The 143143-nt window shown below is 39.6% G+C and overlaps 12 protein-coding genes, 2 long non-coding RNA genes, 1 other non-coding gene and 1 pseudogene across 17 annotated transcripts; 8 read left to right on the top strand and 8 right to left on the bottom strand.

Moving 5' to 3' along the window:
- Positions 1 to 19980: 19980 nt before the first annotated feature.
- On the bottom strand, positions 19981 to 22573 carry LOC116288754 (uncharacterized). The gene is made up of 2 exons (XM_031695580.1): positions 22485 to 22573; positions 19981 to 21300 (listed from the first exon to the last, which is right to left on the bottom strand). Exon 2 carries the CDS (start codon positions 21288 to 21290, stop codon positions 20304 to 20306), a length of 987 nt encoding a protein of 328 aa, XP_031551440.1. The 5' UTR covers positions 21291 to 21300; positions 22485 to 22573; the 3' UTR covers positions 19981 to 20303.
- A 4587-nt stretch (positions 22574 to 27160) lies between these two features.
- Trnal-uaa (transfer RNA leucine (anticodon UAA)) lies at positions 27161 to 27243 on the bottom strand. Its single transcript has one exon. It is a non-coding gene; the product is annotated as a tRNA-Leu (tRNA).
- Positions 27244 to 40231: 12988 nt separating this feature from the next.
- On the top strand, positions 40232 to 43622 carry LOC148906385 (uncharacterized). Its single transcript, XM_089038258.1, has 3 exons — positions 40232 to 40886; positions 41398 to 41661; positions 42169 to 43622. Exons 1-3 carry the CDS (start codon positions 40407 to 40409, stop codon positions 43366 to 43368), a joined length of 1944 nt encoding a protein of 647 aa, XP_088894384.1. The 5' UTR covers positions 40232 to 40406; the 3' UTR covers positions 43369 to 43622.
- Positions 43623 to 43630: 8 nt separating this feature from the next.
- Positions 43631 to 47628, bottom strand: LOC148906386 (uncharacterized). The gene is made up of 2 exons (XM_089038259.1): positions 47131 to 47628; positions 43631 to 46063 (listed from the first exon to the last, which is right to left on the bottom strand). Exons 1-2 carry the CDS (start codon positions 47616 to 47618, stop codon positions 44656 to 44658), a joined length of 1896 nt encoding a protein of 631 aa, XP_088894385.1. The 5' UTR covers positions 47619 to 47628; the 3' UTR covers positions 43631 to 44655.
- A 446-nt stretch (positions 47629 to 48074) lies between these two features.
- Positions 48075 to 53455, top strand: LOC116306656 (uncharacterized). Its single transcript, XM_031716737.2, has 7 exons — positions 48075 to 48272; positions 48607 to 48705; positions 49108 to 49175; positions 49884 to 49976; positions 50374 to 50468; positions 50644 to 50749; positions 51054 to 53455. Exons 1-7 carry the CDS (start codon positions 48122 to 48124, stop codon positions 51216 to 51218), a joined length of 777 nt encoding a protein of 258 aa, XP_031572597.1. The 5' UTR covers positions 48075 to 48121; the 3' UTR covers positions 51219 to 53455.
- A 1770-nt stretch (positions 53456 to 55225) lies between these two features.
- Positions 55226 to 63872, bottom strand: LOC116306645 (large ribosomal subunit protein uL13). The gene is made up of 9 exons (XM_031716727.2): positions 63775 to 63872; positions 63036 to 63108; positions 62240 to 62305; positions 61058 to 61159; positions 60420 to 60505; positions 60011 to 60070; positions 58730 to 58777; positions 58294 to 58368; positions 55226 to 55356 (listed from the first exon to the last, which is right to left on the bottom strand). The coding sequence occupies exons 1-9, from the start codon at positions 63787 to 63789 to the stop codon at positions 55276 to 55278; spliced, it is 606 nt and encodes a 201-aa protein (XP_031572587.1). The 5' UTR covers positions 63790 to 63872; the 3' UTR covers positions 55226 to 55275.
- Positions 63873 to 63921: 49 nt separating this feature from the next.
- Positions 63922 to 71750, top strand: LOC116306624 (uncharacterized). The gene is made up of 5 exons (XM_031716707.2): positions 63922 to 64104; positions 68125 to 68238; positions 69522 to 69632; positions 69712 to 69790; positions 70700 to 71750. The coding sequence occupies exons 1-5, from the start codon at positions 63991 to 63993 to the stop codon at positions 70765 to 70767; spliced, it is 486 nt and encodes a 161-aa protein (XP_031572567.1). The 5' UTR covers positions 63922 to 63990; the 3' UTR covers positions 70768 to 71750.
- Positions 70016 to 75760, bottom strand: LOC116306635 (uncharacterized). 2 transcript variants are annotated; one of them, XR_004198308.2, is made up of 3 exons: positions 75661 to 75760; positions 73129 to 73373; positions 70016 to 73026 (listed from the first exon to the last, which is right to left on the bottom strand). It is a non-coding gene; the product is annotated as an uncharacterized LOC116306635 (long non-coding RNA). The 2 variants fall into 2 exon arrangements; XR_004198309.2 differs by having other exon boundaries at positions 73125 to 73373.
- Positions 74234 to 86754, top strand: LOC116306607 (uncharacterized). 2 transcript variants are annotated; one of them, XM_031716699.2, is made up of 4 exons: positions 74234 to 74445; positions 82940 to 83417; positions 83850 to 84050; positions 84785 to 86754. In XM_031716699.2, exons 1-4 carry the CDS (start codon positions 74315 to 74317, stop codon positions 85193 to 85195), a joined length of 1221 nt encoding a protein of 406 aa, XP_031572559.1. In that variant the 5' UTR covers positions 74234 to 74314; the 3' UTR covers positions 85196 to 86754. The 2 variants fall into 2 exon arrangements, with proteins under 2 accessions (XP_031572559.1, XP_031572553.1); XM_031716693.2 differs by having other exon boundaries at positions 74235 to 74445; positions 84782 to 86754.
- On the bottom strand, positions 78272 to 79885 carry LOC148906387 (uncharacterized; annotated as a pseudogene).
- A 7442-nt stretch (positions 86755 to 94196) lies between the features above and the next one.
- LOC148906388 (uncharacterized) lies at positions 94197 to 94710 on the top strand. Its single transcript, XR_016121255.1, has 2 exons — positions 94197 to 94245; positions 94517 to 94710. It is a non-coding gene; the product is annotated as an uncharacterized LOC148906388 (long non-coding RNA).
- Positions 94711 to 95020: 310 nt separating this feature from the next.
- Positions 95021 to 96995, top strand: LOC148906389 (uncharacterized). Its single transcript, XM_089038397.1, has one exon. The coding sequence runs from the start codon at positions 95052 to 95054 to the stop codon at positions 96129 to 96131; it is 1080 nt and encodes a 359-aa protein (XP_088894523.1). The 5' UTR covers positions 95021 to 95051; the 3' UTR covers positions 96132 to 96995.
- Positions 96996 to 97767: 772 nt separating this feature from the next.
- On the top strand, positions 97768 to 99075 carry LOC148906390 (uncharacterized). The gene is made up of 3 exons (XM_089038017.1): positions 97768 to 98107; positions 98492 to 98579; positions 98826 to 99075. The coding sequence occupies exons 1-3, from the start codon at positions 97930 to 97932 to the stop codon at positions 99073 to 99075; spliced, it is 516 nt and encodes a 171-aa protein (XP_088894143.1). The 5' UTR covers positions 97768 to 97929.
- A 1419-nt stretch (positions 99076 to 100494) lies between these two features.
- LOC148906391 (uncharacterized) lies at positions 100495 to 102256 on the bottom strand. Its single transcript, XM_089038502.1, has 2 exons — positions 101749 to 102256; positions 100495 to 101450 (listed from the first exon to the last, which is right to left on the bottom strand). The coding sequence occupies exons 1-2, from the start codon at positions 101769 to 101771 to the stop codon at positions 100757 to 100759; spliced, it is 717 nt and encodes a 238-aa protein (XP_088894628.1). The 5' UTR covers positions 101772 to 102256; the 3' UTR covers positions 100495 to 100756.
- Positions 102257 to 110529: 8273 nt separating this feature from the next.
- Positions 110530 to 111480, top strand: LOC148906392 (uncharacterized). The gene has a single exon (XM_089038018.1). It carries the CDS (start codon positions 110530 to 110532, stop codon positions 111478 to 111480), a length of 951 nt encoding a protein of 316 aa, XP_088894144.1.
- A 26229-nt stretch (positions 111481 to 137709) lies between these two features.
- Positions 137710 to 139197, bottom strand: LOC116306058 (uncharacterized protein F54H12.2). The gene has a single exon (XM_031716090.2). The coding sequence runs from the start codon at positions 139195 to 139197 to the stop codon at positions 137710 to 137712; it is 1488 nt and encodes a 495-aa protein (XP_031571950.2).
- Between the last annotated feature and the right edge of the window lie 3946 nt (positions 139198 to 143143).

Below are 143143 nucleotides of genomic sequence, written 5' to 3' on the forward strand. Positions count from 1 at the left end.
CACGTAATAAGGACCCCAATGGGTCAAACTTTCCAAAAGTTACTGAATAGTTTGGCATATTATGTTTGAGGGTCATTTCGTGTGGTAATCCTGTGGTAAGAGTATAACCGCGCTTGGCAAGCTCCTTAGCAAGGGTGATTGGTGTGTAATGTCCATCGGGTAGCGTTACCAGTTGATAACTGCCGGGCCCATTAAGGACGTTGACCATGCCCCCAATTAGGTTATACCAAGAATTGTACAAAGAGCAACTAACCAGCCGGACCTTATGGGCTTTGATGGGAGGATTCAAGTAAGTGGTAAAGTCATTCTTGTCGCTTTCCAAAAAGACGATCATTATATTAGATACGCCAAAGCCGCGCCTCCTGCCAGCCCTGCAACTCCTACGAATACCAGCTCATTGTCTTTTTGTTTCTTAGAAGGCTGGTAGTAATTCTTGAACTGAGGCTTTCTCATTCTAAAGTCGGGGTGCGCCTGTGCATAAAGTCTAAAGGCGTAGTCTGTATTTTCGAAGTTCTTATCCGCCTGCATCTTGTCTTGGTAGTTCTTATCCAACCAATCCCTGTAAGCTTGTCTTTTTTCATTCCAAGCTGCCACGTCCCGCTGATATTTCTCCAGCGCCAAGTCGTGTCTCTTCCTTTCGGCTTCGAGACTACTTCCGCCAGTTGCTGCCTTTTCTACGTACTTAGCCCCGTAATTGGCGCCAGTAAATGCTAAAGCAGCAATTAGTGAACCTCCTATCATAGCAGCCATTATACATTAGGGAGGTACTTTTCCTTACGTAGGTAATCCTTTACCATGATAGCCCCGCCTACGGCAGCGGTCATTTTAGCAAAGTTGGCAAAGCTCTTGCTTGGGTCTTCAGTAAAGTCTTCTTTGAGCACTTTCTTACCTACCCAACCAATACCCGCAACGATGGAAGTAATAATGGCTGCCTCTTCAACAGTTTTCAATAACGCGGTTGACATTATATTACAAAGCGAGAAGGTTATTACTCCATCACGGGTATTTTGCTTCTAGGCTCCTGCGTCACATGTACGGGTTCTACCTTTGGCTTCATAGCCCGCCATTGTAAGTAGAGGCTGCCTGCTGCTATGATGACTCCTAATGCGTCAATGACGTACCCTGGATTGATGGAGGATTCCTCTTCTTTTTCCTCCACCTTTTCTTCCTTCTTTGCTTTGTTCTTCCTGTTCATCTCTGCGAGCTTCTTCCCCGCGGCAACTCTGCCTGGAGATTTAGCCTTGGTAATCTTCTGCTCCTCTACTTGAGGGGTTTCCTCCGCCTTCGATTCACTCATTTATATCTAAGGACTTGAAGGACTTGATAAGTAACTTAAGGTAACCTGGGTAAGTACTTGAGAAGGACTTGATAAGTATTTGAGAATGACTTAAGTAAGTACTTAAGAAGGACTTGAGGCGACTTGATCAGGTACCTCAGCAAGTGCCGCCTGGAAGACCTTTTCGACTTCTCTGTCCTTCTTAAAGTCCTTCCAAGACACCAGTACCTCCTTCAAGTCGACATGCTGAGCTACGTGAAGTGCAGCAGAGGCGACTGCCATTAACTTACCACACTTTAAAGACAACCACCCGCAGGTTATCTTAAGTTCTTGAGCAATAACGTAGTCCTCGCTTATGTCCTTCCGCAGTTGCTCCACGTCGTCTATGGGCAGCGCAAGTCCGAGAAGCTTGGTGGCAAGTCGGATAGCGGAGTCTGCTACGGCATCCGTGGTCTTACTCGCAAGGGCGGCCTCATACCTCTTATGGAACTTCTTAACCTCCTCTTCTGACAACTTATTGACCTGCTCATGGGTAAGTTCCTTGCCTTCATTTCTTTACACTTCCCAGATGACACAAGGATGTTAAGTTGTTCTTTGAGGTTACTTTCATCTAACTGTGTGGGGACTTCATCTATCAGCTGCTCAATCTCCATATACATTAGGAGTTAAAGATCGCAGATCTTTATGGAATACGGAAACCTCAAAGAGAAGATCATCTTGGAATGTTGGTGCGTCTTTAGATGCCGCATGTATTCGTGTAACTGTTCCTTGGATATCTCACCGCCGTAGTCGCTTAAGATGGTTTCCAGGTCTGACTTACTTGGAGTATAAAATACGACAAGCGAACCTATGTTTTCCCTAAAAGGCTTAGAGACGCTGGTAAGCTGCTGCGAGAGCAACCAAACGCTAATGTTGTCATGTCTGCCGCTAAAGGCGAGCTTCACTAATTCGGAGGTGCGCCTTTTTACGTCGTCCCCGCAGGCGATGTCATCCAATATGAGGAGTGTCTGAGTATTCTTGGGGAATTGTTTGTGCCAGAACTTAAGATGGCTGGATAACTCGTTGGGGTCTAAGATATCTACAAAGAAGTCGTCATCTTTCGCGCCCACGCCCGTCCAGGTGCGGTTATTCACGTAGGTGGGGCATAATAGCACGATATAGTCGAAGCGGTATCTAAAGGGTCCTAATAGCTGCTCTACCACGAACTGGGTCTTTCCGCAGCCGGTGGGTCCTACTATCAGAGCGTTACAAGGCATGTGATCTGGGTTCATATATTCCAGCAAACAAATTTATTCCCTGGTATATATGGAGCCTACGGAAGCAGTGCAGAGAATCGTTAACGACATTAAAGATAAGAGAGACACCATTGAAATGCAAAGGGAGGAAATTGATCGCCTTAAAGAGCGCGTGCAGGAATTGTACGATGAAATGTGTGGTCTGAAGCACGCGGAAAGGTTTGGTGCCCTGTTAACGATGGCCTCATGGGCTAAGGAGTCCGTTAAGGATTTCATGGCGTATCCCATATAAGGATTATTAAATTCTTATTATATAGATGGGGTGCAAGCATTGTGGTAAGGAGTTCAGCAGCAAGCAGATGTTAAGATATCACGTGTCAAAGAATGTTTGTAGGAAGACACAAAGTAGGCGTTGTGAACACTGTAGCAGGTTGTTCAGCAGTAAGCAGATGTTAGCGTACCACGTAGAGAACAAAGTGTGTCTAAAGAATGTATGTAAGCGCTGCGAAGAAGACAAAGATGATGACTGGCACATGCTGCGCTGCCTGACTAACTACGATCTAAATGGCGTAGCGTGTGAGACGCACGGCGACGTTGCCTCGCGCTGTTGCCCTAAAGAAACAACGACGGCGTTGATACGTCGAAAGAAGAAGATAGACATGCGCTTTGCTATGTTCGACCGCGTTGAAGGTGTGCGCTGGGAAGACAGAGAATATTGGGAGGCGGACTGTCCGCGCTGCGGATGTCGAAGGGATGAACAGCATGTGTGGCAGTGTTTATATGTGCACGCGGACGCACCAAGGACATTTAAAGAATTCGCTGATGACCTTGAAAGAAGGCGCACCAGAAATGATGAGGAGCGCCTAATAAGGTCTAAATAAGGATTGAAAAAGTATCAGGGGGGTCTGGAGGACCTCTCATCGAGTTTCGGAAAGTGTTTCACGAAATCCTTTATTATTTATTAGATATTTATTACCCCTTTAATAGATAATAAAGACGCAATAAATAATAAAGGATTTCCTTAAATAGTTTCCGGGGACATATAATAAGGATCTAATAAATAATAAAGGATTTCCTTAAGGGGTTTCCAAAATCGCCTTGTACCTATGTATCAGACCCCCTTAAGATATATGCTAGCCTACGCAGCTGCATTGGAGGATTCCTAACCACCCTTTCAATATATGGACTGTATTACATGCGAACTCCCTGCTGACTGCATCGTTAAAAAAGAGTCGCCGACCCTCATTGTCGACGAACCCCACTTAAACGACGCACTTACCCGCATAGGACCGAAGGAAGGACGCACTTTGCGACGTCAAACGCCCAGCGACCATCCTTCTCACCATACGACCTCAGATGCGTAAACTCCTGTCCTTCGATGACGTAACGAACGCGATCTGGCGCCCACAGGCTTTACGTGACATCCTCATGCGCCAATAACAACCGTAGCCTGTCAATATCGTCAAAGGCTACGTAATTTTTTATTTCGTAGGTAACGCCCTCCTTTAAGTCTCGCCAGTGTATCTGCCTCACAGCCTCAAACGCCATATATTCTATGAAATATCTTTAAGTGCGTCTTTAAAGTGTCTGTGTTCCTAAAGTGCTTGCAGCACCACCTACAAGGTAGACGAATTCCTCGCGCATACTCCGTGATGGCTCTGCAGATGCTGTCGTAGTCGTTGCTTATCAGCACCTTAAATCCATTTTCCTCGTAGCCGTCTAAGAGGCGGCGTTGATCCTCAGACAATACCCCGTTGCCTTTCGGGGTCTTCAGCTCGATGCAGAATCCACGGTACCGCCTGTGAGCATTAAGGATGAGCAGATCAGGCTGACCGCGTTGGTAGCCCTTCTGCCAGCACTTTATGCGCTTGCCGTCCGAATCCTGCAGTTCGCCTAGGCCGGGCGTTACGAGCATTTGAGGGTAAAAGCGGCGGATGTAATTTACCACCTTCTTATGTAAGTCAAACTCATTCTCGATTTTGAATATCAATTTGTTGGGGCCGTCAAAGCGCTTTTCTATTTCGTATTTACCGGTCTTCCTTAATGCGGGTAGCACTTCCTCGAATACCCAATCACGAAACTCCACAGCTTTGGGTAGCTTAGAGCTAAATATCAGTTCATACAAACCAGGCTCCGAAATAAACACGGAATGTGGATGAATAGTAGAAGAGCGGTGATTTGGAGCCCCTTTTATGTCAACCCACCTTTCCTTGTATTTATCGGAGACGTGATCCCTAATTGCATCTCTTGTGCGTTCATATCCTAACGCGGTTGCCGCCTCCTTTGCTTTAAAGTACAAAGTTTCGCCTTGCACTATGCATTGCAGTTTGGTGTTGTTGTTTTCAAAGACGCGTAACATGGTATATTAGACACATATTTTATCTTTTTTCCTTTTTTAGGATGAATCAATATGCGACGCTCTTTAATTGGTTCATTTCTATGCTTAGCTGTGCGTCCGACACGACAAAGACATAGCAGTTTATTTTGTCGCCGTCGCCCGCGGAGGCATTCTTTGTGCGCTTGATCTCCAATGTTATACCATCCTGCGTATTTACTAGACGTAAACCCTGACCGTGCATAGATTCGTCGTTGATGGTGCGCATGTCAATCCATAACGCGTACTTATCATTAAAGAATTCCTCGGGGCTAATTTGGTCGCCAAACTTACGCATTGCCTCTCTGTACACGTCTGCGGGCTTTATTCCCTTGGAGTAAACCTTGTTTGGAACGCCGTTGACATTCACGCCGACGTTAGTAATGTTGGGGTTGTGAAAGGCTTCGGAGTCGCGCTTACCGGCCTCGTAGGGCTTAGCAAACACCAGCATCAACCCCGTGAGACTTCTTCGGGGGAGGTTAATGCTTTGGTTGATAACCTCGTCCGTCTTATCCAGGAAGCTGAACGTCTTGTACATCACTACGTGGTCGTATAGGAATGCCTTTCCGGCACTATATTCCATGCCGGCGCTACGGGCCAGTTCTTCGCTGTACACGGTCTCATACTGCAGCTCTAAGTTGGTAATGGAGTATGGAGTTGTTGTGGTAAGTGCAGTGGTCAGCCCACCAATGATGTTATTAGCATCTGCTAAAGTTACTTCAAACTGTAGCTCGGATAACTGTCTTGGGTAATACACACCGTGATTTGTGATTACTTCGAAGTCTAATGGTATGACATACTTACTACCATAGGCGGTCTTTATTCGCTTTGCGTCTGCCACTGCGGTTTCTCCGCTGGAGTCCGTAGGTTGCGTTTTCGTAGGTGTGCGAACCTTACGCAGGATAACACTACCAATTCCCTGTTCTATCCTTTGCGCGCGGTCAAAGGCCGTTAACCATAGGTCCTTATAGGTGGTGTATAAATCATATCTATTCAAATCCAGCAAGGATTCCCCAGCAAACTTGATCCTCATCTTAGAGACCAAGTTGCGGCCCACGTTGTTAACGATAATCCTTTCATCCGCAGTACTGGGCTGCACCGCTAGGTCAAACCTTAAAGCCAGGGTGCCGGGTACTAAGACTAGGTTATCCGTTAGGCGGGGCACGCCTACGTACAGCGTCTTCCCTGGTTTTGCGCTGCTGGGGGTGAATGTGACCCGGTGAAAGGTGCGTTCTGCCTTTAGTCCGCCAACCTGCTTAGGTAATACGTTGGGGTTTAACTTTGAGCTTATCATATATAATGGAAGTAGAAGGAACGGATTTCGACCCCCTTACCGAAGAAGGTCAAGTCGACATTAACGATGAAGAATACGAGTCTTTGCTTCCCGATGACAACGTAGACTCCCGAGGTCTCTTCGATAAGCTAAGACGCAAATATGGCAGGAGGGCTAGCGATGCTTTGCGCTCCCTTGGACGAAAGTGGAGTAGTAGGAATCCCGGCAAATCCCTTCCCGAGTACATGCGAATGGAAGACTTAGGACCGGTTCCTGAAGCTCCCAGCGCCGAATGGCTCCAAAAAGTCCAACGAGAAATGGACGAATCCATGGAAGAAACCCCGGACGACTTCGATAGGCTAAGGGAACTATTACCCGATTGGGATCCTAAGAAAGCGCAGCTGTTATTCGAAGAAGACGAATGGGGTAGAGAAATGATCATGGGCAGGCTTGCGAGAAGCGGCGCTAAAGTTTACGTCATCAGGGACGAAAAAGGAAGGTTCTTTGCCGACCCTAAAATACCTCCAACTTTGAAGGAGGCCATCGGTAGAACAACGGAGGATCAAGTCCTTGACGACGTGCGGAAACGATATCCTAAAGCAAGCTCGACTCTTTTAGAGTTCCAAAGGGGAAACAAGGGTCAAATCCAAGTCCGATACGTAGGCAGGGAAAAATGGTATGACTTTTATCAAAGCAAAAAGTCTAACGCACTTAACAATGCTCTTACGAAAGAAATAACGACGGCCTTGGGAAACCCCGACTTATCCGTGTTGTCTACTTTGTCCAGCAAGGAAACTGCGAGGCTCCAAGAAAAATTCATCAAAAGCATCAAGACGCCTAAATTCACAGGTCAAATACGAGCCCTCAGTGAGACCCTTAACAAAGATCAAAAACGACTTCAGCAAATACAAGTTACCAAGGAAAAGGAATCCGAAAAACTAGCGAGCCTGCCGTCAGGTAGTAGCGAGGCTATTCAGTCGCGACAGTCTTTGGAATCCCTTAAAATGGAAGAAGAAGCGCAACAAAAGACCATAGAAGTCAAACGGGAACATCTCGACGAACTTACGCAGCAACCTGAGGAAAAAGAAAGCGAATTAGAGGCAGCGGCGGAACATATCGAATACTTAAAGCAGGCAATGGACGAAAAAGAAGAGGAATACATGAAGCAGCTGCGAATGATGTCGGATTCTCACGAACGGGAAAGCGAGGACAATAAGCAGCGCATCAGCATGTTGATACATGAAAGGGATAAGGCTAGGAGAGACTACGACCGCGCAGTTAGAGAAGCTGGAGACAAAGACGCCGAGATTAGACGCCGGGCTGCACTGCTGGAAGCAGCGGTAGAAAGGGAGCGGCAGTTAAACGCGGAAATCATCAACAAGGAAGGGCAACTTCAGACAATGGCTCGCACCATAGAAGACCTGGAAAAGAACATAAACGAAAAACAGGAAATAATCAATGACCTGACTCGCCCCGAAGAGGAAAGGGAAGCTGCCCAAGCGGAACTAGAAGCCCTTCAGGAACGCTTAACGGAACTGCGGGCGCAAAGGGATGGTTTGGAAACGGAGTTGGGGCTTACCACCAAGGAAAAGGTAAAAAGAGCTCTGGTGAAGTATGGTATTCCGCTGGCGTTTGCGGTCGCCATTTCAAGCGTAGTAGGAGTTATCCTATCCGCGCTTAAGGCTACAGGCGCGGGAGTAAGCAAGTTGGGGTCTGGTTTGACGGACTTAGGGAAGAAAATGGCAGCCGGCTTGCCTGGGCTGCTTGGTAGCGTTCTTAGCCTGGCACTTAGGACCGGCGGAGAACTGTTAAAGTTTGTAGGGAATAACATTTGGATCTTGGTCGTAGCTATTGGGGTGGTCCTCCTGAAGAAGATGAAGGCTTAATCTTATCCTTCTCATCGGGCGGTGCCCTGCTTTGAGGATAATGAAAGACGGTATTAGCACCGCCTTGGTAATTTGGAACCAACGGCAACACACTCATGGTAGAAATGGGCTTATGACTCCAGGCTGCATTAGCGGGCCTGCGACCTATGCGATTTACCCCAAACTTGCCGTCATCAGAAGTGACTTGCAACTTAGCATATTTACAATTGGCTAGCATATGAAAAGTCACTGGCGTTAGGTCTTCAGTGGACCTAGTGTAGGGCTCCATCGAAAAATGGGTAACTTTCCTGGTGTTCGTTGAAGTTCGATAAGGAAGCAGGGGCTTGTTATTCTCATCGATAAGCCTAAACCCCACATTCGCATGCGTGTTCGCATTAATGCTAATAGTGCAAATGACCAATGCAGTGCCCCCAACTTCAACCCACAGTCCAACGTCATGCCAAGCGCCGTTGTCATATCCCTCTTCATCTAAGCGGTGGGCATAGCGCGTTTCCCTCACGTATGGATTCATATATTTCAAGGATCAAAGATCCTTCTAAAGGCTAACCACCGTCAAAGTGCTGATGGTCATGTGGTTATAGACAGTATCCCTTTGATTTTCTATGCTATTTATGCAAACGCTTCCCGTGTCGTCTACGCGCATTTGTAGCTTCACTTTCCCATGGCAGTCGGCAACTAGATGAAAAGTCCAAACGGAAAGATTCTCAGAGCTATTCGTTGGCGGCTCTACTGAGAAATGCGTAGGCTCTCTGTTGTTCGTCTTCGCGCGCATGGGCTGTAATGCCCCGCTGCCGTCGCAGAAACGAAATCCTACATTCGCACTGCTAACGGCCCCCAAAGAAATGCTGCATAATATTAACTTCTTCCCCGAGTAGTTTAGATCTACGGACATCCCCGTGACATCAACCCAAGATGCCTGGGTGTATTTTTTCTCGCCTGTGTAAGTCGTATAGACACAATCTACTCCAGCTACGTAGGGGTTGTTCATCGCCATATATAATAGCTCAGACCAATGCTTGCGGTAGCCAAACCGGCTTTTAGTAAGTTATGGTCATATTCCTCAGGTATCGTAACCTGGGCCCCTAGAATGCAGTAGACAAAGGCTTCGATGCTTCGATTAATCCTTGCTAAATTCTTTAGTCCAATGCCCTTCGCGGCAAAGAAAGGCGCCCAAGGATACTTCTCTTTGCTCTGAATGAAGTAAATTAGATTACCCTTTGTTCCGCTGCCTCCTAAGTCCGAGAATTCGTAAGAGCTAGGATACCCCATACCCGGCGTTTCTATGCTGGCGCCAACATACGAAGCATAGGTGTAAGTTTCTCCTAAACCATGGGCGGCACCCTCTTTGTTGCGAAAATCAGGGTTGGTAACCTTAAACTCATTCCTTAATCGCTCCCATGCGACTTTGTCATATTTGTTATCCTTTGGGTTAAAGACAGTGTCACCAGGAAGCGCGCTCCTAACTCAAACAATATCCTACGAATAGTAAAGGCAACGTAAAATCGTAGGAAAGGAATATGGAACATATCCGCGGCTATACCACATCCTTTAGTAGCAGCCCAGACAGCAAAGTTTAACTGCTGCGGCCAATACCGCATGTTGGGACCTGATAACCATTCTCTGGATTCCTTGCCGGTCGTATGCTTCATCCTCGTCTCTTCGAAGATGTTTCTGACCTTTGTTTTGAACGTGGTAGGGCCCACGGGGATTTCTAAGGAGGTAACCATCTTAGCAAAGTCATTTGCGCCGCCTTTGTTATCGTAAAATGGGTAATCCTCTGTTGCCGGTAATAAATTCTCTGGAAAATTAGGTTGCCTTTCTACCGCGTGCTTGGCAGTCGCCTTGGCAGTCGCCTTTGGCTCCAAGTCCGCATTGCTGTACATCCTGGAGCCGTTAAAGTAAATCCCATCGGGTCTTCTTTCGAACTTACTAGAGTCTGCGTGTGGAAACATCTTCCTAAAGGCCCTCCAGTTCCAGTAATCCCGGTTGTCGTGATGTGGCTGCTCCTCAATATCATTCTCAAAAGCGTCGTACATTAGTATATATAATGGATGTTATACCATCAGCACCTCAGTTGTACCCAGATGTTCCAAACTATCACACCACGGCACCCATCGAGAACGCTGAGAACTTTCGCTTAAACAAAGCAAACCTAATCCTGGCTTACTTGGACGCACAAGTTAAACACTACGAGAACGTAAGGAAGAAGTATGCCCGCGCCCGCAGCACTCTGCATAAGGCGGCGGTAACGACGGGATCTTTGTCTGTTGCTTTGACGGGCAGTGGTGTTGCTACTTCTTTGACGGGGCCCGGCGTCGTTGTGGGTGTCCCTTTGGCCGACGTTGGGGCGGCTTGTGGTATTGTCTCCGCTGTCTCCACGGGCATCATGAAACAATTATCGAATAAGATATCCAAGCATGACACGACCATAGCCCTAGCAAGGGCAAAGTCTAACACGATTACCGACCTAGTCTCCAAAGCTCTTGTCGACCGTAAGATAGACGACGTGGAGTTCTCCTTGATTCTGGCAGAGGAGAAGAAGTACGAGGAATTAAAATCGGGCACCAAAAAAACAATCATAAGGGATCTTTCCGACGAAACCCGAAAGAAGATCTACGAACAAGCAAAGGAAGACCTACAAAGAAAACTCGCTCAATAAACATTCACTTTGAATTCACGTCAACGTCTGGGTATCCATACTAACAGCGGATGCTTGGGGTCGATTTCCTTGAAGATCTCGTAAATCGCGTCTGGATAGTGGGGAATATTCTTATCCAAACGGCAAAACAACCACTCAGCTCTACTCATCACATCCCTAGACACCTCCGGGATGGGTTCATTGGTAATTTCAGACAAAAGATAGGGAATAGCTTTGTAATATTTCCCTAGCTTTAATTTTTCCAATGTCTTCCGTAGACTTTGCGGGGTTGGCTCTTCTAAGTGATCTATGATTTTCTTCTTTACTTCGGTGTCTAAATATACCGGTCGTAAACCCCGGATATGACTCATCCAGTCCCTAAAGTATTTTATTCTTTTATAAGGTGTTTTCTTACGACCTCCATTAGCGTAATATTGCTCTCTGGTAGCATTTGGTACGGCATTACGAATATTTTTACCACACTCGTAACACTGTGCCGACGTGTCATCTTCTATTTGCATTTTCTTACCACAACAAACAAGCTTTCTTGGTGGTTGGGGCACAAACTTGGGTTTCAAGCACTTTACACAAAAGTCATAAGCAAACTCTTTACATTCATGCATATATATATATTAGATTTCGCAAACACAGCAGCAGTAAGGCGCTCCTCGTTGCGGTCGCCGGATCGCGCAAGGGGGTCCCAAGCCCCAGTAATACCCGCATAATTCCAGGTGCATTGCCGACGCTCCGCGAGTCCGCCTTACTGCTGCTTATTTAACTGTTTATTAAGCTGTTCGAGCTAGATTGCCATACAAATGAGCTTTAAATTTGTGTTGTTGAGAGATGTTATTGTATAAAGACCTTTTCTTTCACTTTAAAAAGCTAAAAAATATTCAAAAACATCTACAAATGCCAAATTACTGAAAAAGAAATTCATCATTTGTACACTGCATTTTGCATTATTTTCTATTTTGTTTCAGTTGTTCTTGAAAAGTTTAACTGAATGTAAACTTGGTTTTACGTATCTTTCTCGCGCATGAAAACAGATGAAACAAGTTTTGACACGGGAAAACGTGTCAAATGTGCTGGGCACATTGGATACTTTGAATAGAGTAGAAGACTATTTGGGATTTAGTCATTGTAAGACTGAAGAAAGTCCGTGGATTCGGTTTGAATATTTTTTTACGGTCAAATTGAACCAGTATAAACGAGTCTTGGTCGCAAACCCCAAAGCAAGCCTCCGTCTCTCTGAGAACCAGTGTTATGGTGGCTCCATCGGCTCAAAAACACCACACAAAACATTATTGAACAGAAGATTCTCCATCTACAGAAAAAGTTTGGTCTCGAAAATGTACCTCAGAATACCCTGCGAGCAGAGTCTCCTTTACCTTCCCCCGAGTGAGAGAAAGGAAAGAAGACTCTTTCCTTTCTCTCACTCGGGGGAAGATAAAGGAGACTTTGCTCGCAGGGTAACCTCAGAATGGAAATATTACGAAAAACGTATCTCTTTCCCTACGCTTCTTAGTAAATTTGCCCCCCAATAAACAATATGGCGTCGGAAACCGTGAAAGGAACTATAAATAAACTAATATAAAACTCGTGTGAGTACTCATGTAAATTATGACGCAGTAAATTCCTCGTCCACCCACTCGTTGAAGGTTTCGGCATGAAAATCCCTTTTTCATACTGAAAATATTCGACTAGAAATAGATACGTTTAGCTAACCAAAACAAAAATCACTACTTTAGTTAATACAATAACATATAACTCTTGCGGGTACTGTTACTAAAACAAGGAACGGCCTGAAACCACCTGAAACCACCTAAAACGACCTGAAACCACCTGAAACCATCTTGAGACCACCTGAAACCAGCCAAAACATTGAATCTCCATCGAGTTTGTCGTCCAGTTTGTGTATTTTATTGACTTTTATCGATCGATCAAGTGTTTGTTTTCCTTGGAAGGGATGTACTTCATGGTAGAATGTCATATATTCGCTCATACGTATAGTCTCCCATAGAAGTATTCCACACTTATACCTCACCTCTCCCTTGCTATGATTACATGTTCCTAGCTATGATCAACCATCCCTACCTATGATCAACTGTTCCTAGCTATGATCAACTGTCACTAGCTATGATCAACTATCCCTAGCTATTTTCAACTGCCCTTAGCTGTCATCAGCTGTCCCTAGCTATTTTCAACTATCCCTAGCTGTCATCAACTGTCCCTCGTGTTACCACGAAAACCACAGATATGTTCAACCTCTTTCACCTCCTCCGTGTCCCGATCTTACAGATCTCAACGCGCATTTTCATCTCGTGTTTCACCAATGTCAATCATGACGAGGTCCACCAATGGCATTCGTAACACTAAATTCTGATCATACCTAACTCACCAAAAACAAATGTACTGTGCCCATAAAATCTAGTATTTACAGCTTGAAGTGCACATGAACCCTTCGACAATACTTTCAGTACTGATTCTACATAAAGTAAATAGTTGAATGGTAAAATATTTCTTGATTTGAGTGATGCGTTTCTAAGTTATGAAGGTTTATACTTCCAATATGCTAATGAGTGTGACGTCTATTAAGGCTTAATCAAATATACAAAATCGAACTGGTTCATAGATACAGTATTTAAGAAGCATCATTATTTTACTCATAGTTTACATGAAAGCTATTTACAATTTTTATTTTCAAAATGGCCAGCATTTAGTATTATTAGTTACAACAAAAACACTCAAATACCTTACCTGACGTCATCATCATTAACATATTGGAAGTATAAACCTTAATAACATAAAGACGCATCACTCAAATCAAGAAATATTTTACCAATCAACTATTTACTTTATGCAGAACCAGTACGGAATGTATTGTCAAAGGGTTCATTTGCACTTTAAGTTTTCAAGCTTATCGAAAAGTAGTTAAGGAATAAAAATATTGTAATGAAGAATTGGAGTCAGAAAACTATTTTCTTAACTGATGACACATTTGGTTTTGAACATTCAGGGCCTCTGATCACAGGGAACCCGGCTATATTTTTTTGCTTCACTTAGAAAAGTAACTTTGCTCTGTGGGTTTCCTGTGTTGTGATCGGTTTCCTATTACATAAGCTGTAATCAGATCTGTGCTGTGATCATATCGGCGCTGTAAACTGATAGCCGATTAAATTCAAATCAATAACCGTTGATGATTATTGGACATTTAAAGAGTATTCTTAGGAAGTTTCGTGAGTGATTTTTGTCAGAGTAGCACTTTAAAGAATGACATAGCTAATGGATAGTAATAAGCCACGCTCGAAATCAAGTCCAAATGAAAATGGAGTTTTTGCTTTAGCAGCACTGGCACAAACTATTCCAACCTTTAAGTAAGATATTTTCTTTTAACATTAACATTATATATATTTTTAAATTACAGTCTTAAAACATTAGATTGATATTAGATTGATTTGTTCTGCTTGGTTGGTTTATAATCAACATAGGAGAGAGATTGGTTTAACGTGTCAGCGAAAACAAAAGTTGTATAATTGGTTACACGCAAATTGAACTTTTAGGTAAAAAAGGCAATGTAAAGTATTGATGTCACTTAAGTTTTTATTATAAACAGCCGAAGCAAAGCCAAAAAATTAAACGAAACAATATTTTTTTTTTTTTTTTATTGGTAGTTACGGGGAATTAAATATATGAATACAAAATAATATGTTAAGTGCCCGTGCGTATACAACTATTTCAAAAAAACTGACAACTGGGACAAGATTTTTAGCGGAGCTCCATACTTAAGAAAAAATGGTAAACCATCGAGTTGATTTCTCATGGTTTGGCTGACGTCACTTCCGTCCGTACGTCCGTCCGTCCGTCCGTCCGTTCGTCCGGGCGTGTACACAACACAGGAATCCCGCTTGATATCAAGTCTGTTTTCAAGTCTGTTTTTTGGTCTTGATTTGTCCTAAATCTCCAGATTTCCGATTTCAATGAAAGACATCCGAGATAAATTTCACTAAACTTGATATTGTATTGGATTATCTGTAGTTAGCTTTCGTTTTTCTTTCAGTAAAAGAGATTCAAAGCCTAAAACTGTAGGCCTTGGAAAACTTTTTGTCGAAGAATCTTCCAAGAACAAAACTAGCCCCTAGGGGTGGTGGTGAGTTGTGCACAAAATTCCTATGTGGGAGAGTATGCTCGCGCAAAAAAAAAGAAAAAACAAAAAACGAAAAACGATGTAGTGCATTTCTATTCGATTTCACTGCATGGTTTTTATTATGGGAGAAATTTTCATCATTTCAAATAAAAAATAATTGAAGTTTTTTTCCCCCGATCTTATTTTTACCTTTAAGTTTCATTCAAATTGTTCTCCCTGCGACTTCCGTATCGGGAGCTCCGCTTTTAGGCAGTGCCTAAATATATATATTATATTAAGGCACTGCCTAAAAGCGAAGCTCCTGATACGGAAGTCACAGGGAGAACAATTTGAATGAAACTGTAAAATGGCCCAACTGATGTTTTCTTTCCTTCTTAATTCTCAAATAACAAGCAGCGAGTCCTCCTTTTGCCATTCTCAACCTTTTTTGTTGGTTTTCAACTGATGAAGCTTGACTGTTTTAGCATTTTTGAATCCATTTTTAAGATGAAAATCCGCCATCTTCAATTTTATGAGAACTTCCAAAGAGGGAAAGCTGTTCTGTTGCTATGACAACTGCTGTGATCTGATTGGCTAGTTTGAATTTCTTTTATCTTTTCAACCAATCACTGAAAATTGTTTCACATTTTTGCAGTGGTGTTTCACATTTTTGCACTGGTGTTTCAGGAAAACAGCACTGCTCTCAACCAATCAGAATTTAGAAATTTTCGCATCTATATTCAGTTATTATGAATGTTTTAAGGTTTTTAAAGTGAAAGTCTAGGTCTTTATACAATAACATCTTTCTACGACACATTTTTATAATCAAACTTCCTCGAACAGCTTAATAAACAGTTGAATATTTGATGTAACTCTATATTTCATTCAATAATTAAATAAATTATCTGTAGAAAGATATAAAATTATTGAATGAAAGTCTTCTTCGTTTTGCCGATGGGACCCCGCGATAGGAGGCGAACAAAAAACATACAATAGTTGGTTAACTCAACCGAATTGTCAAAGATTTACAAAGCTAAATAAAGGACGAATATTTGTTGTCGTAATATGCTCTCCGTGTTATGTTTCCTACAGCATTAAAATAAATTAAGCTTATCTATAGAAATATAAAAAGGTTTTGAGAGAAAGTCTTTGATTTGTCGATTCGTCGAGAAAAATGAAAAAAAAAAAAATGATATACGATTGTTTACTAAAAAACACACACCTGAATTCTTGAAGAACACTTCTTGATCCATCTTTGACTACATGAAAGTTTTTTTAATTGTTTTTGGTCTATAATTTGTCCTAAAGCGATTTCGCTTGAAAACATAAGCTTACTAGATTTTGAAATTCAATTTAAAACAAACTTTACATTCATTTAAACTTGACAAGAACAACTGAGACAAAATAGAAAATAATGCAAAATGCAGTGTAAAATACAAAATAACAATCTTCTTTGTCAGTAAATTAGCATTTGTAAATGTTTTTGATTTTTTTTTTTTTTTTTTTTTTTTGCTTTTGAAAGTGAAAGACAAGGTACCGCTCTTTACAAATTTAAGCTCATTTTTATAATCATATGTAGGTCGAAAAGCTCAATAAACAGTTGAATATTTGATGTATTATTATATGTCATTCAATATTTAAATAAATTATTTGTAGAAATATATAAAATTATTGAATGAAAGTCAATATGAAAGTACTCTTTCCATAATAACATGTACACTTTTTCCGCTCGTTCGTTGAACGTTTGCCGGTAATTTTAGGAATGTTATTTATAGCTTTAAACTTTATCAAAAATCTCTTGGATTTGTTTAATTTGTGGAATTCAAAAAGTGCTTTTTCAAATGACTACTTTATACCATGTAAGAACTACGAGTACTCTTACCATAATAACAAAACAAGTACACTTTTTTTGCTCGTTCTTCGTGCTAGTTTGTTGCCGTCATTTTCCGGTAATATTGTAGTTATGCTATCTACATTAAATAAAACAAAATAGAAAATGTCCTAACCTCTATCTTCACACTGTGGCGAATTCTTTTCTTTCATGATTTCTTCCATAATTTCTTGTTTCGTTTTTAGCTCGTGAAGAGCTATTGGAGTGGCTAGATTTCGCATTTTTCGTTTAATGCTTCTCAGCCAATCGTTTTGGGTAATTCCCGTAAGAAGAAGAAGAATCCGAAAACAGCCTGGTTTGTCATATATTGAATCGATTAGACTCAATTCAGATAATCTCAATTGTAGAAAAATTTCGCAACCAGAAATCCAAAAATAAAAAAGGATTCTAGCCAATTTTTAATAGATTTTATCATTTCTTTCTTTCTTTTTATATATTTTCTTATTTAAATTTGTAATTTTTATATATATTCATATGTAAACTTAAGTTTTTCAATTTTATATTGCGACTTTACTGAGTATAAAATAAATATTATCTTATCTAATCAGAAGCCAATAATTTAAGAGAGAATTCTCTTCGTATTCAAGCAGTGAGCGCAAAAAAACTATTTTCTTGAAGAAAGGCTGTTGTACAAGGCTAAAATCTCGTTATTCAGAAAGTTTAACTTGTGTGGTAGTGGAGATGACCTTGAAAGTGGAATCAAAGTGTTAACGCAAAGCAAAAATTTTATTCGAAAATGAGGTTTAGGCCTTCATTTGCTTATTTCCCATATATTTTCTATAAAAAAGGCTGACAAACCAAGATTCTAATACAAGTACAACAAAACATCTTTGTACGATTGAAAATATCGCTTCAAACAGGCATTTTATCATAGTACATCAGTTTCTAACTGTTTAAAAAAAGTTTTGAGTGTTAACCCAAAACGAAAATTGGGAGGCAAAGCTCATACGAAAGTCTAGTTTTTTGGCGCTTTTTGCCATTATTGCTCATTATTGAAAAACAGTTCCTCCTAATTGATAAAGACAACAATTTGTTTGCACAAAACATAACTTCGACTATCACCTTACTCGGATCACAATACCCTCAATGAAATGAGTCACCAAGTATGTCATTTGTTATCATCTTAGTTTATTGGTACTCAAAAAGCAATCAGAAACGCGATGTACACCTGGCGGGCGACACTTTTAGCGTTACGCACAGGATTCCCGTGCGATGAACACGAAAACTGAGTTGGATAGTTTAACATATTCTATACCTATATCGTGCTCCGCTAAAAATATTGTAATGAAGAATTTGGATAAGACAACTGTTTTTAACTGATGACACGTTCAGAGCCATCATTTCACAAGTTTAGTTAGTTAATGATCTCCAGTCAATTTCCTATCTGATGATGCTAATGATGATGATGATGATTCGGGAATCTCCAAAATTTCGATATTCCAAGGTAAATTTCACTAAACCTGATTGTTGCATTGGATTACCTGTAGCTATCTTTCGTTTTTTAAGGTGATTGGGAACAGTTTATAGCCGACCGCATCAAGCTTGTTTATTCGCTTCGTTTATAATGTTGCTTTTATGTAATTGCCATGAAACTTTCATCAAATATTAGACAATAATTGAAGTTTATAATAGTTAATTTTTTTAAACTTCGATATTTCATAAGTCATATATCATAGTTTGTGTAAATGAAGCAATTTGAAAATAAAACGAGGGAAACACATTTGTTTTTTTCTTAATTTTAATATTTCCTTATAACTTTGATTTATTTAACGCTATTTAAAAAAAGATTTAACTATTATAAACGTCAATTATTGTCTAATATTTGATGAAAGTTTAGCGAATAAACAAGCATGATGTGGTCGGCTATAAACTATACCCAACCACCTTAAGTTAACCAAAAATTCAGCTGAAAAATATTGGCTATGGAAAACTTTGTCGAAGAATCTTCCAAGAACAAAACTAGCCCCTGAAGGGGCTGGTGGTGTGTTGTGTACAAAATTCCTAAGTATAAGAGCATACTCGCGCAAAGAAGTAGTACACTTCGATTCGATTTCAGTGCATGGTTTTTCATTGGAAAAAATTGCCCATACCGTTGGAATATTTGCTCTTTTCGGTCTTTTTTCTCTCTTTCCAAACCAAAAGGTTGTTCTTAAAAGTAAAGTTATATTGCACAAGTAAACTGCTTGACAAAACATCCTAAATGACCCGTAAATTTTCTGGCTTTTTTTTTTTTTTTTTTTTTTTTGCTAACTATTAGTTAGCGTGTTTAAGAGGCTACGAAACCTAAGAAAGCATAAGTGGCGAATGTATAGGCCAACAGATAGTATGAGCTTATAAAATCAGCAAAAATACGGTTCTAAATTTTAACAAATTCCTATGAATTATATACCAAAATGTTCAGGAAAGCCCGGTATAGTGTTAGTAAGTTGGGCTTCCTGTGGAGCCGGAATGCTCATGTAAGTTGGGCTCCCTTTGGAGCGAGGGGAATTGAGTAAAGATGGCGGCTGTTATCACATGTTGTTGACTCTGTGTCGTTTCTCGCTGAATCTGCTGCGCCTAGCTGCCATCGGACGCTACACCCGGGGTTTTCAAATCCACTTCTGTTTTTTTGACAGGTTCTGTTTTATTTCAAGGAGAGACGATTTTCTAGCTAGATAGTCATTATTTTGAGAAAAGATCCAAAAACCGTATTTTTGAGACATAATTTGTATGGGCTCACATGAGAGGGCGTGATCTTGAAAGCGTAGCTGACCAAATGTTAACAGATTTTTTTTCTGATGTGATGGGAGACATTATCTTCATCTCGAATAAAAAAAATGGAAGATTCTTCCTTCGATTTTATTTTTACCTTTCAGATTCACTCAAATAGCGCAGCGCAGTCGTGACGTCATAAAAACGAAGACAAAGGCGAAATTCGGACAAACAAACTTACAAGTTTACTTTAAGCAGATAATTTTCATAGCCGATCGCAGTTGATCTTAGTTTACAAGGGTTATTATTGTAAGTTTAAGTAAAACTAATAAAATCGGTTCGTATAATCCTCGTAGCGGTTAAACAGAATGCAATGTTTGTCCGAATCAGTCCCTAAATACATATATTAGTTATATGAACTATACCTACTTTGAGCGATAACCTGTGTTAAAAGTTGTCTGAATGACAGTATTTGGAATTTTTTAAACACTTAGCCCCCATAATTCCGCTCGGTCTCAGATTTCAGAACTCCGAACTCCGGCCTCTTTATAATAAAAATTATAAAAACAATAAAAATAAAAATAATAATGAAAAACAATTAAAAATTATCTTTATTCTTTATAAAACAAAGCATACATATCTAATGTAACAAATTCAATGTATAAACCCATTACATTGAAGAACTACCACCGTGTAGCCCTGTGACACATTGACAATCTGGCCTCAAATATAGTTTCTAGCTTCTTTTCACATTTCAAGGCTTGTTGCTGCTACAGCTGCATATTTAAAATGGAACAAACATTATTGTTTTTATAAAACGAATCCCCCTTTCCCCGCCAATTATAAGCCTATCAAAAAGTCCTTACGAAATTTACGATTTATAACCAAGAATCTACGGTATAGAATGGATATTATTCTAAACGATAGGTGGAACGCATCTTAAATCACATCCATCTCTACAGCATTTTAGCGGCATTCCAGGGTGCAACCCACTGCATTGGAAGTCGTATTTACATTCATCATCTGATTGTGGTGGACATTCAGCAGGTGTAGGGAAGATTGGGCAGATACCTTTGACTTTAGGTGGCATGCATCTGAAATCACATCCATCTTTACAGCATATTAGCCCTAATCCAGGGTGCGACTGATTGCAATGGATGTCGTGTTTACATTCATGATCTGGTTCTGGTGGACATTCAGCAGCAGGAGGGAAGATTGGACAGGCATCTGAAGGTGTTGGAGTGGGTGGCGCCTTTCCTTGAACTGGAATCACGCACTTTCGGCTCAGACATTTAGTAATGCAACACTTCACAAATGACTTCAACGCAGGATGCTTTTGTTTGCACTCTTCATCGTTGAAGCATTTATCTCGAACGTATTTACCTTCACATTCACTTGGGTGTAAAGGTAAAATACTGGGGCAATACGTTGGTTGGTTAATAACAGACTCAACGACAGGAGGAATGCACCTAAAATCGTTCCCATCACTGCAGCATTTCAGGCCTCGTCCAGGGAATTTCGCATCACAACTGGCATCGTTTTGGCATTCTTGGTCTGGTCCTGGAGGAGACGCGCTTGAGGGAGGGTTGGTGGGGCACTTTGCAACCAATTTGGTAAGGATATTCATTTTTTTTTTTAAACTTTCTGGGGTTACTTCTACTACGGACACTTTAGGAGACACACAACTTCTGCCGCAGTCATCACAGCACTTCAAACCCTTACCAGGATAAGTTGCTTCGCAATCCTGATCATTATTGCAAGAATTAACCCGGTTTGGTGGACAATTGGAAGGAAGGCTCGGAGGGCATCTTGTTAAGTTGTATGGAAAACACTGGACGGGTTCAAGGTCCAAATGCGCCAATAGAAAAACCATCCAAACTATTGAATACTTCAGGTCAGCCATCTTCTTGGTACTACAAAAAATACAAGAACATATTACAAAATATTAGTTTTACCCATGTTGAGGAAACAAAGTGGGTCGAGTTAGCATCACAATGCATTTTGGGGCTGTTTTAGGAGACGAAAAGTTAAAGAAGCCATCTTGAAAACATGTCCCCTAAAACAATCCCACAATGCACTACAATACCAGATCGACCCATTTTTTCAACAACCTCGGGACGAGTAATTCCTTGAATCGTAACAAAGAAAAAAACGTTTTTATTTTTGATATCAAAGTATTTTTTCCTAATGTTTGCTGCTGAAATTTTCTACATATTCGTAGGTACAAAATAATGTGTTTCTTTATTCTTATATAAGTATAATTAGATAGATCCGTATCTCGTCCGTATCTGGACGAGACTTGAATTATGACTACATCGCACCATATAAACAAACGCGCGGTTGTAAATAATGCTGAATCAAATTTGAACGTACAAAAAAAAAACAACACAGATGTGAATCTAAAAGCTGTTTTTTAAACTAGTTTTTGTACAACTGAAAATTAATTGTGAATGATTTACGGTTAGTCTCAATTTCATATAATTTGTTGCATAAATTACAGTTTTCTGGAGACCTCAGAAGCTTGACCGCAATAATAAAAGGAATATAATATGAACCAAAATCGTGAAATATCAGTTAACTGTTAACTACTGTTTTTAGGTTATTAGTCAGTTAATTAACTACGATTTTTTGACTAAATGACAGATAACTACTAGCCCAATTGGCACCCTCAGAAAGCGATTTGCAAACTTTTACCGTTTACGTGTGGAAGGGTAGGATTCATTTCCAAAAATATGCGCTGTTTACGAATGAAAACGTATACATGTGGCCGTTATCTTAGATCAACCCAAAGTTTGTTTCAAGGTTTGATCATATTAATTTTGATACTTTTTACGCGTACGTAACGTATTACCAGTAGACCCGGCGGCCATTTTTCTGGACGGATCGGGAAAACACGAAACAAATCATCTTGATAGATTTACCAGATCCTCGATGTTTTATCATGCAACAACACAAGTGTTTGAATCAGCTAACATAATCCAGTACGGCAAAAAAGCTCGCGTATATATTGTTTAAAATAAACTGAGGGTTTGATTTTAGAAAAATATATTCAATCAAAAACGGCTGATAATGATATAAACTAATCAATATATTTTACCTGTAGTCGAGTAATTCCTACGGTTGTCACACTGGCTCGTATGGTCCAATCCCTTGAATGTCACCCTTACTTATATCTCTGGATGACGTAACCGGATCATCATTACTGCTAAGTGTGAACCACCGCGGGAAGGAAGTGAAAGTCACGCCAGGCATAATTTGCAACTGACTGATATGCTTTCAGATCAGGAACGTTTTCCAGGGATGGCTGAAGCGGAATTAGTCAAAGTTATTCTGAACCGATTATTCTTTCAATCAATAGACCTTTGTCGATCGAATTCGCTTGACTGACCATAAAACAATGGTTTGAAGTCGAGAATGAACTTGATTCATTTATTTATCAAGTTCATCCTCGACTTGAAACCATTGTTTCGTGATCAGTCAAGGGAATTCGGGTAAGGTCTATTTTCCTGCCAGAGGTTTTGATCCATTTTAAAATATTACATTTTTCAACACTATTCATTGGATGGATCGTACAAAATAAGAGTAGGTTGTGAGTATTTCTCCTTTACGATAAGAAAACTATGGCGCAGGGACGGCGGAGCAGCTTTTTGATTGGGGGGGGGGGGGGGGGGGGGGGGCTCAATAGTGACATTGTATGGCAAGGTGGGGGGCGCTGAGTTTAGTGAAAATGTATTAAAATTCTCTGGATCTCTGGACGGCTGATGTCGGCTTTAATTGCTGCTTTAAGTGAGCTAATTGCTATACTCCTACGCAACCGCTATTATGGAGGCAGTTTTCTGAGTTTTTTATATGTATTAAAGTGATTTTTAAAAAAAAACGCTAATAATTGTTTTATTTCTCTTATTGTTTATTCGAATCATGCAAATGTTTGTCGAACCACGCTATAGAATATAACGTTGACCCTCATGATTGTCCAAGCGCGTTATAGATTGTCAATGATTATGCTAATAGCACTAATGAATTTTCACTTTTGGGTAAATGATTGTCCATAAATGCAATTGTTTGTCATTTGGTGTTATTGAAGTTGAATTTCGCGCACAAGAAACTACTTTCCGAGCATGTGAATGTACAAACGCGCTATTGATTGTCCATTGATGCCTATGAATGTACACGCATATTCAATTATCGTTATTGAAAGTTGATCCGCGCTAATGATGTTGCTTGTGGTGTTGATGAAAGTACATTACACGTTATTGATACAACTATTGGCACAAATGAATGTACATTTTCTGTTAATGAACGGCAAAAGGTGTAAATATTTATATCATATACATAAATTAGTTTATTGTAAAGCGCCTCGAGTTTATTAGGACGCGCTATATAAGAACTTATATTATTAGTAGTAGTAGTAGTAGTAGTAGTAATAGTAGTAGTAAGAGTACCCATAATGGCTTATATGCACGTTCATGTCACCAGAAAAAATCTGTTAACATTTGATCAGCTACGATTTCAAGCTCACGCCCCCTCATGTGAGCCCATACAAATTATGTCTCAAAAACAAGGTTTTTGGATCTTTTCTCAAAATAATGACTATCTAGGCAAAAAACAGAAGTGGATTCATTTAATTCAACTATTCACGGACTGTATTATATGGTTTAGATTGAATTCTATTGAAAAAACCCATCGTACTTGAGTTGAATGTACGCTATTGGATGTATTTTACAAGAGAAAATGCATGACATAACCGGGGTCAAGGTAGAAAATCGTCTCTCCTTGAAATAAAACAGAACCTGTCAACAAAATAGAAGTGGATGTGAAAACCCTGGACTTTCCTGAACATTTTGGTGTATGATTCATAGGAATTTGTTAAAATTTAGAACCGTATTTTTGCTGATTTTATAAGCTCATACTATCTGTTGGCCTATACATTCGCCTCTTATGGTTTCTTAGGTTTCGTAGCCTCTCGAAAACACACTACTACGGTAGTTAGCGAAAGAACAGAAGATTTAGGGTCATTTAGGGTGTTGTGTCACGCAGTTTACTGGTGCTATATAACTTTACTTTTAAGAACAATCTTTTGCTTTGGAAAGAGAGGAAAAAGACAGAAAAGAGCAAATATTCCAAATGTACGGGCAATTTTTTGCAATGTAAAGAGCTACGACGATGTATATCAAGTGTCCGAGAAGAGAGTGGGAATGATGTCCGTAAAAATATTCCTTCTGAATGTGAACCGGAAGTCAGATAAAATATCATACTGGGCATAAACCGGAAATCAGATCGAATTTCATGCTGGGCATAAACCGGAAGTCATCGTGTTAGGCATAAACCGGAAGTCATAATGCTAGGCATGAACCGAACGTCACAACATATTTTATGCTGGGCTTGAAATTTGAACAAGGTCTGCAGCGGGAACACTTCCTCAACGTAGAATGCGAACACGGAGTATGCGTAAGCCGTTTGATGCTTTAGAGGTTATCGAAGCGATTTGTTTATTCAATTCTGGATTAGTCCAAGAACTTTATGAGAGCACACTTTATGAGAGCTGCTTCTAGCGCTCGACCATTTAATGTCAAAGCGGATAACTGGTGTTTCTCTTTGAAGAAACTCGAACACTTAAACTTTTTAACATTAAAGTTTCATCCGGTTGTCAGAAGCCCACAAGCTAACTAAATCAAGGATGGATTGTTTGGTTGAATCCAAATTTAGCATACAAATTAAGATTAACCTCCTTTCATAGCATTTGGAAATACTTACTTATATTCCATTATCGTCTGATCAATTACTATTATAACTTTTCGGTTGGCCTTAAAAGGACCCTTCTTAAAAGTATAGTGTATGCGAGGCTTACATGGAAATACAAAAGAAAGCGCACTTCTTGTCGATGGCATTTCTTTTGTATTTCCATGTTAGCCTCGCATACGCTATACTTTTAAGAAGGGTCCATTTAAGGCCAACGGAAAAGTACATGCGTATATATTAATTTGAGAGGCATGATACACAGCCTGTCCTCAAAGGTGATGTCACCCAAAAAAATTGCCCTCTCAAGCGCGACATTTGCTCTGGTCTTCTCCTATTATGCAAATAACAATTCAAAACAAATTCCACCAATCATAGTTGATCGTTTCTGTCTAGGGTTTTCCCTGATATCTAGAAGAATAACTCCACAATAACCTTCAAGCGACTACATAACTACATAACTTGTAATCAAACTGCCATACATTTGCTTCATATGGACCTCACAACTTAAAGCTCAAAATGACGGGAAGTTTTTTTCATTTTTTAAATAATCACGCATCATCCTTACGTTTTAACAGGCGGGGATAACTTCAGATTATACCTTCGTTTTGCTCGAGTTTTCCTACCAAGTTATACCCACATTTTACCGACATGTAAAATGAAGAGATAACTTACATTTTGCCATACATTTTTCTGGCGTTTTCCAAGATAGGAAAATGCGTGTAATCTCTTGTATTTCCCTACCTTTTACCAATGTGATATTCCACATAATATACGCCAATTATCCCGTGCCCCAATAATAACCCCCATTTGTTACGTTTTACCAGCGTTATACCTACATTATCCTGCTCCGGGATAATTCGCATAATCATGTTCGATGTCAATGTCAGGAGGTCTACGTCATACCTATAAGGAAAAGCGCGCGCTTTTAAATGTTTTTGATTAGTTTGCGTGAATTAAACATCCAAGTCACGTGATCTTGTTTTGGGATGAGAGAGACTGGTTACGAGAGTCTTCCATGCAAAACTACAAAATAAAAAATTGGGCCTAAGAATCATTTACATGTATGTAATAGAAATTATCAAATTGTTGGCCCAGTGACAATTAAGGTACATTCGATTTCCCAAAGCAGTAAAATGGTTAAAATAACATACCAGGAGTGGGGCTCGAACCCACGCGCTAATTCGCACATTAACCACTCGGCCATCCTGGTCACGTGATCTTGTTGTTTGTTTTGGGATTACGAGACTGGTAGCGAGAGTCTTCTCATATGAAACTACAGCATTAACAGGGGGCCTTAGAATCTTTTACATGCATGCTTACTACCAATCACGTGACTTTCTGGAGTTGACTGGGAGGCAAACAAGCGTTTAGCTAAAGGACAACTAGCGGATGTAGGATCAATATAAGATATCAAAATAAGTCCTCGAGCTATTACATTTAGCTATTTCTACGACATGAAACCAGAAAACAAGAGATCATAACAACCTCCAAGATTCTTCAAGCCACAAAAGACGCAGCTATTACCGTAGGTGACGTTTATCGATAGCAACCTATGATTGAACCTCAGCCTGCAGAGCAGGCGTTCTTTTGATGGGTTTGAGGAAGAATCGGGGTTTTGGGGTTCCTGTTTCGACCAAGGGGCCGCGAGAAAAATCGGACCTAGCAAAAAAAGGGAACATTCGGTTTCAATTCTCGCTCGTTCCAAAGTACCCCCAAAACCCCGGTTATTTCCCAAACCAACAAGAACGCTTTCTTTGCAGGCTAATAGGACGTTTGCACGATGGCGTCATTGACCTCTACTACCAGACTCCCTTGTACGCTTTCTTTTGTTCAGTTAATTGGCACCAATTGTCTTACTATTCTCATGAGGGAATACAAATTTAAATAAGAAAGAAAATTCGCAAAGCATCTTGGTAGTGGGAGTCAAATGACGCCATCATGCAAACGTCCTATTGAACCTATGATTTTTTTTTCGTGCGAAATGTGAGGTATTTCGCTTTGTACTTTTCCAAAGCAGAAGATGGTAAAAAAGGATACCAGGAGTGGGGTTCGAACCCACGCGTACACTCGTACACTGGAACTTAAGTCCAACGCCTTAACCACTCGGCCATCCTAGTAATGATAATCGTAGTTATCAGAATTATAATACTAAATTTAGAAGGTTTGAAAAAGCCCAATCAAGTAGCTTAAGATAATTTTCTTGTTTTGTTCCGCGCTTTTTTTTCTTCTACGCATAGGACTAGAAGCAACGAGAATGGTCCCCAGCCCATTTTATGTTTGAAATTTTTAGCAACATCGGAGTATGATATAATGTTAAGGGACAACCGCTCTCGGTAGAACCTTCGAGATGTTTATTGGCTCCAGCTCTACTCCACTCTGCTGAACTAATTACATGAGCTATATTCATAATGATTTTATGACAGGTGTCAATCTCTAATCAATCTGACACTTAAGTAATTACCTAAATGTGATATTCTAACGACTCTTCTAACGAGTCTTACGAGCATAGCTGAAACTGAAGCAAATATATGAAAATATTGCAAGGAGTTTCTATCATAAGACTCTAAAGAATAATCCTAAAATGACTGAGGAAAGGGTTAAAAACTATGCAGAGAGTAACCAGAAATACAAATGCTAATAGCTGGAGCCAAGACTGGTTTTGTTTGTGAATTCAATGGATAGCAATATCTAAACATGGACTGGAGATTAATAATTCTAATCTTGTTTTTATGAGACAAGCAGTGGCAATTAAAATACTAGTGACTTGCTTAGTTCGTCTGTAAAATCAATCCTTTTCTCTCATAACAATAAATCAAAATATGAAACTAAGGTTATTGGCTAAACTTTCAAATATTTTGATGAGAATAGTCGAAGCGTGCGATTTCTTGACGTTTTGAGAGGTGGGTTAGGATTAGGGATTAAGGGGCTAGGGATAGGGTTAGGGTTAGGAGCTAGAAAACTAGGGTTAGGGTTAGAGCTTGTGGAGATAGGGTTAGGATTACGGGTTAAGGGGCTAGAGGGATAGGGTTAGGGTTAGGGTTAGTGGAATTAGGGTCAGAGTCTGTAGAGTTAGGGTTAGTGGAGCTAGGGCTAGGGTTAGGTACAATTGAGTTTAGCTTAGGGCTAATGAAGTTAGGGTTAGGGTTAGTGGAGTTATTAGAGTTAGGTTTAGGGTTAAAACCTCTTCTTTTTACTGCAATCAACTCCAAAAAATGATGAGTCTCAATCGAACGACCATTGTTTTGATTTAAAAACAAGCTGGAATGATGTTGTCTCAGCTGAGTATTTTTTACATATGCTGTTTATTTATTCCTTCAAAAACTTTAGAATTTCTCAAGGAATTTCTGTAACACATTTTCTCGTATAATTGAATGTTTGGTTTGTCAACTGCATGAAGCTTGCTCAGTCACTGCCGATCTCTTGTCTACCCATGACACCACTACAATCTGCTGCCCAATCAGGAATCGCATGCTAAAATACTTAGCTCAGGCTTGCTTGCAGAGCTATAAATAGATTTTGAAAAAAAAATTATGGGGCACAGGGATGTGCTCTCTTTCTTCATATTCTCTTGTTTACCACTCAAATAAAAATATTTTTTTTCAATTACCAGGCTTATAATCCACAATTCATTTCGGTCACAGATTTCAGATGTCGCCGACAACGTTTGTCGAAATAGTTGTATCCTGTATGGTGTGTACAAAACAAAGACAAAAGACCCTCAATCAACTGAAGAGCCCCCCAAAATTTACCCGAAACTCAATGCTGAAAGAGCGGCGGGTATTCAGTTCCTCAAAACCGAATACAAAATTAAGAGATTTGAATGCAATTTACATGGTTTTCGGCGGGGAAATATTCAAAACGAAGACTGAGATTCCAGTTCCTGATATAAACAGCTATTCAAGCCTTTAACGGAAGTAACTTCGTGCAAGTGAGTTTTCGCAGATGACGTAAGTCGATTGATAAATGTTCAATTATCGATCTGCGCGTGCTAATATCTTAGACTAATGTCAAACGTCGAACATTACATGAGCCGAACCTAATATAACTCTATTTGGAATCGACTCACATAATTAAGTTCGACTGATTGAGTCAAACGATTATGTCGATCTTAAAACAAATAAAACCAAAAAAATCATGTTCATGCAGTCAGCGGTTACACCATCATAATTCCAGTCCATTCAAATCATGAGCTGCAGCAACCTCGTTTCCAGGGCCTTCTCTTCTCGCTTTTTTTTTCCAAGAATGTGGCGCTTGACTTGAAAAAAAGCGAGAGGAGAAGGCCCTGGGAAAGAGGTTGGAGCTGCAGCATTCAACTGCAACAGCCATGTTGAAAAAATTGTTAAAGGCGCATGCGTGGTGGCAAAGAATAATTAAAATGTGTGCAAAGCATACATTAACATGATTTATGCGTTTTATAGTCGATCGGCTCATTTGAGCACAGGTAGCCCAAGCTCTGTTTTTCATATATTTATAAGGCAATGTATGGAGATTTTTTTAAACACCGTAATTCAATGGAAATATTTCAATAAAATTTACCTCCCTTCCATGGCGTGTTTTTTTGTCTATTGATAATGTTCGTGACGTGTTTTGGGAGAATTTGAGTCATTTAAAAAAAAACCTTCCAAAATGAATGGGAAGGTCGGTCCTTGTAGGGCCAAACTCGCCTATAGTCCAGGTTACTTCAGAAGCTTATCTTCCACGAAAAACAATTTCTACCGGAGAAGCTCACTTGGCAGAGCCATGAAGCAACTGATGAAGGGGTTGTTCGGCAATCAATCTATATACCAATATCTTCGAGCTACCAAATTTAATCGGTCGAACTTAATTGGGTCCAATGTCGCCGAACTTCACATGAACTTTTTTCAAACAATTAAATTCGGCTCTTGTGAAGTTCGACGTCGAGTGAGTGATCATGAATGACCATGCGACATTCGATCTTTTACAATCACAATTATCGTCATTGACCATCATAATCACAATTCCAACCGAAATCCTAGATGACTGCTCGTCTCTTAATTTTGACAAGTCTTTATCCAGTCTTTTAGCCCTGTTTCGGGTAAATTTGAAATCAGGGAGTGGGTGGGAGAGGGGGGGGGGATGGGGCTCTCGTTTTAGGGTCTTTGGTTTTGCTTCGATCTTCGTTTCGTACAGCCACCCGTATACTGGAATACTATGAGTGAAGAATTTCATCACCCTTAACTTAACAATAAGCAAGTGTCGAACAAAAAAATGCTAACAAGAAATTAAAAAAGCCAGTTTTCTTCTTTAGTAAAGTACTTGTACATGTGTCTAAACACTGAAGAGTGGAGATATTCTAGTTTCATCGTAGTGGCACTTACATGAATCCAATACAATCGGCGCTTTACAATTTACATTTCGCTAGTTCCAATTCTCAAAATAAAATTATGCCACGTTTATGTGACCCTCAGGTGATCGAGGCAATTATTAAACAAACAACGTTTACGTTTGCACAAAGAAATATATGGTTCTGATTGATTCATTCAAGCTCCTTTTCATATTTAGGTTGAGAAAAAGAATAAAACCGCCCCTATCCGCACTAATAAAATAGCGATCGAGCTCTGGGCGCTGTACCCCTAAGACACTGAAAGAGTATTTATCGAAATCAGTAGCCCTTGGTAAACTCTAGCGTGAATAGCCAGAATAGAAAGAAAGAAAGAAAGAAAGAAAGAAAGAAAGAAAGAAAGAAAGAAAGAAAGAAAGAAAGAAAGAAAGAAAGAAAGAAAGAAAGAAAGAAAGAAAGACTCGAAATACTCAAATCTCACAAGCCGGTGATTTGATTGATCAGGGGACGGTTTATAATGAGATTTGACTTGCACTTATTGTCAACGGCGGATGGTAAAAACAATTTTGACTGCTAAGGCTTACGTGACCTAAGATTAATTTGACTTAGAGACAAGTTAGGCCAAGTGATGATCCCTATGTAATTAAACACCAAGCTGTTAATATTAACTAGCGGTTACTAAGTATAACCTCCTTCTCAAATAACAAATAATTACATCAACTTTTCTGTTGGTTCCCTTGGTCTTACTGAAATCCGTTTATAATACGAAACTGTAGTATGGCTTTAAGTGCAGATGAAAGACGCAGTATCGATGAAGAACTGGTCAAAACAAAAGCTGTGGCATCGGGAGTTGTGGAAACCATAGCGGTCATGAATGATGCGATGTCTCAACTTCGAGACCAGAGCTATGAAACCATGGCTGAGATTCGATCAGCAGCCGATAAGATGATATTAGAAGTCCGATCACGAGAAGAGAAACTTATAGAAAAGGTTACTGAAATATTAGAGTGGAAAGAAGCATCTCTGCAGCAACAGAAGAAAGCTCTTGAGGATTTCCTAGCCGAGTTACAGCAGTCGATCGACTACACTAGTGATATCCTGAATAAACCAGATAATCAGGACATTGACGAGTGGAAGACTGCTTTATCTGCTCAGTTACAATCTTTACAGAATATGAAGAATGACTATATCTGTAAACCACTGGACATTGACGAAGGGACAGGTTTTGTATTCCTTTATGATAACGAGCAGCTCTTAAAATCTATTGCTAACTATGGAAGCGTTGTAGACAACGTGAAGCCAGCTTTTGACTATGACTGGAGAGAAGGCAAAGGAATGTCTGGAATAACAGTAATACCTGTGATAACTCTAAATGGATTGATTGTTGATTTAGTCGAGGAAGAAAAGAAAAAATATACAGACAGTGATACTGACTCATCTGAAGATGAAGATGGTGACGATGACGATGACGAGAGTGATAATGAAGAAGAAAGTGACACTGGGACGAGTGATGATCAAGATTATGATGATGATGACGTTAATGACATACCATTAGTAACAAGAGGATATAAAAGTGTTCGTAACACTAATGATGATAATACTCTACAAAAGAATGATGCTGCTAGTGATGTCAGTAATGACCTCCCAAAAAGTGTTGAAAAGAATAATTCGGATAAACAGAAAATAGAAAAAGCCATGATTGGTCCTAAAACTAACAAAGGGCAGAGGTTGAGTACATTATTATAAAAATAGCAAACGGCGTGTGTTTATCAGTTTTCTAATCTAGTGTCTAGTGAACTCTTATTATTGCTAAAATACCGACTTGAATTGTAATTTTACAATAATGTATATATACAAGCCGGTTTAAATAAAACATATTATACAGTTACAAGTCACAAATTGTCAAATGTCACCTAATTTGTGAAATATTCATGTAAATCTGAGTGGTTCGCCAGACAAGTTTACGTATATGTTGCTCTTGTTTACAATGTGTCGTGGCATGATACCCCTCAAAAACAAGTTAAATTCTACCATAAGTCATTTCTTGACATCTTCTGATCTTCAAGACTTACAACTCACCGTCCATCATTCTATCCAAGAAACATGATTTTATCATCATCATCTGCCGTTTCGCCGTCCCAAGACATCTATTTACTGTACTGGTCCGCACTCTATACTCACTCTAAAGAGCAACGTGATAAGATTAAGAAGTTAAAATTAAAGCTCAAAAATGAATATTATGAGAAAAAGGCAAATGAACTGAATGATGCTAGTAACGCAAGAAAAGTTGAACGTGAGTTTGCTCTCTCAAAGAATTACAGTATGATCCCAAAGTTACAGAATAGGGTTGAAATTAAACCCTCTGACCTTAAAAGTTATTTTGAAGATCACTTCAAGAAGAGAGCTGACATTGAAATGCCTGCAGAGCTTGCAAATTCTGAGAAATATCCAGATTTATTTAATGACCGGAAAATAGAAATTAATTCCAATCCACCTGAAAAAGAAGAAATTATATCTGCTCTTAAGAGTTTTAATAATGGGAAGAGCTTTGGCACCGACAATATACCACCTGAAGGGTTGAAGTATGGAATCCACTCAAATCATCTAATTACAGCTCTCTGGATGTTATTAAATAGTATCTGGTTAACAATGACGATTCCTGCTGATTGGCTAAAGCTTTCCATCACCTGTCTCCATAAGAAAGGAGGTAAACATCAAGCAAGTAATTACCGTGCACTGTCAGTGGGCTCTAACATCTCTAAGATTTTGTCAAAGATAATTATCACACGACTGAAAGAATGCTATGAGGAAAATATTTCAAAGGCTCAGTTTGGCTTCAGAAGGGATAGATCAACGACTGATGGAGTTTTTCTACTACGACAGATAATAAAGAACACTGAAGGTGGTATAATTGCACTGTATATTGATCTAACAGCTGCATTTGACAAGGTACCCAGACATATTATGTATGAAGTTCTGAAAGTTAGAACTGGATGTGAGAAGTTAATTGATATTCTATGGTTATTATATGATGGAACAATCGGGAAAATATGTGGAGATAAAACTGATTTTCCTATTGAAGCAGGGACCAGACAAGGTGGTGTGGAAAGTCCTCCAGTATTCAATTGGTTCTTTGACTGGGTACTCAAGGTCGCTGCCCGTGAAATTGACCAACGCTTTCCAAATGGATGGGGAATACCATGTACATATACAATCGCTAATGCATGTCATCAACGGAGTACTGGACGAATGAATGGTGTGGAGATAATTAAATGGCTTTCATATGCTGATGATGTTGTTGTGCTGTCAAAGGATCTTACTGATCTACAGGAGATACTGGAAATTATCCATGGAACATGCTTAAGATATGGGCTTGAGTTAAGTTTTAAGAAAACCAAAACACAGGTATTTCATGATGCGCAGCTTATGGAAAAGAAGAGCTTATTAAATATATCAGGACATGATATTGAAAATGTAAAAGAGTTCAAGTATCTTGGTCATATGTTTTATAGTGATCAGAAGGAAAGTTTTGTCGATAACAGAATATTAAGTGCAACAGGAAAATTCCACGAGCTCAAGAACGTCCTTACAGATCATAAAGTATTTATGAATACACGCAGAAAACTCTTGGAATCCTGTATCAGATCCAGACTTACTTACTGTACTGAGGCTGAACTACCAAATGAAGATGAACTGAAAAAGCTTGAATCCTGTTGGTTTGGTCTACTAAGAAGAATGGTACGGAATGGCTGGGAAAGGAAAATGAATAGTGACGGAGAAGAAACGTTTGCCTTTAAATATAGGAACTTAGACCTGGAGAGAATAGTGGGAACCCTGGCACTTCGTGATTTTATATACATACGCTACTTGAAGTACATTGCACATGTTTGTAGAAGACCAAATTCAAATTTAACGAAACAGTTGCTGTTTGCAATTCCATCTGCTAAATATGTTAGAGATCCATGGATCAAAATTAGTCAACTTCTTAATGTTGATAAACACCAAGCTAAGAAATCTACACAAGACAGAAAAGTTCTAAAAGGACTACTACATCAGAACTTTGGCTCTGTGTAGACTATATAGTCCCTGCTGATCAACTTATAGTTGGAAATAGCGGAATGACACTGATACTGATACTGATACTAGCTGAACAATAGTCGATTGTATTATTTTTATCCAAAAATTTGCGAAAATCCTCAATAATATAATTATTTCAGTTTTTCTGTTCTTTTCTTTGTTCCTCCTCTTTTTCATTGCACTTACGTAACCCGGTACAAACTACCCTTTTTGTGGGTCATTGCAATGGTAAGGCACTGAAATCTGGTTTCAGTTGGATTAAAAGCACCTCCCCGAGTGCTAAGTTGAGAAACATATACATTGCAGGGACGCAATGATATCCAGGAATTTGTTTGGAGTTTAAAAAGGCAAAACCAACTACCCCCTCCCCCTCTCCCTCTCCCTCCCCCCCCCCCCCCCCCCCCCCCCCCCAATATAAAAAATTAGGCCATTTTAGACGCATGTTACATTTAAATTGATCGTTGTCAATTTACAGAACCTTGCTCCTGGATTCGTCCAGATCGATGTCTCAGCAGGGATGTACATAGAATGCAAAGTAAACACCATCACTCAGTATGAAATAATGATAGTAGTGTATGATTTGAATACTCTACGGTAGGAGGAGCGTAGCCAAGGGGGAGGGGCATAGTCAGGGGGGGGGGGCAAGGTGGCACGGTACTCCCATCCTCACGCTATAGAAACCAAAACTACGATGTAGTACGTCTTGAGTTCGACTTACCGTCGTTCAACTAATTATCCCTTTTGGTTAGGGAGCGGTCTGACATTATTTTTAGTGGGGTAGGGGGTAGGTGGTTTCCTGCTTGAAATGATTAACATTTCATAACCCCTCCCTTTACTTAAGGATGATTTCCAAGATCCATTCCCCTGGGATTCGAAAAAAATCCTAAACCGTCATTTATAAACTAAACTGCATCAAATATAAATGTCCTCTGTTTGACGATTCAAATGTTATACAAATTAAAGATAACAAATACAGTAACAGTTAATATTTCCTCTCTTTTCAAAGAAGACTAAATTCATCATAAGATGGGATTCTTAGTTTACAGTTTCATCACTTTCACAGTCATAACTTTCAATGATGAGTCATCAATCATTTCACAGTCATCACTTTCACAATGTTCAGCACTGCTCGCTTTTAATTTGACGATATCCAAGACAGTTCCTAAACGTTTTGCTGCAATAGGATCAAATACTCCTTTCTCCAAAGCATTGCTGCCACGATTTTTTAACTTTCCTTACTCCAATCCATTTAGTTCACTTGCATTATTTCCCGTCGATTTATTCCGCTGCAACCGCATCGCTTCTGGTAGATCCGTTGACGTCGCACCACGCGGTAGAGAGTAAAACTCTCGGGCCTAAGAGTCTTGAAACATGTATATCTTTGCTATCTTGCATCTTCGCCCCTGAAGATTTATGCAAGCTTGGGCGTCAGGACTGCCACTCATACACCTTCGGTTCTACAAACACATAAGCTCATCATACAAACTCACAAGGAATTCCACACATTATACCGATACCGCCAATTATTCCCTCACCATACACTACATATTTCCCCTTTACCCCGTGATCTTCCCTTGTTACCTTCAACTCAATTCATACAATTAATATATATATTTAGGCACTGCCTAAAAGCGGAGCTCCCGATACGAAATTAGGGAGCCAGTGAGCCCAATTTGAATGAATCTGAAAGGTAAAAATAAGATCAGGAAAAAAATCTTCAACTATTTTCATTCGAGATGAAGATAACGTATCCCATAAGAAAAACCATGCATTGAAATCGAATCAAAATGCACTAATTGTTTTTTATGCGCGATTATACCATCCCACTTAGGAATTTTGAACACAACTCACCACCAGCCACCCCACGGGCTATTTTTGTTCTTTGAAGATTCTTTGACAAAGTTTTCCATGGCCTACATTTTTAAGTGTTGAATTTCTGTTTAATTTTACTTTAAAAAAACGAAAGATAACTACAGACAATCCAACAAAATATCAGGTTTAGTGAAATTTACCTTGGATGTCTTTCATTGAAATCGAAATTTTGGAGATTCCCGATTCTTTTAGGACAAATCAGGACTATAAAACAGACTTGAAAACTGGTTAAGGTGAGAAAAAACTAAAGCTTACTTACGTCTTTCACATAACGATGTTTGGAAAACCATAAGAATTTTGATGTTTTTATATTAAAAGTATTTTTACCGCAATGAAAATTAAAAAATTTTAAAAAAATGCTTTGGTAGCATCAGAGAGAAAATTGCCTGGAGATCATCAACTAACTAAACTTGAGAAATGAAGGCCCTAAACATTTAAAACCAAATGTGTCATCAGTTAAAAGGAAAAAGTTTTCTTAATTACTTCATTGAAAAATTTTTATTCCCTTCATATGAGAACTAACTACTTTTCGAGAAGCTTGAAAACTAAGCTTACTAAATTTTGAGATTCGATTTTACCAGTTTTCATGTCTGTTTTCATGTGTGAGAAAGATACGAAAATCACGAACGACAAAAGTTTTCGAAAAGCAAAGTTTACATTCAGTATTAAACTTGACACGAACAACTGAGACAAAATAGAAAATAATGCAAAATACAAAATGACTAATTTCTTTGTCAGTAAATTGGCATCTGTAAATGTTTTTGAACATTTTTTAGCTTGGTTGTAAAGTGAAAGACAAGGTCTTTATACAATATCATCTCTCAACAACACAAATTTAAGCTCATTTGTATAATCATGGCTAGCTCGAACAACTTAATAAACAGTTCAATGTTTGGTGTAATTTTACATTTCATTCAATATATGAATAAATTATCTGTAGAAAGATATAAAATTATTGAATGAAAGTCTTCAGCTTTGTTTTGCCGATGGGACCCGCGATAGGAGGCAAACAAAGCTGATTTTTTCTTGAACGAAAAACATATGATAGTCAAACCGAATTGTTAAGGATTTCGAAAGCTAAACAAAGGACGAATATTTGTTGTAATATGCTCTTCATGTTATATTTCCTCCACATTAAAATAAATTAAGCTTATCTACAGAAATATTAAAAGTTTTGAGGGAAAGTCTTTGATTTGTCGATTCGTCGAGAAAAAATGCTTGTCAAAAAATAATAATATACGATTGTTTGCTAAACAACACACACCTGAATTCTTGGAGAACACTTCTTAATCCATCTTTGAATACATGAAAGTTTTTTTAATTGTCTTTGGTCTATAACTTGCCCTAAAGCGATTTTTTCTGTGCATCTGAGAGTCACCTTAGCTAGTAGTTTTGCTTCAAATTCCTTTGTCTTTCACGCTCATTTTCTCTTTGTTCATCCGTGAAGTTTTGCCTCAAATTCCTTTGTCTTTCACGTTCATTTTCTCTTTGTTCATCCGTCAAGTTTTGCCTCATATTCCTTTTTCTTTCACGATCATGTTCTCCTTGTTCATTATCGAAGTCCCGCCTGGATTTGCGTTTTCTCTCTCTCTCTCTCTCTCTCTCTCTGCTTGCCGCTTTTCTTTGGTGAGATTCCTTCGTCTTTGCCTTTCTTTTTCACGCCTCCAGAGTTTTTCCTCTTCCAAAAAAAAAAAAAAAACTCTTTTACTTCTGGCCCTTCTTTTGGCTTCATTCTCCTCTGAGCTTTCTTTCGACATATCGATTTCGGAAAGGGGTTCCATCGTAAATAGAGTAAATATAAATATAGATATAAGCTTGAATAAAAGATTGTGTTGTTATCTTTCGGTATTTCTATACGTAATAACAGGTGTAAAAACGTTTTTTACAAAAGTTTAATAGCCGGATTTACCTTTATGTGTACCTGGATGTTGCAACGCGTCGACATTCCCGTCAAAAAAAAAAAAAAAAAAAAAAAAATCTAACCAGCCAATCGGAATTCTTGCGTACACGGACGGACGGACGGACGGAAGTGACGTCAGCCAAGCCATGAAAAATCAACTCGATGGTTTACCATTTTTTCTTAAGTATGGTGCTCCGCTATAATTTTCCCCAATTATTTTTACTACTATTATCGTTATTACCGTTCTCTTTTATTATCGACTCATTTACCTCCATATACCCTTACTTTATACTCACCCATACGTACTTCTTAATAATTAACCATTTTACCCCCACCCACTACCCCACCAGAAATAATGACCAGTCCTTTATTATAACTAATTTAGGGACAGGTCAGAAATTAGAGGGGGGAGGGCTGGTGCATTTTATTTTTGGCCTGTATATTTTTAGTGGCCCTCCCTTTCCTTATACTGTATATAAAAACATTCGGCCCTCCCCTAAATTCTAGCCTGCGTGCCTCCGAACGTTTACTCGCGTGCCTCCGAACGTTTACTCGTAAAGTCCGTCTGCGAAACAGCGCAGGAAATCTTGTTCCGGAACCCCCAGCTGCGTACCTGGATTTCAGTACGCGATGCGATTGGCTCTTTCTTACAAGTACGCTGATTGGCTTTAATTATCGTTCCCAGTCCTACTCAAGTGTCATAGTTGTCAGAACGGTTTGTTGTGATCATTTCACGTGTGTGCGGGGCTTTCTCGATCAACTACTGTATCTATGTGCTTTTGAATGGAAATATTTTGTATTTTATGTGCTCGAGAAGTACCAAACCACAATATTCGGTATCTTGTAGATGGAAAGGCTAAGGTCAACGTTAAATTTGAGTTGGAAAGTCTGTCAATTGTTGGCAATCAACAAAGCAAATATATTTGCAAGTCGTGCTACCAAATATTGGCGAAGCGGCGAAGTGTTATACAACAACAACAAAAATTTGAGTCAGAAATACGAAGGCTTTACGACAAAAAAAAGTCACTCGTTCACACAAGCCCGAAGAGGGCTTCATCAGAGGAGATCAACCATGTAACTCCCAAAAAAAGTCGTAGCGAAGGAACACTGCATGGCTTTCTAACTTCGACTCCTACCTGTGATCGCTCAAGACCTACGATTCCTGACCTAAGAATTCCCGCAATTGATCCTTGCCCTGGGTCTCCAGTTCAGGGAGAATTTACTAATGGGGCACCTACAAAGGCAGAACATATTGACGTCTGCGTAAAGATGAAGTGGAAATCAAGAGAGAAGGAGAGAAAGCTCCCTGAAGAACTAGAATCGCTTGGGAAGATGTTAGTTCGGGGTACCTTTAAACAAATCGCCAATGCAACGTGGAGGTGCCCAGCTCTTAAAAAAGAACTAACAGCTCTCGTGTTAAAGGAAATTGAAAAAGAAGCAACACAGCTGTGTTCCAAAAAGAATCCGATCTCCCTCAGGAAGACAGACAAGGATAGCATGTTGTTATTTACAATGGAAAAGCTGGACGAAGAGATCAGTGAAAGAGCGCCACTGATGCATTCTTGTCTGTCAGCTGCTGCAATCAACAGTAAAAGTAGAGCCTTAAATACTTTTGGTGGTCATTTTGGAGCTATTGGGATGGCAGCTGCAGTTTGTCTTCGTAACAGGTCAAAGTCTATGATTGCTGCTCAACTTTTGATAACAACATTCCTCTATCATTCAAATTGGATGGTAAGTACTATGTCTGATTTGAAAATAATTTCATAAATAGAATATACTATAATATACACTACACAAATAATGTATATTTAGCAACACTGCTGCCCTACTGATTATAACAGTATTACATTTCTGTTGATGATCATGAAAAAAGGAATCTGATAATTGCGAATATTTCATTTCATATTTCAAGCATGTTCAAGATATAGGAATAAAACCTGAGAGGCTGATATGATCTTAGCAAAAAAAATGTTTGTGACACTCCATTATTTTTGTTTTAGGCAACTCTTGCTCGACTGGCCCCTCTCCGGCTTACAACAAGCCATACATATCTATACAAGAAGTTAGATGAGTTTGGAAAGAACTATGATACCAAGATTACAAATTTAGTATCAAAACAAGGTGAATGGATGGCAAGGTACAGTAACCAGCATATCAAAGATGTGCCTACAGAACCTGGGCTAAACTCTGGTGCAGTTCTCAATTCTGAACCTGCTACTAACATGCCAACTCCCCATGACAATATGCATGTGCAACAGGATAAGGGCAGAAAGATCACGTTTGACAATATAGACTATCGTCAGGATGTTCACTACATGACAGAGGATCATCAAAACATTGATAAACATTGTGTTACCTTTATGTCCACTGAAAACAGGGTTACTGGAAATCATCTAAGTAATAAGCCTCCAGAAGATGGTATCCTTCAAATGGAAAATGGTGTCTGTCTCCCAAGTCCCCATGAAAATGTCAAGCAGCGTGATGACTACCTCACTTTGGCAGAACGCATCATTGCTGCTAAAGTACCATGCCTAAACTATCTTTCAGATGTCTGTACTTCCCATATACCCCATGCATATAGTAAAGAAATGAATGAGAAAACAGAAACAGTAAGTGAACTTCATGATAGAAGATAGATAAGTAACTTTGAAGGGATAATAGGAAGATCAATTAGGAGTTGTCACTAGCTTATATAGCCTGCACTGCATCCGAAAATTTTCTCATACAGGGGCTTGAGAAAACCAAGCCAACCAGACAGAATTTTAACCTGAGACTTCCTTGTAGCTCAGTGGTAGGGCATCCAACCAGAGTATCTGAAAGGTCACAGGTTGGAATCCTGTCAGGTGGACTTATTTTTTCCAACCACACATACACTCTCGAATTTCAGTAATATTTCTAGTAATTAAGTGAACTGTTGTTTTCAGTTGTGTCACAGTGCAATAACATTTACCCCTACCAACACTTAGCAAAATATCCAGCCGGGGTAGGACATTCCAATTAGATCTTCTTTATAAATAAATAAATAATCTTTTTCTGGTTTTATAAATAGTGAATACCACTATTCCTTAACAATGCAACCTAAATGGTTGTCATAATTTATTTAAAAAATCTTTTTCTTAGTCTTTTCTAGGAATGATACACGAGAACGAGAACGATGCTGATGGGGTAATAAAGGTTTTACAAACACTCCATAAATATGTGCCTTCTCATGGGGAAGGAGAACAAAAAGAGTATGGTGACCAAGGAGTTGTTGGAGACCAACTGTCTGTTGAGAGAGCAGTCAATGGCCATGCATCCTTAGCGAATGGTTTTACAAGTGAGGAGCAGCTCCAGGGTTTGCACTTTGAAATAGCCGATTGGCACTCGGGGAATAAGTTCTTAGAGGTAGGTTGTCAAAATGAAAACACAAATCAAAGAGTGCATGCCAATTACCTGTGAAACAAATACTAACTATTTAGCTCATCAGAATATTTATTTGTCCACCAATTTGGTTATTAACAAACTAAGAATTCACTTAGGCATGAACAACACAAAGGAATAAAAAGACAGTTAGATAAACTGCTTGGATGCTGCTATTGTTGTTTGCACTGTTCTGCTTCTATGATAGTGTTAGTTTGTACTTGTGCTAGAGAAAACGTTAAGATACTGTAGAATCCCAGTTATAAGCCCACCCAGTTATAAGCCCACCCAGTTATAAGCCCACAGGGATATAAGCTCACCTTCCCACTGACAGAAATTTCCTTTCGGTTATAAGACCGCCCTGTAAAAAGCCCACCCCCAATTGATATTACATTCAGTTTATGCTGTAAAGATTACTTAAAGCATTCTTAGTATTACTATTGTCATTATCATCATCAAGGATACCTTTTTCTTTTCTTTTTTCCTCTTTAGGTAGGTTTTTCCAACCTATATAATATCTCATCTTCTGGTGACAAGTGTACTATGTACAGCGACCGCAACCTTATCAATAGGAGGAATGTCAAAGGGGATGTTAGTGCAGCAGCCAATGCATGTCGAAGATTTTTCATCCTTGAAGTTGAATCAAGAATAATTGCAGCAGCACTGAAAATCCTTGGCATGGGTTCTCTGGATGATCAAAAGCCAGCTAAGTTTGAGCTTCCAAAACCAGAGTCACCTAAAAAGGATAAGAAAGACTTTCTTCACAAGATAGCCTCTCTAATTATTGATGCTTTTGTGGCTGATAAGAAAAGGAACAAAAGCATGGAAGAGTTGGCAAAACTTCTTGAACAGAAAGAGAAGGAACGCAAAGCTGGTGCACGATACAAATGCAGATTCCCTGGATGTTCAAAGACTTTTGCTCATAATGGCAAATATTTGAAGGAGCATGAGGCCAGCCATGACCCTCCTGTAGTTTCAAGTGACAACAGTACTGTGAACATACTTAAAGATCCCAAATCAGATGAGGAAGATGGAGATGACATGTTGTCATATCAGAAATCACTACTGGAATATGGGATGCTTCTTCTTAATTTCTTTGATGCTATATCAGAAGGTGATGGAGGAAGATTGCATCGTTGTTGGAAATTTTTCCTCATGTACCTTAAGCATCAAGGAGGGAGTGCCACAAAGTACTCTCTGGAGTGCTTGTATCAGATGTTTCAAGTTTATGCATTGTTAAGTCCCCAGTCAGCTCATCGGCTAATTTGGAACAGATCTGTGAAAAACAAGCCAGTAAGAGGAGCCAACATTCCACTAGATCTGCAGTTGGAGTTTTACAACAAGACAGTGAAGGAAGCCATAAAGAAGCTAGGACCTGCTGCCTCTAGAAGATCCCTAGATAGGATATGTCATTCTCTTGGAATAACAAGTGAGCTTATGATTAACTATGACCATAACCTGTCCATCAATAAAAGATCTGGTAAGCATGTGAAGAAGTCAACAAAGAATGACATGTGCAAGATTGTGCAAGAACTGGTAACAAATGACGCATTCACATTTACTCCAGGTAGAAGATACAGATACTACTCAAGAATACAACCAACCTTTTTACATGGGTTTGACATGAGCAGCATGTTCTCCTGGATCAACGACCACAAAAAGTACATGATCTTAAATAGAAGAGCACGATAAACAATGACAAAGAAAAGATAAAAACAAATTCAACACAAATTCTCATATGAATGTATATTAATTAAATTCCTTTTATGCGTGATTGATACAAACTTAAAATACAGCATTAACTTAGTTTCCTGTTCTGTTACTCTTTTTTGTCAGAGAACAGGCTAATTACTCAGGGGCGGATCCAGGAAGTTTTTTGGGAAATCAAAAATTAGATAGTAATAAAGTCATATTTGACTGTAAATCAACCAAATCGGGGGGGGGGGGGGGGGGGGGGCGCACAAACCCTGCACCCCTCCCCTGGATCAGCCCCTGGTACTTTAACAACTAGAGTTCTGACTTTAAGAGTCCTGTTATGTTCCAGAAACAAATTAAGGAAAATATTGGAATTACCACTTGTACTTCTTATATATTATAATTATTTGCATAGAACTTAAATATAAAGTCCATGTAGTTGAGGAAAAAAATAAATGCAATAGGAGAAATTGGAAAAATGCAGTTAATAATACTTGAATATGTACATATAAGTGTTTCATTAACCACGTAATCATAAATGACTTCATTTTTCCTGGCACATTTACATTCTCCACAAGACATGTCTGTACTGCTAAAAATCTTCAACCAAAAGGACACAATTGTAAAAGCTATAGAATATAGATGTTACAAGAAGCTCTTGACAGCCTTTTTTTAAATATAAAAAATGCTCTGGCAAAATCTGACAATTTGAGTTTGAATCCTTCAGATAGTTTCATTCTCATTGGAAAAAATCATATGAAATTGACACGAAGTTTCTCATGTAATGCATCATGAATTATTGATAAGACATCTCTTGGGATAATCACACTTAATTTTCTGATTTTGCTAAGATAAATGACTTCATTTCTGAAATCTGTTTCTTAAAGAAGTGTTTTAGAAATAGTGATGTCACTCAATGTTTAACTTAATTTTCTGATTTTGCTAAGATAAATGACTTCATTTCTGAAATCTGTTTCTAAAAGAAATGTTGTAGAAATAGTGATGTCACTCAGTGTTTGACTACGTGTATTCCAAAGCTTTTACCTTTTTGTAGTTTTTGATGAATCCAGGGTTAAAAAGCTATTTCACATGCTACTCAAATCTAAACTTAGCTTTTGCAAATGTTCATTTTATTGCATAATATATGCACATTTAGAGAGGGGACTGTCCTTATGAGGAAAATATCTCAAAACCAGGACAATATGTTGTTAGAGTATGGTATAAACACGTTTGTGATAAACTTGGGTAAGATGGTAAGAGAGATTTAACTTATGGATAAAAGCTCTAAGCAGTACTCAAACTCTGATAAGAAGTATCTAAAAAAGTACTGTCTGCTGTGTCCATACATGTGTTAAAAGAACTTAGATCCTCTAAATCTTGGCTGTTCAACATCCCTACCAGTGTGGTGTCATCCCTGACTTGACTCCAGTCAGAATAATTTGACATTTCAGGTGGAAATACATCCATTTGTATTTCAGCAGCATCTATATCACTGAAGACTTTGTCTAAAGCTGTGAGAATGGCAGTGGCATATTTCATTCTCCATATTTCTACCAACTCTACAACATCTTGGATGGTAAAAAGAATGCTGCAGTGTTCAATCACTTGATTACTATGGAAAGAATTAAACTCCATGAGTACATTGGGACATGTCACCATAGTATCCACTTGTACCTCCTTCATCATTTCTTGCTGGAAGCAATGAAGTTCCAATCTCAGTTTCTCCCTTTGTTGTTCACTGACAACTCTTGTAAATTTGGCTCTTTCATGATGAGCATGTGCATTGATGGTGGTCATTAATTTCTGGACTGGTGACTTTTTTGTTGTATCTCCATTCAAATTGGGACTCCAAAGCACCCTGCAATCCTTGTCACTACACCTGCATTTCATTGCACATTGTCCACAGCATTTGTGAAGTAAACTGTTACTTGCCACTTTACTTTCAAAATGGCTCATTAACCATATACGCGAGCATCCTTCTTGTTGGACATAAGCCTTCATATCCCTATCACAGTGGGCTGACAGTAGTCCATTGAACAGCAGGATGCAAGAGCTTGGAAGTCCATCCTGTCCAGCACGCCCACACTCTTGAACATACTGTTCCACTGTCTTCGATGGTCCAAAATGCACAATCTGTCTAACCTTCCTGCAATTGATACCCATGCCGAAGGCAACAGTACAAATGACAACTCGTAAATGTCCATCATCCTTTGCCATATTTTCGATTATGTGTTCCTTAACTCTTTTAGGGGTGCCAGCATGAAACATTTCAACCAGTCTTTTTTGTGGATTGGTTACTCCACCACTGTACATCTTCAGACCCAAAAAAACTTCAAACATTCGGTACAGAACTGAACACTGCTTTCGTGTTTGACAGTATATTAATGTTCTTGGCGTGTTTGCACCCATATCATCAACTTCATTAATAAGCCGCCCAAACACAATCTCCAATGGCTCATTTTTATCTACATATTGTGTAGAATAAAATAAATTTGGCCTGTCAGGACTCTGCTGGATCATTTGCACATCCTTTGGTGACAGGTTCAAGGTTTCCATTATTTGTTCCTTGGTTGCCTTGGTGGCAGTTGCTGTTAGGATCACTGATTTAGTATCTTTGGGAATTAAAGAATGTAATTCTCCTAAGCAACCATACCACTTCCTGAATGGGACCTTCTTGGTACCTGTTAGCCCCCTGTAATAACACAAAGAACAAAACAGCAATTAAGACATACACCTACTTGCAAGAACGTTGTCATACGATATTAGAACATTAGTAATTTAGTGAGAAAGGAATACATTAAAAAGACAAACAAAAAAATTCAGCTTCAGTGATCTTCTTTTGTTCTTTAAAGACCCATTGCCACTTACCGTGATGCACCGCGGTCACAGATGAATTTCGTGGTCCATGAAATTCAAAGATTCATATATTGAATAATAAATTCATATTAAATCCTTTTCCGACATAGCACTAAGGCACAAATTAATTCTTTTACATTCCTTTAAGAGTTTATTCAAAAGGTTAGAATTGTTTTTTCGGTTGTGACACGATTCAAAATGTTAACAAATTGTGATGCATCACGGTAAGTGGCAATTGGTCTTTAATATAATTCCTATCCCACTAAACCACTAATGTTCTATTTTCGTATGTCAATGTTCTTGCAAGTAGGTGTATGTCCAACTTTAAAAATTATAGAATAATGAAAATATTATATCCTGAATGAACTACCTCAAACATAGCATGCTATATCAATGTGCATGTTTATGTTTCTACTACATTTATGTTGTTGCATAACACTACTATGTAATAAATACATATCTATACATCTAATGTACAGTGTAAGCCATAGACAGTATTTCTTGCATGGGTTTTCTATTTTATTTTATGTTAGATTATCAGTCTGTCTTTCTATATATCGATCAATCCGTTCATCTTCGCTTGATCTGGTTGTCTAGCTATCAATTATGGCTTTGCATCTTTGCATAAATTGTATGGGATTTTGGATGATTTTAAAAATTAATATTTCACACCGTTTTGGTGGACATAACAATTTTGGTTTCTCCCACGTTCCTTATTAATTCCAGCTCAAAAATTACAAATTTAAAAAAGGCAAAAATCCGTTTGCAAAGGTTTTACCCTCTAATTTTCAATCACAAGGATAATTTAGAGTGAATATCAACCTAGCTAGAAATGCTCTATACTAAATTTGAAAATCTACCAAAACGAAAAAGAGATAAAAAGTTTTAAATTTGTAAACATACCATTGAACGATGCAGTGAGCTTCATCTATTACGACGCCGATCATCATATCCCTGAAGCTTGGCGTGCAGAAAATTCCTCTCCATGTTGTAGTAGACAGAAAGCACTCTGGGGAACCGAACAACACGACATAGTTGCCATTTACGATCTGCTGGATGATTTCAGCATCTTCCTCGTCACCGATGGCAATTGCTGGAATCCCAATATTATTTAGATATAGCACATGATCTTCCATCAAAGATCGAAGTGGAGAAAGAACCACAATGATGCTGGATCCTCTGGATTTACATCGCAAAATATCCGAAACTATGGGAAGACACTGAAAAATCAGTGACTTCCCGTAACCTGTTGGCAGGTTTACAAAAATATTTTTGTTACTAAAGAATCCCTTAATAGCCTCCTTTTGTTCCGGCAAGAGGTTTCTTACTTCAAACTGATGTTCAACTGCCGAAAATGCTTCTCTCCATAACTCTTCGCTGTATGCCGCCATTTTGATTCAGACGCGGTGACGAAGACAGCAAGTCAACAGCAAAGACTCAAGACCAATCAGAAACGCCGTTAGATTAACCAATCAGCATTGAGTCGACAAATCAATGCGGGGGGGCTTTGGAACACGATTCTTGTCGCTGCTGCGCAGACGGACTTTACGACAGAAAATTCCGGATGCAGTGCAGGCTACTAAATTCTTGCACAATTTTTTCTGGCCCTCCCCTCCCCCATAGCTTATGATTTAGGCTGACCTTGTTTTTGATATAGCAGTAAACGAGTTGCAAAAACGGGTGAAAAAAAAAAAAAAAAAAAAAAAAAAAAATTACAGAAAACACAATTTTAATAGTGAAAGAAAAATTCGGAATAAAATCGAGAAAAAATCGACTACATCACTATTCGAATTGGCTCCCTGTGGTTTCAATAAGCTCAAGCGTTTTGTTTTTTGCGTTACGTTTGCGTTTGTTTCTGTTGTTGGTCACGGAGTAAAGTTGATGTGTTACATGAATGGCGTGCGTGTCGTATGGAGCTAAACCGATACAGATCCTCTTCCCGTTTGCGTCTGGCCTGAGAACGAACATAAAATGTAGACACCTGAGCTTAAGGAAGACTTACAGACACTATTGTTCAAAGAATGGTACCAACTTCTCGCCCCAAAGTATGTCATTTTATAGCATAGTGATAAATTATTTACCTTTTGCAGACTTAGATTTCTCTACATATAATTATATATATATATCGATATATCCAGCTCGAATCTTTAGGCCTAGTTATGACAATTCTTTAATAATCTATCTTCTAGTGCCCTCCAGTCATTCAAACAGTTTCAGGATTGAATCATGAAGTAGTTTTCGAGATTTATTTATTGTCGATTTACGGTGACCTACTAAACACATTTTGAACTGATTATACGGCTTATTACTACTACAGGCCTTTATAGAGCTAATAGCTATTGAATCTCTTCATAAAATATGATTTTTTTTTATTAAAAGAAAACACCAGCAGTTCGGTAGCACGGTGGAGTCCGTGGCGATGGTATAACGCAACGCTAAAGAGAAGACCTTTGATTACGAAATGTGTCACATCAGGAGGTACTGGTGAATTAATTATCGCCTTAATTTTATGCAGAACAGTTTAATATTTATTGTTTATATTGAAAAAATCATCCCCGTTACATGATTTTGAGAATTACTTTTCCTGAAGGATAGCCCCAAAGAAGAGTCTTGCTATTTACAGTAAAAGAAAAAAAGGTGACTCTTTCTTAAAAAGCATTCTCGGCAGGCGAAGTTGCAAATCATATCATATAATAAAAACCCCGGACCATCGAAATGGTGGCTACGGTCCTATAGTGTTGGTTTTTGTAATAGCAATATTTAAAATATAGGTACCCAATTTGAAAAAAGTGTTTTTTTATGTATGGTTTTACTGAAATTGGTTCTTGAAATTGTAATTCCAAATGTTTTTCCTATTGTTTTCGTTTTACTTACTTGTAGTGTTGTATGGTCTTGGTGATGTCGTAGCCCAAAAGATATGGTCACCAGAAACAAAACTCGACAGACAAGTAAGCAAATTTCTAAATCTATTCTAAGTCCATGCATAAGTCCATAAGACCGAAATAAATTATGGACTGTAAGCTGTGAATTGAATTGTTTTATAATTTTATTTAGTTGTTCGCAACAACTTTGAGCGATAACCTGCGCTGGCGAATAGTCAGGCTACGTGTATTTTGAATTTGTTAAGGAGAAAACGCTCAGTCCCCAAAATTTACTCGGTCTCAAATTTTAGATTTCAGATGTCCGACCCACGTTTTTTTAAATTGGTATACAGCTAGAAATTCATCGAGTATTTTATGGGATTCTTTATGTAGTGTTCATTAAACGAGCAATTGCTATAAAAAAATACACCGATTTTGATATGTTTCCACAAAGTAATTTTTGTGTAGGTCCTTCTAGATTGAATTAGAAGTCTAGAAGTTGATTTTTGCGGAGGGAGGAAAACCGAAGAACCCTAGGAAAAAGAATCGAAGCACAGAAGAGAACCAACAAAGAACTAGCTAGAACTCTACTCACATACGACAAGTCCGAGGATAGATTTGCTCGGGTCGCATTTGTGTGAGGTGAGCGCTCTCACCGCTATACACGCCACCCATGCTTGTGTATATAAAAACACACACAATACAATTATAGTTCCCGCGCTTGAGTACTTGACCATCTCTCTGTTCATGTCCCGACTATATGGCAGCCACTAACGATTGTTATGTATTCTTTAGAGAATCCTAAGAGGTATCGTGTACGGTACAATCATAGCTGCTCCACTTGGCCATCTTCATTTCAATTTTTTAGAATGGCTTGTGGTAAAGAAGGTACGATATCATACGATACCTGCACAGTGACGAAGTAGGGATTAGGGTGAAGGGTAGGTGGTGGGGGGGGGGGGGGGGGGGGGGGGATGAACCTCCTAAGTTGTTAAGATATTATGTTATTTTGGGTTAAAAAAATGGAAAAGGTTGCGAATATTTTAAAAATTTCGTGTAGTGACCAAAGAAAATCCTTTTATGGAGTAAATTTGTTTTGTCTCACAAGTTGCTTGGAAAATTGCAGTGAGTAACAGGGCCTTTATTCTGCGCTCTTTTTTACTCTCATCCCTTACTTTAATTATCACTTGCTAGTCACTCTACACATGTATCCCTTTCATTTTTTTCTGACATTCATTTACTATTCCAGTCATAATCTATTCAATAATTTGCTTCTTCCTTCCAGGTTGCAGTTCGTTTAGCTTTGGTTCCTTTTGTTAAGGTCTTCATTGATCAGTTTGTCTATTGGGCTCCAACTCTTGTATTTCTATATCATGTAAGGTAAGCATCGCAAGATCATTAAAGGAACATAGCAAAAGAATATGAACTAAGAGAAGGAATCCGCGCGCCCCATCATGCACTCTTTGATGCTATTTTTAGAATCTTACATTTGATCATTTAATATGAATGGTTCATTATAGCAAGTAATCCAGTTCTGTTGAATCTTTTATTCCAGTATGGGAATAATGGAGGGTCTTAGCTATGACCAGTGCATTAAAAAATTAAAAGAACTTTATTGGCCTACTTTGCAAGCAAATTGGATGATGTGGTTTCCCCTGCAGGTAAGTCCAAAAAAGTAAGGCCTCTAAACAAAACCGTGTCACATACACAAGTATGACATCTACATAAGTGCGGATCTAGGATTTTTTCCAGAGGGGAGGGAGGGGAGGGGGGGGGAGGGGGTGCACCGTCAGGATTTTCGTTTTAGGGTGGCACCCTTTACTTACAAACTCAAACACCAATAATGCAGTACATATGGGCTTATCTGAGGGGAGGGGGTGCACTTCCCATGCACCCCTCCCCTAGATCCCCATGCTTCAAGCAAAATGGTAGTTAGCTAATTTATGCTTTTTTCTTTCTTTACAGATTTTGAATTTTAAGTTTATTCCTGTAGCTCATCAGTTAAACTTTTGTTTAGTAGTTGGAATGTTTTGGTCAACTCTTCTTAGCTATATTCGAGGAAAAGGTACGTCGAGAGAAGAGGAGACGGGCGGAACAGTTTATGAAGAAATGGAGGTTGATGTCAGGTGACAGCCTCCTGTCACTCAAGGTCTTTGAACCATATAAATAATAGAACTGAGGAAATGAAAGGAATGGAAGGGGAGTTTTCCTCTTCAGTTCCTTTTAGTAAAACATCAAGACCTAAAAAGGGTCATATATATATACATGTATAGGCACCATGTATGCAGTAGCATTCACTTTTAAGACCCGGGGCCCCCGAGGTCTCAGACTGTCCAACGTGCACCATGCTTGTAAAGAAGTGGCTCGCGATCCCCCCTCCCAATGCAAGAAAGGTCAAGCCAAAAAAAAATACAGTTGTCAATCTGGGCTTGTAGTTATACAGCAAGCTAAGCGATGTCAAGAAAACATTAACATTCTTGGCATTTTCAAAGAATTAAAAACTCTGCAGCGAGAATAGTATCTCGAACCAAAAGATGTGAACGTATTACACCAGTTCTAAGAAAACTCCACTGGCTCGCCATCAAGAATAGAATTATCTACGAGATACTTCTAATTGTCTACGAGTTCTTCATGGTCTTGCTCCAGAATGTATGAGTAAACTACTTCAACCATACAAGCCAACGAGAGTCCTAAGAACAGGATCCAAACAACAACTTAAAGTACCTTCATCAAGAACAAATTACTACGGTGGACGTGCGTTCTCAATCTACGCACCAAAGTATTGGAACACTCTACCATTACACATCAAGCAGTCTGCTACCTTGGAATCCTTTAAGAAGGAACTTAAGACTTTTCTTTTTTGCAATGAAACAAATTTTTGATATCGCTAATATCACTGATATGATATTTTAACATGATATATATCTGTACATATTTCTGCATTCTTTTTAGCTATTATTTATATGTTTGGAGATTTGATCAATATCTGCAATTAATCAATTAACTATTCTTTTATTCTTTTTTCTTATTTTATTCTTTTATTCTTTTACTTTCAAAATTTCTAAGTATTTGTTATAAGAACATTGAGACAGGTGTAATGGGCTATACAAGAATTAAAGTTATTATTATTATTATTTTTTTGGTTGAAGCCACGTCTTATCAATATTGGCTAGAAATCTGCCTCTTAGCAGCGACTCGATAGGAAAATGAATGGCCGTGGCTACCAGTACGGTTGGTCCGGTTATAATAGCCCACTTCCGAGATATTCTTCGCTTGTCACGCACAAAGGTTTCAGTATGAGGCTACTTGCTAAATACTCAGCTTATAATTTAGCACGTAGCCTCATACTGAAACCTTTGTGCGTGATAAGCGAAGCATATCTCGGAAGTGGGCTATTGCGGAGCACTTTTTGCCACTTCAGTCATAAATTTTTCACTTGCTCGTAAAAAGGATTTATTAAACGAAACAGTAGCTATCGCTGTAGCCCTGAATTAACAATTCACATCCTAACAATTGACTTCCATTTGATCTAAGTGGGAGGTGGGGAAGGCAATAGGGCCGGGAGAGCATAAACTGAGAGAGGGCCGGAAACTTGTTAATGACGCGCCCGCCATGAAAATTCTCGGTTGTGCTATTTCCTCTTATTGAATATATCAGAAAGATCGTTGTGATGATTTCTGATTTCACCAGATCTTTGGTTTTTAAACACTTCAAATTATGAAATAAAGGATTAGTATGAGCTCTTTAGTCACTGAATGTAGGAGAGATAAGGTTATCTCATAAGTGTTACCCCAAGCCACTAGTCCATAAGTAAGGCATGGATATATAAGAGAATATGTTTTTCACTCATGTTAGCACTAGACATAGATACCATACAAGATTTTCCAGTGAAGAAAATTATTCTTTCCCGACTGTAAAAACCAGTCATGACAAATTTGATTTGAGATTTGTTGGTGCAGCATTATGGAACTCTTTAGATGAAATTTTGAAAAAAGAAAAAAAAAAAAAAAGCAAATTTCAAACAAAAATTATTTTCCATTTTAATCCACAGTTGTATCTCGAAATAAACTCGTAAATAATTTATTATTTATTAATCTCTTACCTATTATTCATTCATTTGTATCTTTATTTATTGTTATAATTCATTTTTCTATTCCATTCTTTTTGTTTTAGTTATTAATATAAATATATTCTTTCTGTCAAATATTCGTAAGATTCTTCCTGACCTTATATTGTAAATAATATAGCGGCTAATTGTGTCATTCAGGTTTCTGTTATGTAATAGCCTATGCCTTACAGTTTGTAAACGTATATCTTTTAAAATATGTAATATTATTGGCATTAATAAATATATCTTGCATAGAAAACCTAGAAAGCTGTGATCGCTGAGGATCATGGGAAATATTTCAAATCAAACAAGTGAAGCTTTTGACACAAACTGCAGCAGTTGATGATGCTCAGAGAAGGTGGAATTGTAACTGGTAAAAGATCAGTCTCAAGCGGTTGAAACATTTGATATGTATTTACTCATATGACGCACAGGAGTGGGGCAAGGCGAAATTTAAACTGTACCCTGTTCCCATAAATAGCCCAACCGGGAATTTAAATGGCGCGCGCGTTATTAAGACGTTTCCCTCTCTTACTTATGCACTCTTGATAGGGCTGAATTTTTTCTAAAGAGATTTTGAATTTTAATTTTCCAGTGAGATTTGAGGGGGAGGTTATCAAAAAACGAGACTCAAGAGGGAGGAGGGGGGGTGTGGGGATCAAATAATCGGAGTCGCGCAGCACTTAAACAAATGGAAAACAATGGAGCCAGGCAACAACGTACGGAGGGCTAACCCATACCAGATTTCTGGTATGGGTTAGCAAGGCTATGTTGCCACGAGGATTTCCACTAGCACAAGCATTTAACGAGTACTTCTAGCTGACCGTGCACCTAAAAGTTGTCGTTTATTTCATTTGAACAACTTGTTTTGTCGAGCTTTCGGACTATAAGGGTCCATCTACAGGACATCATGTACGAAGTACGTAAGAAAAACAACGTATGCAAGACAATGGAAACAAAACGTATAAAATAAAATATGAAAAGTGTTCATTTTTTGTTTTGCTTCAATTACGACAACACTGTTACTGTTTCAATGTTAGTAAAGCTGAAGAGAGCACTAGTTCACAAGCAGGCCTTTCGCTAGGAGTGGCACGATGGTTTGAATGAACACCCCCCTCCCCCTATACAAAAATTGCAATAAGACGCAATACGTATATGTAATAGGACTCCATGCTGTCCAATTAAGAAATAATTGGACGAGGAAAATCCCGGAATTTTTCGAGTCTAATTATTTCTTGATTGGGGAGCATGAAATCCCATTACCTATTAATTATATAGCTGCCTAATTAATCCCATATCAACAAGACCTGTCCAATTAAGAAAATAATTGGATAGTTACCTATATGGGATTAATGAGAAGCTGTATAATTAAATTTGTTATCAACAAAATGAAAGTAACAATTCTAACTTCCCATTGAATGCATTGGCTTTGGAATGGTTTCCATCATTTCCTTATTTTAGGCATTTTAAATAAAAGTGTTTCTAACCCAGTAAGAAAAAGGCATTTCTTAATTTCGACAGATTGGTTAATTTTGATCCTGGCAGTGCCAAATTGAAGTTCAGATCATATACCTAATTGCAAGAAATGGTTGTAAAACAAAAAAATAGATTTAGGATTAGTAATGCAAACTTTATCCTCGCAGTTGATACTCTTCTTTCAATACTCGGCCGTCAAATAAAAGCTCCCCTTATATTAACAATTTTAACAAGAATTTTTATTCAAATTAATCAGTAAAACTAATACTTTTAGTATTTTGCTTATTTCATTTGGCAACAATCTTGCAATAAGGTATAAATAGGATTAAGCCTTCAGTTTTCATTCATTCTTGCTGTAAAAAAAACACCCGACCTTCGAAAAAGATTCCCCCTCACCTCCCTCCTGACCTTAGCACTGACCTACCCTGTCTATTAGATATTGTTTCATGGGTTAAAATCATTGAATCACTCTGGTCACCTGGATTGCCCCATTGCTGCCAGGCCAGGCCAATAAACTACATGCTGACACAAAATACATGAAAAAAGCAACAAGTTTATATTGATCTTTTTTATTGCACAAATAATTAAAGGCAATGAGTGTTATTAGTATCCATATGATTCAATAACTTCATTAACACTCTTGAGTTCTTGTGCCTTGGTTTCCTCAGCCTTTTGCTTCAGTTTCTGCAAATATAAACAAGAACTTGAGCTTAAGAAGAAACTCAAGCTTCAGAAGGACATCGACCAAAACCTTGCCCTTACACATACTGTATATGCTTGAGTGGATTAGATATTATTATTACAGTCTTTTGCTTCACTGTGCCCACTCTAAATTATGTTCTATTGGAGAATGGAGCATGATGCTCATGCTATCTGTACATATGCTAGGCTTAAAATAATGGCCTGTCATTGGACAATGTCTGGCCAGAATTGAAACTGTTACATGGGAACTTGTCTGATCAAAACTTTGCCTCGCCAGTCATTTTGAACAGTATCGTCAAGCTAGAAATGAGGTATGACCAATCTAAAAGTAATTTGGCAAGTGATCATGACCAGCCACTGACTGGCCATTATTGTAAGCCCTGGTACAAAGTCAAATTTCAAGATTAATGCCAAATTTACAATTTTTTTCTTCTACTGTAAACAATAAATTCTAAATTTAGCTGTCAGCATAAATATAATTTCAGAAATGCAGCACACACATGGTTCGCAGAGTAATTTAAGAAAAAAATTCCAGGACTTTTCAAGGACGTTTAAGGACTTAATGGTCATTTTCAAGGACTACAAGGACAGAAAAGAACCAGTGAAGGGAAATAAAAACTGTATCTAAACATGCAGTACTTCTCCTCGTTTAACTTGGAATTGACATTGGAAAGGGGGTAGCTTAAAGTGCTTATAAGCCTTTGCACAATATTTTCAGAATTGATTCTTTAGTTAGTGAATAATTGATGTGAAAATATTTCGTCATTTGAATGTCGGGTCTTTGAGATACGAAGGTTTATATTCCCAATATGTTAATGACTATGATCATTTAATATACAACATTGCACTCGTTCTGGAATAAAGTATTTTAAAAGCATCACCCTTTTACTCGTAACTCACGTAGAGGTTCTTACAAATTTGTTTTCAAAAAATGTCCAGCGTTCAATATTTAAAGCTGCCACAAAATAACTCAAATCCCTTATGTTACGTCATAGTCATTAACATATTGGAAATATATGAAATTCTGAAAATATTGTGTAAAGGCTTATAAGCACTTTAATTACCAAGTTTGAAGGATCCCTACGCCATCTTGAAAATTACCCACAATACAGCAAAACAACTGGAAATTACTGTTTTATGTATCATTTTAATTATTTTTGTAATTTTAACCAAGGTATTCCTCTTTCTAAAGATGAAAAAATATATTTTAGATAGTACCCAAGAAAATCCAGGATAAAAATTAATTATTCAAGGAGTCAAAATAAAAATTCCAGGACTTTTCAAGGACAAAAATCAAAATTTTAGAATTCAAGGAGTTTTCAAGTACTGAATGCATTTTAAAGGACTTTTTAGGGCCTGTGCAAACCATGCACACAGGAAGGGTTGAAAAACTCAAAAACTGTGAGACGTGCTTGCTATAGTTCAAGCTATCAAATTTTCCAAGAGCTTTTGCCACTTCCTGCTTGCTGAATTATTGGGGCGGTCTTGTTTAGTTTAATCGTATTATTTGTTTTTTGAAATGACATAGTCCTGTAGCGGTACCCCTGTAGTACAGTATATCATAAAATAGCCCTCCAATAGTGGTCATAATTACATACATGAAAAAAAATTACTCAATTCTGATTGGCTTAGAGCAGTGTTGTTAAAATGTAATACAGTGCAAAAAAGTGTAACAGTGCAAATTACAAACGGCTAGCTTTTAATTGGATAATGAACAATAGTAAATGATTTTAACCAATAAGATGACAGATTTTTATGATGAAAAATTTGAGGGAAATAAATGTATTAGCAAATTGAGTAGGGGAAAAATTGCAGCTATTTTTATCTTAGGTTAAAGTAAGCAAAGATTGTGTGGATCTAGTGTCAAACAACTAAAAACAGTTCAAAAAAGAAAACACAAGTAAAAAGTACATCGTTATGGCTGAATATGTGTAAGTAATAGTGAGAAGAAAACGAAACATGACATGGATTGAGGGAAATTAGCAAGCCGATCTAAAGAAAATATTCAAGCGACTCTTTGCCGAAGTAAAGCAAAAACTAAAATGGAAATGAAAAAGACTATGAACAAGACCATTAAACACAATGTGGTAAGAGCTTGCACAATATTTTTGTCTACAAGATTCCAAAACTGAGCCGCAAAGTTTCCTGAACACGTTCAACAACTGTCAGGTATAATGTTTTCAATATACAACTCCAGTTAGTTGCAAAGTCAGCCAATCCAAATGTCTTCATTCATAGTGATTCAGATTTACAGTAAAAATAACTTTTCACAATCAACATATATAGCCAAATGTTGGTTTAAAATAAATAAAAAAACCTTCCAGTTACATGTAAGCTTATTTGAAACCAAAATTGCTTTGAATATAATTGGTTGTGAACGAACGAATTTCATAAAATATTATGCGTTGAATATTTCACACATTTTTGTCTCTTTCTTTTGTAATATTTTCATGTATGTCATTAAAAAGTAATAACATGATTTCTCATTCAATTTGGGAATATTTGCACTTGTGTGTCTTTCAAAGAGCTGAGATTGCACTTGACCTACAGCTTCATGCAATTTCAACTCTTTGAAAAACACTCATGCAAATTAATCCCAAATTGAATTCAAAACCGTGTTATTACCTATAATAATAAGAAAACTTATTATCATCTACACTGTACTATTTAACTGAGCATACTGATTTGGAAACAAAAAGACATACATTCAACAAAGTTAAAGAAAAAAATTGTTATGGAATATATCTGGGAGGGATTAAGATTTCATTATTACGCGTTGTACGATTGGCTTCTCATCACACTGTTTACTTTCGGCCCAAAGCGTTATGAAATAATACATTTACTCTTGCCTACAAATTATTTCATTCAAGATATAAAAAAAATTCATTTCCTTCTTTACAACAGATATTATGTCATTACCTGGATCTTTGTCTTGTGTTCGTGATAAACAAGAGCCTTGGCCTTGCGTTTTTCTTCCAAGGTACTTAGAATGTCCTAAAAATGACAAGTATGTTAATGGGAATACACATACATGAACATGCAAATGTCAAGATGAAATCCCATTCTCTTTCTCTTAAGATAAACTGTCTTATTTAACTTGCATCAATGTAATGGCATTGTCAGTATCTTTTGCTTCTTATTAAAACATAAGCATAACTGAACGTATAAAATTTGCTATCAATAAGCCTGTAAAGGTTTTTTTCAGGATTTTCTGCCTCAACAAAAATCAACATTCCCAAACTCCAATTTGATCTTAAGTGATATTCTAGATAGTGTTGACCTTATATTTCCTTTTGCAAACATGTATAATGCAAATAAAGTCATTTATGATGCACACTAAAGAAACATGTTTTACCTGATACTTCCAGCCAACTTCATGAGACAGTCTGCCAAGAACACAGTACTAAATAAATTTCATAACAATAAGGATTGAGTAAACTGGTAAATCTCATTCTATTCATTATTTTATAAAGCTATTATTAATAGCCTTCAAGAACAACAAACACACATAAATTATATCCAGCTATTCCAAAAACGATTTGTGAAGGTTTTGTTTAAGTTACACCTTGCTTGTTGCTTGCAAACTTGAAATGTTTTATATTTATAATAATTGTGAATAATGTCAGCACAGAAGAGAATGTACCTGGAAAACATGCACTAGAAAAAGTTGGGTAAACAATCATATGGTTGTGACCTCTTACTGATTGCAGGGTTCGTAAAGATTTTATAATACAAAGTTTAAGGACTTTTCAAGGACTTTTTAAGGACTTATATTCAATTTTCAAGGACACAAGATCAACGAACAGAAAAATACAGTTACTATGCTGACGAAAACAGGCAGCCCAAAATAAAAAAGATGTTACATTAATCGATTGAATTATTTTCATTTTGCTCCAAAAAACTTGACTCATTTAAATTTTGATCCCTAAAACATTATTTTACATTAACCAAGACTAATTCAAGGACTACATTTTCAAGGACTTTTGCTCCAAATTCAAGGACTTTTCAAGGAAAATTCGTAATCCAGGACTTTTTAAGGACCTAGCTCAAAAATCAAGGACTTTTCAAGGCTGTACGAACCCTGCGATTGGATTCACCTTTCCATTGTACACTTTGGGCTTGGTATGCAGCATGCAACAACTTTTATCAACCTTTTTGAAATAGCTGTATACACATATTTTCTATCATTAGGAAACTGTAAAGGTGTAAGCTTTTTGTGTCAGTACTGAACATCATTCTGCTGTGCAGGAAAAAGGTGACTACATATGCCCACTCTCTTTACCAAAAATGTTACCAAGGGTATGCAAAACACTGGTTCCTTTTGTAAAGTGGGGACAACTCAGTAGCCTGTTAGGTTACCTGTCAGATTCTTAACTTGTTCTCAACAGGTAAAACAATCATTCAAAATAGCAAAAATGCTAAGAAATTAACAGTTTGGCAACCAGATATGAAGACATAATCATGCGCTGGTAACTTTTTGGAAAAGTTTATTTCAAGCCGCGAAGTTGAGAGGTCATAATCACGAAAAATAAGAATAAAAACATCAAACAAAAAAAGGACATAATATTTCAAAGAATTTAACAGTCGTCCTTTTTTCATTTTTAGTGAAAACAGCCTCTAAAACCTGGGTTCTTACCTTCCTTCCTGGCTTCAGTCTTACCACTCTAAGAGCTGATGGCACAACCATGCGCTTTATCTGAAATAATACCCATTAAGAATGTAAAAATAGCAGAAATGACAATGTGCCAATTTATGCACACAAAACAATAACTGTCTCATCATAGCTTGGTGGAGGAAAAAAATGTACAGTGCATTGTGGTTTAGTGGACATATTTCCAAGATGCCATTTATTTTGTCCCCCGAAACACAGTACCACAATACACTGCAATGCCAAGTCAACCAGTTTTTCCTCAAGCTCGTAATGGCTAAAATTGAAACTGATAACGAAGATTTGCCCCTAAAATTAAGTACCTTAACCTTAAAAGCACAAACATGTACAATACCAGGAAAAGAAAGGAATCATTAAACACATGTAAAAACAATACCTTATCATATGGGCTTGGTATTCCATCAAACACCTTCATACGATTCATTGCTTCGGTGCCTCTTTTGGACTTGTGTGGAATCATACCTGGAATCAAATAAATAACAACGGGGTCACACAACTCACCTAAACCATGCTTTTCATATAATTGAGGGGAAAAAAGTCTAAAAATATGGCATCGAGAGATTATTTTTTAAGATTTAGTTTTTAAATATATCATATTGGAAATGAGTGAATCTGCAAATGAGCGTGCAATATATGATATGATATATAGAGGTTATCAGTCGGCCAAGCATCTGATAGGGCTGTGTATTTTTATGAGTCACAGAGTATTTTAGCAAGCCTTTAGGTGAGCCAAAATACAAGTAACAATGCACAGTTGTATCAGATGCTTAGCCAATTGATAAGTTGTTTACTGTATCATTTAATTCTGCAAAGAAATGCTTAAACTCCCTCTAAACTCTATCGTAAAATCTTTTAGCTTGGAAATACATTAAATGTGGTCACACTTCTGTTGCATTGTAATATGGTTTTCAATCAAACGTTTACTACAACAATATCATGCTGACTCTAAATGTGTAAAAACCAAGCATAGCAGTTAAGTATAAAATACTGTTAAATGCAAGGTGTCTTACTTACCTCGGACAGTTCTCCAAAGAATCCTGCTTGGGGCACGGAAATGAAAGGGTCCATGAGATGGCTTGGTGTTGGTTCTCTTGCGCAAGAAGTCAAGATATTTCACTGTAAAGTTTGATGTTGATAACTTAGTCAACTACAGTCACATACAAGTTCATAATATACATTTTGCAGATATTGTATTTGACCAAAACTGTGACACAAATCAATGGTTAAAATGTCTAGAGCAGCTACAGCATGGGTTTGAAGTGTTCTTTTTCACTTAACTATAAAATTTTGAACACAGTTCAAAGGAAAATACCTCTTCTTTGCGGTTTCTTTCATCCAAATATTACCTAAAATGATTTGGAGCAACTTTTGTATGTTTCTGAAATATTTTGCTATTTATTTGTTCATTTAAAAAATTATATTCAAGATTTGGCTCTGCCAATTGAACAGACATTTTTGGCAACACAATTAACCCATTACAGTCATGCGCTTCAAACCTTGGCCACCCATATAAAGTTTTTGACAAGTTTGAGGAGTTTGATGACTTCCAGTCTTCATTGGTCAATCGCTTCATGAAAAGGGCAGTAAATCCAAAAGTCAAATCTTTTAATACTAGTAGTATTTTTTAAGAGTTATCAGACATGGATGCAGATATAAACTTTTATAAGTTCTCATTTGCATGAGATTATTTTCTGTATACTTCTATTGCCTATTTTATTTTTATTCATGCGTTGATTTCTTCTCAACAGCATCCATGTTCATGAAGTCATCATTTCTATCTTTATAGCAAACTCGGATTGTATCTGGATCCAAGTGTGCAAGTGCTGAACAGTGTTTCTCTATGTTCTCGATCAAGCTTTCATAGGATACAGTTTCCAATAGGAAGGTAGCAAACCTTTCCCCATAATCAACTTTAATTTGAATGGCCATTCTCTTCTGTTCACGCATCAACACAAGAAGTGCAACTTTGATGTATATTGATTCACGCCCCCTAGATTACAAGCAAGGTCATTGGTCATGTAGAACAACCAGAAGTCATCAAATGCCTCAAACTCTCAAACTTGTCAAAAACATGTCAAAAACTTAATATGCGTGGCCACGGTTGGACATGCACAACTGTAATAGTATGCATTTGTTTGCAGTGATGTTGCAACATAATGTGAATGATAATAGCAATCACTTTTATAAAGTACTTACACTTGTTTCTGTAGAAATTACCACTGATGCAAATACTTTCACATCGTACAACAACTACACGCTGGCCTACAAGAAATGAAGGTTACTGTATATTAAATTTGATCTTTTTTATATTATATGGGTGGTACTTGATTCATTTTGACATAATCATTTGAATATACTGTAGCATATATGTTCAGGGTTCGTGTGGAGATATCCACTTTAAATTCAAGGACTATTCAATGAGTATTAAAGGACCCAGCTAACCAAGCCATGTTTTTACATGGCTGACTTGCCAAGTCTTTCAAAGTACCCCTCATAAAGGGGAAGTGATGCCTGGTTGATATTGTATTTTGCATATAGTGGTAGGCCGAATAATATGGTAACATAACAAAAAATTAACATTACAGGTTAATAGTATTTTATTGGAGACTGGAGCAAGGGTTGCACAACAAGTGATCACCATACTTTGCTGGGCTGGCTGTACAGGTTTCTTAACTATTTATTTGTTTTGTTACACTCTTTTGCAAGGTTAGCTGTGAGTGCATGAAAGACCAACTAGAGCATAACTATCCAAGTTACATCATTAAATTATTAAACATTCATGTCTGGATAATGGATATCGGAGCAATTATAGAATAACCCACGAATGATATGTAGTTGTTGCAGCTCTTTGTAGAAGTCATGGTTATTAAATATGTGAATATGATTTGCAGGATATTCTATAATCATACGTGGATATCATTACAATCAGCTTGTCACTTGGTGAATGCTACCAAACTGTAGCTAGCAGTGCTTAATAATGTACGGTACTTACCATTAAGGATACTTTTGGCAATGGTTGAAGCCAGACGGCCAAGCAAGTGACCTGAGGCATCAATGACTATTTGCTGCAAATGCAAACAAAAGATACATGAGGATTCATGACTTTTTGAAATCAGTTATATGTGTCTTTTCTTTTACAGTGTAATATCCTTATTCTTACAAAAAAGCCAAATTTATTTCAGATATATGGTTCTCGAAAAACAGAAGTATACTGTAATCTATAAAGAAATGAGCACTATTTCTTGATAGTACGAGTAAACTTGATACAAAATGCTATAATCATTATATTAACATAATGAAATGCAATGCTTCCAAGAGGCCAGCAACAGATGCAAAGCTTTAATATTTTGAACTTTCAAATTCAAGCAAGGGTTCTTTATAAATAAATCCTTCTGATTTCTAGCATCCTTTTGAGAGTCTAAGGCCAAAAACGAGGATAATAAAAATAAATGCCGATATCATGATCTGCTAAAACAGACAAAACCTCCATAAAACACGAGACATCGAAGTACATGTAGCAGTTTACAACATGGAGATGGCGGCCATGTGAGTCATCACGATGAAATTTTGACACGAATTTTCAAATACTAAATCCTCTCTAGATGCTTCAAAATTTCAATCACGGCAAAGTAGGATATATATTTATTCTTATCCGGCAGTTATATATTATATATATTTACTTTGAAGCTAGTATAAGGCAGTTTATTGGACACACATTCACGATATCCTACCTTTTCAAAGCCCATACTGGCGGAAAGAGAAAGAACGAGTTACACATGGGCCACTCATCTGCGGGGCGGCCGGCCCTTGTTCGATGAGTGAGAGAGACTGGAAACCATATATTGGGCTTCCTGTGGAAGTTTACGTCATAAGTTCACGTGATAGCGGAAGGAATACTCACGTATTTTTACCCGTGTTCAGAATTCTGCCCAAACTGTATTATTCACATGTATAAAATGACATCTCCTCTTGCAAGAGCCTCCATAAATGCTTCTAAAAAACTACTTGGAGCTTCTAGTGTCATCAGGGTACAGACACAGACTGCTTTTTATCACAAAAATGTAAGTCTTTGTCGTGTGTTTTGTGAAAACGTTCTTGCATAACAAGTGCGTCATGTTTTCACGTTCTAATTATTGTGAAAACGTGCATCGTAGAAAGCCACGAGAAAAATGGGGATTTGATCACAAGAATAGCTTAATATTATTTTTTACTGGCTTTGGTTCCACTAGGGCTTTACAGCGTTGTTACAGCGCTGTTCTTAAGACAAGACTTTATAACGGGTTAACAACGATATTTATTTTGCGGTTCCACTAGAAAGTCTAGACGTGTTGTAAACTTTTATTGACAATTGAGTAGTTTATCTCTGTGCTTGCAGTTCGCTCTTTTTAAAATATTTCCCGGCAAACTAAATGCGGTGAAGTTAAGTTTATTTTGTTCTTTCGTTATATTGATTTTTCTGGCCCATCAAATGTATTTGAGTCCACAAATCCGGGGGGAAAACGCACAAACAAACAAGCAAACAAAAAGATAAACGTAGAGGAAAGGAAAGCAAGAGTAAGTAAAATATTTAAAAAATAATAGCTTTCATTTTTTTCCGCTCTGGTATCCTAAAACATTCTGCGTTCAGATTAGCTGTTTGAGCAGGCGGTATTTTATCAGTATCTACCACGGTCCAGTATCCTTTGCCGCTAAACAACAAAACAAAACGATTACAAAAACAAGGAAAAAAAATATGGGGAAAAAATAAATTAAGTCATTTACTGGCCAGAAGGTCTGAAAAAAAAAAAGAAAAAGAAAACTTGTGCTCTTTGGTCTTCAAAACCTATAAGACCTCGGACACAGTTTTTCCATATCTGGACCTTCTGGCCGGTAAATAACATATATACCCTGGTAGGGAGGGAGAATCATTATCCATGCTTTTATCTCGAGAATGAACGGCAAACCAACTGAAAGATGAAATCCACATGCACGAGCTAAAATGTTGCACATCTTTGTTTTGTGGACTGTGATTGGTTCGCCTTAATTGGTGGTCAGATAAACTCCAGATAAACGATGCTTTTGATAGTTGTAAATGCGTTGTGATTTATACTTTGAAAATGCCAAATATCTATGGCAACAGACAACAACAACAACTCATGGATTTTACCTGGTTTCATTAAAAATACTTAAAGACCCATTGCCACTTACCGTGATGCATCACAATTTGTTTACATTTTGAATTGTGTCACCACTGAAAAAACAATTCCAACATTTTGAATAAACTCTTAAATAGTCCCTAAAGCCGTAAAATAAAGTAATAGAATAATTATTGTGCCTTAGTGCTATTTCGGAAAAGGATTTCATATGACGTTATTATTCAATATATGAATCTTTGAATTTCATGGACCACGAAATTCATCTGTGACCGCGGTGCATCACGGTAAGTGGCAATGGGTCTTTAACACCATTGTAACAATGTTGTAAACTACTCTAGTGGAACCACAGCCACTGTTATCAGTGCTTGGTAATCATTGTTGTTGTGTTTGCTAAGAAAGGTGTCTCTCTATTTGCTTAAATTATTATTATTTTTAATTTGCTTACATTATACCAAAGATATTTACAGTGTACATGAAGATTACTGTAAATATGAATACACTTTTTTATTTCCTCTCCAAAATATATGGATAAATTGCATATTTAGATTCATTTAGCTAATGGTAAAAAAAAAGATCTTTAATACTTTATGCATGCATGATTAGTCTATTTCTAGTTAAATTTTGAACTATATAGAAGTTAATAAATAAATTACCTTAACCACTGCTTTTATTGCTGGCACTGATTGACACAACAGTCGCAACAGGGAAATCAGCCAATAAGCGGCTGTCAATCAAATAGATTGTTAGGTTCATTTACATACACTGATTGACGACAATGTATTGCCCAATTTCCCTGGTGTCAGTCAGTGCATACAAATAAAAAATGAAAACTGAGTGATAAGCAAACAACATTGCTTTGAAACAGTGACATAAGAGCCATGAGCTAGCAACAAACCACAAAGTACTGTAACTGTTAGAGCTAAAATTCAGACAAGTAACAAAAGAATGTTTTGAAATTGCTGCAAGCATGTAGGCAGTTGTGAAATTCAGGCAGAGGACTTGGGTACGTCTTGCCTCCCCCCCCCCAAATAGGGGCTCATTTGTTGATTTTCCATTCTCATATGACAACAATTCTGCATGTGATTAGATGTAAACAATGGATATAGTAATGTCCAGTTTCTTTACATTCTCAGTTCTTTTGCATCCTTCCAATGCAGGATGAGGTAGGACTGAGTGGAGTCCAAACTGGTGTGTAATCATATTAGGACCATGTAGCGATAGTCCAATTATTTGTTTATTTTAATTATGATTACTGACTGAATTGTACAATAATCATTTCTGTTACCAATTAATCATAACTATAATATAACTATATTACCATTCCTGTGTGTGTGTGTGGGGGGGATCATGTTAAATAATGCTATCCAGTAAAATGACCAAAAATATTGACATACCTGTATTTTGGTAAAAAAGCGAGGAATACTTAGTAAAAAATCTCACGAGCACGCACTTGATGGCCTAGCATTTTGGTAATCAAGCTTGTACATTTTTACTGGTGCAATGCAAATGGTTTTTGGAAGTGTTTCATTACACTGTCTAATTTAATGCTAAAATAAGACAGTCTGTCAACCAATCAGATTTTAGGAAATCCTACAGTCAAACAAGCTCGCGCGTTGACCCCTAGATTAGATTAATGAAATCATTAGTCAATTATTCCTTTTATACGTACGAACCGGAATAATGCAATATTCAAATGAAAATTCAGTTCATTATTTGACTCGTGATGAAGAAGGTAAATCATCTAAATTACAGATACCTTCGAGCAGAAGTCGCTCTCTTATTTCATAAGCATACACACTAGGTTTTGTAATTTCCATGCCTCAATTACTTTGAGGATAAATTTTGTAGGGAACGCTCCCGCCTTGAGCGAAATGGAGAAACAGTTCCATGTCGTCGATAATGTTGAAGTATTTTCTGGACTCCCCAACTAGAAATTTTCAGTTGTCACGAAATTGCTTTATTGGACAATCTGCTATTGCTGAGATGAACAATTTCCTGTCGAATAATATCAGGTAAAGGCTTTCCCGGGACATAAACATGGCCAAGACTATTTCTGGCCGCCATGTTTCCTTGGTCTTCCGGCTGTGTTAGCACTGATAAACCAATCAAAATGTTGTATATTGAATTTAAAGTTGATTGGAATTTTCATATCTTCGTTTCCAACGTTGTAAATTTCAACTGAATAATAAAATCAAAATTCGAAAATTCAAATCATTAATTGACTCTAGGGGTCAATGCGTGAGCTTGTTTGACTGTAATAGTATATGATTAATGGGAAAATATCAAGTGTATGATGTATTCTTATGATATTTTACATCATAGTTAACAAAAAAACCCAGCTTTTTCCATAATAATGTTGAGAGATAAAGCATGCAGAAAGTAATGTAAGCTCAAAAGAAGTATGAAGAGAAGCAAAATCTATAGGTGAATGCTTCTCACACTTCTTGAGCGATTTTAGTGCTTTCTAAGTGTTTATCACTGACCAAAGCAAAGGGAAAAAACTGTTTATTATATTAATAGAAAGAAAAAAACCTGTTGTCTTTTAAATACTGTTTTCTTACCATTCTTTGCAAAGTTTTCTGCGCAACGGTATAACTTCAGCTACCCTGCTCCTTTCACTAAAAAGCACAGTTGTAGACCAATCAGTACATGCATACTATCTTACTATTCTTTGCAAAGTTTTCTGCGCAATGGTATAACTTCAGCTACCCTGCTCCTTTCACTAAAAAGCACAGTCGTAGACCAATCAGTACATGCATACTATCCAAGCAAAATCTATATTTAATATTTTATACTTGTTAATTGCCATTTGCTTATTTTAGAATTGAGCACTCATAACATACAGTCTGGTCATTTACATTTACATTGCAAAGCATACCATGGGGAGGGATGTCATGACAAAGGTTAGATTTATTAGTTGTTGACCAACTATTTGATATTAACTAGGTGATTGATCACTATGAGAATCCAAGAAACGTGGGATCACTTGACAAAGATGACTCTGCAGTAGGGACAGGACTGGTTGGTGCACCTGCATGTGGTGATGTAATGAAGTTACAGGTAATGCAGTAAATATTTTCCCTGCAAGATACAATAGGCAACAAAACCATCATTTAGTTTAAATGAAATAATGGGCAGTCTGTATATCCATTTGACAATATATACTCTGTTTTACAGTTCCATTCAGTGACCACAAGTAATAGTTCCAAGTCAATGCTGGAGTTTCCACACATGCATGTAGCAAAACCATACTTTTTATTGTGCAAAGCAACTCCAACCATGGCTTGGAACTGTTATTCGTGGTCACTTAACGGAACTGTAAAATGGAGTATTGTAAAGCCCATACAGATACCTGTAGCACACTAATGTTGTACTCTACAGTGTTTATTCCTTGTGCAATACCTTAAAGTATAATTTCATGTTTCATTAACATTTTTGAGATTCAACTGAGTTCAACTGAGAAAATCCATGTTAAAGTGGAAAGCAAACAAGGACTATTCTCTATCCCATTTTCAGACTTCTCCTGGATAACTGATTTTTATTGACAATAGAAATCAGTTACCCAGGAAAAGTCAGTAAATTCACTAGGACAGAGAATAGTCCTTATTTGTTTTGACAGTGTTGTTCTTCGTTAACAAAACCCTTTGACTCCATCATATGATACTCATGCAAAATTCATGCTGTTTGAACAATAATTTAAGCTTTAACATTTTGAGCAAGTTGGGGAATGTCATGTGGTCTGAAATGGGCAATTTGCCTATGAAGGTAAAGCGACCTATTGATAACATCATTCTAAACCTTGGCTTTTAGTGATTTTTTTACCTTCAGATCTCTCTCATTTTTTCATCACTTATCCAGTTTCCATAAGCCTATATTGCAATGCATCTGGGAAATTCCAAAAAAGGAGTGTGCTTGGCTTCCTTTTTCTCTAAATACAGTAGAGCCACTTGGACTTACTTCCCAAAACCAGATTTGCAGCATTTTCCTTGAGCCAAATATTAATTGGAAAAAGAAAGCCACAGTAGGTCATGGCTTTCCATGTTTTACGAGTTCACAGTTTAATCGCACCTCCAAAATTTCTCATTTTTACCAAATGTATGACATTTTGATCCTAAAATCCCTCACTTACTGTCAGTTTTTTGAGATAATCTGATATTTTAAACTGCATTAGGGCTTCAAATTGCCTTCCGGTACTCCATAGATAAACAAAAGGGCTCTTAAAATTCCCAGTTCCCAAAAAACCTCCAAAACAAGCTGCCCATCTTAACCTGTGACTGACCAGCCAGTATTTTCAGTCCTATGGTGGTAACTGTGAATTTATTATTTCAATTGTACAATTTCAGATTAAAGTTGATGAGAATGGAAAGATAGTCGATGCAAAATTCAAGACATTTGGTTGTGGTTCAGCAATTGCATCAAGTTCATTGGCCACAGAATGGATTAAAGGAAAATCAGTAAGTTAATACAGTGTATATATAAGTTTTTTCTTTCATTTTAAGCAGTTGTTTAAAGCATGTTTTGTGTAATATACAGGTCACAGAGGCAACAACGATAAAAAACACAGATATTGCCAAAGAACTGTGTCTGCCTCCTGTAAAGCTGCATTGTTCAAGTAAGTATATCTTTATCAACCCTTGATAATAATTGTATTTAAGAGAAAGGTGAAGTACTTTAAGCATGCTAAGAGTGACCATTCCTGTTTATGCCCTGGGGGTGGGGATGTGACGATTTTGAAACAACTACATGATTAGTGAGTGAATAAATAAAGGACGAAAGAAGGAAAGAAGAAAAGAAAGAGGAATTATTGATTAAAAACATATTATTTAACAATAGCATATTTAAAATTGCCAGTTTTATTTAGCATTGATTGTATATGCTATGACGAAGACCATAAAGATAATTAAAGATGAAAATACTGTAATTTCCTTCATCCCTCACTACCCACACCCCTCTCCTGGGGATATTAGACTAGCTACTAATCCTCAATCGGCCAAATCAACCACAGCAAACACCAACCAAAAGAAAAACACTGGTACTGCTCACAGACTTTGAGCATCCTGTTGAGCATGCCAGAACGAATTATCCAATCAGCAAACGTTTTGTTCGTGGTTCAAGATTTCCTAAATCCTAGGTTACGGCTCAAAAACACACTATTCGTGCCTATTCGTGCCAAGCAGCGCCGGCGTCGCTTCTTTAGCGATTACTTTCTTTAATAAGTTAATCAAATTTACTCTACTGAAGGTAAATTTGATTAACTTATTATGGAAAGTAATCGCACGGATAGCGCAGTGGTAAATACTCAGAGCGTGCAGCTGATTCAAACGAGAAAGACCGTTGGTTGGAAAGGACGTTGTTTACTTTTAGATAAGTGAGCCCTAATTAGTTTTTATTTAGAAGCAAACATATAGTCTATCAGTGAACACTATTTAGTATCTACGAATAAGTGAAACAAACACATCGATATATGACCCAATCCGTCTCTCCTAGCGCCCTTGGTTAATGACTACATATTGTTTTGCAGTGCTTGCTGAAGATGCAATCAAAGCAGCATTGAAGGATTACCAAGTCAAGAAAGAATCTAAAAAATAGAACAATTTTGAACCACAGTGTTGATATACACCTACTTGCAAGAACGTTGTCTTACGATATTAGAACATTAGTACTTTAGCGAGAAAGGAATACATTAAAAGACAAAAGAAAAAGTTCAGCTTCAGTGATCTTCTTTTGTTTTTTAATATAATTCTTATCCCACTAAATCACTAATGTTCTATTGTCGTATGACAACGTTCTTGGAAGTAGGTGTACATTAATAGGTGAAAGTATATCTGCAGTTGTACATAGTTGAAGGCGATTATAGCATGTCTTCAGTTACATCTCTACTAATGTACTGGGTTTGAACTTTTAAGTTTCAGCAAATGTACATGTAAAGTATAGTATAATGCATTTACGTATGAGTAGTATACAGAATAGGGGTTCTGCAACGGGTGGATCAGGGTGGATCGTGGATCTACGCTAAGAATGACGTCACCCCTATAAAATGACGTCACACTCTATACCTCTTCGGATTGGACACGTCTACTTTTAGAATGACCCCCAATCATGACGTCATAGCTCCTTACAGCCAATCAGCGGTGTTGCGGAAATTCCGCCTCTAGGCTCTCTTCGGGAAGGTCACATCTATTTTTAGAATTATGACGTCATCAGACGTGAGAACCAATCCGCGACCGCTTTGGAAACTCCGGAGCGATCTCCCAGACCCCCATCTGGATAGATCATATCTAGTTTTAGCTCACTGTATTCAAACCTGTCTGGATAACGTGATAGGTTGTTTGAGTTTTAAGAACACCTCTTTTCTAAGATAGTACGATAGGTGGGATATGTAGTATCTTTTTTTTAAAGATTTTAAAGAAAATATTAATATTTCGCTCGATCCCCTGATTTTACTTTCCGCTCGTAACCTTTCTCATTTATACTATTATTTTGGTTTGTATCATTAGTAACACAACGATGGCTCCTGGCGTCTACTTGTATTACAAAGTTGTTTTTCGAAGTAAACATAATCATTCTCTCTCTCTCTCTCTCTTTATATCTGAAACTTGTTTCCCAAAGATGAAACACGCACCATGATCTTTACCATTAACAAACTGGAACTCTTAATTCACCATACATCAAGACATAAAACGTAAGATCACAGCACATACTCAAAATCTGCCGAGCTTTTTGTTTTGTTTCTCGGTAATCTCAGATTACTTCTCTGACCGGTTTTTGATCGGTCGACTGCTATAGTAGTACACTTATGTACTCATAAGTACATATCTCTATAGTTTTTGCCCTCTTTTTTCATGTTTCCCGATGCTCTCATGATTTAAGGAACGCAGAAACGTCTCTGTGAGTTTAGCGTTGTGTGCATAGAATATTAAATGCAGTGGTAGTGCGTGTGTGCGAAAAGGTTCCCCCAATAAACCATATTGGCTCTGACGTAATGTCCCATTTCAGACAACGTGTATCATTTCTTTGTTTAAGGTTTGCGCTCGGTTGCACATGAGAAGACACATGAATATGGATACAACTCAAAGAATATTATTCTCAAGGGAATGACAAGTGTTCTGAAATGGGACAACATTACGCTCGAACGCTCCAAAGCCGAGGAGGTCTATTAGTGCGAAACCGCTAGAACGACTAGACACTATTTTCTTATTACCATAACTAAACTAACTCGATTTACAACTCAATATCAACACTTGAGGTTTCGAACAAAAGAAATGGTTGAATTGAGGGGACCACTCATCCGAATGATGCGACCAAATCTAAAAAGCTTTCCTCTAAATAAGAAATAATCCACGATATTATAAGAAAAAGCGATTTTGAATTAATATGAAGCGGATGGATTACTCTAGGCTATCGATATTACATTGCTTTTACTGGTCCACAGCTGTACGTTGTCTCCTCGGCAATGGTTCTGATTGAATGTTCGTCTTCGTGTAGTTTTATCCACTTTATGCTACCTGTAAATCGGTGCCTTATCTTGACAGGCCAATAATTTTCTCCATCAATGTACGTAGACACCAGAATGGTTAGGATCTGCACTGTTACGCGATGTTCTATACATTTCTATAATATCGTATCCTTCTGGAATGTTCCCGAATGCTGGTGCGGCTCCCGAGACGTAGTTTTGCAACACGGGGATAGCTGCATTCGACCAGATTATAGAACGATGTGCGAGTTTAGGTTGTTTTATTTCTGGCTTTGTTTCGGTGCCAAACACTGGTACTGACTCGACACTACTGCTCACCTTAGTATTGGTGGAGATTCCATAGTGATGTTCTGTCTGATTTATGACATGTTCACCTGAAAATACATGAAATTATAAACTTTTGTATCTTAGCCGCAAGCAGTATATAGAAAAGGTTAATAAAGAGTTACGTCGACTTGAAAATTGGTCTTACTGACTTGGCCTGTAAGAAATGAGAAAAGTTCCTTCTCAGTTCCTCGTGTCTTCCAAGACTATAGCGGCAGTTGTGAGGCATTTTTCCTGCAACTTTCCCACTCGCGCCATTGGTGACCTCCTCATTCAAGCTATCCAGTGTTTAATGTTAGCATTAGACTGATTCCATAAGTCGTAGTTTTCGCCGCTCTTTCGTATGCTTCCCCACTTATGCTTCCCCACCACACACTAAAGGAAGCTTCATCTAAACCTGAACGAAATGAGCTGTAATTAAACCATGGGGCTGTTCAATATATCAACAACACGCGGTGGGAGTTTTATTTGATTTTGATTATTCTAAGGCGTAAAAATAAGGATTCAAAAATACCCATATGATACCCATATAATCTTTGTCTGTCTGTCTGTCTCTCGATCGATTCAGTTATTCAACACTAACGGTAAGCCTGGGCTACCTGTGATGAAACGTCTAGACAACGTCTAGTAATTTTCCAACCTCGTTTTCATACGAATACAGAATCGTAAATTCGGAGAAAAACGAAAGAAGAAAATGTAACAAAATTCCAAAGTGATTTTAAAAGAATATGAACAAGTGAATTGTGCCGAATTGAATTCTTTCAAAGTCAAGTAGCATTAGCGAAAAGAAAAAGACAGCAAAGAAACATAATATTGCACATTATTATATAATTACCAATGAAATATCTATTTTTCTCTATTTCGAAAAATTGATATCTTCACACGTGAAAATAACATGTTATTTTCACGTGTGAAAATAACACCATTGCGATGGCTATTCAAAAATACAAGGAAAGAATTGCCTGAAAAAGCCAAAACATACTTCATTGATAATTATATAATAAACAGAATATTACATGGCCGCTTGGAGATACGAAATTTATCTTCTCGTGTTGAAAATCTCCTACTCGTTCGATGCGCTCACTCGTGAGAGATCTTTTCAACACTCGAAGATAAATTTCGTATCTCCGCGCGCCCATGTAATATCCTCTATTTAAAATACACATCCACATTTTGGCAGAAACCACCCCTCATATGATGACAGGTCATGCATTGTTACTTTGACATGGACTGATCATAATTGGACCAATCAGAAAAGTCGACCATGGGTTAAGAGCAATAATTCGGGGGCATTTGGCTAAGGACATATGAAGGAAATCCGCCTTTCACAATAATATTATGGCTCTGTTATTGTTATCCACATTATCAAGGCGAGAGCCCTTACTCGCATCTTTCGTAAAACGTTTCCAAAGTCCCCGCATCATAACTAAAAGTAGAAGATTAGGTTGTGTTGGCTTCGTCAAAGAGAAGTAAGTTAAAATGCAAATCTATTTAGATCTTTTCGAGTAGTTCTCACCTTTTATGATCAGTACAGGCAACAGTACAGCTCTATCTTTTTCTAACTTTTTAACGACCATTGCAATTATCATTGTTCATATATTTACTTCACAAAAACTAGTGTATTTGCTGGTTCTTTGCAGTTTTATTTATTTATTTATTACTGCTAGACGTTTGCTCAATGTTTGCTGTATGATTGCAGAAGTATTTGTACATTTGCGCGAACAGTTATTACACCACAAGACCCCTTACACCGGCTACATTCTGGGATACTTGCAGTTGACTGTTTAAAACATTCAGTAACCACCATAGTTAAGAACTACTTTAAACTACTATTGCTACAGGAAGCGCAAGCTCTGGTTTCGTAGAATACCAAGAACATTGAATCAGACAAACCACATCAAGCGTGAACGCCTAGAAGTCACAACGGGCTGAAGTTAACCGCACATTCAGTCCCACATTCGACTTTGGCTTAAAAATAGCAAGATCGAAAGTAAGCCCTACTCCAAAACCATATAATATTGTTGACAATACTGTCAGCATCTCCCCGACGACAATATTTTTTCGCAGTGTCTAAATGCCCAGCAGCCGGTCGCGGTCTAAAATTGACTAAATGCCCGGCAGTCCAAACTTTCACCAGCAAAACGAGAACTGGCTACAGTTAATGGAATCAAACTAGTCTAACTTTATTATGGTATATTAAGCGCTTCCTGTAGTCTGGACTGATTCGAAAAAAGATTGTCTGTATTCGCTCGGCATAGAATACGAAGCACTTGGTTCATGTCACTTAATATTTTCGCCAACACTGCCGGTCGCAATTTTCGCAAAAAATACGATAAATTACCTACGTTAATGAAGCCAAACTAGTCTACATTTATCGAGGAATACTAAGCGCTTCTTGCACTCTACCCTGCTTCTAATAAGGTTTGTTTGGCTTTGCTCGGCATAAAATAGTATTTTTTGCGAAAGTTTGGGCTGCCGGGCTGCGACCGGCAGTGTTGGCGAAAATATTAAGTGACATGAACCAAGTGTTCGGTATTCTATGTCGAGCACTGAGCCAAACAAACCTTATTAGAAGCAGTGTAGAGTGCAAGAAACGCTCTAAATTCAGAAGAGATTTTTTGGTTTTCATCCGACTTCAACATTTAATAACTCATCGCCGACTATTTAATTCACTCTCGTTTTACCTTAATTACACGCTACAGCCACCAAGGAACCCATTGCAAGTTGTTAGGAGACTACAAATAACTCGAAAGCCTTTAAAAAACGAATCCGAAGTCTGCCCTTCCACACATGACACCCGATACCCTTTTCGTAACGCGACCGCACTTTTGACTGCTTCAAACTTATAATTTCTCTCAAAATTCAAAATTTTACCCCGCATATTTGGCTTTTTACCGTGGCCTAAATTCAGAAGATTTTCGGTTTTCAACCAACTTCAACATTTAGTAACGAATCTTCTACTTCAAAAAATGATTATAGTTTGAAAATTCGTTTAACTTTGCTCGTAGGCTCTTGTCACGCAAGAGAGAACGTTGCGTGACGACACTAAAAGCGGCTGTGGGGGAGACTATCTCTGCCCGGGCGCGCGCTCTTAAAATAACCTTCGGGAAAATGGCGTGAGCAGGGGGTACGGCTTTGAGCGAGCAGGGCCGTCAAGAACGGCCCTGCTCGAAACCTGCGACCGTATTTTCTTTCTTTTCTTTTATTATTTTTCTTTTCGTGAGGGTCATGATAAAATGCTTATAAGTACATATTCCTTGCACAAAAAGTTGTTGTAGGCTTTGAAGATTCATTTTCAATAAGGTCAATGTTCGAATCGGATAATGAAATCAAGAATCCAAAAATAAAATCATTTAGTGACCTACGTGTTCACGCTTGAGGCCATTTGACTAACACTAATGTCCATCATAGTTAGATAACGACTAGTTTTGGAACTAGTTTGGACTGCGTTGGTTTTTTTAGTTGAAACAAATGTGTCGTAGTAGATAATTTAATCACCGTAAATACGAAAGATAATAGATTGACGGTTCGGAAGTTAGTCCTTCGTCGGAGTCAATGACCCCGACGAAGGACTAACGTCTGAAACGTCAGTCTATTATCTTTCGTATTTACGGTGATTAAATTATCTACTACGACACATTTATTTCCATCATAGTTAATGGAGCGGAATGGTTTGGAAACCTATTGTTGTATGTTTTTGTTCGACCTCATATGAAGTCAGTTGACCGTGCAATGAGAAGGGTCGCGGTGAAAAGCGCTGAAAGTCATAAAAATCCAAACATTACATGAATTCAAACCGAAACGTATAAATGTGTAAATGTGTATGTCAATATATAAATGGAGTACAATTCAATTCAATTCAGTTCAATGTTGCAAGTCTAACTGAAAATACCGGTTTACTTATCATTTTCAAATATGAACATTTTGAAAGTGAAAACTTTCATACATTATTTCCGCGCAAATAAAGTTAACTTAGTACATGTAGATGATAAATAAGAAAGCATGAAAGAGGGTGGTCTCCTTTCTAATAAACAATTAAACTTAATCATATAGGATTAATTAACAATTAATAAGTGCGCTCCATTAAGGCCGGTTTAGACGGTACGATTTTCGCCTACAACTATCGTATACAACACGCTCGCGCCATCCTACAACTCGAGTCGTAGCATGTAAATCAAGCCTACAACTCGCCTACGACAGACGAGAGCGTGCTGTATAGGATAGTTGTAGGCAAAAATCATACCGTCTAAACCGGCCTTTAGAGTGCTTGCACTAAAACCGTGAAACAAATACTAATTTTTAGTACTAAATAGTGATAATCAAACAATAGGAAACAAAGGATTCTGTATGAATTACTACTAATTAGACTAAATATTAGAAAATTCACGGGTTTAGTGCGTGCACTCTAACTATGGTGAAGCGCAAACTAGTTTCGTCGTCTTTATGTATAGTTTAATGAATGAGCAGGAGTGTTCTATCAGGTTTAAAACCACGAGCGGTATACAACGACTTTAAAAATTTAAGAATAATTAATAAGCATTTAGGGTCCTTATTCGTCCCATGCTCTTGTACTCTTTTGGTCCTTTATAAAGATTTCAAAATCTTTAAATAAAGATATCCATGTTGAGCTATTATCAGGTGTAAAGATCCATGCGCGTGATGGATTTGAAGGAGCGGATAGGTCCAAATGCTCATTAATTATTCATGATTTTTTGACAATTTACGTCTTAAGCTCGTTTGTCGATTTGTGCCGCTTGATGGGATAAATAAAATTTGAAAAAAACAGTAGTATGTTATGTTGCGCACAACCCCTTTTTTGGATGGGGAAGGGGACGGGGAAGGACGGGGAAGGACGGGGAACATTAATTATTCATCACATATTAGCATAAAACGACGGGTAGGTATTGTTTTGGGTTGCCATGACGACCAATTGACGTCATAAGATTATTGTTGACCGGTATGAACAAGTCTTTGTTTCGGAAATGGTGGGCCATTGATGGGCACATTAATTATTCATCATTAAAACGACGAGCAGACTATTGTTTATTAAATCGTTACCATAAAATGACGAGCAGACTATTGTTAGACAAGTTTGGGCAAGTCTTTTGTCTACCAATCCAATTTATAGAGCGCGGGGATTTTGAATTTTATTCCACATTTGGAGCGCGTAGATATCGTTTTATGAATTATAATTTAGTGACTATTGTATCCAACACAATACAATTAATGACTCATAAACCACAAACAATAAGATTTACGAAGTTCTACCTAATTATTCAAATACAAAGGAAAACGTTGGAGTGTAAAATCTTTATTTATCATTTACTACAGTAATAACAATATTTCAAATATTATAAACCTTTTTTATTGGACTAAGGTTATGAACTAGTGGTCATACAAATGCTTATAAGGGGAACGGTTCATCTTTACTCGTATTGATCGACGCACACTTTTTCCAGGCTTTTTGTTGGGGTCACCTTCTAAATAGTTTAGTAATTCAAGACGTGGTCGTTTACGACGTTTGGGAAGTGAATCAGGTGGGGTCAATAGCGAAGAAGGTGGTTGTATCAAAGGAGAAGGTGCCATGAGAGATAATGTAGGAGTCTCTGGCATTTGTGGTTCAGTGGAAAGTAACACAGGAGAGGCAGTGATAGGTGATAATGCGGGTGGAGGAAGAAAGTTAGAAGGTTCAGCAGGTAGCGGTGAACTCCTTGCGGGCTCGATAGATAATTGGTCTGATGGTGACTGAATTTCCGCAGCGAAGCTACTAAGGGGTGTTGAATTACCTAATCCCACTGTGCTGGGATTTATTTTGTCCTTGTAGCGCAGATAATTGTTCTGGAGTTGAACGTATCGCCTTGCTTTTTGACTTTTGCCCATATTAGGATCCTTTAGAAGAGTATTCATTTGATCTTTCAAGCTTTGCATTCTCGAAATCTCTGGGGGTAGTACAAGATTTTGCCTACCAAGGTAATGAAGCAATTCCTCAGGTACATTTTTCTCTTGCTCTTTCTTCTCTCCAGGGAAGACATTGGTTCTCAGTCTGCAGTCGTCTGGGGTGGTTGTCTTCAAGTCAATGAAGAGATATCCATAAGGTCTACTCACGGCTTGTTCATATTTTTGCAGAAAATATTCAGTTTTTCCAGGATACATTTGCTTGGCTAGATTGAGAATTTGAAGTTTATCTCTTGGATTCTTGAATATAACCAAATAATGACAATTCAAACTAATGCCTCGATTAACTTTTCCTTGATGAAAGATGTTCTGTACCATGTAGATGACACAGGTTGCGATGATGCGATCCTTTAGTGAACAAGTTTAAAACTCGCTTATCATTCCCAGTTTCGGTCATCTGGTCATCGATCACTATAAGATTTCGTACATTTACATCAAAAAAATGATCTTGATCCAGATCCTGCGGAATACCTCTGATAAATTCAATGCCAGGCACGGTTCTTAACATTTCTAAATAGGCCGGTTGCCATTGAGAACAACAGTATATAATACGCTGAGGTGGAGGGTTGATCATCACTTTGGTATGCTCCAATAACTGCTGTACCCAAAAGGTTTTTCCACATCCTGTAGTTCCTCCCATCATACAAGTAAATGGATGCAGCAACTGGAATTTACTACAAACATCTGTTGGACCATTTTCCGTCTGTGAGGTGGTGGGTTTGCAAAGATGACCCAGGTCATTTTTGATCACCTTTCCTTGCTGAAACCAATATGTGCGTTCTGGACCATTTATTTTGTGGACCCGACTCAAATGAGACGATAGGTTTTGAACCGATTTCTGGCACAATAAACACATGCGAGTCATCTCGAGTCTTCTCAGTTATGAGTGAACTTAGAGATTGCAGTCCTTCTTATACACATTCAGACCACGTGCATCAGACTATCAATAGCTTAGCTTCTTGGCTATCTATATAGCTTAGCTATCAGGCTATCGATAGCTTAGCTATCAGGCTATCGATAGCTTAGCTATCAGGCTATCGATAGCCTAGCTATCAGGCTATCGATAGCCTAGCTATCAGGCTATCGATAGCTTAGCTATCAGGCTATCGATAGCTTAGCAATCAGGCTATCGATAGCTTAGCTATCAGTCTATCGATAGCTTAGCTATCAGGCTATCGATAGCTTAGCTATCAGGCTATCGATAGCTTAGCTATCAGGCTATCGATAGCTTAGCTTCTTGGCTATCGATAGCTTAGCTTCTTGGCTATCGATAGCTTAGTGAAGAAGAACCGCTTATTCAGAATGTTTTGCAAGATCTTTCGGACGGTGTTTCAGCGTCAGATGCCAAGGATCTTTTGCATAGCATGGCGGCTTCCAAAAATATTGTGTTCTGGACACCAGGCGGTGAGCTTTTACGAAACCAGCGGCGCATACCTGTCACCAGTATTACAGAGCTCTTAGATTATGTATTGTTGCCCTACAATCTTGATATCCTCAAACCTAGAGCCCTCAATTCGTTCCTGGAAGGATTGGCAGAATTGGGGATTAATAAGAAATGGATTCGAAACAAAAAAGTCTTAAGTGATTTAATGGAAAAAGAAGAACTTGAGGATAATAAAGAGCAATCCGATGAATCTGATAGTGAAGAATCAAGTAGCGAGGAGGACCGAAATTCTGAGACTAATGACACTGAACAAGACCAGGGAGAGGTGGACGAAGTGAATGAGGGAAGTGAGACAGAAGAAGATCCCTGTGTTTACTGTGGAAATAAGGATGTCAAAGTGAACAGAATAGTGAAATGTCCAAAGCGACTTTGGCACGAAAAGCTAGTAAATTTTCCTAGTTCAACACTCTGTAGTATTTGTGAACATCCATTTGCAGTCAATAGGAAAACGCTCAAAAGCGTACTTACACGTTGCCATGCTTGTAAGTTTTTACATCACCAATCACCCAGAAGTAACAAGCAAAAAAACTTTTAATTTAAGTAGCGATGAAGAATGAGCATTGTATTTTTATGTTAGTTTATAAATAAAGATTTTACACTCCAACGTTTTCCTTCGTATTTGAATAATTAGGTACAACTTCGTAAGTCTTATTCTTTGTGGTTTATGAGTCATGAATTGTATTGTGTTGGATACAATAGTCACTAAATTATAATTCATAAAACGATATATCTACGCTTGGCGTTTGTTCTTAAAAGAATTTGGAAGGAAGGATGTTATCAAGAATTTGGTCAACACATAAAATTGTTTCAAAAAAACATTTATTTTCATTAGAAATATTACACATGAGTAATTACATCTAAAACTAAAATAGACTGAAATTAGTTCCACGCATGCTATCGGATTTAGAAAGCTCGTTTGATTTCTGGGAGGTTCATTTTCTTTGCCTCCTTGCTGTCTTTTAGCGAAACCTTTTGACTTAGGGTTCGTAGCTCGTGAATCAATTACTTGTTGGTTCTTAATTCTTGTTTGATCTCCGGGTTGGGTGGATATAGGACTGGTTTCTGCCATAACGTTGACCATCTCACTCAAGTCCGTGATGACTTTTTTCAATTCTTCAAACTCTTGAATGGAAAGAGATACTCCATACTTTGTTGGAACCTTTTCCGCGTCAGGAAAATCAGTGTATTTTCGGATGTGGATCAGGATCTGCCCTTTGAATTCATTGACGGTAGCATGATATCCTCGAGATCCTAACTGGAATAACGTAGCCATTGCGTTTCTCTAAAGTAATTTTTTTAGGTCTTGCGTGCTTGGTTGGTTGAGTTTTGGAATAAAATTCAAAATCCCCGCGCTCTATAAATTGGATTGCTAAACAAAAACTTGCACAAACTTGCATAACAATACCTACCCGTCGTTTTATGGTAATGATTTAATAAACAATAGTCTGCTCGTCGTTTTAATGATGAATAATTAATGTGCCCATCAATGGCCCACCATTCCCGAAACAAAGACTTGTTCATACCGGTCAACAATAGTCTTATGACGTCAATTGGTCGTCATGGCAACCCGAAACAATACCTACCCGTCGTTTTATGCTAATGATCGATGAATAATTAATGTTCCCCGTCCTTCCCCGTCCCCTTCCCCGTCCAAAAAAGGGGTTGTGCGCAACATAACATACTACTAAAAACTCTCTCCGTTATTTATTAGTTTGCACAGACAACCCAGTAATAATGTTCAATTGATTGCTAAATCTTGTTGATCTAGATGACTTAGCAAATGAGGCTCTAAAATTTGACTAGTAGTTTGGTAAAGCAGATCATACTATAGTGACACGTGATAATGATTATAAAGTTCTGCCTTTCTAGCTTAGTTGTACCGAAACGGCCTCGTGTTGACATCAAAATTTGCATAATTATGCAAATGCATGTGATTATAATAGAAAGACTTTAAGCAATAATCTTTAATAATTTTTTGAAAAAAAGTCATAAACAAATGTTCCTAATCCTTCGTAAATGGTATCAAAACCGAGCACTGGCACAATCCACTCCGCACTGAGCAAATACAGTACGATTAACAATATAATATTAATTCATGGGGCCTTGTCTAAAAAAAAAAAAAAAAAAAAACGGTAGGTGAATATAGATATGCTTACCGTCCTATTTTCGGTCTGGATAGGGAAAAACTTTGCCCGAGGGCTTGAATATACGTTTTCAAGACCGAGGGCACAGTTTATCCCTATCCGGACCGAAAATAGGACGGTAAACATCTAATTTATTTTTTCCTGTATTTTTTTCTTGTTCTTGTAATCGTTTTGTGTTGTCGTTTAGCGGCAAAGGATACCGGACCGCGAGCGCGAGCAGATACTGACAAAATACCGCCCGCTCAAACAGCCAATCAGAACGCATGATTTTTTAGGATACCGGACCGGGAAAAAATATAACATCATACCAGTAAATTGTGACCAATTAGCGCGCTGGATTTATCATATTCCCTTGTGTAAAACCTGGGTATAAGGAGGACTAAATAATGACTAATTAGCTGCATTTATTTTATTTTTAAGGTCATACCAGGCATCTCAAGTATCTGAAAATGATCTTTTCTCCCATATTCATCCTAGTAAGCTGGCTTCAAAGGAAAAATACTCTTTAGCAGGCGTAAGATATCTGGCAGGTTCTAATGACAAGGGTTTCCCAAAGTTCCTTGGAGTTCCTCGAAAAGATTTACCTCATGCTTTACAAGTGGAGCACGCTGACAAGTTCTCCATATCAGAATGGGCTCAAAATTGCCGACACCTGTTGGATAATGAACTATCAAAGTATGGTGCAATATTATTTCGAGGCCTTCCCTTGAGCAAAGGAGAACAGTTCTCAGTTTTTACAAATGCCATAGGATATTCTCCAATGGGATACGAGGGAGGTGCAGTGGATAGGCCAGTCTTTGATAAAAAGGCTTTTACTTTCGTATCCACTTCGGAAAATAAGGACTTGAACATCGAACCTCACAGCGATATGGCATATTCTGCAGTTTATCCTAATAAGGTAAGATCACATTTATATATTTTATTCACTGGCGGTCTTTATCATTCATATCAAGCCCTACAAATAACGAAGAAAACATTGCAAGTAGGAACTAAGTCTAGTTTAAACTGACTAACCACGCCTAATTTTTATTGTTTGATGTCGGGGATGGAAAACCTGTTCACGGGTTTTGAATTCAGTAGCATTGATGCTCACAGGGAAGAGCGGGGCTGAATTTGAAACCCGGGATAGTTTTTCCATCGAAATTCAAACCCTACATCAAACTTTAGAAATAGGGCAAAGACGGCCTCCATGTTTTCGTCATGCTTGCAATTGATTGCAGCCCTATCAATAAGAATTATAGTAAGGTTAATATATTTCGGTTTTATTCCTAGTTCTAACATAAAGGTAAAAGTAAATAATATTAATCCCATGCACGTCTTTAATTTCCAGATCATATTTTATTGTGACATGGCACCTGCACCAGGTTGTCGGGGTTTGACGCCTATAAGCAGTAACATCGAGATTCTACAAAAGCTTGACACAAAGGTGGTGCAGAAATTCGAAGAAAAGCAGGTCCGTTACATGCGAACCTTACCAAGTGGCGAAGGATATCTCCCCTGGCAGGTCACATTTGGTACTGACAACCGTAAGGTAATTCCTAACCGTTTACTACTAATAGAGTAAATTACGTCGTGATTGGCTGAACTATTAGTGGTACTGAACCCGAGGGCTTTAGAAATAATAGAAAAAATAAAAGTATTAAAAACAGATTCTTTTATTAATTATCCAACCTGTTCTAATAGTTTCTCTCCCATCTCTTTAAATACGGACGTTAATGATATAATATGGATAACAAGGCGGTCTTCTTTGATGTCATTAGGTTCGGCTCATGTGAAGTTCGACGTTTGATCTGGCTTTATTGACCCGTTTGCCGTTCGGAAAACTCAGTATTGAATAATCAATATACACATGGCTTAAAAACTCATTTTTCAAAGAAGTTCCTTATAACCTTCACCAGGCGGGTTGGCCTATGGTTCAATACACTTAGAGATAAACACTCATCGTCGTAAAATTAGTTCTCCCTTCGAAGAAAACTAATATTTATAACATAATTGAAATTTAGTGCCTGCGAGCTATTTAGCAATTGCAACCGAAGCCTGAATGTCCTACGAGTCAATAGTACCTGAGGCCCATAGCCTCGTAGACTATCAGGGCAAGAGGTCAAATGATTAGTGTAAACCTATGTTAATCGGTCGAATAAATGAATGAAAAAATTGAAATTAGGTTAAAATTATTTATTTTGCGTTGTTTTTTAAACCTCTTCTTTTCTGTTCATTCGTTCTTTCTATGCATATTGTAATTATGTTATCTATTTTATTCAGAAGGTTGAAAAGTATCTGGAAACAAACGGCTTTTATTACGAATGGAACAAAGATGACGACAGCCTTTTCTACTGGCTTACACTACCACCAACTAAGTACCATCCAATCACCGGAGAAAAAGTATGGTTCAATCAAATAGAATCCCACCATTCTTCCTATTTCAAGTCTTCACCAATGATGAAGGGTATGCATTTTGAGAGCGACACGCAATGTCCTTTACATACTTCTTATGGCGACGGCAAGGAGATCGAACCAGAAGTAATCCAGCACATCAGGAAGATAAGTTGGGAATGTACAGTAGGATTCCCATGGAGAAATGGGGACGTGTTAGTTCTTGACAATGTTAAATGTAGGCATTCTAGACTTAGCTTTACCGGTGAACGTAGAATACTGGTTTTTATGTCTCCTGAATAGAATATGGTTGGGATTGATTTGATTCGTATTTTGATATGATTTATCTTCAAATCCTAAAAATATTTCAGGTTTAATTATATCCATTTTGTAATCACTACTAAATCCTGCAATCTCATTGCTTAAAAATGATGCTATTTTAAACTAATTTTTAATTCTAATTTGTAATACTTAGAGTGAAGGCATTTGACCCGTGAAATAAAAATTATTAGTCAACGTGTAATAGTCAAATAGACACAAAAGAAAACAATGGAATTAGGGTCTACTAAAGTGTATTAGTCTAATATCTATTGCACGGGTTTAATAACTTCACTCTAAAAGCATTAATAATATACATTTAAAAAAATTCCCGATTCCGATTGGCTAAGAGCAGTATGCAGTTTTAAGTATACAAAGTCAGAAAAAAGGAAATTCAGTGCAGAAAAAACTCGTGGGTTTTCTAAGAGCTTAAATTGCACTCGCTTCCAGATGAGCGGTGAACGCCACGAGTGGACAAAATGACCGGCCCTAAGCATTTTTGGAGCTTGAAAGAACGAAGCAAACGTAGCAGTAAAGTGAAATTGTTTCTATTCTTTCTTTACATATTTCTGCTTCTTGTAGACACGTATGTTATATTTTAGCCGAAAGAAGACAGAAAAATAAGCAAAAGTTGCGTTACAGTAGTCTGGGAATGAGGGCCGGCATCAAGGCAGCTAAACGCGCTTTGATTGGCTGAAACAAAAATCGCCGCTCAGCTGGCAACGGCTCGTGCAATTTTGAACTCTTTGAAAGCCCACGCGTTCGAATTTATGCCAAATTGCACTCAAAACCATACGATTTCCTATACTAATTAAATAGTATCTATCGTTTTGAAAACGAAAAAAACATGAATTGGCAGAGCAAATTTACAGCAAAAATCATACAAATATTATTTGACTTGACTTGCCTCTTTTGTGTGAAGCGATTTTCTTTTATTGTGCAGGCACACTGACCGGGGCCACGTAAAGAAAGTTAAACCAGAAAGTCAGTTAATCTCAAGGGGAAGCAAAAGGATGAAAAAGTCAAACTTGAACCAATCAGGAACAAGCAACGAAGCCTAGATATCTGAGGAATAAAACTTGAACGTTATCAACAACAGTGTGGGAATGATTGCCTGAGGGCAATATGATACTGATTCTGCTCTCTCCTGATTGGCTAATTTTTATTTTATTATTAATTTTGTTCAATGGTTACGGTTAGTGTGCATACACAATAAAATAAAATAAATTTTAAAAAAACAAAGAAAAAAACAACAAAAAAACAAAAACAAAAATAAGTAGAGCAGAGCAGAGCAAGATAAAGTAAAACAAAAACCAAACAAACCTACACAATTTGGTAGGGTGACTAGAATTACACAAAGTACTTTTTATCTACGCCCTTTCTAGAATAATAATATAGGTGGTAGAGAGCAAACGATTAATCCATGAAACACTAATAACTAAATAGTACAAAATAGTGCTAATTAAACAATAGAAAACTATGGAATTTGTCTTTGTAACAAATCTGCCTTAACTTCTTTTCGGAATAAAGAAGTGTTCTTGATATCTTTTAGGTTATTTGGAATTTCTCTCCATATGTTAGTTGCTACAGCACAAATCGTTTGTTTTCCTAGGTTTGTTCTGAATTTTTGCTCGTAAAGATTTTTATTTGAAGCATACCTACTATTGTAACTGTGTTTGCTTTTTGCAAAAGCAAAGTAATTGTCAAAAATAGATGGTAGCTGATTTGTTTGCCATTGTTGGATAAATTTTAGTGAATTCATTTTGAAAATATTTTCGACTGTTAGCAAATCTTAGGCCCAGGGCAAACGTCGGACTAACGTCGCGCCGAACCTATTTAACATAATAGGTTAGGTGGAAGTCCGAGTAAAGGGCATACAGGGCGGCAAGCGTCGAACCAACCTACTTCCGAGATATGCTTCGCTTGTCACCCACAAAGGTTTCAGTATGAGGCTACGTGCTAAATTAAATTTATTCTTACCGCCTGTCACGAATGACTGAGCATTTAGCCCGTAGCCTCATACTGAAACCTTTGTGCGTGACAAGCGAAGCGTATCTCGGAAGTGGGCTATTGCGATCTTAATTCCCTCACTGTAAATGATTTGCTGTTTATTCGATTGCGTCACTTCGTCAATTACTATTAGCGTAGTATAATGTTTCAGCCTCGTGGCTTTAGATTGAATACTGTACGGGAGGAAAGAGGTATGTACTATGTTATCCTTCTTATTCCCCCCCCCCCCCCCTCCCTTTTATATCAATTATATAGTGTTACATGATCATTTACAATCACCTATACCTGATTACGGAAGAAACCCATCAATATCTTTAGATTCATACTTCAACGTATACAAATTTGTTATGATTTAAAGAACCAAACTTATACAATGTTACCAAGTTTACGCATGTGATTCTAGCTTAGTAACCCGATTATAGTCGATTATAGTTAGTTATTTATGTCCTTTGTATTATGTTTTAGTTTTTACGTGATCCAACATTATTGCAATAAAGAATCGAGTGTGGATTACAGTGTTTAAGCCTTTCTCCCCAAGCGGCGTAACCGAGGGTCTAGTTGACAGCAAGGGTGACCCCAAGCCGCTACACTCACCCATTTTTATTATAATTTTAATTGGACATAAAAATGCACGGGGGAACACACGGACATTTGTTTGTCTTTTCCTGATTAATGCATATCCTTGCGATGGCGAAATATAGCGCTCGACCACAATTAAGACGGGCATTTATTCATATATGGAATGCAGTACTACGAAACGGGAAATGGAGAATGGCATTGCACTCTGCACTTTTTGCCTGTTTTTCATTTTTTTGTCTCTCTCGCAGCATTCACAATACGCAACGCTTTTGCCCGCCGTCCAGCCTGGCTCATTATCGTTGCTCTCGAATACAGCACATTTATTGCAGGTCGGCATCTCACAAACCAGGCAAACAAATTTCGTTTGGTCAAAACAAAAACTACAAGCAGCAGCAACGACAACAGCAACAACATTAACAGCAACTACAACCCGCATTATTATTTACTTACATCTTCAGAGTAGCCTTCAAATCTACGATCAGTTGGTGGTAGTTTCTTGACACTTCCTTGATTTTTCTTGAATTTCTAAAATAATAAAATAGATAATTATTAAACTTATAGGTAGATTATGTTTTATGAATATAATTAGATCATAAGAGTATTGATTCAAATAGGGTAAAATAATCAAATAACATTACCTGACTTTCTGTTGATAAATATCATGGACATGGATTTGATCTGAAAACACACACACTAAAAGATAGTCAGTAAAAACACAAATCGCATCAAACATATTCTGTTTATCCTATACTTCTCACAACAACACCGATTTAAATCCAATACGGCTGCAATATGTCTTGTGTGACGGTGTTCCTAATATATCCAGAAGAATTATATGGTCCATTTTGTTTGATCGCTTTTAATTATTATCTACAAAAGAAAATTTTCAAAAACAAAGCAACACGACATGGTAATAATGTTATTAGATAATAGTCTAAAGCAGGCGAAAAACTAAATAAACAAACAAACTGAAATACATAGAGATTACTTCATGGAAAGCGCGCGCGTACGGGATTTTCGCACGAGTTGGTGAAGTACTGAAATCTCACTCGTTCGATTTCAGATACAAAACCAACGAGTGGGAAAATCCCGCACAAAGCGCTTTCCATGCTGTAATTTATTTATTTTATACATACTGAGATTTTGTTGTTTTTATTTATTCACCTTTAATGGGTTCTCTAAAAAAAAATACAAAACTGCTGTATTTTAAAATTCTCCTCCGAAAAGCTAAATCAAAAAACATATCTGGTACAAAGTAAATAGCAAAACTTTTAAATTCTAAACCAAATATGAAACTGTTCTTTAGAAAATAACGAAATAAGCAACCAAAATCAGTGGTCAATGAAGTCTTATAAACTTAGTTTGTCAAAGCGGAGGGCTGTCTTCGTCTCGACGATTCAAACACACGCTTGATGCGTCATGAAGCTATGTGTTGACTCTGTTGATTTGAATGAGTTATCGGTGAAAGTCGGCGACTTGTTTAAAGTTTTTATTGTCATGTCAAAGTGTCCTCATTGAAAAACTGCTCCACTGAATGGACCTGCTGCATATACCCATTAAGCTCTTCTGGCGGGATTTTCTCGACTCTTCTCCTTTCATTTTTGGAGTTGAGAAACTCATTCAGCAAACTTACATCTCTTCGTGTTTTGACAGAGTGTTTCTGTTTTTGTTTTTGTTTGTTTTTTTTTTTTTTGATCTTCGATAAACTTGTGTATAGGTTTGTCTAGAGACACAAATCTTCTTAATTGTTCAGCCATCCTCACAAATATCTCCTAGCTCTTGATTAGATGGGCAACGTATCAACCAAGGGTCGTTTGTTTGAACCCTTTTAGTGGACACGATAATAATCCTTCTACTTTTGTCAGGAAAACTGAAGTAGGTTCAACCTATGCTGCTGGCTTTCCTTTTACTCATTCCAATGAACAGAGATCTTCAACGGTAACCGGAGCAGCACATGGTACGGCATACCCAATGTACGCAGGGAACGTTCTGTAATCTAAACCTGTGATGCGACCTTTCGTACACCCTCAAAAAATTCCGTGGCACAATAATAATCCATTCATGATTGTTGCCATAAACAGTCGTGTTAAAAAATGTGCAGGCTGCCCCTTCCAGTTCATGGATGTCAATGGTCCTCTCTTTATTGGACTAGTGGTACGACATGAAGAAAAATATTTTTACCCGGAAAAGAGTGGCCAGCAAATGATTGGAAGAGAGACAAACAGATACTATCACTGTGAGCAGAGATGCCTCCTTAATCGACATCCCTACTTCAGCCCTGCCCTTTTGAGACTGGACCCAACACTGCAGCTAGATTTTGTGCAAAAGGACTTCTTATACCGCACCTTTAACTTGGTAGTTTGAACCCATAACACCGTTAACGACTTAGGAATCATAAGCCTGAACCATAAGGCGCTTTAACATTATACGTTATTTTATAGTTATAAATTCCGATATTGTATCGTTGACTTAGAAATGTCAATGATTGATGAACCACAAGGCTCGTGATACCATACCGTTAACATTATGTATTGTATATTGAATCCCGATGTTGTACCATTAACTTAGAAATATCAATGATGATATATAGGAATCTTGATATCATACCGTTAACTTTACATTTACCACTTTAAATTACCGCAGTTTGTTACTTCCGATACCATAACCTAAGCTTGGGAGTTTAAATGATACCATGTAAGACTTGATGCCGTTCAAAATAAAAATACAGTTTGGTTGTTAGGTCGTCGTTCGTTTAGTCCCAGTTTGTTTATTAATTTATTTTTACATTTGATGAATCAGTAATACTGATTCATCAAATGTAACCTGCGCGGTCATTGAATCCCGCCATTATTTTAAGGTAAAAAAACATTTACAGTAATGACTTGGTTATTCGCTCACAATAAATCAAAATCTCTCGACTTTAAATTCATTTGCCCGGTAAATTCCTTAGCGGTTTGCTTTCTGGGGAGTTTGTCTATCTCTACATTGCAATTGTTTAATAATCTGATCGCAAATCCCGTAGATAATGTAGTGTAAAGTTTGAGGTCCTTTTGAGTGTAATTTGAAAATTAAATTTAAAATGTTCAAATTTTTTATGAAATAAGCTATCCAAATTGCGATTCCGATCGGGATCCAAACTTGGATCCTAACTGCGATCCTGACTGCGATCCTAACTGCGATCCTAACTGTTTGTTTAGTTTATCTCCCCGCGATGACCGCGAAAACATGATTAGCTTCGACAGTGGTTTGCGATTGGACGAAACGCTTTTTTCACGTGTGACAAATCGTTTCGCTTTTCTGATTGGCTAAAAAAACGTCGCGAACTTGTTTTTCACACAGGGAAATGTGATAAGAAAATCTCAGTATGTATAAAATAAAGGCATATATCACACAAACAAATTAAAAATTAAAGAAACAAAGAAACAATTATAAACTCATACAAACAAATAACAAATTGAGAAAAGGTGACCACCAAAAACAACTTGCATCCATCTCCACCATCTCCAGAACCAAACTCATTTTTAGTTTTCCAATTCCTTGGAGGTTTCCTGTCATTAGTCTGAAAAAGATAAATTTCAATAAAATAAATTCATGTTAAATTTTTGTTAAGGAAAAGATACTCCAACTTGAGGAGTCTACTTAAATAAAGTGAATATTTGAATGGTAAAAAGTTTTCATATTAAGGTTTATATTCGCAATGTACTAATGAGTGTGATGACATCATAGGCATAAATATGCAAAACTTTTCTAGGGCAGCAAAATAAAACATCATTGTCGTACTCATGGTTTACAGAAAATTAACAGCAAATTTCTTATCCCATGGTAATCAGTGTTGAAATTATAAAACAATGAGAAGTAATCTCAAATTCCTATCAAAATGCATCGCTCAAATCATCACAAAACGTTTTTACCATGCAAATATTCACTTTATGTAGAATCAATACTGAAAAAGTTGGAGGTGGTATGAATCAATCAATCAATGTATGGAACTAAATAAATGTAGAACTAAATAAATGTAGAACTAAGTGAATGTAGGGAACTTAATAAATGTAGAATTAAATAAATGTACAACTACATAAATGTAGAACTAAATAAATGTATGTAGAATCAATACTGAAAAAGTTGGAGGTGGTATGAAGCAATCAATCAATGTATGGAACAAAATAAATGTAGAACTAAATAAATGTAGAACTAAGTAAATGTACAACCAAATAAATGTATGGAACTAAATAAATGTACGGAACTAAATGAATGTAGAACTAAATAAATGTAGAACTAAATAAATGTATGGAACTAAATAAATGTACGGAACTAAATAAATGTAGAACTAAATAAATGTAGAACTAAATAATTGTAGAACTAAATAGATATAGAACTAAATAAATGTAGAACTAAATAAATGTAGAACTAAATAAATGTACAACCAAATAAATGTAGGGCACTAAATAAATGTAGGGGAGCTAAATAAATGTACGGAACTAAATATTAAATGTACGGAACTAAATAAATGTACGGAACTAAATAATTGTAGAACTAAATAAATATAGAACTAAATAAATGTAGAACTAAATAAATGTAGGACTAAATAAATGTGCAACTAAATAAATGTAGAACTAAATAAATGTAGGGCACTAAATAAATGTATGGAACTAAGTAATTGTAGAACTAAATAAATATAGAACTAAATAAATGTAGAACTAAAAAGGTGTAGGGTTAGGTTAGTTAAAGCTGAGTTCAGTTAGCTATAGTATGAGATTCGAATGAATTGTTTACCTCGCACAAGACACATTTTGGCAAAACCTAACTAAAACGTAGCCCTTTAACCTAGATATTTGCTAAAAACTAGACTTTTATCTAGTTTAAAAGAAAAGTTTTAACCAAGAATTTTAAACGAATTAAAAGAAATTTTTGTTTCTAAAATTTACTCTAAAATCAAAGAATTTGAATAAAAAAACACACAAATACCTCACTACCTCTGTATACTTTTTGATTTCAGTCTTTTTTAAGAGTTTATCTTACGGAAATGAGTATTTTCTACGCGTAAATATAAAAGCATGTTTTACCTCATTAATTCGAAAGCCTTGCAGCAACTGAGGCAATAATTTGGATACTGCGCCTTATATGAAGACCATTTACATGTAAATTCCAACGAGATTTTGAAACAATAAGCCAGTTGATAGTTTAGGGATCGTTTTCAGTGCGCATGCGATTTTATCTCAGCTTCCTTTGTCGAAACTTTCTTTTGTTCTTAATTAAACGAAAGAAGGTGGAAATTCGTGATAAATCGCACCCAAATTGGTGCATGCACTACCTCATGCACTATCCTTTTTTGAGTTCAGTCTTTTTAAAGAATTTATCTAAACTAATGCTTACGAAAATAAATATTTTCTACGCGTAAATATAAAAACTCATTCGAAATCTTCGCAGCAATTGAGGGAAACATTTGAATGCTGTGTCTTACATGAAGACCATTTAAATTCCAACAAGACGTTGAGACAATGAGCCTTTGATAGTTTAAAAATCGTTTTCAGTGCGCATGCGATTTTATCCCGGCTTCATAAACGCGTGAATAATTAACGAACTTTGAACGGCTTAGAAATCCCATGACGAATCATACAGAATAAAAAATATGTTAAGTCATTTCTCAGGGGGAGAAATTCCTTAGTGAACCTTAAAGATCAACATAATTATGGTTGGAACTTATTGCGTTAGTATTCAATACTTGAATGAACTGAAAATGCCTCCAAAGCGGGTGTTTCGGAAATCAAAAACTTCTTCAGAAGAATAATCTTTTTTACAGAAATCTGTACCTACGTCGACACGTTACGTAACGAAATGGTCATCCAAAACTTTTGTCTCTTGTCTCTTGCAAGGCCAAATAAACATCCCGTTTTTGAAGAGATTCAAAGCCGACGTCGAGAAAATCCAAAGTCTCGAGACTAATATTAGACTGATTTAGCATCGGGACGGCGACGCCGAAGACGACGTGACGGCGCGCGGTATGGACTGGGTTCTAGGACGGCAAGACGGCGTGAGTATACGTGATTTAGCTAGCATGACGAAGACGTGACGGATACAAGAGAAAATCAAAATGGCGTCGGTTTGTTTTTGTTGTGGTTTATTCTCAAAAAAAAAAAAAACACTCCTATAAAAGTCAAAGCAACTACAGTACAGTATCGCGATTCACTAAATAGTTTCTTATATTTTTGAGACGACAATATTTTGTGGTACTGACGTCTCAAATCAAGTGTTTTGATTGGCTATTACGCGCGTGTTTTGACAGCTCATTGTTATTGTCAGCCAATACGAAACAAGATGGTGCCGAGTAAAAATTATTTCATTCAAGCAAAGTTGAAATCAAATTCGTTTACATTTTGAACGTTCTTCATCAAACTCATGAAAATTCAAGTTTATCACTGGAAAAAAAGGAGGGAAGCTAACATAAGGTAAGTTTTTCTCAATAAAAAAATGTTCGTTTCAAAATATTTATCTTTGAAAGCAGCAATGTTGTTGTGCTTTCAAAAGCGAGTGAATTTCAAAAACGGTTTACAATCGTTTACAATAATTTGGTACTGAGCAAATGAGCTTCAAATATTCATAGTTTTAAACCTTTAACTTACATCCATAAAATTACTCTTTTTACAATGATTTACAAAGTCATTCTTTGTTAACAGTTATCTGAATTTGACAGTTGTTTAACGTTGAATTATTCAACAGCTAGGTTGGCAGGGAGAACGTGCTCGTCCTTCTCGTCGCTAAGATGACTGCAAGTTTCTACTACTGAAATTTGAAAATTTGGAAGCTCCAAGTCGTCGTCAGTCCAAGTTGGTTTCGGAAACATATACATTTTACATCTCTTTCAAGTTTTCTTGCTACGTTTTTGAAAGTAAAAAAAAATTTTCTGTTCAAAACGACTGCATTGAAAAAGTGCTTGCGTGATCGATTATTGTCATAGAAACAGGAATTTTCACGTTGAGAGAATTTATTGTTTCATCATGAAAACTGAACATTTTCATGAAGAAAAAAAACCCCAAAAAATCACAGGAATCGCGATACAAAACTAATTACGATTTTGAGACGGCAATACCACAAAATATTGACGGCATTGGTAGAAAATATATTCTCGTATTGGGCTCCGTCGCTACGCGACTCCGCCACAATACGGAATATATTTTCTCCCAACTAGCCGTCAATATTTTGTGGTATTGCCGTCTCAAAATCGTAATTAGTTTATAGTAACGTATTTAAAGTTATGGCCACAGGTGGCGGACTTCAGGTTGTCAGAGAAGCCCTTTTGCTTGCTTTCGACCAAAACATTATCGACGAGTATGAATTTGCTCTTCTCTACGATGCCAATTCCTCTAGAGAAGTATTTCCTTATTGGAAATTTGGTAGATTTGATATGGATGATTGGGATGATACTGAATGTCGAACAGAACTGCGATTTGCGAAGAAAGATTTGAATGGCCTGATTAAAGCGCTTGGATTTCCTCCAAAGTTTGTATGTTGTCAGCGAACAGTATGTAGTGATGTCGAAACCATTTGTGTGCTTTTGAAAAGGCTTGCTTTCCCTTGTCGATACAGTGATATGGTGCCCAGATTCGGAAGAAATCCTAGCGAGTTGTGCCTTATTTTTAACACGGTTCTGGATTTCGTTTATGACAGCCATCACCATCGCCTTTCAGACTGGAATCAACCAATGTTACAACCACAGAAATTACAAGAATATGCTGAAGCAATTCATCGACGAGGTGCTCCGTTGTCTAACTGTTTTGGGTTCGTGGATGGAACACTTCGCCAGGTTTCAAGGCCAAAGCGTAATCAAAGAGTTCTCTACAATGGCCATAAAAGAGTTCACGGCATAAAATTTCGAAGTGTGGTGACACCAAATGGGATGATTGCAAACATGTGTGGACCATACGAGGGAAGGAGACACGACAGCACGATTCTACAGGAATCCAACATGCTAACAGAGCTGAGGCGTATTGCCTGGGTAAATGGAGAACCACTTTGCCTTTATGGGGATCCAGCATACCCATTAAATGTGCATCTCCAGACTCCATATAGGGGAGCACATCTAACCAACGATATGGTGTTGTACAACAAGGCAATGAGTGAGGTCAGAGTTTCAGTGGAGTGGATGTTTGGGAACATTACCAACTATTTCAAGTTTGTAGACTTTAAAAAACAACTAAAAGTTGGTCTTAGTGCTGTTGGAAAGCTCTACCTCGTAAGTGCTTTGCTGGAGAATGCAAGAACATGTCTATATGAAAATATAGTTTCCCAGTTTTTTAATTTACCACCTCCTACCCTACAAGAGTATTTCCAGTAGTTATATATAGCAGTTGTTTTAAGTTGTAGCATTTGGTTAAGTTTCAATCTATACATTTACATTTAGATAGATCCAAATGCCACGACATGAAATAACTGTTTGCAGGTAATAGAGTATAACTTTAATACAGACTACAGTAAAAACTCCATTTGAGAACCAGTTGATAATGTCAGAATCACCAGGCTGAAATTTAACATGAAAAATGATACATTTCTTAAGTATGCTTAAAGTGGATATCAAAGATTTTTTATTATGTTCAAAATCACTTATATGTGAACAGTGTAGTAGTATGGTTGCATTATTTTTGTATTTCAAATTTCCTTTTTGGAGATATAAACATTTGAAATATCAATATGTAAATAAAATGAGACCATGTAAATTCAATTATCATTGATATGCTGTACACTTTAAAGCATAAAGCTTTGGCAATGTGCAAAGCATGTGCTAAGGATCTAAGAATTTTTGTTTTTGGCTGGTAAATTTAAGAACCTGTTATGGACCTACTCACCTGATTTGTCACTAGATTCCAAATATTTAAGAGGCCGTCCGCGTAAGAACGGATAAGGCAAAATTTGACCCATCACCGATTTTCCTGATTTTCTTAGTAAAAGTCCACTATTATATGCAATGAACAATTATCACATTTATTTGGATCAATTCGGATTTTTAGGTACTTTACGAGACGGTTTTCGATGACACCTCAAAACTTGCAAATTCACCGTCGGGAAAGCTGCGATTAAGCTGTACATATCGGGCGCCGCCAAAATTTTTTTACTAACTTAAATCAACTGAAAATTTTTACACATGAATTTTATAACTTTTGGTTATAATTAAAAGTTTTAACGATTAAATTTAATAAAATTTTCACTGAGATATGATTATTTAAATATATATACTAAAATTCCTAAACGCGTTAGGCGCTAAAATACCTGCAGTTGAAGGCGATTTTCTCGAAAGTGGGACCTAACCTAGAGTTTAGTCTATCATAGCTCAAATGCACTAACACCAGTCTACAAACTTATGAAATAAAATTTGTGGGTACTCTTGTTTACGCTCCGTACAAGAAGTCGGCAATTCATTAAATTTCGCCAGGTTAAGCAAAACCGATAACTGACGGTGCGATGAAAAAAGACCAAGTTTGGAATCAAAACTAACTGAGTATATCAAACAAGTCATTAAATACCAGTTTTACCTTTAAGTAAGCATGTTGAGTCTTTTTAAACATTTTAAAAACGTTTTTTAAAACGATATTTATTTTTTATTGGTACGATATGCAAATTAGTTCACAAATTTGCATCAAACAACATGAAAGCGTGAAGTTTTTTCCACTTGTGAACCTATATTATATACCCTATGTTTCCAATCAAAACAGAAATAGTTTTTTTACCAGGATATGTCTTTGCGACTTTTCTCTCTTTTCTTCGATGATTTGCTAGCATTGTTCATTTGTACTAAAACTTGTAGATTTCTTTTAATTAAAACCAGACTGAATGGTATTACGTAGCAAGCTAAGCCTTGTGAAGCCTTGTCATATTTGTTCGAGCTACTTTTAACTAATGATGTATTATGTTGAGAAATGTCTTCTTTGCCCACCCGTTGTTCTTTTTACGAAATATTACAGACGGAATGTGGATCCAGTAGGGGCACTGACGCACATGTGCTGCTATCAGAGTGCAATGCTAGTATTTCTGCTCATTTAGTGAACTGTCACTTGTCCCAATGCTTAGATATTACAGAAAGCGAATTGATTTTAGCGAGAGCTGGAATCAGAGGCTTATCATCAACTCATGTCGCATCCATGACCATATGTCCAAAGCACAGGCATCTTTTAGGAAGATTCTGGCGACCACCGAAGTCTTGTCAATACCCGAATCATTCTGGTAAAACTACGAGCGTGGCGGGAAGACACGTTATAAATTGGCAAATGGCCGAAGAAATACACCTTTTATTTGGTATATCTACAGCTGTCGGATCATGTAAGTATTATCTTTAATGTACATGCACTCATCTCTGCCTTTTTTTAGTTTAAAGTTAAGCAAATGTATATCAAGGGCGTAGGATGAGACCCCCCAAACTAAAACGTAAAACTAAAAACTAAACTGAACGTAAAACGCAATGCGGGCTATTTTTCGGTTTGTGTTGGTTTTGGTTTGGCGTTTCGGGGCCCAAACTTGAATTTCGTCCCCCCCCCCTCCCCCCTCCCCCCTTTTTAACGCATTCAAAAGATTGGATAAATTGCAGTTATTTAATCGGACAACCAGTGATCAACATAATGCCAGTATAACATACTTAAGTTGAATATAGGCGGATCTTTGCTATAAATGATCTTTTGATTCAGAATTTGTTTTATATATACATAGCTGTGTGTACTTGTTGCCGTAAGAAACATGCTGAGCGTATTCAAGCTAAGAAAAACATAAAGACAGCCCATCTCGATGATCATCAAAGGTTAGTTTAACAAGTTGAAATATATCCATTATTTTACAACCGGTTGCTTCCTTTTCCCTTTTTGCCTGACTAAGTAGGAAAGGAACAAATAATACACGGATTTGCAATCCGCGAGTTAAACGGGGTGTTTCAGTAGTCTTACTAGTCTTGCAAAAGATGGGTTACAATGTTGCGTTTTCATTCTCATAAAATTTACATTTGATTCTTTTTGCTAACACTTTAATGTTACTTTTCATTTACTTTTAGAGCCGCAAAATGTTACGCGAATTTGGTGATAAGCGCACATACCGCAGATATGAAAACAACTCCTTGCCGTGAAATATCGCCGCCTGATTCACCCATGCTCAGTCCATGTTGGACTCCAGGAATTGGCCATACTATGGCATACGGGAACACCAAAAGCAAAGATGTCCTAAATGTTTATAATACAGCGATGGATGACATCGCAAGAAATATATCTTGTTCCCGAGAACCTTTGGATTTACAGATTAATTAATTAGAAATGGCTCACAGGGAAAAAATAAAACTTCACGCTTTCATGTTGTTTGATGCAAATTTGTGAACTAATTTGCATATCGTACCAATAAAAAATAAATATCGTTTTAAAAAACGTTTTTAAAATGTTTAAAAAGACTCAACATGCTTACTTAAAGGTAAAACTGGTATTTAATGACTTGTTTGATATACTCAGTTAGTTTTGATTCCAAACTTGGTCTTTTTTCATCGCACCGTCAGTTATCGGTTTTGCTTAACCTGGCGAAATTTAATGAATTGCCGACTTTTCTTGTACGGAGCGTAAACAAGAGTACCCACAAATTTTATTTCATAAGTTTGTAGACTGGTGTTAGTGCATTTGAGCTATGATAGACTAAACTCTAGGTTAGGTCCCACTTTCGAGAAAATCGCCTTCAACTGCAGGTATTTTAGCGCCTAACGCGTTTAGGAATTTTAGTATATATATTTAAATAATCATATCTCAGTGAAAATTTTATTAAATTTAATCGTTAAAACTTTTAATTATAACCAAAAGTTATAAAATTCATGTGTAAAAATTTTCAGTTGATTTAAGTTAGTAAAAAAATTTTGGCGGCGCCCGATATGTACAGCTTAATCGCAGCTTTCCCGACGGTGAATTTGCAAGTTTTGAGGTGTCATCGAAAACCGTCTCGTAAAGTACCTAAAAATCCGAATTGATCCAAATAAATGTGATAATTGTTCATTGCATATAATAGTGGACTTTTACTAAGAAAATCAGGAAAATCGGTGATGGGTCAAATTTTGCCTTATCCGTTCTTACACGGACAGCCTCTTAAGAACCATAACAACCTGACTTGGAAAAGTAGTGGAGGTTATTATATGCGGGACCTTTTACTGTATCTGCTATTACCTTATGAAAGTGTGATGTTTTATCAAAACAATTCGGTTTAATTTACACAAAGAATCGTGTTTATTTGTGGGAGGAGGATAAAACAGCAAAAACACAAAAACTGCAAAAATTGAACTCGGAAATCAGAACTGGGAAAAACAGTTAATAAAATGTTTGAAAACCAGGTACATCAGAGCTCCAAATTCTTATTGTTTTTAATCACTTCGTCCCCTTATGAGGAAACTGTGACATCTAGGGAAAATAGGGCAAATGAAATGTAATGCTTTACATGTTTTTTTTTTTCTCAAGGATAGTCAAATAACATTTATTATCATTCAAATTATTATTTTTAATGGAAGACACATGAATAGCATTTGTTTGACATTACAAACTTGACATTGCAATACATTTGAAAGTAAATAATTTATTTATCTTTTTTTTGTTATTGCATTCTACTTTATTCAAAATGTCAAATATATTTATAGGTTCATAAATTCCCAAAGTTGTAAAGATATTGAATATAAATGTACCTGCACAATAAATAATTAAGAAGCTTTTTGTGCCACGTGGCATGAAGTACATACAGGTGAAAGGTAATATATAACTGTATGATATATAAATAATTATAAATATGAATATATATATATATATATATATATAAACCCACAAACTAAAGAGAAAGGGAACTTAGGCTACAATAATATTAGTCCCTTTTTTGTGAACTTGAATGACCTAGCTGCTGTATCACAGCCAGCATCTGTTGTTGCATCATGAGAAATTGCTGCTGCTGTTGCTGTTGTTGTTGTGCCTGCTACTGTTGCATTTGTTGAACCATTTGCTGTTGCATCAGCCTTGTTTGCTCCTGCTGGCTTTGTTGCTGCAATATGAGCTGCTTGGAAAGATGTTTCTGCTGCACCCGCAGAAGTTCTAGTTCTTCTTTTTTCTGTCTTGTCTCCTCTTCCTTCAATATTTTGTTTTCTATTCCCTTCTCTCTAAGCCATTCAAGTGTATCAGATGAAGACCTTCTCTTTACTTTCTCTGGTTTTGTGGCATCATCTCCAGCATCGTGATCTGCTGCAATTCTTTTCCTTGTTTGCCCAAACCTCTCCATAGCCTTATCCCTCATATCTGTAGCCTTGAGTTTGTCTTCTTTATTCAATTCCTTCTTCTTTTCACTTTCTTCCTCGCATCTCTTGTCTGTACTGTCTGCAATTTCTGCCAGTTCTTCTAATATTTCTTCGATTTCAGTTGGCTCTTGTCCTCCACCACCACTTTCTTTCTTTTCTTTTGCATTTTTCTTTTGGAGTCTTTTTGATAGGATAGTATACCGGTCTCTTACTGATCTCGCATTTATTTCAAAACCTGGCTGGGCATTTAATTCCTCGGCAACGGTTTGCCAGGTTTTGCCTCTTTCCCTGCTACCAAATTTATGTACAAAAACTCCCTCTGCTGCGATCACCCTCAACATCATCAAGTCTTTAGTTTCACCCCAAGTCATTACTGACCTATAAATAAAGATAGAAAAATATAAGCCAATTATAAAACAGCTCATGACGTTTTTGTTGATCATGAGATAAAAGTGTAGTGTTATAATTGTATAGTACCATTGTATATATTGCTATTATATTATACTTAGATTACTTAATATTTTATGAGCTTATACTTAATTATTTCGTTTTTATAATATAATTTCTGTTATTATATAAACAAATTTAAATGGTATTTCTAATGATTATTTTTGCATGAGGTGTTTACATTGTAAATAATATTAAATTTGTAGTCTTATTATGCAGTGAGCCTTACTTTTTCTTTGATTCAGCTTCCATCCTATTTCTTCGTTTTTACCTATTACAATGGGCTATTATAATGGAAAATGAGAAAAATTAGAATTACAAAGTTTAATCTTATATGACTAAAATATCGATAAAAACAGTCCTCTTGACACATCACTGGAATGAAAAAACAACGAGGAAGATGTGATAAAATATGAATATTTATAAAACTTTAAAGCACAACATTAATTGTTGTTGTTGTTATAAATAGTAATAACCTTGATAAGCTAGTACCTAGTCGAGTTGTTCTTTAAAATTTCTTCATTAAAACAATTCAAAAACAATTTCCAGGGGCAACAGTTTTATTACACCGGTAACTAGAAGCTGTGACATTTCGCTAATTAGCTTGATAGTAAGCTTATCCACGTATTTTCTTTCCATTTGTGAAGTAAAATGAATTGTAGACGAATTGAATTATCTAGTGAACTAATTGGCAAGTATTTTAAGTCAAGCATTTGCTTAATTATATCACCTTCTAGGCTATAAAAGTAAATTAAAGACTACTTACTTTTCACGTTTTCTTCGCGACGTCAAATGACTGCAAACGCCGTCCTGAACGGGACGTGTAGGACGTCGCTTCGAAAACCGGAAGTTAAAAACCGCTAGTTCCAGTCCATACCGCGCGCCGTCACGTCGTCTTCGGCGTCGCCGTCCCGATGCTAAATCAGTCTATTGTGAACATGACGGCGGATTCATTGAATTTCTGGCTAACAAAATTTGTACAAAAAATTTGCAAAGAGCATGGACAGAGATACCCCCTGAGAACTTTGTACAGCATCAGTGGTTTCCAACGTCATTTGGACGAGGGTAATGGATCTGAAGTGGTACGTTTGTTAAATATAGAGGACAGAAGGTAAAACATTTTTACACTTGGTTTCACTATATATTGGTACATGTGCACTACTCAGTTATTATGACATCTAAACATTTTCGTTTTCTTGATTTTAACTCTAGACTGAGTATATTTCGACGCGCACTTGATGCAGAAATGAGACAGTCTTCGAAGGATGGAGTTATGAACAAGTCGAAGAAACCAGAGAGAGAAGGCGTGACTGAGCAAGACGAAAAAATGCTATGGGAGAAGAATCTACTTGGTTCCAAAACCGCTAAGTCTTTAATGCATATTATTTATTTTTACAATGGTAAATTATTTGTACTTAGATCAAAGGAGCATACAATTTTGAGTTATAATAACTTTAGGACCGAGTCTAACTGCATCATGTACGAAGAATTAGTATCCAAAACATACCACGGTTGTCTAAAAGACCTAAAATATAAACCACGTGTTGTAAAGCATATTTGCTGCGAAGATACTAAGAAACATTTTCCATGTCTAGTTAGTTGCTATTCCAAATACCTAGAGAATATTAGAAACTTAGACAAGAACACGGATGCATTCTATTTCAAACCTAATCCAGATTCGTTAGTATTTAGTTACCAAAATGCACCTTTTGGAATAAATACTTTAAATAAGATTTTACCGGAAATGTTGTGCGGTGAAGCAGGTTTGCCGAAAAAAACTTCTCACAGCTTAAGGGTTACCTGTGCAACTCGACTATTCCAAAACACGATCTACGAGTTTTTTGAACTGCCTAAGACAGTCATGAACAATTTATGAGATTTTGGTTCAACTGGAGCCACTATACACGTCACGAACATGGATTTTCATACTTCGATAGAGATTTGATGTTACGGGCATGCGTAACCAGATTCAATAGAAGCTCCCACACGTGGATATTGCGTGGATATTGCGTGCCAAGGCAAAGACAGGCACGCTAGTAAAAGATTTTTAGGGTTGACTATGACCTTGATGAGGCTCTAAGTCTTCATCTAAACTTGGATGCATACTTCATCCCTGATGAAGTTATCCTCATAGTATTCGACTGGTCTTTATATAAAGACCACATGTGTCTTTATATAAAGACACGTGTCTTTATATAAAATCACTTGAAATCAGATATAAAACCCCCTTCATGGTCATGATTTCTAGTGTGTTTCCTTCATGAATTATTAAGGATTTTTGTAATACTAATAAAGAGGACTTTATCGGGTATAAAGGTCCATGCATGTGACGTGTATGGTGGCTCCAATAGACCTTTTGCATATAAGACACGTGTCTTTTGTACCAAGACGTCCCACTTATCAAGCACGGTGATAAGATAATGAGGGTTCTAAAACCATCATCACCCTATGAATACATTCCATTGTTGATGAGCAGTCTTACTATACAAATTAACGGTTCTTTTATTTGGGTGAGGTGGGAGGGAATAATATATTCTTCTTTTGTTTTGTTTTAAATGAACGAATGAATGGAGGAGGATTAGTGATGAGTTGGCCACTGATTGATTGGATTTGTTTTTATTCCTTGTCAACGTAAGTTTCAATAATGTTAATTCATTAGAAATCTTCGTCTTCTATTGCTCAAACATGCACACAGGTGAATTACGATGAAAAGAAATGCTTGCCTGTGTCTCCAACGACCCGAAATACATCGACTCTGCACCTCTGGAGTTCTCTGTTCATTCTTTGTACTCTTGGATTTCCTTTAACTTGATTCCTCTTTTTGGGCCTCACTATAACCGGATGGGGTGGATAGCCGAGGTCTGCAAGAATGTGGCATCCAGGAAGCAAAGGAAGGTCGCACCGCTGACCAGTACTTGGTGTCGCGGCCAAAAGCCACGGAGGAGGACTAGGGCGGAGATCCACACACGCGTCCTATAGTTTTATGTTACAGAGCCGTGTAGCTATAGCAGAAGAACAAAATTGTAAGTTTATTGCATTTCATTTCTTCATATCACGGAATATCGCCAATTAATATGTTTCTTTTCTATTTCTAGTTGTGAACCGTCGCTTATCATCTCATTTTACGGTTTATTCATGCTAGAACTGTTAAAGAATAATTTCAATCGCTGCGTTAAGATCGGAGAGTTCAATCAGTTAAACGAAGTAGTGTAATCAACGTGTATTTTGGGAAATAAAGGCGAGTGTCACAAGTATTCTGCAGCTACATTTCGTTCACAAAATTCTGATTCCAAACGACGAGTAAAGACAGAAGAAATAACGCTTGAAGTCTTTGAAACTATGGTGAGTTTAGAGTTTTGAAGACCATTGTTATGGATCATTGCACAAGCACGCCAGACCCAAAGGCGCCAACTTCAGATCTCGATAATGATATGCAAATTAATGATAATACCGCAGAGAGGCGCGAAAGAGAGAGAATTCCGACTGAAAGAGGAAGACAAGAACATATTAGAATTTTAAAAAATCGAAGAACAACCGCTCTTCGCGAGGCTTCGAAGAAAAGAACGAAACTTACAGAGCTTCTCTCAGACGAAGAAAATTTGCATCTAGTTAAATCGCAATTTGAAGAGCTTAACTCCTTATTTAATGACTTTCAAGCAGCTCATGAAGCCCTGGTTGAGCATTTCACCTCCGACGATGACAAAGATAAGGAAGATGATTATTTTATCGCCAAACAAAGCGCAGCGCTGGAGTTTCGAAATCAAATAATTCATTGGATTGAGCTAGGAGAAGCACGATTAGCAGAACGAGCCGACCTCTTAGAATGTAATTCAATGTCATCTAAAGGCTCCAAGCGCTCGCGCCACTCAAGAAGATCGACGGGTTCAGCTGCTTCGGCCAGAGAGAAGGAGCGCCTCAAGCTGGCCGAGATGATGGCCGAGAGGTCACTTTTGAAGGAGAGACAACGTATTGAAGAGGTTAAACTAGAAATAGACATAGCGAAGTCACGCGCGAGAGAAAGAGTCTATGCCATGATGGAAGCTGAAGAATATGGTGGATTGCCTGCATACTCCAACTCAGCCCCGGCCTTGATGCGGTCTACACCAAGGCAGAGAAGCAATTTCAGCGTTATACCAGAGCAGTATGAAGGAAACGAATTCAAGTGCCCCGGCGCTACAACGGAACGCAACGAGCATCGTAGCACAGAGGAAAGGATCACCACGGAAATTCATGCTGCTAGCAAGGAGCCCAACGAGCAGTGTGGAGGAAACGGATCCAAGTGCCCCGACGCTACAACGGAACGCAACGAGCATCGTAGCACAGAGGAAAGAATCACCACGGAAATTCATGCCGCTAGCAAGGAACCCAACGAGCAGTATGGAGAAAACGGATTCAAGTGCCACGACGCTACAACAGAACGCAACGAGCATCGTAGCGCAGAGGAAAGAATCATCACGGAAATTCATGCCGCTAGCAAGGAACCCAACGAGCAGTATGGAGGAAACGGATTCAAGTGTCACGACGCTACAACGGAACGCAACGAGCAGCGCGACACAGAAAGATTTAGAACGAAAGCCCATGTCGCTACCAAGGAACGTGACGAGCAGTACGAAGAAACCGGATCCATGTGCCTCGGCGCTACAACGGAACGCAACGGGCTTCGCGACACAGAAGAAAGGATTAGAGCTAAAGTTCATACAGTTGGCAAGGAACCCAATGAGCCCGATTGTGAAGTAAGAAAGCGGAATACATACGCAAATAAAGGGACTCATTCTGAAAGATCCTTTGCACCTAATATGTATTCTACTCCTTCACCGAATACGTCTTTTACGGAACAGCTATTAATTACTCAATTGGAGCAACACAGAGAAATGCTGTCTTCACAACAAGAAATGGCGGCCGCTATGCGATTGCCCCAACCCAAAGTCCCGTTGTTCAAAGGAGATGTCATCGAGTACAAGTCTTTCATAATGGCATTCGACTCACGCATAAAGTCAAAAACCTCGAGCAACGCAGACCTTCTCTACTACCTCTTCCAGCATCTCGTAGACGAACCAAAGGAACTAGTTGAAGGGTGCTTACACCTTGACCCAGAGCAAGGCTATACTGAGGCAAGAAGACTTCTAGATAAAGAATACGGGGATTCGTATAAAGTATCAGTAGCATACACCAATCAACTACAGAGTTGGCCCCCTGTCAAGTATGATGATGCTCAAGCCCTAAAGAGACTCTCACTATTTCTCATAAAGTGTAGAAATGCAATGAAGAGCATCTCCTACATGGATGTTCTTAATCACACGCCACATTTGCAGACCGTTGTACAGAAGCTACCTGCCTACCTTCAAAATAAGTGGAGAGACAAAGTCCTCAGTATAAGGCAAGAGGCCCAGAGATGCGCTAACTTTCAAGACTTAGCACAGTTCGTGGAGCGTTCAGCAGAAACGAGTAATGACCCTGTGTTCAGCAAGGAAGCCCTGTGTAAACTAGATGAAAAATCAAGGAGTCCCAGGTTTACGGAGCAGACCACCAAGAAACTCCCGATTCAAAGTAAAAGGAAATTCACAAGAAGCCTAGCGACGTCTTTAGATGGTCCTAAGAGCAGCCAAGACGGGGCCGGGTCAAAGCAACAAGAAAGGCTGATGAAGTGTCCGCTGTGTGAGAAATCTCACGATCTTGAAGAGTGTAAAGACTTCGTAAAGAAAACCCTGGAAGAAAGGAAGAAATTTATAGCAGAAAAACACCTGTGCTTTGCCTGCTACGGAACCAACCACCGGTCTAAAGGCTGTACCAACAAGAAAATCTGCAGAACATGCAACAAACCACATCCAACGTCACTCCACGTAGATAACTTCAATCCCAAAGAACAACAGAAATCCAAGGATGAAAGTAAGTCAGTTTCTACGTCCATCGGTAGTACGTGTACTGACACGAAAGAAACTGAAAATAGTCTATCAACCACCACGCAGAATGTCATCCTGCATGCCATTCTACCCGTTATCGTCCGGGCCGAGAACGGAAATATTGCTAAGACATACGTACTTTACGATAATGGAAGTTCGGGCAGCTTCATTACCGAAGAACTAAAGGAACAGTTAGCGATAAAGGGAATCGACACAAGGCTACAACTTGGAACTATGCACGGTTACAGTTCGGTCAAGAGCTCTATCGTTGAAGGACTGACTGTAAGTGATCTGAAAGGTAACAACCCTGTCAAACTGGCTCGTTGTTACACGCGACAAGAAATTCCAGTTAATCAGCAGCAAATCCCTACTCCCGAAGTAGTTAGCCGATTCCAGAACCTTCGTCAGATAGCAAGTAACATACCTGAACTAGTGACAGACCTCGAGGTTGGTCTTCTACTCGGAAGCGACTGCCCTCTGGCGCTCGAACCCCTAGAAGTAGTTCCAGGCGGAGGAAGCGGGCCTTTCGCCATGCGCCTTCGACACGGATGGACGGTGAACGGTCCACTGCAAGTTGACCCGCAGTCCTCCCGCCTTTTCAATAGCAACAGAATAACAGTGAAAGAAGTGGAGCCCATCAAGGAAGTCATGACTCCCCAGTCTGTTTTAACCATGTTTGAACTTGACTTCAACGACCGTTCGAAGAACTCGGACAGTTATGGTTTGTCATAAGAAGATAAAGCATTTCTTGAAACGGTATCTCAAGGCATTCAACACGTCAACGGGCATTACGAGCTTCCACTACCCTTTAGAAATCCGGACGTGTCTTTACCGAATAACAGGCATCAAGCGGTTAAAAGAGCTGAATGGCAGAAGAAGAAGATGCTGAGAGATAAGAAGTACCATGAAGACTACATTAATTTCATAAACGATGCCATCAGCAAAGGTTACGCAAAGAAAGTTCCCGACGATAAGCTTACCGCGAGTCAAGGAAAGGTGTGGTACATCCCCCACCACGGGGTGTACCACCCAAGAAAAGCAAACAAAATGCGGGTTGTGTTTGACTGTAGCGCGAAGTTCGAAGGAATTTCGCTGAACGATATGTTATTACAAGGACCGAATCTTACCAATTCGTTGGTAGGCGTTCTTACTCGCTTTAGACAGGAACCCATCGCTTTTGTGGCGGACATAGAGGCAATGTTTTGTCAGGTCCACGTGCCAGAGAGTCAACACGACTTTCTAAGATTTCTCTGGTGGCCGAACGGCGACCTGAGTGCAGACCTCAAAGAGTATCAAATGACAGTTCATCTGTTCGGGGCAGTCTCATCTCCGAGCTGCGCTAATTTTGCCTTGAAACGAGTGTGCGAAGATAATACGTCGGAGTTCAGCCCTCAAGCACTGAACACAATAGAGAACAATTTCTACGTAGACGACTGCCTACGATCGGCCAAAGACACAGCATCCGCCATTAAGCTCGTGAAGGACGTAAGTCAAGCCTGTGCTAGAGGAGGTTTCCATCTCACAAAGTTTACCTGTAACGATCGTGCTGTCATGGAATCAATTCCACAAGAAGAACGCTCTAAAGAAACGAAGTCACTTGATTTGAAGCACGACAACTTGCCGATGGAACACGCACTAGGTGTGCAGTGGTGCGTCGAATCGGACGCCCTTAAATTCCGCATAATCATCAGTGATAAGCCACTGACAAGAAGAGGTATCCTTTCAACGATTTCATCGCTGTACGACCCTCTCGGAATCGTCGCCCCATTTACACTGATAGCGAAGAAGCTGCTTCAAGAACTTTGTAGCGATAAAACTATCGGATGGGACAACGAAATACCAGAAGAGTATCTAGCAAGATGGGAAAAGTGGAGAAGAGAACTACCCCTGCTTGAGAAGCTAAGCGTCAATCGATGCCTGACGCCTCCTGGGTTTGAAAGAGTCATCTCACAACAAGTGCACGTCTTTTCAGACGCGAGCTCGACGGGGTATGGAGCTGTTGCATACCTTCGCCAACGAGACGAAGAAGGCCGCATCCACTGCGCATTCCTTCTTGGGAAGGCTCGGGTCGCACCCGTCAAGACAACTGCCATACCGCGTCTTGAGTTAACTGCAGCCACAGTGTCTGCACGCATGGGACGAATGCTCCAAACAGAAATGGACGGAGACCCAAGTTTTAAGTACCATACCGACTCCACAACAGTGCTCCGCTACATTGCCAACCAGCATACAAGGTTTAAAGTCTTTGTGTCAAATCGTATACAGACTATCCGCGATCTGTCAGAAGTAAGCCAATGGAGATATGTCATCACCAAAGAAAACCCTGCTGATGAAGCCTCGCGTGGCCAAGATGCTGAGTCATTTCTAGATAATCAACGATGGATCAACGGACCGCAGTTTCTTTGGGAACCGGAAGAGGAATGGCCGGAACAACCATTCACCATGGGAGACATCTCGGAAGATGATCCAGAGGTCAAAGCAAGTACCGTGAGTCACGCTACAGCAGTTGCTCCCTCGCAAGCTGTCGACAAGTTGATCAACTACTATTCAGACTGGTATCGTCTAAAGAAAGCGGTAGCAGTGTTCCTAAGAGTATGAAAGATTTTGCAGACTCGGATATCGCGAAAACAACGGAATACCTATTCTCCCGAAACACTGCCCCCCTTGTCAGTAAAAGACCTTCAAGAGGCAGAAGTAGCCATCATACAGTATATCCAGTCCAAGACGTACCCCAACGAGATAAAGATTCTCAATCCAGATAACGAAAGGACACACGTAGCTGAAAACCAAAGAAGCAACTAAAGAAAACTAGTTCAATTTACCGTCTAGACCCATATGTGGATCACGGAATTTTACGAGTAGGGGGTCGGCTGAGCCGTGCAGTACTAACCAAAGAAAGCAAGCATCCACCAGTCCTACCCAAGTTCGACCATGTAACTACGCTGATCATCAGAGATATACACAAGAAGCTGGGCCATGCCGGCCGCGGTCACGTTCTTGCAGTGCTACGAGACAAGTACTGGGTCGTCAGTGCTAACTCCGCAGTACACCAAGTTATCTCAAAGTGCGTAACATGTCGTCGATCCCGCGGCAAACCAGAGGAGCAGAAGATGGCTGACCTGCCCAAGGACAGAGTAACACCTGCTCCTCCTTTCACGTGTACAGGCGTAGATTATTTTGGCCCTTACGTTATCAAGGTTGGCCGAAAGGAAGTAAAGCGATATGGTGCCCTTTTCATTTGTCTAGCCAGTAAAGCTGTGCATATAGAGATAGCGAACTCTCTCGATACAGATTCGTTTATACAAGCTCTCAGAAGATTTATAGCCCGTAGGGGACCGGTAAAGATGATTAGAAGTGATAACGGGACCAACTTTGTCGGCGCTCAAGCAGAACTCCGCCGAGCTCTAGAGGAAATGGATCAGGATCAGATCAGAGACCGACTTCACAAGGAAGAAATCGACTGGATCTTCAACCCCCCAGCCGCCAGCCATATGGGCGGCGTCTGGGAAAGGCAGATTGGTACCATACGCAAAGTGCTAGCTGGTCTTCTCAACGAGCATGGTAATCGTATTGACGACGAGGATCTACGCACATTAATGTGCGAAGTCGAAGCAGTAATCAATTCGCGACCGCTAACCTTCGTATCCAGTGATGCTAACGATCTCGAGCCTCTCACACCGAGTCATTTCTTGACAACAAAATCCACCGTAATTCTACCGCCTCCGGGGAACTTTCAGAAGGGAGATGTCTACATGAAGCGACGGTGGAGAAGGGTTCAGTATCTAACGAACCTCTTTTGGACACGGTGGCGTAGAGAATACCTTCTGACGTGTCAACAGCGAAGTAAATGGCAGAACCCAAAACGCAACCTAAGGATCGGAGACGTAGTAATCGTGAAGGATGACAGTGCTCCTCGGAACTCATGGACGATGGGACTCGTCAAGGAAGTTGAGCAAGATGAACAAGGCCTGGTGAGGGCCGCTGTCTTGAAGACCGACAAGAGTGAGTTGAGACGACCAACCAACAAGCTTGTGGTCATCTTGGCCAAGGAAGAACAATAGACATTAAACTCATATGATAAACTGTTTGCGTTAAAGAACATTTATAATTAGTTGTTTTTAAGTCAGTAAACCTAGGTTAGGTTGAGGGGCCGGGAATGTCGCGGCCAAAAGCCACGGAGGAGGACTAGGGCGGAGATCCACACACGCGTCCTATAGTTTTATGTTACAGAGCCGTGTAGCTATAGCAGAAGAACAAAATTGTAAGTTTATTGCATTTCATTTCTTCATATCACGGAATATCGCCAATTAATATGTTTCTTTTCTATTTCTAGTTGTGAACCGTCGCTTATCATCTCATTTTACGGTTTATTCATGCTAGAACTGTTAAAGAATAATTTCAATCGCTACGTTAAGATCGGAGAGTTCAATCAGTTAAACGAAGTAGTGTAATCAACGTGTATTTTGGGAAATAAAGGCGAGTGTCACAAGTATTCTGCAGCTACACTTGGCATCATAAAATAAAGCAACTGGTGTCGTTCAAATGACCAGGATATCTGTGTTAGACAAATAATTACAAAATTATATGGTCCCGGAAATGTGTTAGGGGTTTATTTACGATATCTGCCATATTATTCAGTTGTGACATTCGCTTACTAATCATAGCCTCAACGATTTTCAGTCCTAAATATCTTAACCTACATTACGTACAAAATTCATACTTACGCTGCCGAACAGTGAATTATCATGCCATCTGGTGTAACAATGAGATGACTAGCCATAAAATGTCTTTTCTTGTCGCCACGATAGAACAGATATTAGAAAGTTTTAGATTGACTTTTTTTTCTCCCCGCAAACGGCAAACGTGACCACGTTTTCATAGTTTTCCTTTATTTTACTTTACCTCTTACAAACCTTCCCACCAAGCGCAAATACTCTTTTGTTTTTCTACTACTTGGACTTTTTTGCGATTCTTTTTCAGTCATTTAAAAGAATTTTTTACTGGTCAACTGACGTTTCACGTTTGCCGTGAACGTAAATCTAAAACTCTCTATTGTCGCCGTGATGGTCTCCATATCTCGTGTATAGTGCCGTCAGTTGTTCCAACACAACTTGGGAACTTTTCCCAGTGGTTTTGCTAGCTTTGCCATTCATTTATAGTTGGCCACTTAATTTCGTTGACAAACACATCCAGCTCTAATGGAGCAATATCTTTGACGTTTCTGCTTATACATAGGAAATGTCTACTCTAAACATACTTGCGAGGGTTTGTGGCTGCGGGTATCGTCTTAGCCATACAATAGTAAGAAGTATCCTGTTTCGTATAGTTAGGCGTTAAATTCGCACTCGAGCAGCAGCATTAACACGTTGCAAGTTCCGTATCGGTATTCTCATTCTTATCACGGTTTTTTCAAATGTTTCTATAGTTTCCCCGGTTAGATACCAAAATTTTATTGGCGAGTTTATAAGTACACTGTAATAATCTCTACCACCGTTCATTCCGGGACCAAAGACGCACCCAAACGATCCAGGACGTCAAGTGGATATTTATCCAAAATCTGAACGACTAACATTGTTATGAAACAAGCCATGCTAAGAATGGGAAAAGGGAAAGGGAAAAACTGGGTAGTGTTTGTAATTCAGAATTTGGTATAATCTCAGAACAATCACTGGAATTTGACCAAACAAAAAAGGAAACGGTGGTAGCATATCTTAGATGAATAAATAACAATGTTGACGGTGATCACTCAAACTTTCCAGTACAAGAACGCAAAAAGCTGTTTGCACCCGAAAATATTTAAATATGAATGGTTTTCACAGGAATGATTCAATATGCAGGGCGGACATTGTGATCTCAGTAATCATGAATAAATGCCTATCCAAAAAATAATGAAAACTTGCTATGATCACGCCCATTAATTTTGATCCATCACAACCATGGATATTACTACCACCTTGTTGATAAATGTAACCAAACCATTGTGTAACGTGTGATTATTGTACATTTTTGGTTTAAAAATTTGTGTTTAGGTGAATATTTTATATCAACTGTTATTCCGAGTAACACTTTTTTAGTATAAATAAAACACCAAAAGCATTACAAAATCTCGTAAACATCGCATCCAGCTGTCCAGCACGTACAGAAAGACGAGTTAAACTGTTTCACAATGGATCCCAAAAGAAATATCTTCCTTGAAGCAGCAATGACTGGGCGTCCAGTTATTTTACCTGATGGAAACAAAGAGAAAGGCACCGAACAACCTACTCAGAACAACAAGAAGCGCTTGTCGTCTAAAGCAAAGTCCCCATAGAAGATAAAGAGTTCCTAATTATCAAACAAGCCGTGGGGAATGTTGGTCGGCTTCCAGGCAGAGTTCTAAGATACGTGGAGATGATGGCCTTCCACTTACCAGAAGCTGCAAAGCTTTACTATTTAAATGTGGGTACGAAAGGCGGTCCGTCAAGAGAAGCAGCTTTGAAACGAATTTCAAGGAAAATTAAAAAGCTGTAAGTATATCATTTTGCAGAAAACCCAGACGATCATTTTCACCGAAATTATATTTCAAAGTACATTCTAATTTATTTTTTTTCGTTTTTCGTTTCGTTTTTTGATATAGCGACAAGGAGGATAAGAAGAGTACTTCTGAAACTCGAGACTCGTTCCGCTACCAGTTCTGCCCCTTCCTCCTCTAACATTTCAAAAGGTGTGGATTTAGAGGAAGAGTACAATTCAAGTGCTGAAGATAATGACGAAGCGGACACCGATAGGTCCTATATTTATGAACCAGCAAAACAAACAAACTCAAAGGATATAGACACGCATCAAAATGGCTTAAAGAAACCAACAAAAGAGAGAAACGAAAAGAAATCGATGCATTGTTAAAGTGCTTATAAGCCTTTACACAATATTTTCAGAATTGATTCTTTAAATAGTGAATAGTTGATTGTGAAAATAATTCCTCATTTGAATGTCGGGTCTTTGAGATACGAAGGTTTATATTTCTAATATGTTAATGACTATGAAGTAACATAAGGGATTTGCGTTATTTTGTGGCAACTTTTAATATTGAAGGCTGGACATTTTTTGAGAACAACTTTGTAAGAACCTTTACGTGAGTCACGAGTAAAAGGGTGATGCTTTTAAAACACTGTATTCCGGAACGAGCGCAGTGTTGTATATTAAATGATCCATTATGTTACGTCATAGTCATTAACATATTGTGAATATAAACCTTCGTATTTTACAGACCCGACATTTAAATGACGAAATATCTTCACAATCAACTATCCACTATCTAAAGAATCGATTCTGGAAATATTGTGTAAAGGCTTATAAGCACTTTAAAGTGCATATCACCCCTAAAATGATAAAAAATTGGAGTAATCTACAAGGATCAAATAAACCATTCTCGTTGTCAGAATTTGATTCTGAACAATTCTTAATTTTTTTACAGATTTAAAAATTTTTTTTGGCCCCGCCCTGGCCGGGATTTTTGGGTCTGGGACGAGCTACCGGAAATGACGACAAGATAGGTACCCTTGACCTGTCAAACACTAAGAACACTGACTTGACGAGAACCGGGCACTCGCGCAGATCTAAAGTATTTGACCTCTTTGAAGTTTCGTTGTTTTAACTGTTCTTATTTACGGCATTACTATCGGTCTTCTGATTCTAAATTGAGCTATGACTGGATGAATGTGAATACAGTTCTATTCCTGGAGCTGTAAAGTTTTCGATAGATTATTATTATACGACTTGGATGTCGGTGATCAAGGTGGGTTTTTGAAGGTATGCTGAGTTGTTTTTAAAGTGCTATTTTTTATTATATAAATACCAATGAAATATCTATTTTTCTCCTTTTCGAAAAATTGATATCTTCACACGTGAAAATAACATGTTATTTTCACGTGTGAAAATAACACCATTGCGATGGCTATTCAAAAATACACGGAAAGAATTGCCTGAAAAAGCCAAAACATACTTCATTGATAATCATATAATAAACCGAATATTACATGGGCGCTTGGAGATACGAAATTTATCTTCTCGTGTTGAAAATCTTTTCAACACGAGAAGATAAATTTCGTATCTTCGCGCGCCCATGTAATATCCTCTATTTATTATATAAACTCCAATGAAATATCAGGTGATCTCTCGCGCGAAAAATTGATATGTTCACACGTGAAAATAACATGTTATTTCACATGTGAAAATAACACGTTACCATGGATACTCCATGCAAACACACGCTTTGAATGTGCTCGCTTGTTGAAAATGGCTGAAGCAAACGAACCACACTGGAACTTTGATATCTTGAATGAAAACCCCGAAAATACTAAATCAAGATTCGCTACAGTATCTCGGGAAGACGTCGACAATCTCATAGCTAAAGAAGAGAACGAAAATACAAAGAAAAAAACCGCCTATGACCTGAACATCGTTTTGAAGTTTCTGCTAGAGGAGCGAAACGAAAGCCGAGATTTGGAGAAAATCCCGCCAGAGCAGCTGAATGTGTACCTTAGCGAATTTATTATTGCTGCAAGGACAAAGAAAGGCAACGACTACGAACCATCATCTCTCAGAGGAATATTATCAAGTATTGACAGATACCTGACTCGAAAAGAATACGGCAAAAGGCTATTTTTTGACCCGGAGTTTTCGAGGTTGAGGGAAGCTCTGAAAGCCAAGCAAAAGAAGCCAAAAAAGCAAGGTCGAGGAAGCAAACCCAACGCAACAACTGCTTTAACAGACGAGGAGATTAATATTCTTTTTCAAAAGAATGTTTTGGGAGCCAGTTCTCCACAAGCGTTGTTGAATTCAGTCTGGCTGAATAACATGATTCACTTCGGTCTCAGGGGTTGTACAGAACAGAGGAGCTTGTGTTGGGGCGACGTTGCTTTAGAGACTGATAGTCAGGGGGAAAAATATGTTGTCCTTTCAGAGAGACAAACAAAAACAAGACAAGGTGATGATCCTAGGAATGTCAGGACAGTAAAACCAAGAATGTATGAAAACAAACAAGTCACAGCCGAGCGAGATCCAGTGAACATATACAAACTTTACCGAGACAAGCGGCCAGAAATAATGTTGAAACCTGATGCTCCATTTTATCTTTCTTGCAACTACTTCAAAACATCTATTCAAGGCAAAAATAGTGAAAGCAATTGGTTTAAAGCACAGCCCGTGGGAGTAAATAAATTGAACAGCATGTTGAAAGACATGTGCGACGCTGGTGGAATTCCCCGCAAAACAAACCATGCTGGACGAAAGACGCTAGTGCAAAAATTACAGGATAGTAATGTCCCCCCAAACCAGATCATTCAAATAACTGGACACCGAAACTTGCAGTCAGTAAATAATTACAGCAGTCTCCGAGAGCGACAAATGGAAAATATTTCAAACATTCTGAGTTTAAGTACAACAAACCGCGAGTGTTCAGTCGCACAACGATCAGAGTTTCACACAGCCGAAGCACAACATTTCTATCAAGCAAGCTCATCAACCTCCTCAGTCCAAGAAAACCAACTTCAAACAATGTTTTATGGAAATACAATATCTGGAGGAATTTTCAACATAAATATGGCACCATATAGCAGCCCTCCAGTTGAACCGAGAAAGAAGTTTCGACGAGTACTTCGTATTGAGTCGTCGGATAGCGGCAGCAGCCAGGAAAATTAACTTAGCTTAACTTATAAACTTTACATTCAAGTTTAACCTGGAACAGTTCGCAATATCTCGCGATTTATTATAATTTTATCTTTATTTATAGTCAGAATTATCATATTTCTTGTCTTATTGATATTGTCTTATTGACAATTTTATCCTCAATAGTTTAGGATAGACAGTAAGAAATTGACATTGAATTGCTTATGTTTTGACGCATCTATTTTAAAATATTCAGATTTGTTTGACATGCATTTAAGAATAAAATGTTTGCTTTTTCATTGGAGTTTATATAATAAACAGAACATTACATGGGCGCTTGTAGATACGGATTTTATCTTCTCGTGTTCAATCGATATCTCACGAGTGAGCTGCGCTCACTCGTGAGATATCAAATTGAACACTCGAAGATAAAATCCGTATCTACGCGCGCCCATGTAATATCCTCTATATATGCCATACATGTAATATGAAATTCGCATTGTGTTTTTACTTTCCTTTCATCCTTTCCTTTCTTTCTTTCTTTTTTCTCTTGTTTTTTGTTTTGTTTTTAATTCTTTTTCTGCTTTTAGTTTATCATTGAATCATTCCAACCTTACGAAGTCAAAGAATGTTACTATTTCAGCTGAAAAACATGTGTTTTATAACCTGTAGTCATTTTTGTTCTATAAAAGCTATCCCAAAAAAGAAGAAAAAGAAGGACACCAAAAAGTCGAAGATTGATAGCGTCTTGGACATGCTTCCACGCATGATGGACAGCGTCAAATCAACCGCTGACGCCCATATGAAAGCTGTCGCCAGGTGGCAAAATCTTTCAGATTCTGATTAAGGTATCAGTAGACCTTATTAGTTTCTATTTCCTTTTGGTAACATTTTGGAATTTCATTCCATTTGGTAGCTCCTGGTCATCTACATACTTAGGCAGGTTTCACGACTAGTCTTTTTATTGAAACCACTGGTCTATTAATAAAGGTCTACTGATACCTTTATATATGTTTCATTTGTTTTTCGTTTTTCTATTTTTAAGATTTATTTTCGAACGATATTTTGTAAATACAGTTAAATACAAAGACACAGTCGATTATAGTTTAAATGAAACTGCACCATAAAGGAAGCTGAAATCGTGCATGTATTGCATAAGAAAAATTAAAAGCAAAAAAACTTTTAGTTAATTTAGCCTCTAGGCATTCAAAAATGAAAAAATTACAAATAATTCTGCTTTATATTATACAAAAACATTATACATCGTAATTTAGCTGAAATAATATCTAACTTGAAATGTATCATGTTTGCAAAAAAAAAAATGCATTGTATTGTATTGTATTGATAATGAAAAGTCAAAAATGGATTTTGTCACAAAATGTTGAAATCGTGTAGAACTTTTATCCCATAAAGAGTGAAGGGTACTTACTGTAAGAAACTTTGCACAAGAGGAATAACAATACTGAACATTCATACTTGTAATCATAGAATATAGATCAGCCCAGGAGTTATCTCGCTATGCTGTTTACCATGTAAATTCAAACTTAATAAAGTGTCAATAATATTTCTATTTAATTTGCATTAACAATAATCATTAGCATCCTAGCTACGCTTCAATTAATTAATTTGCTTTTCTTCCTCCATTTTCTCATAATTTTTAATAGATTATTATGAATTAGGATTATATCAGTAGTGTATATATTTATTTAGCTTTTTATCAGGTGAAGAGCCATTTTTTTTACCATGACAAATAATTTTCAGGTGGCCCTCGGGATTATAAATGATTTACATATATAACAATATAATTTTTTTAATAAAAGAAGTAAATATATAAGGAGAAGGATGAAACTGGTTAAAAAGAAACTATACAAAATAGAAGATAAGACATATATATATAACAATGATAATCTAATAGAGTGCACAAACTATAAGTGTGTACCATAAATACCACTAAATACTGCTAAATACCTCTAACACTACGCCTCGTGTTTTTAAATCCTGTTAAAAAAACTCATTCATAATTCATGAAGGAAACAATAGAAATCATGACCATCAAGGAGGTTTTATATCTGATATAGATTCGTCTTCATTTCCATAAACTTCCCCCGGCTTTTCCGGTTCCGCCGCCCCTGAATGCATTTCAAAACTCCTTCACAGTAGTAATTATTCTTTGTTTTATCCTTATCAATTATTCATGAATTTAAGAAGATTTTTTTTAAAAAACTTGATTACGTTTTTATCACAAAACCAAGCTTAATTTCTGATTATACATCACTTTATCACTTTATATAGGAAACATATATGCCACAGTATATTATTATTTTGGCCAGGAATTTCCTGGACATTGAATTTTTTATCCTTGATTGCTAGATATAATCATTAATTTATTAATTGGTGTTTTATTGTTAAAGGTTTATCAATCTTCATGGAAGTTCATGACAGAAATGCAATTTGTACACCACAGTCATCGCTGGATTTATCATCTTCATCATCAAAAACTCCTATTGAAACCTGTAGTACCGGTAGTCCTCAATTGCTGCCACAACAAATACCAAGAAGGAAACGAAAAAATGGAACGTCTGCAGATGATGAAACTACTGCTAAGAAAAACCTAATGTATGATGCAGTCATTAAATTCATGCAGCAAGAAGTGCAGCCTCCACCTCCACTTCAAATGGTGAGTGATTAAGATATGTTTGGTCAGTATGTTGCAGGTCAATTAAAGTTAATTTTGGATCCTCAATCCAAATTAAACATCAAAGTTAAAATAAATAATCTGTTCCTTATGCAGTAAATGGAAGCAAGTATGCCTGCACAAAGCCCATACTTTAACATGAGTCAGTCATTATAGCATGAAGGGTCATTTATATTATGACATTATTAATCTTCTATATATATAGTTACCAGAATTACAGTTAATTGCTGCTAATTAACTTTGCCAGCCGACCACTTATAGCTAGATAAATTGTTCATTATTAGCCAATTGTATCACAGCTTAATTAAAGCGGCTCAAAAATCTGGTGAGTGTGAGAAAACTATTACATTGACTGAAGTGATGGTGTTCTGGACTACAGACATGTTGTTGTGTTTATTTTGGAATTTTTCAGAAATCCGTTGATTTCAATTCAGAGACGTTTTCATATTTGAATGTTCAAATCAAATAATGAAATCAGCATTCGAATAACAAGACCCTTTTGGCAGGGTACACTTGGATACCTGGACCTGTTTTCAACATGCATGGAGGATTTAGTTGGTTGAGCTTCCAATAATACCGAGAAAATATTTCGTGACGTCTCGAAGTCTTGAGATAGTCATCTCTATGAAGGATGATATCTTGGAATTTTCACATTACTACAAATCTAACCTATCGTCAAAATCAGTCGACGAAAAGTGGTCGGAGTTTGAAAAAGCAATTAAGACTACTATGGAGGCGAAGGTTCCCTGTAAAACCATATCTTCTCGTTTTAATTTACCTTGGTTCAATAGAAAGCTTCGCAGGATGTGCAAAAAGAAACAACGTATCTATAATAAGGCAAAGAAATCGAAGAATAAGAAACACTGGGATAGTTATAATCTAATGAAGAAAAATCTCCGTCAGGAAATGACTAAAGCACGGAATGATTATGTATCAGAATATCTGACAGAAAATTTTCAAGAAAACCCCAAGTCATTTTGGAGTTACATAAAGAAAACAAAGAGCAATAATCAGATTGGAATCCCTGATCTGAAGATTAATGGTAGATTATCAAATAAAGTACCACATGAAAGGTTGCTTATTGTGAAGAACTCAATCTAACTTCTTTATTTCACTGATAATAAAACAACATGGCGTATCTCAACGCTGATCAAGACAACTCATTAATATGCCATGCGGTTGTGAAACCGCTGGCCACGCATACGTTCATGCTCAATCTATTACATCTCCTCCCCCCTTATTTAACGTTCCCTTGGAGTTCAATGTTCCAATGTTCATAAACTTATGTGGTCTACAAGTTCAGTCTATCTGGTGGTCGTTGAGACCTAACTGGGTATCTCCGGTTCTGTGACTCCACTTGACAGGGTGTGGAGGGACAGCTGGCTTGTGTTGTACTATCCCTAACTTCTGTGGCCTCCATCGATGGAGTCAAACCTTCTGTGGGGTTAGTAGGCATGCTTTTCTCTTGTGGAATAGCAACTGTTTCGGTTGGTTGTACTGGGTTTGGAATTAGATTCTGCCATTCGACTCCCTCCTGAAGCAGCAGTAAGGGGGACTCGCGGTCAATGTCAAAGATTTACGGGTTTTACAGGCGGTTTAAGGAAGGCGCCGGCAGCGGGAAATACCCGTGTTTTGTTATTTGTTGCTGCTATGTTAGGAATATTTGTCTTATATATGCATTAGAAGAGTGTATGGATTGTCCGCGCCTCGACAACCATGTTTCGACTACCTTTTTTTGTGTTCCAAAAGATTCCTATTGTGGTTCGTTTGTCCGCGCCTCGACTGCCTTTTTTGTGTTCCAAAAGATGTACATACCGATTCGGTATGCTTGCAAAGCCCACGGAAGAGTGTCTTTGCGTGTTCCCAAAAGTAGGGTACGCCATATGGTGGGAATGGGCGTATATATGGAACCACCCAAAGAGCTCGTGCCCTTAGAAATAGAATGTTGCGACCGCTGTGGCGCGGAGCGTGCGTGGCCAAGCTGCGTCTGCTAGTACGACGATCTGCCCACCCAAAGTTGTCTACTGGGGTGGGCAATTTTTGTGCATCCCAAAAGTAGTGGTTGTAGCCCCTTCGTATGGTTGTCCAACCAGGACCACATTTGTAGTATTTGCTTCTTCCCCTATATATAGAGATGGACTCCCAAAAGACTATTTCGACAACATTGCAAGAGATGGGAATACGTGCGAAGAGTAGGCTGTTGGCGCATTTGCTGCTGGACAATGCCCACGATGGAAACCTGCTTCCAGACATATCCAAATGCGACTACTTGCGCAACAACGAAGGCCCTACAAGTTTGCAGCCGCTGGAAGGATTGCCACCATTCGTAGACGACGTGTTTGTGTATGGATTCGCCGCAGAACAAGATTTGTATGGGCGGGTGTGTAGAAATGCAAAGGCAATAGTATCCAAGATATCCATTGCAGCCACGGAAGCGTTTGGGGTATTCCTGCCGACCAGCACGGCGCACACATGCAAAAAAGGAAACATAGTAGACCGCGTGGCCCATTTGTCCAACAAGTGGAACAGCCTGCACGGCGAACACGCAGCCACCTTCGTAGCCAAAGTAGACACCTCCGAGTTGTCCATAGAAGTTGTAGACAAAAGCATTGCCAAGTTCGCTAGGCTATTGGATGCGCACGGATATGGAATCTATTCCGTGGACTACACGCAGGATTTCTCTGGTACTTTGGACAGAGCTGCATTGGTGCGCAGACTGCGGCAAATGGGCTACAAAGAACAAGGAGAGGCTGGTTGGCGCGAAGGCACCATCTTGGACAATACGCACCAAGTAGGCAACCACGTTTGTACCTGGGTGGAAAAGGGCAAACGGACGAAAATATACAACAAGATAGTCTCCAACTTCGAGGCTGGAGAAGTGCAAAACCCAGTAGGCGCAAAGCTGGCCGAATATGTGGATTGCCCCAACGACCATTTGCGTAGGACTTTCCTACATCCCGACGTGCAGAAAAGAGGATGTACGCGCGTGGAAATATCCATCTACAGCAGGGATTTCTCCAAAGAACACACCAATGCTATCGTGGAAACCATAGCGCAGCTAGAAGACATATTCGTAGTGCAGCCGCCAAAGAACATGTGGTTGGCACTTGCGGAACATTTGGACAGATGCTGCTGCATTTGCTGCGAAGAGACGGGAGAAATATTCCTTGCTTGGTACTGCCACGCAGGAACGGGTAGAATAGCAGGCGTGCGAGTGCGGGGCAACGACAAATGGGAACAGTGCGTACTTTGGACCATAGCAGAGTTCGGCTTGCGCAGATGCCCCATATTTCGCATAGACGTAGGAGAATTGGATCCGGTGGAAATACTGCCGCTGCGCTGCTACACCAAAGATGCCCCTACGGTGCTAGCGGAGTCCAAGTTCCCTACGCGCGTGCATGCAAACGCACCTACGATAGCAGACTTTCTGCCTGCAACGGAACACGTGGAGTGGATATGGCGTACCAAGAAGGCGCAGCGTTTGGGCGTGGAAAAGAGTGCCTTTGGCCTCCTGGAAGTGCCTACGGATAGGAGGATATCCTTCCTATCCAAGCGAAAACGGCAGCAAAGATTGGAAGACATACGGGACGATTTGGAAGGCGACGAGTGGGTAGAAGCCACAAAAAGATACCACGCGGAGCTGCAGGAGCAGCGGCAAAACATCCTGCGGCAAAAAGAAGAAGACAGGCGAAAGATAGAAGAAGAGATGCAGAAGTACGAAAAGCTGTTGGATAGGATTCGCAGGCGTGATGAGAATTTGCACGAATTGTTCTTCGGGGGTGCAAAGGGGCATAGGATGGACGAAATTCCCGCAGGCGACTACAAAATACTGGGCTATGCAGAGCCAAGGAACAAAGACCCCGATTGGCCTGCGAAAGGACACCGCGTAGCCCTACGCCGCGGCAAAGAAGCGTCGGTGGCTTGGGCAACAACGGCAATGCTGGACGCATTTGCGGTAGGAAAGTTCCGAAACGAGGGCTACGTGCATACGGCGGTCCCAGGGGAAGAAGTGCTGTTGGAGTGGCAGAACAACATAGCCAGCATCTTCGTACCAGAAGGCCCTGGTTTGGACACCTACCACGAATTGGTGGGGAAAATAGACTACGCGATACCCAAGAATCCCCAGCGGCTACTAGAAGTGGGGGCGCCGCCGAACAAAGAATGCGTGCAGGCGCTGCGCATGCAGCCGGGCGAATACCAATGCTGGCGCTACGCAAAAACCACCTACAGGGGAAAAGAAAGGACCATTCTATTTCTGTCCCCCCGATGCTCCGAGTGCGTATTGGAGGGCTGCACGGCGGAGCACGCAACCACGCCCGTCTGGGGACACTTCCTGCAGGCGCAAAAAATAGACTGGGCGCAACCGCCGCCACTATATTGCAAAATAGGCAGGGAAAAGACCACTGCCAACAAAAGAAAGGACAGAATAGTGCATGTTTCTACTCCATCTCCGGAATTCTAGAAGGCTTTGGTAGCTGTCTAGGCGCCGGGCGTTCGTAGTAGACAACCTTTTCCACTGGTTGCTGCGTACGCGCCCAAAACAAGGCACCAATGCCCAAGACGGCGAATAGCACATTGCCGGCTATTTGCCAGTCTATTTTTGTGGATATTTCCTCCACTTCGTCTTCTAGGTCGTCGCCAGACTCGTCTTCTGGGTCGCTGGCCAGGAACTCTTCGCGAAGTTTCTGTAGGTCGTCCAGCAATTCTCCTTTCGTAGCTCGGAGTTCGTCCCTGGCTTTCTGCAGGTCGTCCAAAACGATAGCAAAAGAATCCTGCACTTCCAGAAAATGCTTTTGCAGGTCTGTAGTAGGTGGTTTTTCGGGTATTGCTACCTCCAGACCATTCTCTCGCTCTATCCTGCGTATCTTGGGAATACCCACACCATACTTTTTGGCTACCTTTTGCAGCCCTACTCCATTTCGTCGATCTTCCAACAATCCTGCGATTTCTTCCTCGGATAGTATTTTGGGTGTAGCCATATACATATGTAGACAGGGTTTGGGCATGTGGATCCATAGGGGGTATTCCATGGATCCATAGGATATAGACATGTATTTGTACATAGCCATAGGCATAGCCGGCTACATGTTGGGAAAACAGCGCACGATAGAAATCCTTTTGGACGTCCTAGGAGGTTTGTATAGAGCGCAGGAAACAATAGGCAACATTCGAATTCCAGCCTACGTAGCAGCACCATTGCGCATAGCCCTACGACGGTAGACGCTCTTTTGGAACACGGATCGACATCTTTTGGGGCAGCAATGCACATCTTTTGGAACACAAAAAAGGCAGTCGAGGCGCGGACAAACGAACCACAATAGGAATCTTTTGGAACACAAAAAAAGGTAGTCGAAACATGGTTGTCGAGGCGCGGACAATCCATACACTCTTCTAAGCCCTTTCTTCTGTCATCGTCTCGTCCGTATCTCCCTCCATAAATGTTGTGAAGGCAAAGTCAGCATCCAGGCGATCCAACACCTGAGTTCGCAGTCGGCGCACAGTTTTATTTCGAATGCTTGTGATGGTGTCCATCTATATGTAAAGGATATCTTAACCTCCGTTTGCGATATCTTTGATTCCCAACACAGCAGCAGTAAGGACTTGTCGCGCGGGTATTTCCCGCTGCCGGCGCCTTCCTTAAACCGCCTGTAAAACCCGTAAATCTTTGACATTGACCGCGAGTCCCCCTTACTGCTGCTCCTGAGGACTTGAAGTAATATCTGATTCCTTGAGCTGGTCAATATGTCTCCTCCACACTAGGCCTGGCGCAACTTCTGCCTCGTAATGCAGAGCTCCTGTTCTTGCCACGACTACTCCTGGCTTCCACTTCTCGGGACTCTGGTATACTCTGACAACTACCTTTTGACCAATCTGTAGTTCCCTCCTCTCCTTCTCTCTGGCTCCCCCTTGTTGCTCCTGTCTGCTATGCACCTTAGCTCTGGGGTCCGGCTTCATCAAGTCTAAACGACTGCGTAGTCTCCGTCCGAAAAACAACTGTGCTGGCGATTCACCAGTGGTTGCGTGTGTTGCGTTTCTGTACGCCAGCATAAAATTTGCTAATTTGTGGTTGAGGTTTGTCTTTACTTGTTCCTTTTTCATAGCTTTCTTGAAACTCTGTACGAACCGTTCCGCTAAACCGTTCGTGGCCGGGTGGTATGGGGCAGACGTGATGTGCTTGATTCCATTTCGTTTTAGGAATTCCTGGAAGATGTGTGCGGTGAACTGAGGCCCATTATCACTGACTAGAGTTTGAGGGACCCCATACCTACCAAAGATTTGTCGGAGCTTCTCAATGGTTTTTTCTGTTGTCGTAGACTGCATCACCTCCACCTCAGGCCACTTGGAATACGCATCGACTACAATCAGGAACATTCTGTTTAGGAAAGGACCAGCAAAATCTACATGTATTCGTTGCCACGGTCCATTGGGCCATTCCCAGGGATGAAGTCTTGTGATTGGTGGTTCATTCTGAATCAGTTGGCAACCAGAGCATCCCTTAGCCAAAGTCTCTATCTGTTTATCCAATGTTGGCCACCAGATCAAAGTTCTTGCTACTCCCTTCATCTTTCCGATTCCTAGGTGCCCCTCGTGCAGTTCTTCTAATACTTTATCTCGTAGTTTGCTGGGGATGATTACCCTGTTTCCCCATAGCAAACATCCATCCTGGATAGTTAATTCGGACTGTCGTGCGTGGAACGCCGCCAACTCTGGTGGGTACTGCGTTGGCCAACCAGTCTCGGTGTACTCCCTGACTCTCGAGAGCAACGGGTCCCTCCGCGTCTCCTTCTTAACATCCTCCGTGGTCACCGGAAGGGGTTCAAACTGCGTTAACTGGAGAACCGTTACCGGATCTATGGCATCATCTTCACTGACGTCCTCCGCTTCTTGTACAGGCAAGCGTGACAGGCCATCTGCGTTTCCGTGTGCTTTGGTGTTCTTGTACTCGATGGTGTAATTGAATCCTGATAAGAACAAGGCATATCGTTGAAGTCGCGCCGCCGTCATCGCTGGGATTCCTCTCCCTGGGTGAAATATGGAGGTCAGCGGTTGATGATCTGTATACAGTTGGAATGTTCTTCCGAACAAATAGGCATGGAATTTCTTTACCCCCCACACGAGGGCTAGCGCTTCCTTGTCTATTTGCGAATAATTTCGCTCGGCCTTCCGTAGACTTCTTGACGCAAAAACGATTGGTCTTTCTGTTCCGTCTTTAAACACGTGCGATAAGACAGCTCCAATTCCCACTGGTGACGCATCGCATGTCAATCTCAATGGCAACTTGGGGTCGTAATGCGTCAGCACTTGATCCGAGGTGATCATCTCTTTTGCTTTAAGGAATGCTCTTTCACAGTCTTTCGACCATTTCCATTTGGTTCCTTGCTCGAACAGTTGGTTCAAAGGCTGTATCACTGTGGCTAAATTTGGCAGAAATTTATTGTAGTAATTCACGAGCCCTAGAAATGAACGGACTTCCTTTACATCTTTAGGGCGGGGTGCTTTTAGAATGGCCTCTACCTTGTCTTTCTTCCTGTGGAGACCTTGAGCGTCAATCTCGTGGCCGCAGAACTCAATCTTGTCTTGTAAGAAAGCGCACTTCTGTGGGTTTGCTCGTAGACCATGTACGCTCAGCTGCTTCAGCACCTTTTCCAGGTTCTCCATATGTTTCCCTTCAGTTGGGCCTGTAATCAGGATATCATCTATCAGGCATGTGGTGTTTGGGATATCTCCTACTAGTTGATCCATCGTCTGTTGCCAGATCGCTGGGGCCGATGTTATCCAAACACCAGTCTGTTGTACTGGAAAAAGACCCATATGCGTATTTATCGTAAGAAGCTTCTTCGACTCCTCCTCCAGCTCCATTTGATGATATGCTTGCTTTAGGTCGATCTTACTAAATTTCTGGCCACCTGCTAAGTTTGCAAAAAGATCTTCGATTCTTGGTAGGGGATATTGTTCTGCCTGTAGCTGCGGGTTTACTGTGACTTTGAAATCTCCACACAGTCGGACGGAGCCATCCGATTTTAGAAATTAGTGTGACTCTTCCGTAGAAAACAAAATCTTCTTTAGAAATTAGTGTGACTCTTCCGTAGAAATCAAACTCTTTTCTACAAATTAGCGTGACTCTTCAGTAGAAAACAGTGAATGCCTTTCCTAGAAAGCTCAAAGGCATGCGCGAGCATGTGGCCCAAAGGACCTGGGTACCAGTAAACTTCACAAGACAAGACAAATGAGCACGGTAAATGCGCGCAAGCGCTCGGTTTGAAAAGTTGGGTTTCCTGTGGTGATGGTGTAATTTGACACAGGAAGACCGTTAACAGTTGTCGCGCGCGATATTTTTGTTTGGTAGCCCGCACTATATTTTTTCGAAAAACCGCATTCGTCATCACCACGGGAAGCCCAATTTTTACCACAGGAAACCCAATATATGAAAACCGCGCGCGTGCGCGCGTTTGCCGTGCTCCCATGGACAAGATGGCGTTTTGTGGTGCATTTGGCAAAAAAAACATCAAACTCGTAGGTATATTATTTCATATCTACATATTATTTGAAGTTGAAATTGTTCAAAAAGTACAAGAATACGTCCATATCTAACCTACATTATGCGTACTAGTGATGACTGACTGGCGATCGACCTAATTGCTTACGAAATCCCCAACATTTTACACAGTTATGTTCGAAGAAAAACGATAGGGCTTTAGTGAGCGATCTTTTATGTTTAGTTTACTCTTTTCTCTTTAATAAGCTGGAAATAGTCTTCTTACATAAAAGTTATCAAAACCTACAATACAATTCAATCCACGGACTAATGTGACCTAAGGTCAACAAGACGCTCTAAGAGCGTATCCTCAATGTGATTTGGTATCTTAGTCTGACCTCCCTAAATATTGAGGCTCTGAGTGTTGTTGCTTAAAAAATAGAGGCGTAATCAATTGAATGATTCCAAAATCAAAGTTATTGATGATGACGATGCCGATACCGATGATGCTGATCTTTTTTTTCCAAACATCAACCAGTGATCGACCTGCACGAGGAACCATATCATTTGAAGAATTCAAGAAAAGGAAGGATGTTGCAAAACAAACCCATCTTACTACTGAAACCCGGCAAAAAAGGGAACCAAATTAAGTCTAAGAAAGAACTGGTGAAAGTCCAAGTAGGACTCGTCAATCTTGACCAGTACTCAAGTGAAGGGAAGAACAATTCCTGTTCTCCTGCCTACAGATTCTGATGCTACATCTCTACTTTCTGCAGCAGTTGACAAACATGCAAGGCACTTCAAGTAATTCAACAGCTGTGTGGACTATGTTCTTCTATACCCAGATATGTCTCGGGTGCACTTTTTGCCCAGGGGAACAGCACGTTTCACTTTAGAGAAATATAAGCAGGACCTGTTGAAGCCTTATTCTAAAATTTATTTCCGGCTTTGTGAAACAAGTGATTTTGAAGATTGCCAAGATAGCAGTGTCGACGACTCAGAATTGGAAAGCCCACTGTATACACCAAGCTTTCACCATCTTCAGGCAGTGGTCAGACATCAGGTGCCATACCATCTCCATTCAGTAGCCAGACATCAGCTGCCACTTCATGTCACATACTCACCTTACCATCCACCTCATCAGGTAAGCATTCTGAAAACACAAGATATGCAGATGCAGGTGTTAGTGATGCTAACCATCACTGCCCCACGTGCCTTTTACATTTCCCTCTCAGTGAGATAGAGGAGCATGCAGATTCGTGTGCAGAAGGATGGATAGACCCAATTGGGGATTGTATTATAGTGGTGGACGAAGAAGAGCATCAGGAGAAAAACACAGATAACAACAAAGATGGAGGGGATATGGGAAGTGAAAACCTCACTGGATGTGAAGGTGATACTGATAGCATTGGTCTAGAAGAAAAGTTGGAAGGAATCAAAGTTGCAGCCTCCTACATCCAGCAGATATACGTAACCATGCACTAGAACAATCAATATAAGAAGATCTTCTGCATTCAAAGACTTTAGTGTTGCAAGAAGAAAAAGGTGGTACAAGCAAAAGGGTCTACTGAAGATTACCTTTCTTGGAGAACCGGCAGTGGACGATGGTTGACCAAAACGGGAATTTCTTTCAGGTAACAAATCTTTTAAAACCAGTTAATGAAATAGAGTTGCTTTGTCTAATCAAATGCTTATCATCTCCCCTAACAGAAGTATTTAGTTACGTCAAGTCAACATTTTTTTGACCAAGAAGGTATGCCATATGCGGATAAGCGAGCCTTAGCCAATGAAGATGTCACAGTGATATTTGGGTTACCTGTGTACTCCTCGGAGGACTGGTAACCAGTTACTCGCCTCACGAAGACTCGTATGTTGTTGGGTAGAATATCTTCTCACAAAATCAGAAATAATCTTTACCAGAATTAGCCATCCGTTGATTTAACATTCACCAATACATGAAGTAATTCTTTATTTGTTGCCTTCATAAGTTTCACAAAGCAACATATTGTTTTTATAAGTATTTTACATGATTTGGTCGAGTGACTCTCGTGTATTCGCTCCATGTGACTCCATTGTTTACTTGACTCTAGTTTAATCAGTAAATGTAAGATATTCTTAGAAGTACTTAAGGGATAATTACTCAAACTATCTTTTCCGCTTTATTAGGTATTAGCTGGCCGCCATCAGGGTGAGATAACAGTTTATTTACTTTGTAACTTCCATAATTTAGCTTATTTGTAATTTATCAGTCATTTACACGAAGAATTTATTTGTTAGTCGCCTAGACTGCAATGGAATGTATTTTGATGTATTTGGTATTAATACTCCGTTGTAATAGTCCTTTAACTAATGTAAATTATGGATATTTTATGTTCCTTTGCCTGTAATAAACAATTGCCATGATGTTGGAGTTTCCTGCCTTACAAAGATTTCGAGGTGGTTGGTGAACTACTGGCACTTTCCATTATACAAGGTGGACCAGCCCCATGCATGTTATCTATTCCTGTGTTTGTTAATGGAATGTCAAGTGTAGATGCACAGGTCTGGTTGTCCCAAGTAACAGATGATTCTCTCAAACAGCATATTGAAGAGGCGAGTATCTATAAAAATTTAAAGGAATAAGCACGATTCAGCAAATAAATTTAGTTATCAACTGTTTGGTTGGCATTATGCGTTTTCTAATTCTAAAGCACCAATAACAAAAAGAAACAAAGACAGTTTGATGTGCTGTTATTGCTATGTGCACTGTTCTGCTCCAGTAAAATTACTAGTTTGTAGAAGTTGCTGCAAAAGATAGACAATACACGGATTTATGGCAAGCATTCTAATGAAATATATTACAAATCGTAACAAAATGATAACGACACCCTTAAGGGGTTTTGTCGGAACATTCGTTCACTCAATAAAAAAGCTGTTGCTGTATGTGACTTAGTGATCTCAAAGCGTATTGACATTCTCGCTTTGAATGAAACCCGGCTATCGTCTAACACCAATTCTGATCCAGCTGTAGCTAACATTATTAACACGCTTCAGGACTTTATTCATCTTCCTAGATCTTCAAGTCCTGGTGGTGCCTTTGGCGTCTTACTAAGATGGAGTTTAATGGTTAAACGCAACGTGCCTCATGCATTTAAATCTTTTGAGTATTTAGACCTTTGTATCACTACTGGCAGTTCGCCTCTTCGTTTTCTCAGTATTTATAGACCATTTATAGACCTCCATCAAAAAAGAACCAGTTGACTACCATGCTGTTTTTCGAGGAGTTTTCATCGCTCATACAAGACCTTGCGATTGCAACAGGAACTGTATTAATCACTGGCGATTTTAATTTCCACGTCGAACGTCAAAACGCTATTGCTTTGAAATTCCTGAATATACTTGAGGTTACTGGTTTTGATCAAAACGTCAAGGGCATCACCCACAAGCAAGGAAATACATTAGATCTTATAGTAGTGATATATGTCTACACATAGGGTCAGGTTAATTTATTCATGCATTACATATTCATGTATTCCTGTTACCATGGCAAATCACCGGAAACGGAAGTAATTGGGGTGATGGATCGCCCAAGGGGAGGCGGGAACGGGTGACGACGCGGGTGACGTAAGTGGGGAGGAATCGCCCGGAAGCAAGAAGGAATACACGTGGTGTTTAGTTTAAAAAGGTTTAATGAACTCAGCAATTATCTTAAGTGTTTACTTGGTTTTAAAAAAGTCCTGAAGTGTTGTACGTGGAGTGACGTGGAAGAGGACAAGAGGTGCTGCCAAAGTTAGTAGCGAAGGAGGTGGAGGCTTGAGGTTGCTGCCAGGGATCATGGTAGCCAGGGTTGACTAGGTTCCTAGGATCTTCACTTGTGCTTGTGCGGGTGAAGGGAGAGGGGTGTTGATGCTGAGGGGGTTGATGCTGAAGAGATTGGATGTAGCGGTAGTCTTCTTGATCGTAGCGTCCTCGTTTGGGCGGGGGTCCTACAGGTTGTGGCGCCAGTTGTTGCTGAAGCTGTTCGCGGGAAGGGATGACTTCGTCACACCAGGCAAAGTAATCGCAAGCCACGTCCGGGTAGTTGACCGAGCACGCGAGAAAGGTGCGGTTCTTGTTTTTCTCAGAACTGCTGACGTTGACTTTGGCAAACAGGTTGTGCTCGCGACACTTGGGAAGGAACTTGGGATCGAGCCCAAAGAGACGGTTGTCTACGGCATTGTAGAGTTCTTTCTTTATGTACATTTTACATCCCAGCCTGGAAGTAGCATAAACGCGCGCTTTATCGTCCCTGGTTTTGGCGCCCTTGAGACGTTCAGTGATGGCCTTGTAATCCACCTTGACGCCACACTTGAAGAAGGTGGCATTCTTGGTCTTGATGACAGCACATGGTGAGCCACAAAAGCAGGGATGGTTGACTTGACTGTATTCGTCTTGAGGCGGGAGCGTTTGTGGAGAGGGCGGCAAAGTAGGTGGCGGTTGATACTGCTCTTCAGACATCGTAATCTTGGTCTGACTCTGGATCGATGTGAGGTTCGTCGGAAGAGGGGTCTTGATATAGCTCCTCACTGTGGGGGAGGGACTTAGGAGAACCAATGGAACGGCTTTCACGTGGGGGTGAATTAGGAGGGGGAGGAGTCACGCCGAACAGGTGACTGAGGATTTTGAGTTGTTCTTCTCTGGTGTAAGTGGGTGGTCCGTGGACGACGTCATCAGACCATTCACGTGGTGCGGTGATGATCTGGGCGTGGGCTTGGCTTTGCGAGAGCTTTTGCCGGATGTTGATTTCAGAGTCCACGTGATTGCGGGCCTTGCGAAGAACGTCCCACGTGGTGTCGTTATAATTGTCTTTGGGAACGGTACAGGTAAAGGTACACCACGGATGCTGTTGGTTGCAAATGAAGGTAACGTACCGCGCGTGAAACGTAGAGGTTTCTACGGTACAGTGTTCGCTATCGCGGTCGGTGAAGTAATAGGTGCAGGGTTTACGGCAAAGGCAGTGAGGCAGCCGAGGATTGCGACGTCCGCTCATGTTGAAGTGGAAGCGAGATGTGAAACTTTGACGAGGGTGGAGCATGACTTGAATCCGTAAAGTAATAGGCACCAGGTCTTCCGTGCATGCGAAGAGGCAGGACCGCCTGTTGAGTGGCGGGAGGACGAGGGACCCCTTTCTTTGGGAAGGTGAAGAGCAGGTTGGCTTGACGATGTTGACTCATGATGAGGTGCTGAAGTTGTGGCGTAGGTCGTGATACAGGCGATGTATTATTTCGGTGGGGGTCAAGCGTAGGGCTTCGTACACGAGACGTTCCCAACACGAGGTCATGCAATAGGTGGGGAGGTTGCAGGAGTCGTCTGCCAGGTCACGTGGGTGGACGTCAGAGCGAAGGATCTTGCTGACGAGGCTGCTGATGGCATAGAGTTGATTGCTTTCTTGACCTTGAAGGGGCGCGGAATGATATTGAGGATGAAGGCGCCAATGACGGTAGAAGCTGCGCATGTGCAAGCGTTGGTTCTTCCGGCTGGACCAGTTCACCCAGGGGGCGGCATGGGTATCTTCGGGTAGGTCTTTGATGGTGTCCATGCAATCCAAGAGGAAGGTGAGGAGGATGAGGCGCATGCGCGGAGTGAGGTGAGCTTGCTTGATGTCCCACCAGCAGTTGGGCACGTCGTAGAGGTAGTCGAAGTGAGTTTGTCGGATGCGGTCGTCCACGTGCTGAGTTGTACGAGTTAGGGCCATGCTTTAGTTGCGATGCGAATCGAGGCGGGATTCGTGGTTAAGCTTACCAATGAGTTCTAGGAGGGGAACGTCTTTCCTGTAAGCTTCAGTGGTGGAAGGATCGAGGCGACTGAGGTCGAAGTCGGTGTTGACCACGTTATGAGCCAAGGTGCGGTACTTGCTGTAGTGCAGCCAACGGCGGGCATCGGAAACGCGGCGCGCCTCGTAGAGGTCTTTGATCCACTGGTACTTGGGTTTGACGTATTTGTGTTCTGGGTAGGGGCAGGGGTGTTGGGCGTGCACGAGATCCAAGCAGTCGACGTAGAACTCCAGGAGCTTGAGACGCTCTTGTTCGTCGTGAGGAGAGGCGTCGTTGTCGTGGAGGGTCGGCAGGCACCAGGAGCGAACGCGCTTCTCGAGGAAGGCAAGAGCGCGGGTACGGGGTCGTGTTGCTGGCATGGTAGTTGGGTGGGTTAGTGGTTTTTTTTTTTTTCCAAGCACATTTGTAGCGCCACGTCCATGCCGTAACGATGGACCAGGAGATCAAAGGCGGGAATGGACATGTGGTGTCCGACGGTCATGAGCTTGCTGAGTTCGGTACTTCCGTGGGAGATGATTCGTTTGAGATGACCTTTGTATTCTTGAACGTGGGCGTAACGTTGCATGACGTCATAGTTATGAGACTTGTAATCGTCGGACAACCATTGGTGCTCTTCCTTGACCTTGGCAAGGGGATGAATGACGTCCAAGCAATCCAGGAGGTAGAGAATGAGCAGGAGCTGAGGCACGCGGTGACGGAGGTCTTGCGGAAAGCAGGCACATTCTTGGACTTGATGGAAGTTGAGGCGATCGAGTGTGGAGGTGATGAGACGGGTGTGATAACTTTCGGTGGTTTCCATGAGGAGACTGATGCGTACTTGTAGGGTGTTAGGGTTTTTCTAGAGGCTTTCTAGGCCTTTCTTGACGCCGAACCCCACCCCTGCTCCAACGGCGCCAAGACTGGCAGCTTTGGCGGCAGCAATGGCCGCAGGAATGAGCGCCAACAAGGGGAAGAGCCCGCCTTGCTGAGAGCGTCTCTTTCGTCTTCGTCGACCCCCTACTTGGCCATAGTTTTGTTTTCGTGGTCTGGAACGGATGTTTCCTCCTACTTGTCCATAGGTTCGTTTTTTCTGGCGTGATCGGATGCCTCCGCCTCCTTGTTTACGTGGCATGTTCGTATTGGTTGATGATGCGGTGCAAAATCGAATAAAGGGAGGCTAAAGGCGAGCGGGCTTTTATCCATTTTTATCATGACTACTACCACCACCGCGTTCGGAATGAAGCCAAGACCTGCATCGTTAATCCTACCTACGGCACCTACCGTGAGGGTGGATCCTGGGCCAACGTTCGAGGTGACGGACGAAGTGATGGCCGCCATGCCATTAGACGTGAAGCAGGGAGCGCCCATTTATGTAAGACCGTTGTCTTCCCGCGTGTGTTCGAGTCATGAAAATTGGGTGCTGGGATTGGATAAAATAAAGAACCCCGCCCGAAGGGAACAGAGTAACGCGTTGCTGTTGTTGGATTCCAAGTATAACGATTTGCTTAACCTCGAGAAGACTTTGTTGGGAGGAGTCATGATGAAATTGAAGTTTTTTAAGACCAACAGACGAAGCGATGACTGGGAAGGAGAAGGGGAAGAAGAAGGAGGAGGAGAAGAGTCTGGGAGGTCGAGCATGGGTGAGCTTCATTACGAATACAAAGAAATGATAGCCGCCATTGCCAAGGCTAGAAAGGAGACCTTGGGCTTCATCATGGCGTTGACGCGCTGTTGTGGTAACAAGACAGGCGATGAAGAGGAGGAGGAGAACGAAGGTGAGGAAGATGCTGTGGTCCGCAGGAAGAATCACAAGAATCAAAAGAAGAAGGAACAGAGAAGGAGAAGGAGAATGAACGAAGTGGTCTACGATCCCCGAGGAAGAGACGAAACGGACGGAAAGGATATAAAGGGGTTAGAAAGGGGGCACGAGTACCAATTTGTGGAAGCAGCATGGGGAGACGCAGACGACGCAGAAAGCATCAGGCGGGAGGCAACGTCTTCAAGAGCCTGAGAAACCGTGCTGGGAGTAGCATTAGTAGCATTATAGCCAATAAGGCGCAAGGAATAGCTGGCAAGTTGATCGATTCTAAAGTAAAGTCCAAGAAAGCACGTGCTTTTCTTCACAACCAATTGAAAGCTGCCGTACCGTTTATTAAGAAGCAAGTCGCGTCAAGTGTACAGTCAGGAAGTGGAGCGAGCAAGGACATGCAACGGGCCATGCGTGCGATGAAACGATTTGAAAGAGTGAAGCTAAGACGACGATGATTTTGACAGTGATGACCGTGACGTTGATGATGTGGGAGGAGTGGAGTCGAAGGAGGAGGAGGGGCATAAAAGTCTCAAAATTCGCACACGCCGTGTACCGTGCACTCATTGCTCGAACACCGTCGTGGGAAGAAGATCTGTGTTAATGCGAAGGAGGCGTCGAAGACCCAGGAGGAACGAAGACGAAGAAAAGATGTATAAGGCGGTAATGGGGCACATAGGATCGTTGAGGATGATGTTGGCTCAAGAGGGCGTGCACTTGGGAGCGTATGACCGCGTGGTGTACGGCTTGCTGCAAAGCATGGAGTACGATGTCATTTGTGCTGAGACTCAGAAGGAACAACGAAAGGCACGAGTGGAACTTCATCAGCTGTTGAGCGAATCTTTGGAAGCCTTGGGCGGGGACAAGTACGTCAAGGGACCTAAGGAGGAGGAAAGCGTAATCGAAGAGACTGCAACCGCTGAAGACGAAGGACCTATCGAAATCGTGACCGAAGTGATCAAGCCATTGCAACCCGTAAAGCCCGTGAAGAGAAAGAGAAAAGTCAAGACAGGAACCAAGGAGGAGGCTAAGAGGAAGGTACCGACGTGGATGAAGGAAGGAGAGATCGTACAAGTGGAAGTCCCTACAGGCCCCCCAGGCGAGCAAAGCATTTCTCCTCTCGAGGAAGAAAATCTGAGGATGCTCCTAGACTCCATTACCAACCCACAGCAGACATCAGTCTAGACATTTGATTGTGAAGAAAAGAAAAAGTGTAGTAAGATTTTGTTTCATGTAAAATAAAGAGACCAGACTTTTGTGTTACTCAAACGTTGTCTTTATTGCTTCTACATTTACATCTTTGCGGCAACAATTGCCTTGACAGGGTTGACCCAAGGGTCCTATCTTGCTGTTGAACTTGGGACGGAGGGACTTGGGGATCATGACTTGACACACGAACTGACAGACTTTCTTGTCGTTGTCCTTTCTGTTACGAGCGGTGAAGGGTTTGACGAACTTGGAAAACGAACCGCCACGGGCTCGGGTGTAGAGATAGGCCAGACAGTAATGCCCGCAGACGTACGTGTTGCAGGCTTGCAGCTGAGGCATCTTGACGACGTCCGTCATGCCGATGAGCTCTTGGAGGAGGGGATCTTGATAGATCTTGAGATTCGCGGATCCGTACGAGTCCATGATTTCGATGCGTTTGGTATCGACGTCGGGAGCGTACAAGGCAATCCAATGTTGACCGGGCTTGTCGATGGGGTCGGTATTGAACACCATGCCCCAAGGGCGGGGCGGGTCTTGCCCATCTCGGTACTTCTTGAGCAGGGCTAGAGCTTGGTCGGCGCCTTGAGTGCCGACGTAGGAGTACGTGGGGTGCTTGTGATAATTGGGAGGGTACGATGCGACCGTGTTGATTTGATCGGTAAGGAGTTGACTCTTTCTGTTCATGATCTAATAGCTGTATCTCTGGGAAGCGTTCTTGTTACCATCCAACCACGTTTCTTGTTCAAAGTATCCGCTGACGACCATGGTGGTGTTGTTGGCTGTGTTGGCTGAGAAGTCGACGTCGATGTTGACGTTGCCTACGTTTCGAGCGTAGCTGTAGCCAAAGTTTTGTTCGCCGTCGGGGTTGAAGTTGTAGAGGATGAGGTAATTGCCGTCCTTATACCCTTTTCGATCGATGCCGGTGGGTGCAGAGTCGATGCCACGTCCTGAGAACTGAAGGAGGGTATTGAAGCCTTCTTCCTTATGATGCGAGGTCAGGTCCAATCGCTGATGGGGAATTTCTTCACCGTCGACGGTCACGCGAAGGGACGATTGATGCATGTCTTGAAAGTTGAAAGGAGAATGAGCTATGTCCCCATCGAAAGCGTCTCCTCGTTGAAATCCAATGATCATGTAGTTGGGTCGGTACCCCTGAAACACGTTGTGCATCTGAGCCCGTCGTCGACCATCGGGAACGGTGTGGGTAACGGTTCTGTTGGTGAAGTAAGGGTAGAGGGCAATGTCTTGGTTTTCCAGCATGGCAGCTTCCATCTTGATGTGTAATTCGCTGTTGACGTCCACGTGACGAATATGCAACTTGGGAGAGTAGTTGACTATGGTGTAGGAAGCGTTAGCGTGGGTAATGGCTGTAGCTCCCACGGTGGGGCCATTCATCATGACCAATTCTCGAGGGTTCCATTGAATTCTGAATTTCAATTCACAACCAGGAGTCAAGTAGCGTTGACTGGAGAAGAGGGGGATGACGGGTCTGAGGATGAACTTGACGGCTCGGTTTTGGCAGCACAATCCAACGCGTTCCTTGGCGCCTTGGTTAGGAGTTTCGCGATCGAATGCAGCACGAATGGCATTTCCTACTTCGACGACCGTGGGTGCATTATTAGCGCCCCACGCGGCGGGATTGGGAATGGCCAAGTCGTTGGGATTGAGCCGATCGAACTTGTCGGGAGTGTCCGTGGCCCATCCTTCCAGGGACAGCAGAGATTTCTTTTCTTCTTCAGAGTAGTTCAGCAGTCGGTCGAAATAAGCTTCTAGATGGTAGTGGTCGGCGTTGACGGTCACGGCTCCTTTGTTGATGGTCAGTTGAATTTGTTTGATGAGAGAGTGAGCCACGTTGTTGATGGGAACGGCCGATGAGGTATCGGTCAGGAGTGCACGCGCGGCACCGGCACCGCCGTCATGAAATTCCACGTCGAATTCCAGCAGGATCTTGGTCATGTCGATCCAGGTACGGGTTCGGTCCACTGTGATTTCCAAAGGGTCCACGGCCGCCGTGGCTTGCGAGTAGACTTCCCATTTGGATTTTTCGCACGTGACGTCGATGGGCAGTCGTTTAAACAAGTCGACCACGGTCCCTTTGTGTACTTTCAAGGGAGGGGCATCTTCGCGCGCGGCTTTAGCGGCAGGAGCGGCACGTCCTCCGTGTTGTCGTTTCATGACGAGGTCGAGTGACGAATCAGGGTAGGTCGGGTAGGCCGGCGGTCCTTTTTATATGGTCTAACTGTTGAGGATGTCGTTTCGCATCACCTTGTACTTGGTACGTCCACGCGTGAGCACGCCTTGCTTTTCGCGTTTTTGCTCAGGGGTCAATCGGGGGTCCTGAGCAATTTTCCTGGACTTCTGATCGATGGCTTGGATGAGGTTGTCTACCTTTTTCAACTGCTTGACTTGTTGAGGTCTGAGGTTGTTCAGCGGAGTAGACGTGCCGGCCACGTTCCCAAAGTTGATTTGACGTTTGAGTGGGGTTTTGCCTTTGCCTGTATAACCACGACCACGACCACGGCCTGGACCTGAACCCGTACCCGTACCTTTAGGAGTAACGCTTCCAGGCCCAAGCTTAACTCCCGAGGGTCCTGCAGGAAGAGACCAAGCAGGGGTGGTGCCAACGACGGGTCCAGGACCAGGAATAAGAGCAGGAGCAGGACCAGGGGCAGGACCAGGTGCAGGCGCAGGACCTGGGGCAGGAGCCGCTGCAGGAGTAAGTCCTTTCTGAGCCATGGCTTTTTGGTCTTGAAAGCTGGCCGCATAGTTGGTCATGAAGCGAACACGCTCGTCGGGCGTGAGACTGGGATCGGACATGACTTGTTTGACCATCTTATCCGCGTACTTGACGAATTCCACCTTGGGGGATTGCTGCAACGACTGTTGAACGGCCATGGTGTGCAAGAATTCGTTCATGCGGACGTTCCCATCTCGATCCACTCCGGCGATGGCTCCTCCCGCTTGGGACTTGGCGGTGGAAGCAGCTACATTTTCTTTAAGTTGTTTGAGTTCTTCTTGCAGGCGATTCCAGAGAATGATGGGAACCACGTAAGAGTTGGTGCCTGTGCTGCTGTTCATTTCGTGGTGGTGACGACCTGACGACCTTTAGGATAAAGTGTAACGGGTCGGCCTTTTATGACGACGTCCAAGGAGTCGTTGTTGGACGGAAGATGTCGGAGACTGGCGGGTGCCATGCGGCGAAGAGTCTGAACCTTGTTGGAGGGCATGGTGGGACGAGGTTGTGAAAATCGAATGTGAAAGGGGTTGGTCACGGGTCCGTAGTCGGGAATGCCAGGAGCCAAGGTTCCACGCAGGGCCGCCTTGATCTTGGGAGCGGCGGACGAACGTTTTCGTTTGGCCCCGCCCAACTGAGTATGCTTTGCACGTTTCTTGCCTCCGCGTTGACGTCGTCCTTTCTTGGTGTTAACCATGATGCCTTTTCTTATGTTTCAGTGAGCAAGGCCTTCAATTCGTTGTCGCCGTCGTCGTAATCAAAGTCTTGAAGCGATTCGGTGGCCGAGGGGTCCTCCTTTTTATCTTCTTTGGGGGCTCCTACCTTTTTGATTTTGGTCGTGGCCACGTTAATGCCTTCGGCTAGAGCTCCTGCCGCCGCATGCTTGGCCAGACTCACGCCGGCTTTCTGGAGGCTGGGAGCGGCGATCTTGGCCAGGGCTTTGATGGCCGTGCCGACCAATGCGGCTTTGGATCCTCCTCGCTGAAGGCTAGAGCGTCGTAGGCTCTGAATGGAAGGATGCCGATCGTTGACCACCGACCCGAACCAACGTCGAGCGGCCTTGGGCATTTTCTTGTTTCCTCCTTTCATGGGGAGTTCCCCATTGGCCAGTTTTTTGCACATGTCTTTGATGTACTTCCATTGGTCGTCGCTACCGCTACGTAGCAGAGGAACCACTTGCGTGGGGTGGCATTGTGCCAAGGAGCGTATATAGGACTTTCCATCCATGCTGTGAAACATTCGGTGCGGCGACGTTATGTCCTATGAACGTGTGGGGGCTCAAGATTTATACCTACGTTACGGTGTAGGACAGCACACCGAGCGCGAGCCTTTCTTCCAAGCTCCGGGCGTTGCTCCTCGAACGCCCCGTACGACGTCCACGGCCGAACGGGCTGCCAATCGCTTCCTGATGAATACGCCCGTCCTACCGCCCCTGTCGCCGTTGCCTTCTTCGCCCACGCACGACTACAATGAGGACATGCTGCAGTTGTTGGGCTCGCCGTTCAACTTGCCAGACGACATGGCGAGCGTGCTGTCCAGCGACACGCCCTTGTCGACGGGAAGCGACTTGGCCCGGGCCATGGACCCACCATCACCCGAACCGTCACCAGGTCCATCTCCCGAGAGATCACCCGGTGTATCGCCAACCTTTTCGCCCTCAGCATCGCCTGCGGCATCACCCCCTTCGGAAGTGGCGAATTTGGCGGCATGGACGCCAAGCAGCGGAGGGAGATTGACGTCGTTGCCGGACGCTACGTTGGATCAGATGAACAAGGAGGAATTGCGCGAGTACGCCGAGGCCTTGAAATCGCTGGCGGAGAAGTACCCCCAGGTGAAAGAGACCTTGACGCCTACCATCAAGAACGTGATGACGCGGGTGGACGGCCGATGGCGAGGCAATCGAAGCGAGAAGAGGATGAACTTGGCCGAAGTGGAAGAGTACGTCAAGGAATTGGAAGCCACCGATCAAAGCAAGTTTGACGAAACGTCTCAAATGCGGATTCGCTATGCCCTGGAAAAAGCCCTAGCGCGACGACTGCAGCTGCGCAAGGAAGCCGAACAAGACAGGAGGAGGGATGGTGATGGCGGGGACGATGATGATGACCGAGGGTGGGACGATCCTGGAGGGGATGATGGTGACGGCAGCGATGGCGACGGCGATGACGACGATGACGACGACGACGCTAATGACGATCATGGGGAACGCTTCAAGAACGCGGATCAAGACACCGTATCGAAAGCCTTGCGCAAGAAATTAGGCAAAGGGGATCATCAAACCATCGCCAATACCACCACCGTGACCACGGTCCGTCGAGGCAAGCGGCCTGTGGTGGAACGCGAGCACACCAGCCAAACCTTCCCCGGTCCCGGCAGCGACAACGACGATGATAATGATGGCGGCGGCGATGACGCGACGATTGAAGGCGGCGTACTGCGGCGCAAGCGAAAATCGCGAGTGTCCAAATCCAAACCTCGTCGCAAGAAACACAGTCAACAGGGAGGCATCGTAGCCGAGAAAGGGTATAACAGGAGTCCTCACGAGGTAGTGGATCAGTACATTCGCTTTCTTCGCGACGCCAAGAGAAGGAAACTAGCATGAACGTAGAAGCCATCAAACCGTTTAACTCACGGTGGCAGCATCCGTGCAACGTCGTCGTGGCCGGACCTTCCAAGAGTGGCAAGACGCGGTTCATCCGCAAGATGATTCGTCATCGGACGTGGAAGTTCGATCCCCCCATCAAGTACGTGGTGTACTTGTACAGCATATGGCAAGACGAGTACGACAACATGAAAAAAGAATTTGGAGACGAGGTTAAGTGGGTCAAAGGATTGCCCGACGACCCCTATGCCCTATTCAAGCGAACCCCAGGACTGCTGATCGCGGACGACCTGATGGGAGAAATGGAATCGGATCATCGTCAGATCTCGAAATGGTTTACCAAGGGAACCCACCACATGGATGTGAGTTTGGTCGTGCTCATGCAAAACGTGTTTCCCGCCCACATGCGAACCGCCTCCCTCAACGCCCACCGCATCGTGCTGTTTCGCAATCCTCGAGACAAGTCTCAGCTGCAAGCCTTGGCGCGTCAAGCGTTTCCGGGTCAAGCCAGGTGGTTGAACCGTGCTTTGGAGGAAGCCAGCAAGCGACCGTTCCGTCCGCTGATCATGGACTTTGATCAATCCACGCCCGACGAGTACCGACTGTCGTTGGACCCCTTTCCCGAAGACTTGAAAGATTCCAACAAACCCTTCCCCCAAGTCATACTCCCCTAGTTGTGAAATAATAAAGAAAAATCAATGAAACGAACACGGTGTCGTCTGTTACTTTTTCTCTTTAATCTACATCCATAGCGATGCGTCCATCGTACATCTTGAGAAATATGTCGT

This window comes from Actinia tenebrosa, unplaced genomic scaffold, assembly GCF_029948245.1.
Source record: "Actinia tenebrosa isolate PJP-AT-01 unplaced genomic scaffold, QUT_ActTen_1.0 PGA_scaffold5__44_contigs__length_20552954, whole genome shotgun sequence".
NCBI lineage: Eukaryota > Metazoa > Cnidaria > Anthozoa > Actiniaria > Actiniidae > Actinia > Actinia tenebrosa.

Excerpts from the sequence above, each read along its gene's own strand:
- LOC116288754 (XM_031695580.1), bottom strand. The coding sequence starts at position 21,290 with ATGGCTGACCTGAAGTATTCAATAGTTTGGATGGTTTTTCTATTGGCG.
- LOC148906385 (XM_089038258.1), top strand. The coding sequence starts at position 40,407 with ATGGCAAGGTACAGTAACCAGCATATCAAAGATGTGCCTACAGAACCT. Across the intron at positions 40,887-41,397 it reads TGAATGAGAAAACAGAAACA|TCTTTTCTAGGAATGATACA; the intron begins GTAAGTGAACTT and ends TCTTTTTCTTAG. Across the intron at positions 41,662-42,168 it reads CGGGGAATAAGTTCTTAGAG|GTAGGTTTTTCCAACCTATA; the intron begins GTAGGTTGTCAA and ends TTTCCTCTTTAG.
- LOC148906386 (XM_089038259.1), bottom strand. The coding sequence starts at position 47,618 with ATGGCGGCATACAGCGAAGAGTTATGGAGAGAAGCATTTTCGGCAGTT. Across the intron at positions 46,064-47,130 it reads GCTCACTGCATCGTTCAATG|GGGGCTAACAGGTACCAAGA; the intron begins GTATGTTTACAA and ends GTGTTATTACAG.
- LOC116306656 (XM_031716737.2), top strand. The coding sequence starts at position 48,122 with ATGGCGTGCGTGTCGTATGGAGCTAAACCGATACAGATCCTCTTCCCG. Across the intron at positions 49,176-49,883 it reads AAACAAAACTCGACAGACAA|AGAATCCTAAGAGGTATCGT; the intron begins GTAAGCAAATTT and ends TGTATTCTTTAG. Across the intron at positions 50,469-50,643 it reads GTATTTCTATATCATGTAAG|TATGGGAATAATGGAGGGTC; the intron begins GTAAGCATCGCA and ends CTTTTATTCCAG.
- LOC116306645 (XM_031716727.2), bottom strand. Across the intron at positions 62,306-63,035 it reads TGCCAAAAGTATCCTTAATG|GCCAGCGTGTAGTTGTTGTA; the intron begins GTAAGTACCGTA and ends CATTTCTTGTAG. Across the intron at positions 58,778-60,010 it reads GACTGAAGCCAGGAAGGAAG|TACTGTGTTCTTGGCAGACT; the intron begins GTAAGAACCCAG and ends AAATTTATTTAG.
- LOC116306624 (XM_031716707.2), top strand. The coding sequence starts at position 63,991 with ATGTATAAAATGACATCTCCTCTTGCAAGAGCCTCCATAAATGCTTCT. Across the intron at positions 64,105-68,124 it reads CTGCTTTTTATCACAAAAAT|GTGATTGATCACTATGAGAA; the intron begins GTAAGTCTTTGT and ends GATATTAACTAG. Across the intron at positions 69,633-69,711 it reads AATGGATTAAAGGAAAATCA|GTCACAGAGGCAACAACGAT; the intron begins GTAAGTTAATAC and ends TGTAATATACAG.
- LOC116306607 (XM_031716693.2), top strand. The coding sequence starts at position 74,315 with ATGGCTCTGTTATTGTTATCCACATTATCAAGGCGAGAGCCCTTACTC. Across the intron at positions 83,418-83,849 it reads CTGCAGTTTATCCTAATAAG|ATCATATTTTATTGTGACAT; the intron begins GTAAGATCACAT and ends TTTAATTTCCAG. Across the intron at positions 84,051-84,781 it reads TTGGTACTGACAACCGTAAG|AAGGTTGAAAAGTATCTGGA; the intron begins GTAATTCCTAAC and ends TATTTTATTCAG.
- LOC148906389 (XM_089038397.1), top strand. The coding sequence starts at position 95,052 with ATGGCCACAGGTGGCGGACTTCAGGTTGTCAGAGAAGCCCTTTTGCTT.
- LOC148906390 (XM_089038017.1), top strand. The coding sequence starts at position 97,930 with ATGACCATATGTCCAAAGCACAGGCATCTTTTAGGAAGATTCTGGCGA. Across the intron at positions 98,108-98,491 it reads ATCTACAGCTGTCGGATCAT|CTGTGTGTACTTGTTGCCGT; the intron begins GTAAGTATTATC and ends ATATATACATAG. Across the intron at positions 98,580-98,825 it reads CATCTCGATGATCATCAAAG|AGCCGCAAAATGTTACGCGA; the intron begins GTTAGTTTAACA and ends ATTTACTTTTAG.
- LOC148906391 (XM_089038502.1), bottom strand. The coding sequence starts at position 101,771 with ATGGAAGCTGAATCAAAGAAAAA. Across the intron at positions 101,451-101,748 it reads GAAGCTGAATCAAAGAAAAA|GTCAGTAATGACTTGGGGTG; the intron begins GTAAGGCTCACT and ends CTTTATTTATAG.
- LOC148906392 (XM_089038018.1), top strand. The coding sequence starts at position 110,530 with ATGGCTGACCTGCCCAAGGACAGAGTAACACCTGCTCCTCCTTTCACG.
- LOC116306058 (XM_031716090.2), bottom strand. The coding sequence starts at position 139,197 with ATGAAACGACAACACGGAGGACGTGCCGCTCCTGCCGCTAAAGCCGCG.